General features: G+C 37.5%; 4 protein-coding genes and 1 long non-coding RNA gene across 8 annotated transcripts; 3 read left to right on the top strand and 2 right to left on the bottom strand.

Annotated features, from left to right (window-relative positions):
- Positions 1 to 71,081: 71,081 nt before the first annotated feature.
- RAD54L (RAD54 like) lies at positions 71,082 to 95,530 on the top strand. The gene is made up of 18 exons (XM_039319802.1): positions 71,082 to 71,477; positions 72,423 to 72,509; positions 72,995 to 73,114; positions 73,515 to 73,575; positions 74,599 to 74,734; positions 76,047 to 76,116; positions 77,619 to 77,907; positions 78,564 to 78,688; positions 80,649 to 80,799; positions 81,840 to 81,966; positions 83,151 to 83,225; positions 86,189 to 86,319; positions 89,980 to 90,090; positions 90,191 to 90,314; positions 90,458 to 90,536; positions 92,069 to 92,248; positions 93,127 to 93,290; positions 93,946 to 95,530. The coding sequence occupies exons 1-18, from the start codon at positions 71,475 to 71,477 to the stop codon at positions 94,145 to 94,147; spliced, it is 2,235 nt and encodes a 744-aa protein (XP_039175736.1). The 5' UTR covers positions 71,082 to 71,474; the 3' UTR covers positions 94,148 to 95,530.
- A 153-nt stretch (positions 95,531 to 95,683) lies between these two features.
- LRRC41 (leucine rich repeat containing 41) lies at positions 95,684 to 112,252 on the bottom strand. Of its 4 annotated transcripts, XM_039319800.1 has the most exons (11): positions 112,002 to 112,252; positions 110,972 to 111,058; positions 109,466 to 109,536; positions 105,355 to 106,558; positions 103,185 to 103,436; positions 102,218 to 102,382; positions 101,891 to 101,989; positions 100,371 to 100,493; positions 97,941 to 98,016; positions 97,585 to 97,667; positions 95,831 to 95,965 (listed from the first exon to the last, which is right to left on the bottom strand). In XM_039319800.1, exons 1-10 carry the CDS (start codon positions 112,111 to 112,113, stop codon positions 97,622 to 97,624), a joined length of 2,235 nt encoding a protein of 744 aa, XP_039175734.1. In that variant the 5' UTR covers positions 112,114 to 112,252; the 3' UTR covers positions 95,831 to 95,965; positions 97,585 to 97,621. The 4 variants fall into 4 exon arrangements, 3 of the variants coding, with proteins under 3 accessions (XP_039175732.1, XP_039175735.1, XP_039175734.1); XM_039319798.1 differs by lacking the exon at positions 97,585 to 97,667 and having other exon boundaries at positions 95,684 to 95,965; XR_005553763.1 differs by lacking the exon at positions 97,585 to 97,667 and having other exon boundaries at positions 95,892 to 95,965; positions 97,941 to 98,035.
- Positions 112,253 to 112,374: 122 nt separating this feature from the next.
- LOC120297313 (cytochrome b-c1 complex subunit 6, mitochondrial) lies at positions 112,375 to 116,389 on the top strand. The gene is made up of 4 exons (XM_039319804.1): positions 112,375 to 112,518; positions 114,027 to 114,053; positions 115,766 to 115,927; positions 116,165 to 116,389. The coding sequence occupies exons 1-4, from the start codon at positions 112,468 to 112,470 to the stop codon at positions 116,195 to 116,197; spliced, it is 273 nt and encodes a 90-aa protein (XP_039175738.1). The 5' UTR covers positions 112,375 to 112,467; the 3' UTR covers positions 116,198 to 116,389.
- On the bottom strand, positions 116,183 to 117,432 carry LOC120297314. Its single transcript, XR_005553764.1, has 2 exons — positions 117,285 to 117,432; positions 116,183 to 116,374 (listed from the first exon to the last, which is right to left on the bottom strand). It is a non-coding gene; the product is annotated as an uncharacterized LOC120297314 (long non-coding RNA).
- A 104-nt stretch (positions 117,433 to 117,536) lies between these two features.
- NSUN4 (NOP2/Sun RNA methyltransferase 4) lies at positions 117,537 to 125,306 on the top strand. The gene is made up of 6 exons (XM_039319803.1): positions 117,537 to 117,738; positions 119,314 to 119,702; positions 120,359 to 120,513; positions 121,789 to 121,943; positions 123,237 to 123,361; positions 124,880 to 125,306. Exons 1-6 carry the CDS (start codon positions 117,622 to 117,624, stop codon positions 125,154 to 125,156), a joined length of 1,218 nt encoding a protein of 405 aa, XP_039175737.1. The 5' UTR covers positions 117,537 to 117,621; the 3' UTR covers positions 125,157 to 125,306.
- The last annotated feature ends 18,873 nt before the right edge of the window (positions 125,307 to 144,179 follow it).

The following is a 144,179-nucleotide window of genomic DNA, read 5'->3' as shown; positions in this document are numbered from 1 at the left end:
GAGAGATTTTAAAAATATAAAATATTTATGTACTTTTGTTCTGTGCAAATCATCTGCACAGAGAGCGCTAATTTAAACAGAAAAGACTCTGTCTGAGGGCAATTTGCCATTCTGCTTTTACATAATGATGCATGTTGATCCCAGGGAGTCACATTTTAGTTCCCAGATGCAAAGGGAATACAGCCAAATTCTACAATAAGGAATTATTCCTGGAAAGGAATTAGATGTGTCCTTCCCACCTTCGATCGTCTGGTCACAGAACGTAATCCCCCTTTTCTTCAGTTTCTGAGGACACACCTTCAGAAGAAAAGACAAGCACAAATAAAGTAAGCTGTTAAACCAAGTACCTTTTTCAGTGGCTTTTAATTTGGCTCCCTTGAGGTTTTAAAAAATTAGAAAGAGCCAACCCAATTTGAGACACTCTACAAACGGAAAATATTTTTTAAAAAGGAAAAAAAAGTCTAAATGACAAAGCACCATTCCCAAAATCAGCACCAATATGTGCTTTCCATCTCGCGTTCAGTCGGGAAGCCTTTCAATAAGTACTTGAAAGCAGGGAATCCCCTCTGCCCACTCTCCTCCCTTTTTCTTTTTTCTTTTTTCTGATCGAGCAGCAGTACAAGAAATGAACGAACCTACGGTATGATTGAAAAGGAAAAAAAAATCCTTTTCCCACAGAGCTTCTTTATCCCGAGGTCTCCTTGGAACGGAGAAAGCACGTTCCTGCTGCCTTGATTTAATTGCCCTCCCAGATCGCCTCAACGTCAATTCGTTTAGTGGCGTTGTCTTAAGGAGCGTCTTTCTACTTGCGGTTTTTCCCTCTGTGTCTTCTGGCGCCGGCAGGCATTCAACAGTGGCGGAGCTGGCCAGAGTGCTGAATCCATTCTACACCCCCACCCCCCGCCCGCGTTAACCTAGCCGCTCAGGGAGCTTTGATGATGTCGACAGATTTAAACTCGCCATTGTACTTAAATCGAGGATTTAAAAAAAAAAAAATCACACTACGACATATGATCAGTTGCCTCCTCTTTCTCTTCCTTTCGCTATTCCATCCTCTTTTGTCTGATCCCTACGTAAACTCTTTCTGTGCCAGTATGATACATCTAAAGACAGGATAGAAGTTGGAGCCTGCCACTTACCTTAGCTTTCATAGGATAGCAGAGAGCAAAGAAGTCTTTGGGTGGCAAATGCATATTGCCTAGATGAAAAGATGCAAATGATTTCCCTCTTCTTAGCAGGATAAAGACCACCTTCTTTTGGGGAGGGAAAAACAATTCTCTAGATTCTAGAGTCTAGAAAGACTAAGTCTTAGGAAATAGGAATAGGGCTGCAACTACACATACTTTCTTAGGGGAGAAAATCTACTGACATCTTCACTTTTGGCCCCAGATAAAAGTTCAGATGACCACAGCTACTCTTATTAGCAATTTCACTTAAGAATATTTGTAATAGTTTAAATCATTATTTACTATAAACAGATGTGTCTTAGTCTTCAAATTAAGTTTGCTTAAGTATAGTTAAATCTATTAGATAAATCCATGATGCAATGATACTTGAACTAATGACCTTTTGGTTAATAATTCACACTTCCTACTCAACACTTTCAATCCATTAGTTCTCATTAGAAATGGCAATCTCAATGCAAATCTATGAAGTCTTTATTTTACATCTGACTTTTCTGAGCTAAGTAGCTAATCAAATCTATACTTGTTCAAAAACGAATCAGTGGTTTGCCTTATATATGTCTGAATAAATAAGTAGTACTAGAAAATCAGGCTATGTAACTCTGAGCAACTCTCTGCTTATGTAGCAGATTTTGTATTTCATTGAAAGGATAAAAGAAAGATAACTTGACACTTGGGGCCATCACAATAAAGTTATGGGCATATAATATATCCCATAATGTGGTAAATAACACATATGTAATCAGGAAAATAAAGGTGAATTCAATGTACAGTATAAAGAGCCCATAAGTTCTATTTTCCATTTGTTTTCACTTTCTGTAATCTGGATGGGGCTTCTATTTATTATTTATTTATTTATGAGACTTATATACCGCTTTAAGTGCAAGCACTCTCTAAGTGGTGTACACCAGTAAGCAATGTATATATATATTTACATTGCCCCCAACAATCTGGGTCCTCATTTTACCTACCCTGGAAGGATGGAAGGCTGAGTCAACCTTGAGCCGGTGAGATTTGAACCGCTGACCTGCTGAACACAGTCACTAAAGTGGCCTGCAGTACTGCACTCTAACTGCTGCACCACCTCGGCTAAAGCTAATAAAAACAGCCAGGCTGATGGAACCACCATTATACAGAAAGGTATTGAAAACAATAGAAAAAGAAGAGACAAGAAAAAAAAGAAACTTAAAGAAGTGACTTCCAATATTATTTACAGCAATTACTTGATATCATTCCCCCCCTTCAAAAGTAGTTCCCTTTTCTCCATATACAGCTCCTTTAATGATAAATCCAGAAATCATCAGTTCATTTTTATACATTTTCATTAAAAAGTTCATAGCTTAAACAAACAATCTCCCCCCATCACACACATAAACACACATTCAGAGCAAAACTAATAAGCTTATCTCCAATACAGAACTGGCTCCACCTTTCTAACACTAAGGTAGTCAAATCACCCTGAGAAATCTAGATAGTTTGGATGCTGAAAAAGCCTCATTTGTTTTATCTAAGGAAAATTCTTACAATTTATAAGGGCCAGAGGTGAGGAGCTAGTATGGATAGCAGTAGGGTAGCAACAGGACAGCTTCCATTATTTCTCATAAGTCTTTTCTGTTGTTTGAAGTTAAAAACTGGCAATTGCATGTTAGATAGAATTATGGGGATACTATCTTATCCCATAAAAAACTCCTGGATGAGGGCCTGAAAAAGGAATCCATTTGTCTTTCTCTGAGATATGCATTGTTAGTGCAGCCAATGTTAGCTTTGTGTGCAAACCTGAGGCAAAAAAACAGATAAGTAGGGGAAGAAAATGATTAATTCTGATAGGACCAAGAGGATGTATTTACAACTCAGTATCTGATCAGTGAAAGGATTTGTGAAGGATTATTTTAACATAATCAGAAATGTGGCTCTATTATTACACAACATGCTAATTCTCTCTGCTATCTGCTATTCTCTCTGCATGGATATTTAATTTCCAGGTCTTTCCATCCACTACAATAAAAGCTGTCAAGAGAAATCTGAGGTTCAATCACCATTTGCTTTCCTTCCTCGGTCTTGCAATTTTATTCAGAAATGATTTTTTTTTTCACCCATGAGAAAAGTTGTTCCTTCAACAGATGTGATTTTTTCATCATCTCAGTCTGTTGGTGCCTGCCTAATTTCATTGCCATCTTCTCTGGACAACCAACCTATATTAGAAAAGGGCTCCTTTGCCTATTATATCATACCACTGTATGGCTGTGATAAGCTTTAGACCAAGCCAAAGCAAAGTTGGTACCTGAGATCTTATTGTTGTTTCTTTGATTTTAATTGTGGAAGACAGCAGCTTCAGACAGCAAATTGGGAACAGATGCAATGTCTATACACATAAAAGCTGCTGACCATTGCAAACTGTTGACTGGAAGATGTTTGCTAAGGAAGAGAGAGTTATGGAGGCTGCTATATTTTTATGGTGGTTTTCTACTTTGCAATTTTGTAAAAGATGTACAGTTGAAACCTTAATGAAGACTGTGTTAGCATGGAATTCTGGACTACAAACTCAATAGATCTAGAGGACATTAAATAAGCAAGGTTGGCTGCTTTTTGAACTGGTTTGGAGTGAATAAAAGTTGTAGTTTAAAACATTTGAAGAGCAGAAGGTAGCACATACCTGCCTTAATGATTGTAGTGATACAATCATGTCATAAAAAGGGAGTTAAGTCTTATTGATATTTAGATTTTGAATCTTTTTTTCATAATCAAGGCTTTTTAGCCAGGATTAGCTGAAGATGAAAACTTGGTCCAGTGACAGATATTTAAAAGATGCACAATTGACTGGCAAGTTTGTCATCTGAGACATTGAAATGAATCAGGGAGTCTTCCGAGTGACAAGTCCTGAAAAGTTATTTATATAAGAACCCCAAATCTTCACTTCAGAATGAACTTGTATACAGATTTGATTAAGAAACAGGGAATGAGGAAATGCTTATCAGATGGGAATAAACTCTAAAACTTATTTTAAGAAACAGTGGGAAGTTATCACTTTGGCCCAAAGGATGGGGAAAATTAGATTGCTAGGATGTCCCAGTTCAGACAAAATAATTTGGCCAAGTTCTTTTATAATATCTGGCTGTGAATTAGAGATGGAAAAAATAATGCACTGAAAAATAGGTGCTTTAAAAAAATACTGAATGCTATGAATGAATGAAAGTTGCATGAGCAACTGAAGCAAGACAAATTTAGATGTGACCTCCATTTAAACAAGCATATTCCTCGCCAAACGATGCTATAGATGCTACCATAGAGAATGGAAAGCGGCAATAAGCGAGAAAAGAGTATCCAGGTAGGAGAAGTTTGGCTATAGGTTCACACAGGTTATGAGGTGCTCATTCATTACATCCAAAAAGATTATGCTCTGGCAGTTTTGAGATTCTTTTCTACTGACATCCAGTAGCTTAGTGATGTAATTTTAATGTTGGGATGAAAATCAAGAAATTACAGATGAGTGCATAACTTCACATTGATAGGCTTCAGAGTTATTATATATTCTTACTTTTTAAAATTTAAATCCATGCCCAATGATACAAATTATTTTTCTTATAAGGCTTGAAGGGGCATTGACTAATTCATCTCAGTTCATGAAATTCATAGTCCCCATAAGAATTGACTTAACAACATCTTCTTGAGGATTTTCGCCAAGTAAGATGCTCCCCAATATCCTATAAATTAGCTCTGTTATGGAATTGGTTAAAAAGTTTCTCTTCATTTTTTTTTTTTAAAAAATCAACCTGGCTATTATTTAAAGAAGCATTGGGCTTCTTGATAGGAAATCTTAGTACAGAAAATTTTGTCTGATGTCCTAGAACTTAATACAGCTCTCTCTCTCTCTCTCTCTCTCTCTCTCTCTCTCTCTCTCTCTCTCTCTCTCTCTCTCTCTCTCCCTCCCTCCCTCCCCCCCTCTCTCTCCAGTAGTTTATTTCTTCTAGCTATGAAATGTAATCTTGATCTTTAATGCTGAGTGTCCAATGAGTAAACATTTCTTTTAAAAAAATATAGAGACACCAGTTTAGATTTAAAATTGGGATGATTTCATAGTAGTACCATTGCCTGATTCAATCAGTATTTTAAGGCTCTTAGTGGGGGGAAAACTATATAATGTAATAGTACATATATTTGTGTTTATTTCATACCTGTTAATAGTAATTTCTGGAGCATTTAGCAAAACATTTAGTATTATAATCCTAGTTGATGCATTTTTTAAAAAAAAACTAACTTAAAGTATTCTTTCCCTCCATGGGCAGAAGAATAGAAATTATGGGGCAATTATGAATGTGAAACATAGAAACATAACACAGACACAGACAGCTTTCCATGTGAAATAGCTTATATGCAATCTAAATTGACTCACTTTTATGTTAAAAAATAAAAATCATATGCTGACGAATGCCATAAATTATATACTAATCAACTCTGTATTCATCAGAGACTCCACCTGTGTTAATGAGTGAAGTGGGATTTATTTGAAACATCAAATACAGTAACTTCTGGAGTACACACCAGTATTTCAGCTTCTCACTAGAATTAATAAAAGAAGATAAGAAAAAGGGAATAATTAGGTATGTGGATTTTAAATGCATCAGTAGCAAATGCATTGTACTGTAACGTAAATTCATGCCCAACACTTCATTTGTTTACTTTTGTTATAAATGAAATCACACAGCTACTCCTGCATTCTGCTGGGGATAAGTTAAAAATCTATCAAGACTAAGAAACACCCAAACTGAAAACTGTGACTAACCCAGTCTCCTTCCAGTTTTTCTTTAGCAATTGCAGAATTAGCCTATGATTACTAGCATCAAAGTATTTGGATTCCCTTATCAGCAAAAGAAAACACACACTGGAGGAGATGGTGGCCATAGTGTTAGTAAGCATTCAAATGAACGAGGGAAGGTCCTACAGGAAAGATCTCTTTTTCTCACTTCTACCCAATGTTTGCAGAATGATAATAACCAAACTACAGGTGCTAGGTGACTTGCCACATCTATAATATGAAGTCTTTTACAAATAGGAAACTGCTGTTCCAAGTGGCAGCCATTTTATAAAAATGTTTACAATGCATCTTCAAAAATCCAATTCTGCACTAACCCCAGATAGTTGCGAATCATCTTTGATACTCATCACTCATCATTCTCTTCTTTCATATTTTTAGTTGTTTCCCCATTATGTCTGATTTTCTTCTGTAATCTCACCTTCCTTCTTTCACATCATATCTGCTTGAATTCTTCTACTTCCAGTGGCTAGAAAAAATGACATCATAATTTCCCGATTAGGATCATTAGAACTAGATCTGGATGAAGCATCTCCTTTGAAAAGATACTTATGGCCCTAAATCATTTGGAGGTCACAGATTCTGTAGGATAGGATAATAATTTAATAATCATCTTTTAAGATGCCTTACTCAAGGAATTTGCAGATGTGTTGGATTTGATGACTAGTTACTCATCCATCTTAAAATCTTTTACCATCCCTCTTTACTCTGAAACTAATGAGCCTAAGTTGATGACCAGATCAAACATTGCACTGCTGCAACACACTTTCTGTATTTGAGCACTTTATAGGAGAATAAATCTTCTAGGAAAATAAATAAAGTATAAGACATAGGAGAATGATGCCAGCTATAAATCTCTTCATCTGCTGCTTATTTACTGTTGCTGCACTCCCACATTGTCTTGAATTTCCTATTGTCTAGGATGAGTGCTCCCTCCTACCTCCTTGATATTTCATTATTTCAGCCATGGAAGTGCTCTGCTTTTAAAAGGGGAATTCAAGCTAAGGCCATGTTTCTCTACCATGGCAGCTTTAGGATGTGTGGACTTCAACTCTCAGAATTCCCCAGACCACATTCTGAGAGTTGAAATCTACACACCTTAAATCTCCAAGGCTAAGAAACACTGATCTAGGGCTGCACAAAATAGTAAGATGCAGAAAGTTGTGCAGGAAAGTAATGCTTTTTAACACTGTATTCTATCTATCTATCTATCTATCTATCTATCTATCTATCTATCTATCTATCTATCTATCTATCTATCACCTGTCTTACCATAAGATAATTCTGGGCGACTTACACTTACATCTTAATTAAAACATAAAATGTTAAAATCAAACCTTAAAATCAAAGACACAAGGGGAAGGTGGGAGCAGAGGGATGGAGAGGGGGTTTGTTATTACTCAATCAACCACCTCCATTGTGCTGATCCCCCCACTGGAGCACCAAGCCAACTGGCACAGTCACGTATTTAGGCCCTTATGAAAAGATAGGAGGATTGTTGAAAGGAATGAGTTCTGTGTGAAATAGATACATAATTCAAAACCTTTTTATCTGCTGAGTTGGAACCGTACTATAGGTTCCAAAACAATTTCCTTGCTGGAAGTGACACAGAATGAAGTTGTTTTTTTTTTTTTTATCTTCAGAGGATTGGACACAATTATCCATATCTCTTTGTGAAGGCAGCAGAGGATCAAAGGATATATAGCTTCACTACAATGCAGTAGCAGAAAGATGACTATGTTAACTGTGTAACTGACATAATACAATTGAAAGAAGTATGGAACATTCTAATAAGATTCAGTAGTCTTCCCTCAGGAATATTAATCTAGATTTTGTAACAAAGCTATCATCTTGTTTACGTTTGAGGAAACATTGTGAGGAATATTTGAAACAGCCATAGCTTAATCTTCGCTTCATAAATTATGTGAAAAAATAGTAATGAAGCAACATGAAATTGTACATTTAGAATGCCAAAAAATAAGCTTTTTGATTATTAGCACTTTAACCTTGATTTTGATTTTTTTAAAAATAAATCTGTTAAACTACTCCCATCCTTTTTAGATTTGAATAAGATTTCACATTAAGACAAGCCTTTCTGAGATGGAAGAATGAGGATTGCATATAGTATTTTAAACATAGATTTGCTCTACCCTTATTTATTTTTTTATTTAGCTTTTTAAAAAAATGAAACTGCCCAAATTGCCAAGAGTCTCTAGGTTTGGAATATATTAATAATATAATTAATTAAATAAAATAGAAAATAAAAACACCACAGAAATTAGGCAATTAGGTAAAAAGATAGAAAATATAAATATGATTAAAATATTGAACATCTAAATAAGTCTTCTTATTTAGAAGACTTAGTAAATTCTTCATCTGGTGCCAAAATTATGCTACTGTGGAGAAGACATTCTGTAAATGTCTGTAAAGAAAAGGCCCTCAAGTTCTTTGACTAAGGCAGGGGTCTTCAAACTTGGCCCTTTTATGACTTGTGGACTTCAACTCCCAGAATTCCTCAGCCAGCGATGTTGGCTATGGTACCGGTATGTATGGCAGAAAGTGCTTTTCCACATAACTTAGCTTCACGACATTGAATGTTTTAAGATCAGCTCTCTCTCTTGACTTCCGGTGGATTTTGCGTGCGCGATGGCGGCTACTTTGTAGCCGTCTCTCCTGGGTAAGTGTAAGAACCGCTATGAACAGCAGACATCAGCTGTTCAGCGGTTCAAAATCCCCCTCCCGGGCAAAGGGGGGGATAGAGAGTGTCTGAATAGTGGTAGAGCCTCTTTTGCACCCCCCAAATTTTTTTGGGGGGGGGTGAAAGGAGTGCTCCCACGGAGTTCAGACTTGTCTCCGCTTCCCAGCTGTTTTTGTCCTCAGGGACAAAACGAGCCGCTGCAAACACCTCCGTGCTTAAAGAGAACTGGTGAGTTTTTTTTTATAAACGGACAGAGCTGAGTAGAGGATTTAGTTTTTCCTTTCTTTGATTTATTTGGATTTTAAGTTTTAAGACTTGCTTCTATTTTTATTCTCTCTTTTTATTTTTTTTTCTTTGTTGAAAGGGAAAGTAAAATGGCGATCGGCAAATTTCTCGGTGTTTTTTTTTCTGAAGTTAGAATGCTGACCGGCAGGCTTTTTGGTGTTTCTCTTTCTTTCCTTTCTCTTTCCCTTTTTATTTTTTTATGATTGGAATGGTTGTTTTTGGTATCTCTAAGTATTTTTTTTGGAACGGACTTTTTCTATTTAATTATTATTTTTTTTTCTCCCTTCTTTTTATTGTAATGACCCTTTTTTGAAGGACTTTTTTCTGTTTAATTTTTTGCAATTTTTAAGAAGGAGTAAAGCTTTTTTTTTAATTCTTTTTCTCTTCCTTTTTTTCTTTTTCCCTTTTTTCTTTTTATTATAATGACCTTCTTTGGAGGGAGTTATGATTTTTGAAGGACTTTTTATAATTTTTTAAGAAGGGCTAAAGGTTTTTCTTTAAGATGGCTCCAAAGCGTCCAGGGATTTCTACAGCTTCTAAATCAACAGTTTCACCCTCTTCTGGGGGTCAGCTAATAACTATGAAGGATTTGCAAAACATGATGGGAGATGTTATAATTCAAATTAGGGCAGAAATGAAAAAGATTTTAGAGGAAAATAATAAGATCTTGAGACAAGATTTTGTTTTGGCTTTAGAAGGAGTTGCTTCTGTTCTTGAAAAGGTGAACTCCCATGTGGAAGAGGTAGATGAAAAAGTGGACATAATGTAAAATGGATATGGTGTCTTATAGACAGTTACTTAAATGGGATGGACAAAACTGGCAATTAAAATCACGGGAAGAGTTAGCACAAGAAAATTTTACTTATTCTTGGTTCCAATATAGGCAACTATTAGATAGATGGAAGATGGATTGTAAGGTGGGTTTTCTTAGAGAAGATGAAAACCTTATTAAGCAATTGAAGGATCAAAGACAAACCCACATTAAGAGAATTTATGGGGTTTTAGTTGAATTGGACTCAGAAACGGAACTAATTAAAGATTGTATGATTAGATGGGCGCAGAATTTTGGTGAGCCAGTTTCATTGGACACCTGGGAAATTATTTGGGTGAGAAATGTCAAATTTACTCAAGCACAGAACTTAAGGGAGAATTTTTATAAAATGTTTTATAGATGGCACCTTGATCCACAAAAAATGTCTTATATGTATCCTGACGTGCAACCCAAATGTTGGAGATGTGGTTATAAGGAGGCTTCTTATTATCATATTTGGTGGTCATGCAGAGAGATAAAAGCATTTTGGATTAAAATATGGTGGAATATCCAGAGAATTTTTAGAAGGAGGGTAAAATTTACTCCGCAATTATTTTTGTTAGGTATTGTTACAGATTGTGATACAAAGGAGGTTGTATTGATGTTAAACTTGATCACAGCCGCTAGGCTGTTAGTAGGACAATACTGGAAGAAGGAATCTTTGCCTACATTGCAGGAATGGTTTCTTAAAGTAGCTTATCTGGCAGAAATGGCAAAGATTTCGGCTTTCTTAAAGCAACAAACGCAAGAGAAGTTTTTTGCTGTTTGGGATAAATGGATAAAATTTATACAATTTAGATTGGGTATACAAAAATATTATATAGTTTTTTCATAAGTTTTATTTTCATATATATTATAGATAATTTTTTTATATATATAAATATAAAGTTTTTAATTTAATTTTTATTTTTATTTTTTAAGCCTATATTCTGCTCTGGGAAGCTCAGGGGGGGGGGAAGGGAGGGTGTTTTTTTTTTTTTTTTGGGAGGGCTGGGGGATGGGGTTTTTTTTTTATTTAATATATGTATTGTTTAGTTTTATTTTTCTGTATATGTTGCCTTTTGTTTTGTATTATTTTTCCTTTTTTGTAAAATTTATAAAACTTTCAATAAAAAAAAAAAAAAAGTGGACATAATGGAGGGGAAAATTGAAAGTATGGAAAAAGAAATGGAAAATGAGATTCTTATGCTTCAATATGGACAAATGGAATATGCCTTAAGAATCAGAGGCCTGGAAGAGTCTTTGCAAGGAGATTTGAAAGAGATGGTTGCAAAGGACTTTGCATTGATTTTGAATAAAGAAAAAGAGGGAATACTTAGTGAAATTGAAAAATTATTTAGGGTTAACTCTGTGGTGGCAGCACAGAAGAATCTGCCAAGAGATGTGGTAATTTACTTTGGTAAAAGATCTTTACGCAATGAAATTGTGCAAGCCTATTATAAGAAGAGATTTCAAATTGCTTCACAAGATGTTATAATTTTTAAGGAGATCCCATCTAAAATTTTAAGAAGAAGAAAGGAGTTTGCTTTTCTAGCAAATGAACTTAAAAAGAGAAAAATTCTATTTAGATGGGATGTTCCGACTGGAATGGTGGTGAACTACCTGGGGACATGTCATAGACTTAATACTGTTTCTCAAGCAAAAGATTTTTATACTTCGGTCCTGGGGGTATGTGCATCGCCATCTATTAGGTCTCAACAAGTCCAGATTGAGGAGCAGAAGACAACTTGTGTAGCACATAATTCCAAAGAAAAGCAGCAACAGAAGAAGGTTAAGGAAGTTTCATATTCAGTGGTCTCTGAATCTCTGGGAGATGTTGGACCTACAAAGTCTTTGGAGCAATCTTCAAGGGTGGAATTGCTGCCTGAAATGGAAATTGGGAAATCTCAGTTTGAGGGGCATCAACAAGAGAGGAACGGGCAGAGGATAACTTGTATAACTTACAATTGTAAAGATCAACACAAGGAGGAATTTAAGGAATCCTTACCTGTATTGGCTTCGGAAGTTAGACCTACAAAGTCTTTGGAGCAATCTTCAGAAATGGAAATTGGGAAAACATATAAATGTAAAGAGAAAGACCAACAGAAGAAGGAGGTTGAGGAAGTTTCACAGGTACTGATTCCTGAGCTTGGGGGTCAACCAGGACTTACAAACTCTTTGGAGCGATCTTCAAGGGCAGAATTCCACGCATTCTTTTCGATGCTTGCGGGCAAGAGAGACTGATATGGATTGTGCTTATAGTAGATGCAACTGGCTATTAGACAGAAGATTATGGATATTGAATGAAAATTTTAGATAAGAAGTTTGTGTTTATAGTGGATGTAACTGGTTATTGGACAGAAAATTATGGACATTGAATGAGAACTTTAGACAAGAAGTTTACTATTGAGATTGTGGGAGAAGTAAAACTTATATCGTTTTTGGAAAATGTCTTATGTAATGTCTAAACATGTGTTTTGGGATAATAATATATTTCAGCTTTAAGTTTTAAACCTTTAATGATAATATTGTTTAAACTTGTGTTTTGAAGGGATTACAATTTGTTTATTTCAGTGAGGGGATTCTAATAAATGTGTGTTTCGAAGGGAGTATAACTTGTTTAAGTTTCAAGTAATGCTTAAATTTGGTTTTTAAATATTATTATTAATATTTCTAAGAGAAAATAATTTGTTTAATTAAATGTCTAGATTTGTTTAGGAAAGAAAGTAATGTTTAAATCTGTGTTTTTGGAGGAAGTCTATATAGAATGATGATTGTATTTAGACTTGTTTAGGATTTAAAAGTGTTTCAAGTTTTTAAATATTATTATTAATATTTTTAAGAGAAAATAATTTGTTTAGATTTGTTTAGGATTTTTAAGTTTTTTTTTTTTTTTTGGATAGGTGAGAAGATTATGAAGATTGAAGGAAATATGTATTTATTTTAAGTTTTCTAAGAGTATTTAGTTTTAATGGTATAACAAAGGTTTATATGTTTATTTTTTTGTATTAGGATAAAGAAAGAGGGAGAAATTAGATTTTATATTATAGGCATAGATATTCAAAGAAAGTAATGTTTAAATTTGCGTTTTTGGAGGGAGTTTATATAGAATGATGATTGTATTTAAATTTGTTTAGGTTTTAAAAGTGTTTTAAGTTTTTTTCTTAATTAAGCCTGTACTTAGCTCTGGGAAGTTCAGGGGAGGGTTTGGGAGGTTGGGGAGGAGGGGGGTGAGGTAGGGTTGGGGGGGGTATGGGAAGGGGATTTGTTTTTGTAAAAATTTAAAAATTTTCAATAAAAAAAAATAAAATAAAAAAAAATAAAGAAAAAAAATAAAAAAAAAGATAAAAAAAAATAAAAAAAAAAGATCAGCTCTTTAAATTGGACTCAGAAATGGACTAGCAGCCAGGAAGATGGTGAAGTACTGACATAATTTGTTTGTTGTGGCAGATTCGTATGAGCAATAGCTATTCTACTCTGAACCAGTTGTAATTTCTGGACTATTTTCAAAGACCACCTCATGTACATTACAATAATCCAATTGATTCCATCAGCTGAAGTTGATGAAAGCCTACTTAAATGTTGGGATTTTTTTTAAAAAAAACAACAACCCAGTTATGTGATTTCAAGTGCATATGATTTCCTCCTTTTTATCTTTGCAAGAATTTCAAAGTAACTTCATGCTCAGAACTTTGAACAGATCATATTGCTGCTTCAGAATTGGGGAAATATTCATCATTCTCTGTTGAAAAAAGCAGAGATGTACAAATAGAATTGGAGATCATGATAAAAAGTTGAACAAATAATCAGCTGAACTACAATAATAAAAGATTAGTTATATTATTAATCAACCTAGTCTGACTATTAATGAGCAGTATGATTATAACCATATAAACAGCCTTGGTAAAATGGGATTGGAAATAACCAATGTTAGGACTTTACTGATATAATGGGAAGAAGGAATAAACCTGAGGAACAGGAGGAAGAGCATCAACCATGACAATAGTCAGGTAAAACAAAATCTCAGCCTGGACAGAAATTTAAAAAGGTATCTCAGACAAAGATAAAGGGAGGAAGGGAGCTAGTGTATTCAGACATGCAAGATTCAGTTGATGTAAACTTATAATAAAGGTAGTATTAGCATTCATAACTTTGATTTCCTTGTTTGGTGTACTTTGAAGAACTGATATCTGGTCACAAATAGATAGTTTAGCTGAATTAGTACAATTATTCCAGGGCTCAAATACAGCCAGAAACTGCATTTAGTTAATGCAGTTTCAGAATTATGCAGTTATGCAAAATTGATCCAAAAGACACTGAACCTGTAGAAATTCTTCCCCCCCCCCACCTTTAAAGGTACAGAAATTCTAATTTTTTGCAGTTGGCCATTCATACAACAGAACATCATTACTGCAAAGATCAACTGCACCCTCTGGGCTTTCTTGGTGTCCCAGTTAATTAAAATCAATCTGCATCATGATGAGTTCATTTCCATAAACCCTGAAGATGTTTATTATTTTCATTTGAAAGAAAATGAATCTGAAATAAAAGATTGTTTGATGACCTTTGGCTTCCTTTTCTTCCTGTCAGATTGTTCACTATTCAGTTTGTAGCTTTTACAAATTATCCTGATTTTTGTGGAAAATTTAGAAACATTCAGTTTTACACTTCCATGTGCACCATTATTAAAAGAAACAAGCACCTGAAAAATATGGTGAAGCCTGCAAATGCTGGTGGGTTGTGATATATTGGGTGTATCAATGCTTTATCCAAGAAGAATTGCAGATATGATATTGTTGCCATTACGGAAACATGGTGGGATGAAACCCACAAACGAAACACACAGCTAGAGGGATTTAAATTATTTAAAAGAAACAGACCAAATAAAAGAGGAGGTGGAGTTGTTCTCTATGTAAGAAATAACTACATCACTACCAAAATAGAGCACAACAATGATGAAAACTGTCTTGAATGCATTTAGGTCAATATAAAAGGGGAAAGAAGACATTGCCATATGTGTATACTATAGGCCACTCAACCAAACAGAGGAAATAGATGAACTTTTTGCTAGTCAGTTAACTAAACTATGTAGAAAGCACAACACAACAGTAATGGGGGACTTTAATGACCCTGACATCAACTGGGAGACAAACTCTGCACCAAGAGGAAGATCAAACAGATTCCTGACAAACCTAGCAGACAACTTTGTCTCCCAAAAAGTAGAGAAGGGAACTAGGGATCAGCTATATTGGACTTAATTCTCACTAACAGAGATGAAATGATAGAAGGTGTTAAAGCCACAGGGAGTGATCATGCAATATTGGAATTCAACATTATGTAAGCACAAGCAACAGAACATAGTCAAACTATAGTCTTGGACTTTAGGAGAGCTAATTTAAATAAACATAGAGAGAGCTTGGGAAGGATTCCATGCATGAGAATCCTCAAGGGGAAAACAACTCAAGAAGCTTGGGAAATTTTGAAAAGTGAGATTATAAAAGTCCAGTTTAGCATAATACTAATGAAGAAGAAAAATAACAGCTTTCAAAAGAAACCAGCATGGCTGCATAAAGAACTCTCTGATAAATTGAAAGACAAATAGGACAAGTATAAAAAGTGGAAAGAAGGGCATATAACTAAGGTAGAATATAAGCAAATAGCCTGAGGCAGCAAAGATGAAGTGAGGAAATCTAAGGCTCAAAATGAACTAAGGCTTGTGACAAAAGTCAAAAATAACAAAACAGAAAAAAGCTTCTTTCAACATGTAAAAAACAAGAAAAAAGTTAAAAGAAATGCTTGGTCCATTAGTGGGAGAAAGTGGCAAGAAGGTGACAAGCAACAGGGAGAAAGCAGAACTACTTAACTCGTTTTTTGCATCTGTCTTTACACAAAGGGAAAAAACAGTCCAACCTATCAAAAACAGTACCATAAAAACAGATTAGAAACACAAGATATGCAAGAAAATGCTAAGTGAAGGAACTGGCAGACGTGATCTCAGAACCAATGAACTATATCTTTCAAAGATCCTGGAGCACTGGGGAACTACCAGAGGACTGGAAAAAAGCCGATCTTCAAAAAAGGGAAAAAATTGGATTCAGAAAACTACATACCTATCAGCCTGACTTCAATATCTGGGGAGATTCTGGAAAAGATAATCAAACAACGAATCAGCGAACACATAGAGGCAAATAAAGTCATTACCAAAAGCCAACATGGGTTTGTCAAAAACAGATCATGCCACACAAATCTTATTGCATTATTTGACCAGGTGACAAAATTAGTGGACCAGAGCAATGCTGTGGATATAATTTACTTGGACTTCAGTAAGGCATTTGATAAAGTAGACCATATCCTACTACTTGATAAGATAGAAAAATGTGGGTTAGACAGCATCATCATGAAATGAATTTCTAGCTGGCTGACCGGCCATACTCAGTGTGTGGTCCTCAATGAAACTGCATCTACATGTAGGGAAGCGTGTAGTGGGGTGCCCCAGGGCTCTGTTCTGACCAGTGCTCTTCATCCATGATTTGGATGAAGGGATAGATGGGGAACTCATCAAATTTGCAGATGACACCAAGCTGGCAGGAGCAGCCAACACTCCAAAAGATAGGTTTAAGATACAGAAGGATCTTGGCAGACTTGAACATTGGGTGCTATCCAACAAAATGAAATTCAGTGGTGAAAAAAATAAGTTTCTACATTTAGGCAAGAAAAAGCAAATGCATAGGTATAGTATAGGTAGTACCTTGCTCAATAGTAGTAACTGTGAGGGGGATCCCGGAGTCCTTGTGGACAGTCACTTAGATATGAGCCAGCAGTGTGCTGCAGCTGCCAAAAAACCAACATAGTGCTAGACTGCATTAACAGAAGGATAGAAACAAGATCACATGAAGTGTTAATATCACTTTATAACGCTTTGGTAAGGCCACACTTGGAATACTGCATTCAGTTTTGGTCACCAAAATGTAAAAAAGATGTTGAGTCTCTATAAAGAGTACAAAGAAGAACAACAAAGATGATTAGAGAACTGGATGCTGGAATTGAGTATGTCTAGTTTAATGAAGAGAAGGATGAGCGGGGACATGATAGCAGTGCTCCAATATCTCAGGGGTTGCCACAAAGAAGAGGGAGTCAAGCTATTCTCCAAAGCACCTGAAGGCAGGACAAGAAGCAACGGATGGAAACTAATCAAAGAAAGAAGCAACCTAGAACTCAGGATAAATTTCTAGACAGTTAGAACAATTAATCAGTGGAACAACCTGCCTCCAGAAATTGTGGGTGCTCCAACACTGGAGGTATTTAAGAAGAGATTGGACAGCCATTTGTTTGAAATGGTATAGGGCAATGGTTCTCAACCTTTCTAATGCCGCGACCCCATAATACAGTTCCCCATGTTGTGGTGACCCCCAACCACTTATACATCACTGGGTGCCAGGGGCGTGGCCAAAGAAAGGGGGGAAAATGGTGGACAGCCTTGTTTGGCGAGCCCCGTGAAATGGTCGTTCAACCCCAAATGGGGTCCTGACCCACAGGTTGAGAACCACTGGTATAGGGTCTCCTGCCTGAGCAGGGGGTTGGACTAGAAGACCTCCAAGGTCTCTTCCAACTCTTTTATTCTGTTATATCTGTTATAATAATCAGATGGATAAACAGAGTCCATCATAGAGACCAACAGAAGCAGACTGATGGCAGTTCTGGAGAAGAAGCTAATAAAATTCCAGTGTAGCATAGTCTCCCATAGTCATTGGCTCTTTGTTTTTTGTTTTTTTTACCTAAGCTGTGATTCAATTCTTCATCAGTGAAATGGACATCAGCTTCAGTTTTCAGCCCAGATAAAAGGAAGAAAAGGCTGAAGAACAGAAAAAAGAAATAATGTTTCTCAATCAGGCTTTGCTGAAGTCGTGAGACACCTAAGAGCTAATCAAGGCTAATCAGAGAGAACTCTTAGTGCAGTAAGAGCACATTTTTGATTACTGCAGAATTGTGAATTTGGAGCCAGGCGCTGAAAGAAACAATAGGGCTTTACCAAAGGCCATCCGGGGATGAGCATAATCACATGTAAAAGTACTACAGCACAATTACCTTATTAAGTATAAGATATCATAATTATGTTAAAGTACACAGAATGGTGTCCAGAATTCCTATGATAATAGACTCAGCTAGCAGATAGTTAAGTGGCAAAGAACACTTTAACAATCATCTTTTGCGAATACTTTCAGGCCTTCTGCTTTTGTTCTTATTTATTTATTTTACAGGTAGTCCTTCAAAGATACGATGAGATATAAAAAAGTTTTGTGACCAGTCCTTACATTTATGACTGTTACAGCATCTTGCAGTTATTTGTATACTCTGCAACTGGCTTGCAACAAGCAGAGTTTGTAGTGGAAATGGAAGTAAAATCTTAAGTCAAGGTCATGTGATTGGCTTAGCAACTGTAGGGTTTCACTTAAAAACTGAAAGAAACAATCAGCAAAAGTAATTGTAAATGGGGATTACACAGAGAATGTTGATATACGAAAAGGCACAAGACAAGGATGGCCATTATCCCCATTGCTATTTATCTTAACTTTGGAAGTTTTAAATAGAAACATTAGGCAAGATCCAGAAATTAAAGGATTGAAAATAAAAGGTGAAACCTACACACTGCAAGCATTTGCAGTTTTATCAATGGTTAGAGAAAAGATTTAGGGATTAGGAATTTAATTTGTATTAGTGAATAAGATACTCAGACAACACGTTTTTGTTGAATAATTATTATTGAACTCTGTTAAAAATAATAATAATAAAACTTTATTAAAAAAAACTGAAAGGGAAGTGAGGTTGTATGCCCATTGTAATCATGTGATTTTCTGCTTAGCATCTGTGGCCCTTAGTAATAGAAGTTGCAGGTTCCAATTTGGTTTAGCTTATAGGCTAATCCAATCACAAATGATTCAGAACTGCTTATGTCCCATATACAGTAATTGGAATAAAACTCAGAACTATCAAAACATAAAATACTATATCCCACACATGCTACTTCTGTAAAAAAACTAAAAATCCTAATAGGGATTGGGTCACTCTGATTTCTGGAGAAATGTATGTTGGCTTGTTTGCCATGTCTAGTGTTGGGGAATTGTTGCAAAATTCTAAGATAGCAGACCTATTTCAGGCTCACGCTCCTGGTCTGACTAATCTGTATGAATTCATTATATCTTGCAACATTTGAGTTTAACCTGCAAAATACATGGTTACACTGAATTATTTGAATTTACATTTTAAATCTGATCTGTATCCTGGGAGGCTTGTTAATTTTAGCTTTATTTTCAAACTCATTTAACGTTCACCAGAGCAAAGATGGGGGTAAGCTAAAGCTTAATGAGCCATTGAGTTCTGATAACACTAATTCTCATGTTTCAGTTTAATTTACATAGATCCACTCCTATGTACCAAGATATGAGCATTGCACTAGATAATTACATGGGTTATTTCATAGCTCAGCCATCCAGCCATCTTTTAGCCTAACAATCCAAGGTCTTGGATCAATATACCTGAAATACAAAACAATAAAATAATGGTATAATATTACATAATAAAATGGGGACAATTTCAGAGGCATGATGCAAAATGTTACAAATAAAACTGTACCCCCTCCCCAAAGTGCCAGGAAATATGTAAATATATATAGATATGCTGGCACAATTATTATACAGCACACAAATAAACATAGTATGTAAAATGTATCTTAAGCAGCCTTAAGGCTGATATTTACCAGAGCGTGATTACCTAAAAATAGTGATATTTCATGGGACCTATTATATGTGTCTAGGATTAAAATCTGCAACTGCTATTTGAATATTTAAAAATACAAGGGACTTAACAAATTTGCTGTATTGCTTATAAAAGATTGCATCAGGGTATATTCAGATAAAGTGAATTTCACTATACCCAGTACTGATTGGATGCTGATTCTCTTTAAATAAGGAAATCTTACACCTAAAAATCATATTATTTTCTACTTTTTTACCAGCTTTGGGATATACTGAAACTATCCTTGATTATGTTAAACATATATCTCCAGGGTGTATTTTTTTTAAGGTATGACAGAATTCTTGAAGGCTTCCATTAAGAAAATGGATGGCGATAATAATGCCATGTGGACTAACTACTGAACATTAATTATTCTTCAGTTATGAAAAGAACGGTCAAAACTCAGAGAAGGCTAAAAACATTTTCTGATCTACCCTTTGCTATTCTGCAAAGAGTTCTAAAAGTAAAAACACAAAACAAAAAAATTCAATTGGTCCCAAAGCCTACTGACAACTAGGACAATGTTAGGTCTTTGGCATGTTTCTTGGCTGTAGAGCAAGGTTAAAAATATTTTAAAATAAATTGTTCTATGATCCCCCTCACTTGCTCATAGCTTGAGGTGACTCCACTAATGTTAGAGTTTATATTATTATGCATATTTGCAATCAAAGATCAGCCCAGAGTGAAAAAAAATAGGTAACTTTCATGAAAAACAAGTCAGAATTTGTTGAACCAGTTTGCTGTTGACTGTGTACAGGAGAGGCCAATGTCAAATCAAAATCACCTTTTTCAGGGAAGTAGGAATACTTAATTAGTTACCACAATGTAGTATAGTTTTTCCAAAAGCTGTTTAGTGAGACAAGAAACCAGCCAAATTAATAACAGGTTAGGGATTTAGTCAAAAGTCAAACAAGGCAGAAAACATTCATTTACTTTTACTCATAATGAACAAGAATATAAAAAACAACCCAGGCATAGATGTGTAAATTTTGCATTATTTGCTCACTCAGTTTGACTCTTCTGTAGAGCTTCTAAGGCTAATGAATGGAGAGGAATGGGGATCGAGACTGAAGGAAAAAAAACTGATCCTAAAATCTTCCATCTTCAATTCAGGCACATCCCAGACATAGTATCTATCTCAGGGGTCTTCAAACTTGGCCCTTTTATGACTTGTGGACTTCAACTGCCAGAATTACTCAGCCAGCTTGCCTGACTGAGGAATTCTGGGAGTTGAAGTCTACAAGTCATGAAAGGGCCAAGTTTGAAGACCCCTGATCTATCTAAAAGATTAGCAAGTCAAGCCCTAATATTTGGCTGACTGAAGCTGCCATCACTGTTGACAGATTGGGAGCGGCAGCAAGATGTTGGTGGACTAGGCTATGTTTGCTATATGCTCTAGCTAGCCATTGCTTTCTATGCCACTTTGCCATTCTTGGAAATGAAGTCATAGTCAGAATGGAAATCAGGTTAGCTCTCCAGTCTACTTAAATCCCCTACATGGAATGAAAGATGTGGGATAGGAATCACCATCTTGTCCTTTGTCTTAGTTATCAAAATATTTCAGATCAGTTGAAATCATTTCTAGTCTTTTTTTTTCTATCAGTACAAAGAAGGGATATGGAGAAAAAAAATCAATTATGTGAAGTGTGTTTCTGTTTGCTCTTCAGAAAACAGAACTCAAACTATTGATTGCAATATATATGGCTACATTTGTACTTCCCATGTTTAATTTCTAGCATTATAATCCAAACATATATTTTTCAGTTTATTTACAGTTTATTTATTAAATTAAACTATCAGTATAGCACATTTGTTACAAAGGACATGTGTGCTATACCAGAACAACAAATAACATAGTTCAAAAAATTAACATAAAAACTATTCTATAACATATGCCAGGTGTTGAAAACCCATTTGTCCTCAATCATTGAACAAATCAATCAGACAATGGGGTTTACTTAAGCTCCTGGCCCAAATGGCTGTGTGAACATACAGATCTTTCCTGCCTTGCGAAAGGCCATCAGGATTAGAACCATCTGGATCTCCGAGGCAATTAAACAACAGAGATAGTGGTTCTATTTGAAATGCATATCCTGTGTCTGTTTGTCCTCCACCTCCATCTCTTCCAACATTTACTTATTAATCTGATTTGAGATGTTCTGGGTATTTTTTATTGTTTTGTTTTTTAGGGATTCATTATAATGAATATAGGTACAATATCAAGGCCTGTCAGTTCCACTTAATGTACTTGAGCAAAGGATAGCAAGAATCATGTATTAAATATAAAAATCAATATTATACCCATATTTTCTTTCAGGTTCTTTAACTCAATAGGTCATGGATACACTTGCTGTGCGTTGCCTAGGTGGAATTCTATTCAGTTCAGTCAATGGTTTATTAGAGTCATGGATAAAACTCCTAAACATTTCCTTTCCAATCACAGACCTCCTTTAACTTCTAGAGGGATAAATTGGTCACCCGAAGTTCCTATTTTTAAGCTCTACCTTATTATTGAAATCTTCCAATACTGGGATTATTTTAAAGGATATCTCCTATCCATTTCAATTTTACCTCCTCCATTTGTTCTGTTCCTTCTCTTTCTAGTGGACTTTTGGTTTATTTTGGTTGGTTAAGTTCCATTTTCTTATTGTCTTGTCCAGGCTAATAGAGTGAAGATGGTTGATTGCCAGAAAACCTTTACATTTGTACCACAGGAAAATACCCACAGAGGGATTAAAATCTAATCACAGCTTTTATTATGTACAGAAATTCAACTACTTAACCAAATCCTAAAAATCCTTGAATTAGGAATAGACAGAGGAGCAGTTACATAACTTGATTCTGAATGTAATGATCTTATGTGAGTCTTATCCTATATATCACATATAGGTACAAAAACAACAATCTGTATTACGGTCATGGGCCAGTACCACAAACAAAAACATTAGAAACAATAATAATAGTAATAAAAAACAAAAATAAAAGGCAGACAGAATAAAATATTGCAGTTAGTGGTGGGTTATCAGTGGGCAGTTGAAGTTTGCCTAATTTTACATACAACACAGTAAAATATGGCCACATTCAAAGAAACTACTTTATACTGATGTGATAGCAATAGCTGCACATAAAAAAGATCAGTAGATCAAAGAGAGAAGCAACCTGGAATTAAGGAGAAACTTCCTGACAGTGAAGACAATTAACCAGTTGAATAGCCTGCCTCCAGAAATCGTGGGCACTCCATCACTGGAGAGTTTTAAGAAGAGGCTAGACCAGGGGTGTCAAACTGCTGGCCCGTGGGCCAGACGTGTCATGCAGAAGCCGCGCCCACCCCATTGCCGGCAATGGCAAAATCGGCCCGATACACTGCACGACATCACGTGATGTTGCGAGTTTGACATGTCTGGGCTAGACAGTCACTTATCTAGATGGTATAGGTTCTCCTGCTTGAGCTGGACTAGAAGATCTCCAAGGTCTATTCTATTCCTAGTATTTCCCAGCTATTTTATTAGGAAAGGTGTTATAAATTGAATTCGTGAGTGCTTACAGAACAGAGTTCCTCAACCTTTCTGGGTTGGTGGCCCCAGGGTGAGGGGGAAGAAGGAATGGTTTTGTGGGAGGATAGGTCCGTGCGTGCGCATGTGCACCCATTGCTCATGTGAGTGGGGCCCTGAGCACCCATGACACTCGCGTGAGTGAGGCCCTGAGTACCCATGATGTTCACAAGTGGGGCCTCAACTATGCACACGCACACTACTGGTAATGGGCCATGGTAATGGGCCATGGCCCACAGGTTCGGGACCCCTGTTATAGAAGATGCAATAGAGCAGAATGTGAGCTATAGTTTCAATACCTATAGGTATATGAGAGCTTTTCCAATTACCACGTGAGCTGTTTCCACATCTTTCAAATTATATTAAACTCTGCTGCCTTTCAGGAACTTTCTGTTTGTTCTGCTGATTGGAGTATCCTTGGTCTACAATCTTGTTTTGTCAGCACTGCTGAATGGGTTGCAAGGTGAATAATTGGTGTAGAAGTTCTTTTTTTTCAAATCTAAATAAGTTATTTCAAAATCAGACTAGAAGTGACCTGTCCTGAGTCATGACCTTGGTATTATCTACATTTCCATGTCCTTGAAGTTGCAAAGAAGATAGAGACTTGTCAAGAAGAAGTTCTAAATTAATTATCTTTTTAATTAAATTGTTCCAAATAAATTGGTTAATCTGTGCAATAATTCAATACAGAAATGAAAGATATCAATAAAGTTGCTCATAATATAAAAAAGATATAAACGAAAGAGACATTTTATAGAACAAACAAACTTTGTGAGATAGGCTATGAGCAAATAATGGCCTAAGCTTAATGCTGAAAATGAATTACTGGGCTGATGATGTTCTGAAAAGTACCCTTTAATTCTAGATAGTCCTTTCCCCAACTCAACATGGGTCCAACTGGTGGTTTATGTGATGAAAGCAAGCAAACAAACAGGCAGGCTCCTGCCTATCTATTTGTGAGGTGGAGAATGATGATTATATACCATAGGTAAAATATGTTGTGCAATGGCTTTAAACAAAGACATTGAAATTGCTGCCCTTTAAGAGAGCCTTGAAGATCTGGCTGTTCCCATAGGTATTGGGCCATGGTAATGTGTGAATGCTCCATTTGAACTGATACTGTTTGTTATACTTTATAGTTTATTTTAATTTCTTAAAAAATCTCATGTACAACTGAAAGATGTGTCTGCATTGAGATGAGCCATTGTGTCCTAATAAGTAGTCTCAGTTCTGTCAAGAGAAAAATGATGTGAAAATTGCAGATTATTAGATCTGCTCAGCTGCCAATACAAAAATACTTCAATATATGTTATTTATCCTTAGCTAGACAATAAATTAAATTGGTGGTTTTACCAGAGAGTTAATATTGTGCTACTGTTGCAGTTACATTTTTCTAAATCCCATCTTTGCCATCTAATAGTCAGTCTATCAGAATTAAATCTCATTTGGAAAAAGTTTGGCTTTCCTTACATGTTTTAATTCATGAATACCTATTTGTTCTTTTCTTTTAAATATATTTGACTTTTAAAAAAAAAACACATACAAATTGTACATATCAATAAGGGTAGGTGATGTGTGCTGGGAGAGGGGGGCAGGAAGAGAATCAGGTGGCTATTCAAAGTGTGGGAATATACTCAAAAGAAACTCTACAGCAGGAAATATTCTATGCCATAGAATCATAGTCCTGTATTTGGAATCTTAATTAGTCCTTGTTCCTTACTAGAGGGTTGGGAGAGTTGAGCAACCTGCTTTATCTCACTGTGCATTTTACTTATTCTCACAAATGAAACAGCAACTATGCTAAAGATTTCACTACCATTTTGCAGTCTAGCATATCTACAAAATTATAGCATTGGTTTCTTTTCCCCCTATGAAATATTCCTAGGGCATGCTTGAGAAATAATGGACTCTTATGATGAATGCAGCATAAATATGTAAGCATTCAAATGAATGGCCTGAGAACAAAAAAAGCTTATCTTTTAACAAATCCAATTAAATAATGTCCTCGCAATCTACCAATTCCTATCAGACAGAAATATCTACTAGGAATATATTGGAAATCTTTTGCATTTTTTATTTTACCTTTCTTGGAATGGAGAGATGGCAATACTCCACCTTCTATTTGTGCTATTTTTGAAGTGTTGGATGTGCTATATATTACGTGTGAAAACCCTGTTCCTGAAATTGTACTATATCCATATTACCACAATGATCCCCTCATGAGCTCCATTGTCCCATCCCTTATAATTCCCTTTAAAGAAATCATCATGTGCTGAACAACCTGAATGAACCTTACTTTTATATTTAGACTGGAGATTCATCTTACTTTTCTTGAGATCTGCCTTTCCTTTAGCTTCTTGTAACTCCATCCCTAAGCTCAATAATTTCCCTTAATTTGACATCTGTATTTCAGTGTATATTTTCACCCTCTCAAAAATCTTTCCCCTGCATACATGTTACACTCATGTGTGGGCAAAGGGAAGTTAGATGCTAAATTGGTACTATTGCTTAATAATGATTGGAAAGACAGCTGGTAGGTCTTCCTCTAACTTCAGTGCTAATGAAGGATTAAGACATAATAGCAAAGTAACACATTATAGAGTTCCATATGTTTATGTTAGTGAAAAGTTGCCTTCTTCGATTTCTTTGCTGCAAGAGAGATTGTAGTTGTTTTAATCTTTCTGGGTATTGTCATCTGTAACTGATAGAAGCCATTTTCATTATCATTCATGGCTTTCTAGGTTCTTATGAGCTTCACATTCCCAGTCTTGTTATTTTTCTGATGGCTTTCATAATTTTAACATTTCTTGTTTTCTGTATAGCTACCATTCACTCCTCTTGGGAAATTAATGGACAGAAAGCATCCGGAGTTTATGTTGTTATATCCTCTAGGAAAAGAAGCAAAATTGACACCCAAATACTCTTAAAATTGCTATAAAGCACACAGCACAATTAAATGCAGCCTGATTATTCCGGTCTTCCAAACAGAATTGTAAATTAGGGAACTAGTTGGCAGGAAATAAATAGATAAATGAATGTAGGATGACTACAAATCACATTATTAAAACCTGTTCCTGAACCCTGAAAGTAGAAATCTTACAAGAATTTACTACAGAACTAACTGTAATTTTTTGCTAGCAAATCATAACATTCCCACCTCAATTAGCTATTTCTAGGTGGGAAAAACATTTTAATTTATTTTCTGCTCCCATGATTCTAATCAAGACTGCTGCAGTGAGGAAATAGTGGTATCAGAAGAGAAAAAGAGAGAATGCTTTTTTCTAACATGATTGAGGAAAAGAGGGGAACACAATTCAGGATGAGTAAAAAGGTCTAGTAAGAGAACAGTTTGTTATGTTAACTGATACCTTTTGAGCCAAGTGAATTATATCCTAGAATACTGAAGGGAACCACTGACTGTAATTTTTCAAAACTTCTGAAGAACTGCTGAGTTCTCAGAAGTCTGGAGAAAAACAAAAGAATATGTGGAAGCATTTGAAATGGAGTATTGCAACCATTTCATTGGGTATAAAGATTAAGGAATTTCAAGAAGATTAAGACACTTCTGTGGTTGGTTTTTGTACTGTTTGCACTCCAAACACTGAAGAATTTGGACAAATCACAAAACATTGAAGAGCATCTTTAACAATGGAGAATAGTTGCATATTTTAGAAGGTACCTTCCACACTGTCCTTATTACTAATCAGCTTGGAAGGCATAGTACCTATTCACTTATATAAATACTTATTGCACTGATGTGACTGAAGATTCAGTTTTTCAGATCTATGCCCCAAAATGAAGTGTTATTAGATTGTGTGCTAAACTGGGGCCCATCTTGCTCTTCAGGAAATGCACATCTGCTAAGAAGCAAGTCCTACTCTTTTTAATGAATCTTAATCCCAAGAAGGTTTGCATAAGATCATAGCTAAGTACATAAACAGCAACCTGTCTTTGCAACTTTCTTTTTAATTTGAGCAACCAACCATACTTTGCATAGTTGTTGAATATATGCCTGTTAGTTCTGTTTCTAATTGGTTTTCTATCGCACAGTAAGGTGATGCTTGAGTAATAGATTGTTATTGACCTTTGGAAATATTAGAATATACTTATTAAATGCCACAGTGTAAAAAATGCACAGGAGACAATGTTCATGGCTCCTTTCTATCACGATGGCATTCTGACTAGCAACCATATCAGAGAAGAACTGAGAAGAAAAGGGAAGGGTAAACAGAAATGTTACACTTCAGGTGCACTCGAGAAATATTATTAAACAAGAAAAGGGAAAGGAAACGACCTTCTTACTTGTCTCTCATATAGTTAATGCAAAGGGCAAAGAAAATATCTGACAGTTCATTTCATATGTTATATATACCAATATAAGCACTACTCCTTTTTGATAATGTGAATGTTGATTTTTCTTTCCCTTTGCCAGTTCTGAAAAGGCCCCAGTAATCTGACTGATCTTGATTTGTAGATGCTTTACTAATATTTATTCCAAATTTTGCTACCTATAGAAAATCAGCAATTGGCAAATTAGGCTGATGTAAAGCAGGGGTTCTCAACCTTGGCAACTTTAAGACTTGTGAACTTCAACTCCCAGAATTCCTCAGCCAGCAAAGCTGGCTGAGGAATTCTGGGAGTAGAATTCCACAAGTCTTAAAGTTGCCAAGGTTGAGAACCCCTGAAAAGGAACTAGAACTGACCTTGTCAAATTCAATCAAATCTTTCCTATGAGCAAACTAGGGATCCAGTTGAAAAGGGAATAGACTTTACAAATAATTGGATGCTGAAAGACAAGCCATCAGTGGGTTCATATTATAATTTGGTTATTTATGTATTTGATTTCTATAGCCACCTCTCTCAATAAATGATTCTGAGCAGCATACATCAGAGAACATAAAAGAAATTAAAAATAAACAAAACAAGTAAAACAATGCAAAATAATTATATATAGCACCAAATGGAACTGTAACTACAGATGTAATAGAAATGGGGCCCTTAACCCAACCAAGTCTTCACAGCCTTAAAGAAAGCCAGCAGGGTTGGGATCATCCTGGTCGCTGAAAAGAGAATGTTTCAGAGGACTACAGCAGAGAAGACACATTTCTTGGTCTTCACTAACTGACATTCCTTAGCTGACAGGACCGTAACATGCCCAACCTGCTGGTTATCTAATTAGATGAGTAGAAATGGCCGGGAAAAGATGATAACTTGGCCCCAAATCAGTAAGGGCTTTAATGGCAATAATGCTGTGCTCTCAGAAATAAACTTCACTTATGGTTCAAGCAGCTATCTATATTTTTTACTCCCAGTTTGGAAATGAACCTGGTAAGATTTCTTCCTAACATAAGATAATCATGGATCATCAGCAAAATGCTTTCATAGGATTTGGAGAAGGAATGGCAGAATCTGGGTGCGGACTAAAAAAAGGAACCAGCCTAGAATCCCTACATAGCCATAAACAAATTAAGCCCAACCTCCCTTGAGTGCCATTGACTCTTATCTAAGTCTAATCAGGTGCTGACCATTAATTGAAAAGATTCATGAGCATAGGCTTTTAGCAATAAATCAATTTATTTGAACCGTGTAGATCTGGTCTTTCTCACCTGACAGGTATGAAAGTGAACAAGGACAGATGTAGTCATGATTATGTATAAATCTATCATTTGATCTGATAATGACCATTTTTCAGGTGAAACCTATGGATTAGAGCAGGGGTCCCCAACCCCCAGTCTGTGGACCAGTACCAGGCCATGGCACGACAGCAACCAGTCTGCACAAACAAGAAAAGTCCCATCCGCGAGATGCAGGCAGCACACAAAACCATGTACTCTCCGGTGCATACTCTCTCTCTCACACACACACACACCTACGTAATTTCCATATATTAATTTGGTTCATGTATTAACCTCTTAGCCACACCAATCTTTAATATTTGAAGAACAAAGGCACATTAATTTTATCTCTTAAAGAGAGAGGAAAGCAGATGGCTGGGTTTTACTCATGGGCTTTATGATGTACAGGACAAATTAATTTACTTGTAGACCATCAGCTACTTTTTCAGGATGATACTGATGTGATAAGACTGGGAAAATGACAGCAGTAGAAAATAGAAACTGGAGAAATGCTGGTGATATAACAAGGCTTGAAAGCCCTGCTATGAAATCCTCTCCATCACCAGACAGAACACTGGAGATGTTCACTCAAAATTAGAGAAAGAAGAAAGGCACAGTTGACTGCAGACCATCTTGATCACTTGGGTCAGCTATGCCAGCAACCAGTCCGCACAAACAAGCAAAGCCCCATCCGCGAGATGCAGGCAGCACACAAAACCATGTACTCTCCGGTCCGTGGAAAAACCACTCTCTTCAGCAGGGGTCCTCAACCTTGGTGACTTTAAGGCTTGTGGACTTCAACTCCCAGAATTCCTCAGCCAGCAAAGCCTTAAAGTCACCAAGGTTGAGGACCCCTGCTCTACAGAACTGGTCCCTGGTCCCTGGTTTGGAGACCTCTGCATTAAAGCTATATAGAAATGCATCTTAAATATAAATATTTATGTATATTTAAGGAGCCTAGTATATTCCTTACTTAATAATATTTGTTGATCTGTGCATTATCTGCCATTTTAGAAAGCCTTTTCAAGAGTCTGTTTATGCCTCTGTATGTCATTTGTTGTCATGGGCATTTTTTTTAAACTGAATCATAATGACTAATTAAGCATTTCATAAGTCATGGAGAAAGAAATGGAGGATTAAGAGCAAAAGAGCAGGCACTGCAATGCTTCTTCATAAAACAGTTAAGATGCTGATTGTTCTTATTTGAATAAACAATCCAGTCTGGAAAAGATTAGTGATGATAACTAAGGGAAATGTTGCATGTGTGCAGCTATTTTATAGTAGAAGTCCGGAAGCCATTCACATTTGTGGTTGAAAACAGCCTTACCAATTTAATTGGCCCTATCACAGTCAGACAGAATGATTTTCCTTTCCAGCGATTTTTATATCTATCACTACTGTACATATTTTGCTCCAACTTCTTTGTCTGCCTTGTGGGATCTAAGCCACAAAAGCTTTTGCTGGGGAAATCAATTGCTTTCAGACACACAGACATGTTTCCAATTGTTTTCAGGCACATAGAAATGTTTTAATTTTTCCAATTAAAAGAAAAATGTCCTGGAGGGATAAAACCAATTTTTACTGGATATGGTGGCAATATATAGGTCTAATGGCAGAACTATTAATCACCTACTAAGTGTCTATTCGCACATATCCCTGATAGCTTCCCAGAATTAATGCAGAATAGGGGTCATTCAAAAGAGAAGATAAATGGAAGCAGAAGCATTCCCCCAGAGTCAGAAAAATCAAGAAATCATGTGATCAAAGCCACCATCTTGATCTTTTGGGACATTCTTCCCTTCTTCTCTAATACATCACTGGCGGAAGCCACACATAAGCTTTCTCTAGCCCCATAACTTTCTTTACAAGTAACTTCTCTCATGACATTTTTTACCTGATCCATCCCCCATCCCCCAGGTGGGATTTATGCCTGAATGTAAACTGAACATCAGGAAAAATTGCTAAGTGGAGGAAGTGGAGCAGAAGAAATGCTAAATAAGAAAAAGATGATCATGAATTCAACAAGAGAAAGAGAAAGATGTCCATCAGTTCTCTGCTTCAATGTCTGCTCATACAATAAAGTAATTGCATCATACAACAAAATTCTTAGAAGAAGGAACCTCAGTGGTCATTTATTCCTGCTGGCGGTTCATGTTTGCTGGAATAACATGTTTGTCCTTAGTTGATTCTCACTGAATTCTATAGGTTAACAACATATATTAGTAAATTGTATAACAAATTGATATAATGTGAATTCTAGTATAGTAGTTCATCACTGTATTTTGCATAAGAGAGTTGTCTTCGGCACTTTCTTCAGTGCATACTCTCTCTCACACACACACACACCTACGTAATTTCCATATATTAATTTGGTTCATGTATTAACCTCTTAGCCACACCAATCTTTAATATTTGAAGAACAAAGGCACATTAATTTTATCTCTTAAAGAAAGATGAAACCGGACAGCTGGGTTTTACTCATGGGCTATATGATGTGCAAGACAAATTAATTTACTTGTAGACCATCAGCTACTTTTTCAGGATGATACTGATGTGATAAGGCTGGGAAAATGACAGCAGTAGAAAATAGAAGCTAGAGAAATGCTGGTGATATAACAAGGCTTGAAAGCCCTGCTATGAAATCCTCTCCATCACCAGACAGAATACTGAAGATGTTCACTCAAAATTAGAGAAAGAAGAAAGGCACAATTGACTGCAGGCCACCTTGATCACTTGGGTCAGCTATGCTTGCTCAACTTGAAAGAAGATATAACAAAATTCATCACAAGGTATAATGTCCATAAATTAAAAAAAAGCAACATTGTTCTCTATTAATATTAAGCCTAGACATTAAAATTTAAAATTACTTAGGAAAACCAAAGCACTCTTAAAATTAACAGTAAGTGAAATCTAAAACCAGATAGAGCCGATAAATAAATTAACAATTAGGAAATAAATTGCATTGTAAAATTGAATAATCTATAATATTTATAAGTAACCTTTCATTGTTTGTATGTAGATGACCAAGGAGTGATGGAGCAAACATTACTATTGTTATTTTATTATTCATGTAGACCAGGGGTCCCCAACCCCTGGACCATGGACCAGTACCAGGCTGCGGCATGCCAGCAACCAGGTCACACAAACAAGTAAAGCTCCATCTGCGAAATGCAGGCAGCACACAAAACCATGTACTCTCCAGTCCATGGCAAAACCCCTCTCCACGTAACTGGTCCTTGATTCCCAAAAGGTTGGGGACCTCTAATGTAGACCATTTATTCACATTGATTATTCATACAGACCAAAATTCAGTTGTTTGCACACATTCATAGCTGCTTTGCAAAACTTTGCTACATGATAAATAACAGGAAGAAATTAATGTAAGATTTCTTCTTTTGATCTGGAACATATAGCAACAAAGGAAAAATGAGTCTTCTTCAGATATTATTACAGAAAGAGAAGTTTAATAGCATACGGAGGATGGAATCAACTCAACTATAACAAGGGAAGCTTTGACTAGCTGAGAACGTTAATACATTTTCCATGTAAAAGTGGTAAAGGTAAGCTCTTGTATCTGGCTCTGAAGAAAAAACTTTGTTAAAACGGGCTGATCAATGAATTGATATAATTAATTGGGTCCCACTTAGAGTAGTTAAACTATTCTTAAATAGATTTTGGAATGAGACTTCTTTCATTCTGGTATTTAGCATGTAAGAGCTTTTCTCTATAAATCGCTTAGTCTGAGTGAATTTAAGGTACAAGAAATAAAGGGGGAAGCTGCAGTTTAAAGTTGCTTAGGTCCAAGAGGACTGGAATTTATCAGATAAAAGAAGTGGGAAATAATGGCAGACAGGATATGATTTTGTGACAATTCAGACATAGCCATTAGCAAGTTGGGGAGAAAAAAAGAACAATTATTTTATTCCATTGTTGTCACATCTGTGTTAACTAGAGACACATGACATACCTTTCAAACCATTCTCTTGACACTTACCCCTTTTCTTGATGTTTTTTTTTTGGGGGGGCATGGTGTCTGGAGTGTCAAGGCACTGCAGTGTCAATTACATTTCATTCTCTTATGCTGTGTTTTTAGTAGCAAGGCTGGCTTTGAAATATGTCTGTGGGATGAATATCACAGGCCTGCCTGTCAGTGGGGATAGGATTAGGTGCCAGGAGAAACAATATTATGCTGATGGGAAGGAAAGGGATTAAAAGTCAGGAAGACAGTCACAGTAAGTTAATTTGTGAAATAGCTGATAGGAAGCCAAATTTTCTGCTAATTGCTGTCCGAGGGGGAGAAACAGACTTTGTGAACAAATCATGAATAATCTCCTTTAATCTTTTTTTTTCTATGTTCCCAGGCATATGAATGACAGATCAAATATGTGCATGATTAAATAACTAATTATCTCATAGCATTTCTTTGCAGAAATAGAGATTGTGGTAGAATAGAGAAGGTAAACAGTGCCACCCAGTCATGTGATCTCCCAGACATATGAATGATACTTGTTGTGATAACCTAGAGCCGGGAAAGAACTAGGGGGAAAAACAAATAAGGCATTTCACACACTCATAGTCTCTCATAAGAGAAGGTGAATAGAAATGAACTAAGGAAATGACAAATAGTTAAAATTATTGGAATTGAACTCAGAGTATGAGTTAATAGTGTGTGGAACTGACCTTGGGAGACAGGGAGAAGAGTCACACCAGATCAAAGGTTGGATAAGAGGTAGCTTAGCACTTAGCAGGAATGTGGCAAAAGTCTTAGAAGGACCCCATCACACGCAACTAGTTTCTTGGGCTACAAAAGTGACAGGAAAGAAACATACTTTTAGACTTGCAAGACTGATGTCAGCTTTGTGAGGTAATCTAGACAAGAAACACATCCAGGAGAGAGTGGGAGAAAAGGAAAATAGCTAGTAATCAAAGATGAAATTAGACAGTCTGGGGCTGTTGAAAAGATGCAAGTTCCAGGATGATTCAAGATCACAGGAGAAATGTTGGCACAAACATTACTATGCAGGTAAGGAGAACAGTGTGACAAGGAATCTCTCTGTCTGATGCAGGCGCCCATAAGGAAAAGGGAAACTGCAGGCAATGAAATCAAGGTTGTGCTTCTGTTTGCATGCTTTAGTTGAACGTTGCTTGCGTGCTGAGCTTGTGTGTTTTCTTGCAGACGTTTCATTACCCAAGCTAGGTAACATCATCAGTGCTTGTGATTAAAAAAAAGACAACAAACAAGCTCAGAGAGCACGAAGGACCCTTCATTTCAACCCTGAACTACAAATATTCTCCTTTATTGGTTGCTAACATAATTGAAAGAGGCAATCTCACAAAAAAACTACCATTTTCTAACTTTGATTATGATACGAATAAAGAAATTGATCTAATTTACAAAGGTTTTGTACCATGTTTTGTCTGAGCAATTCTAAGAAGGTTCCATGTCCATCCTGAGCCAGGGTGGCACAGTGATTAGAATGCAGTACCTCAGGCTAATTCAGATCACAGCCAGGAATTGAATCCTCACAGGTTCAAGATTGACTTAGCCTTCCATCCTTCCGAGGTCGGTAAAATGGGGGCCCAGATTGTTGGAGGCAGTATAGTGACTCTGTAAGCTGCTTAGAGAGGGCTGTAAAGCACCGTGAAGTAGTATATAAGTCTAAATGTTATTTGCATGCTGATTCAGGTGACACTGAGGATACAGATAAATCCTCAAGTGGCCTCAACAACTCTCAGACAGCCAATGACCGACCTTCAGAGTGCCTACAACCAGATAAATGTGAGGAATATTAATGCTTCTTTTCCCCACCATTCAGTCAGAACTGAAGAAGCTTTTTGGATGAGAAGCGAAATGTTTTCATGGGAAAAAAAACAAGAAAACCCAGTTTCCTTTTGGAAAAAGCACCTTTGGCATAACAACAGAGGTTGTCATTCAGTTTGAGGGGGGAAAGCACATTGATTGCAATTGGAAAGCTCCTTCTGTTTCTTCACTTATGACGTTGCTTTAGTGGTTTATGGACAGATTGATTCTGAGAATTTAGAGGATAAAGGAGGCTACTTTTCAAAACTCTCTGCCCAGAAAAAAAAAAAAGTTAGGGCCGCACACCATTCATAGTTGCAGTTCTCATCAGGGTCATGGCTGACTTATAGTACACATTGGCATACAATTCTTTATTTTTAAAATGCATGGGACATGGTGTCATTTACCTCCATCTTGGCATTGCACATATTGCCTGATTCATATCTCTGAATGTCTATAATTGTGTTCATGACATGGAGGGAGGAGTTGGGTCCCCCTCCCCGCTTCATCCTGTAGTGCAATGGCAATGCATGAGCATGACAAACATATACAGTCCTAATGGGGTGTTATGATAGAATGGCCATTTGTTCTCTTATTTCATGCAGTTAATTGGGCTACAATTCACATGCTTTATGCTGGCAATTTTGCACAATCTTAGGTTTAGCAACTCCTATACCTAGCTTTCTCCGCTTTGTATCTTCCAGATGTTTCTGTATTGCAGCTCTCCTCAGACTAGCTAAGGGGGACAGATTGTCTGGAAATGTTGGGCTAATCAATCATATATATTAAATATATGAAAAATTGTTAATTAATTCATGAGCTATCCGCTGTAAAAAAAAAGATGCACATATCACAATTTTCCTATTTGCAGCTATTGGAGCTTTTTTTTTTTTAATTCCTTAATAATAACACATTGAAAAGGGTTAAAACTTGACTATGAGACATTCCATTTTGATGTCACAGTTCAACTTCAGTGAGATGGAAAATAAAATAAATCCTTCAGCTCAGTGGCCTAAAGCAAATTGGATTTCTTACTTGCAGTGATCCAGCACATGGCCTTGCTGAAGAATTCATTTCAAAGAATAAGTTTATATTACCAATGTCTTCTGAACTCTCTTGTTCTTCATGTTTATTTGTTTGGTTATTTTTAAACACTACTTTTGATGCTACATACCACAAGATCCTCAGAAGACTCTGATATTGATAGAGTTGGAAAACACAATGTTTATTTTTCCAAGATAAGTAAATAACAGGTAGAAGAAATGTAATTTAAGATGAAGTAACAAAGAAAACTTCAATTTTGTTCAACATCAAAACATTTATTAGCTTCTCTCTTCAGTATCCAGATATTTACCACCCATCAGTCCTATTCTATAAAATGAAGAGATTGATTCTGCTAATTGACATATATCCAAAATAATAGCTCCAATTCTATTTATTCATAATTGAATTCTGTGGATTAAGATTTGGTTACTAAAAATTAAACGTTGACCAAAATGGGGCTTTTGCAGTCCTTATTTCCTCACAAATTTATCCTTCTGATATTTGATAGTATGCCGTCCACGAAAATTGCAACCAGAGCATAAATCTGGACAGGAAGACCGTGAGATTCTATTGTAACAAAAGCTTTAGTGTTATGTAAATCAGTGCATCTCTAGCATCTCTTCTCTTTAGAGTTATCCTTGTGATGTCTCCTGAGCAGGCCTATAAATCCATTATATTGGCATCATTTCGACTCTTATTTTATATTTTTAGATTCTCCCTTCTTTGTTGAGAAAAAAAAATGGTCAAAATGCCCTTACCGTGCAGGGGATATCCCAAGAGGTTTCAGTAATGTACAACAGTACAAATAACCATAATGGAATCAGTAGGTCTGGCTATTGATTGTGAGAAGTTGAAATCCTCCCCCCCCCCCGTTTTATGAACATGCTAAATACAATTCTGGTCTGTTCTATAGTGGCAATGTAAGAATAAATTATTCTTAGTTTATCCCTATATTTTGAATCCTAAGAGTATAGCAAACTTACTGAAATGTTTTGTGTGAATCCAGATTGTCTTCCATAAAAAGTGCTATCATTTTCTATGTTGGCTTAATTTCATCTCCCCCCCCCCCATTAATGCCAATTATTAATTATGACTGTATCTCCCGAAACCTAGAAATGTGTGGAGACAGTAAAACCAGTTTAGATTAAAGTATTTTTAAAAAATAGTCAGGTAATTTCAGGAGGCATATTAAAGCAGAAATCGGCATGCATGAACTTTAATTGGCTACTAATGAATGAAATGAGTCTTTTGTAAAAAAAAAAATGTAGAAGATAGCATTGTGACGTTAACAGCCTTTGAAAACTGTATGTTCACACCCTCCTTAAAGCCTTCTAAAAGTCTAATATCCAAAATATATTATATGTATTTAGAAGTTGTTGGAGTGAGATAAAAGTCTCTCAAAGAAACATGGGAATCAGATTTAAGAATCAAAATCTCAGGTATATAATGCACTATACTTCAGAAAAACCCCATATTATTTTTTTAAAAGTGCCATCATTTTCTATTTTGGCTTCCTAACAATGATCTCATAAGGAGCTGTGGTGGCACATTGTTGCAGGCTAACTCTGTAGTATTGCAGGCTAATTCTGCTGACTGCTAAGAGTTCAGTTCTCACCAGCTCAAGGTTGACTCTCAGCCTTCCATCCTAATGTGAGGACCAAGATTGTTGGGGAAAATATGCTGACTTTGTAAAATGCTTAGAAAGGGCTGTAAAGCACTATGAAGCAGTATATAAGTGTAAGTGCTATTGCTATTCCTATCTGTACAGTAACACTATGAAATATTACATTTTTAAAGGTAAAGTCCTGTTTTTGAATATAGATTTTTTTTTCTTTTACAAAATGTCAGTAGTGCCTTCACCCAATTATAAGAATTATGGTTACAGCAATATATTTGAATCAAAAACAGGATTGAGAGAATAAATTATTTTTGTTAATTTAAAGTTCCTAAAAAAAAAATTAGAAGACCATAGAACAGTGTTTCTCAACCTTGACAATTTTAAGGCATGTGGACTTCAACTCCCAGAATTCCACAGCCAGCATTGCTGGCTGTGGAATTCTGGGAGTTGAAGTCCACATGCCTTAAAATTGTCAAGGTTGAGAAACACTGCCACAGAAGCATAGCAATGTCAGTCATGTCTTTCATTTTAAGAATATGGGAATAATCTGTATCAAACTCTTGGTCATCTAATCCGTTTCAAATAGCAACTCATGATGCGTATGCACAGAAGGGGGAATAAAAACTAATTTATTTTGCATCTGATCATCCAGAGGCACATGAAAGCTATGCACTTTTTTCTCCTCTCAATGGAGCTATCTACTGTATTTGTGTGGAAAGGATAAGAGCCCAATCAGAAAGAACTGAAAGCCTTTTCTGTATGCATTGCCTGTGCAAACAACAGTCTCATTCTTGGAGAATCACTAGGGGAATCTGGGGTCCATCTGAGGTCAGTTTATTGTTTCAGTGAGATCTTTATTGCTGCCTAACTTCACAGTTGTCTTATCACTAGGTACTTTAGAATGCGGATATCTCAGTTGTTGGCAACCTAGCAGATGCTGTTTGTTTATAAGGACAAAATAGCTTTACTTTATCAACATTTCTGAAATAGCAATAGAATGTATACACTGCTTCATAATGCTTTACATCCCTCTCTAAGTGGTTTACAGAACATATTGCCCTCAGCAATCTGGGTCCTCATTTTACCAACCTCAGAAGGAAGGAAGGCTGAGTCAGGCTTGAGCTGGTCAGGATCGAATTCCTGGCAGTGAGCAGAGTTAGCCTGCAATACTGCATTCTAACCAGTGGTGGGATTTAACCAAGTCGCACCACTTCAGGAGAACCAGTAGCTAATTTTTTGTTGCCCAGGCCCAGAATGGATTTCCGGAAGCGGCATACACAGAGATAACCAGTTGTTCACATATTTGAATCTCACCACTGATTCTAACCACTATGCCACCATGGATCTGACTAATAGGCTTTAGGAAGGTCTATCTTATTTCTTCAGTATGTTTAATTAAACAATCTACAAACACTATGATCATAATCCACATAGGGATTGAAGCTAATTCTTCTCCCTTCTTGGTGTAGATCAGTTAAACAACACCAAGTATGTGAGGTCAATTTTATAAAGGAATAGCCAATGATCATGCCATTCAAATACCTGTAATTAGAAATGAAGCAATTTTATTGTTATGATAACTGTTCTGTTTGTATATATTTTGAGAACTCAAAATGACAGACCACGAAAAGCAAGATTGTTTAGAGGTTTAGAGTTAAGAGGTTTATTATTATTTAGGCAGATTATGAAGTAGAATCGTAGGATGAATTTGTCTTCTGGATTCATTGATCATAATGGAGGTTTTGCACTGTGACCAAATACGAGCAAATGCAACATTTATCTTCTACTGATTTAAAAGTGACATTTCCTCTAATTACAAGACTAGGGGGTCAAACTGCCAGCTCGCAGGCCAGATGCTTCATGGAAAAACTGCGCCCACCCCATTGCTGGCAATGGAAAAAATAGTCGTGACACATCACGACACATCACATGAGGTTGCAAGTTTGATACCCCTGTACTAGACAATGTTTACTGAATCTCTTGCCTTGTATCCCATTAAATTAATTTTTTAGCTCTGTTAGTGTAAAGACTGCCACATTACACTTTGTATCTGAAATTACTGAGCTTTTGTAATCAGAATTTATTATATAGGAGTTTTAACTGTTAATTTTTTTATTACTTATTAAGAAAATCAGCACACCAGTAAGAGATCTCAATTTGTTCACTGTGTGAACCAGAGTTTGCCACCCCATGAGTTACTATATTTTTATTGCCCTGAAGGAACATGCAGGAAAATGCATATTATAGTGTTTGAAATGTAAAATGTTTATTTAGAAGAGGAAGATTGAGCAGGAGTGTGTGGAATTGCATTTTCACCCACTGTTGTAACTGCCTCTAAAGTTTTAACATTACCCCCTTTATTGAATTAAAAGGACTAATAAAATGGATGTCTCTCAATTGTTCCAACTGATTTTAAATGTGTGATTTTTCAAACCAGTTGGTGACAGATGAGTGATAGAACAGAAATGTGATGAATCAACCCTAGTACTGATCGATCTTTCTATTTATTTATTTATTTGGAAATCTGAGAGCATTTTAAAATATTCTCTCGCTCTCATGGTGTGGGTTTTCTAGACAACAAAGCTGGAATGTGCTGGTGGTGTTATGTGCTTTGGGCAGAGGGAAGTCCCCTTCCTGATCTCTTGCCTTCAGCTTTTTGCCAGACTAAAATTCTATTGACTAGAATTTGGAATGCACTTAACTTGGCAATAGCTGCTTCTGTGAAAAGCTCCTCTGACATTAATGTGGAAGGCTCTATAAATAGTCCCAGAGACATGATGTGGAATGGCAGTGTGCCAGAGGAAATACCCTAGTAAGTGACCCACTGCTGCTCTTTCTGCTGGAGTTCTTCAGCTGGAAAGAACTTCTCCAGTTTCATGTAATGTACTAAAGTATAAAATCAAAACTGAAGCCGACAGCCCCCAAGTCTCAAAAGTCACTGTTTTAATAACCTTCAAGCTTTTATTCTTGTCCACAGGGACAACGGAGCTTAGACTTTTATTTTCTTTTTACTAACTTCATGATTTGTAGGCAGGTATTCAGGGGTATCTGAAGGGGGAGGGTCAAAATGGTGACTGCATCACTGAAGTGTCAACCCTTTTTCTTTACAGCTGTTGTGTCGCATGTATAAAAGGCTTGGGCCTTTGATCATGCGGTTGTGATGATTGTATTAACAATTTTTATTCCTTTCCCCCCAACTCCTCCCATGCCCTTGGAAGCGTGGAACATGTCAAGTCACTCAGCATCACTCTTCACCCTTTGGTTTGTCTGTTTGCATATGAAAACATGAGGCAATGATAAAAAACAAACTTTTCATAAATCAAAGCACAGTGCCTCTTCACAGGCCTGGAGGAAAATTGTTGCTACAATAAGTGCTACTCTATTTCCCAGAAAATAAGAGCTAACCAGAAAATAAGCCCTACTACGATTTTTCAGGATACTTGTAATATAAGCCCTACCCAAAAATAAACTCCAGTTAAGATCATCAGCCATACGGATGCATTTATTATCGTATTTTCCTGAAAATAAGACCTCATCGAAAATAAGCCCTAATGAGTCTTTTGGAGCAAGACCCAGTCTTATTTTTGGGAAAACATGGGTAGAATAATTCTAGGACTGGATTTGTTAAAGTAGCACCTCCTCCTCCCCCTCCTCCTCCCCCTCTTCCCCCCCCTCCTCCTCTTTTCAGACTTGCACCAAATAGGAGGGTATTTTTTCTGTATTATTTTCAAATTAAAAGGTGATCAAGGATGAAGAAGGGACTACAAAAAAAATGCTGAGAACTGGGAGAGGACAAATAATAGCCTGAAATCACCTTTGAAGGCAAGAAGATGATTAATTGGAGAGGGATTGAAAAATTCCGTGATGATAAAGCCTTCAGTGAAAACCGAAAGAGGGAATGTAGACAGCCTCTCCTACAAGTAGCATGTTAAATAATGAGAATATGCTGCAGTGGTTGCATGACATGAATGCTGCTTTGCTGCCCATGAAGGAACAATATAATGTCACACAGGGATACACAGTACTTCCTAATTTCCATGATGCAGGTGATGAAAACGTCCTCTGCTTGAAAATTATTTCCCTTAAATATGCACCTTGGAATAAAATATTTCAGTATAGGCTTCCTTTCATAGTTAATGCCTATTTTCCAAAGAAATTTCATTGGGGGAAATAATATGAAGCAAAGGATTAAACCCTCTCTGCTCCATGTTATAGGGTCCAAATTGCCCATCTTCTGACCTTGCTGTAAGTTCTTGTAGTAAAGCTCTAACAGAAACCAACTCTTTCCTAAAGAAATTTGAAGCATAAAACTTCAACTAATATATATATATGTGGAATAATAGAGGTGCCCGTGGGGGTGGAAATGAAAATAGAATAAATCGATATAGTGATTGTGTTAAACACCATCTAGAAATCCACTTCTGTTTTAGAACTTAAAGCCCTAATTTTCCATATACAGCTGACATATTTTTAAAAAATTCGTATCAAAGTTTACTTTCACACAAGTGGTAAACAAGGTACAAGGCATTACATTCGATAGTCTTTCTGCTTGGCGAGCATTTCAAATGTCCATGAAAAGCAGAAGGATTTCTTAAGACTGAACTGAAGAATTAGCTATTTGAGACTGAGGAAGGGTGGCGATGGAAAAACTGTTAATCACAGCAAGGATCTCAAGCTTGTCCTATAATTGTAGGCTCTTTTTGAGTATACACAATTAGGCTAAGCTATAATATGATGAAAAGACAATTAATAGTTCCAGAAAGTACAAGAACAATAGACGTTGACTGCATTTTACCCAGCTACCATAGTATCTTGGAAAATGTGGATCAAGTATGAAAAAAAAAGTCTTCATCCATTACTTTTGAAGTGCTACAGATGAAAATGAATATATTGGTATTGGGCTCTAATCACTTCAGAAATACATTTCTTTCCGAAATAACAATAAAAAAATAACTGGCCTTTCAATGCCGAAGCCAACATTACCTTTATATTCTCGTCAGATTTTGTTACATTTATTCTTCAGTATGAAAAAAGGGAGGACAGCTATTTCAGTGAAACTCCTTAATCTTAGACAGAATGCATTCTGATTGAACCTAACTGGGGGAAAATGGAAAGTGCATGGCCAAAGGCTGATAAGAAATCTGTCAATCTCCCGAATGAAACATTTATCTCCTGGATTTAGGCCCTATCAAGGAAAGCACAGAAAACCTCCTTCAAAGCGCTGCTGCTAGACATCTTTCAGTTTTCAAGAAGGAACAGTCTTGAAGGTGAAAGAAGCTTCAATCAGGATTTAAATGCCGTGTCACACCTTTTCAGGGCCTTGAAAGCAGCGGACCAGCAGGTATATAGGATTAGGACTTCTTTTTAAACAAGCAACAAAATGAAGGTTACTCTGCTGCATTTTGTATATGCTTTTTAAGTGCATAGAAGATAGGCTACAGGTGAAGAGTTCCTCTGTCATCAAAAAAACCCCCTCTGTACAGGTAATAAAATTGTTGGAACTAGTTTTGCTGGTGCCTGCAGGAAGTTGGCAAAAGGAGATTCAGATTCTCAGTCACTTACCCAGTTGCCAAAAGTCTCCAGCTTTGTCTCCTTGCAGGGTACAAACAGTTCTTTTTCCTGTGAAATAGCTTAGATTTTGTGCAGAACATTCTTCGTTGTCATCATCATTATCACATTTCTATCCCACCTTTTCTGCAAAGAGCTCAAGGTAGCTTATATGATACCCAAGTTTCCCTCTTTTTTTTACCCTCATAACAATCCTTGGACCGAGATGGTCAATGTCATTTGTAGGCATTTGCAGGTGAACCTCTCAGGTTATAATATCACATGGCCAGGAGAGATGACCACTTTTCTTTAGCAAATTATGCCCTGTCTTGGGGTTTGGCTAACTTGATAGCAAGAAAGGGTTATGATCAAAGCTCTGAGAGAAGGCATGGTTATGAGAGTAATGTTGACCAATTATAGGTCAAACAATGTTGCATGATCACTTGACCACTGTTTATGATTTAGTAACTAGAAGCAGAAAGAGGAAGAGAAAAGCTCTCTTGCAAACAAACAGTAAGAATGGGGAGGAGGTGAGATTTTTATATGGAATTCTGTTCCCCTCTATTTAATGTTTAGTGACTGGCTTTGTCCTGTTTGTAAAAGGGAAAGGGGCGATGTGAAATAATCATCCTGGATTATTTGAACAGAAATTAAGTTAGAAACTGGGAACATCTGTCTTTTTTTTCTCTCTTACTGAATTACATTACTCTAGAAAGAAAAAGAAAAATTCTGTAGATGGATCAGGAAGCTGGGCAGGTGCCAAGGATCAATCTGGGGGCAAAACTCTTGCATTCCCCTGGCATGGATTTGACTTGAATTAAAGATGGCTCTCTTTATACAGTATCTCTTTATCCACTCTGATTATGACGCATAGATATTATATCTCCCTATTGCAGTGTTTGATTAATACCTATTCTTCATGACCTGATTCTAGAATAATAAAATTCATTAATTGATTGCATTGTTAATGGATGACACTTCAAGCCAAAGATACCATTAGGTCTCTCCTGGCTTCTGTGCCCCATGAATGATTAAGGTACAGAGTAGGAGACTTATAAGTGCAGTCGGCATTAAAAGCCGCTTAAAAAGGGAAATATCACTGCAGTATAAATAATGGTTTTAAAGACATATTAGACACTTCCCAAACAGTATGCTGGTTAATTGTCTGTAACCATAGATTATTACAGTTACTATTGACTATCATATAATGCTGAGAAGAATAACAGATGACTTTCCCTTTTTGCAATCCAAATCATTCCCTTCGTCTTAGACCAGACATGTCAAACCCACAACGTCACGTGACATCGCGCAATCAGAACTTTTTCCCCATTGCCAGCAACTGGGTGGGCATGGTTTCCTCATGACGCGTTTGGCCCATGGGCCGGCAGTTTGACACCCCTGTCTTAGACCCTGCCTGGCTGAGGAATTCTGGGAGTTGAAATCTACAAGTCATAAAAGGGCCAAATTTGAAGACCCCTAGACCATTTAACAACTTAAATTTAAAATGAATGTGTACAACCAGCAAACTGGACTTAACTGCTTGTTGTGCTGCCTAATCTAGAAATCTCTGTCTCACTGGGTTGCTAATAAATAATATGATTCACTTCTTTTCTTTTTGCTGACATTTGAGTCTAGAACTGAGGAGATTTTGAGGCTGATGGAATTGTTCTAAAGCTTTTTTTAAAAAATCCTGATTCTGTTATGCTGGAATTAAAAGCATATCTCTCCAATTAGTTAGTACAGGTAGTTGGGGCGGGGGAGGCTGCATTTGAGAACAGATAAAGAGATGCTGGTGTGGTAGAGGCTTCAATCAGAAGTATAGCTGACTCCCCGTTTGAAAAGGTTGTTTCCTTATCTTGAAAACCCACCCACACATGCCCATAAACCTTTCTTCCCATTTTGCATTTTTTCCCTTTACAATACTGTATAATGTATCATTCTGTTACCACTGGAAACCTTCAGTGCTTTTGCCTCTCGTGCAAAACTGCAAGATATTTGCCTTTGCTTCTGTTAAAGTGTTCTTTAAAATGCGATTAAAAAGACAAAACAGTCACCTGTTCTCCAAAGGTGAATTCCCTTTTACTTCCAACAGATGTCTTTCTGCTTCTTGTTGCAAGGTAGTGGCTAAATGCAAATGATGTGATTATACTGCAATGGCCCTTCGCAAGTAGGAAAGGTGACTTTGTGGGAGACAATCACAACTGTTGTAAATCTCTTTGAATATTTATGGATTCAATAGTATAAAAACAGAATGAAAGATGAATGATTTGATCAATCCATCCATCAGTTAGAGAAAAAAATAAAGTGGCAGGCACAATTCCTTTCCATTCCACATTGTCTTCCATATTCTGCAATGGAATTTCAAATGTAGGCTAACAAGTAGAAAAATATAACAGTTGTATCACACTGTGGGTATTATATTGCTCCTCTTTTCCCCAGATAGAGGGAGAGACATTTAATGAAAGAAATAAATCTGCATGTAACTAAGCTGCTTTAATCCTGAGTTCATCTGATTTAATAAAACCTTTTACTTGTGAATTTAGTCCCTTCATTTCTTTTCAAACGGTGATTAAATCTGGAACTTGATAGGGGAGATCACATGGCAGAACTGACAGCATTGGAACAAACTCCAATATTAAGCTGGCTTCCAAACATGGATTACAATATTCACATTTGTTGTTGGCTGATAACCATAGTTTTCTCCTTCAGATGACATGGAGAATTTAAAGATTTTAGACTGAGAAGTGCAAAGATACTGCTTGAGTGAACACAAGAGTTGCTTGCTTGGTGCAATGAGCTCTGATCATCTTAATGTGGCCTGGTTGTGTTCCAAAGGATCACTTAGTGACCTCTGAAATAGGTCTCAAACATTCCTCTGAAAAACCTGATAGTTTTTGTTTTTGTTTTAAGAAATAGGTCAGGCATAAAGTAGTTCAATCAGAAAACAAGGCAATACTAAAACTTCTAGAGCAGTGGTTCTCAACCTGTGGGTCGGGACCCCATTTGGGGTCAAACGACCATTTCACGGGAGTCGCCAAACAACGCAGTCCGCCATTTTTTCCCCTTTTCCTTAGCTGTGCTACTCCCTTCTATTCTATTGGCTTTTGAAAACCAATAGAATAGACTCTCTTGAATAGAGCCTAATTCTATTGGCTCTCAAAAGCCAATAGGAATTGTCCAGGCTGTCTCTGCCCTGCTAAGCCCGCCAAAAGTCCCATTTTTCAAACGGTGCTGCACCAGTTGAGTAGTCCTCAACTTACGACCGGTTGAGTAATCCTCAAATTACGACCGGTTGGGGGTCGCAGCATTAAAAAGGTTGAGAACCACTGTTCTAGAGATATATGGAAACATTGCCCGTAGCATTGGAAATCTGTGAGTCATAACTTTTATCTATGGGCCACTTTCATTTATCACAAGGGCACGCCTGATTTACAACAGATGATTTCAACACGTATTAAGAACACCATCTACAGTTTAAATACATAATCTAGGTGAGGCAGACCATTCATATCAATCTGTCTGGCATAGATCTTGGGCCTTACTTCTATTGGTGTCCTGTTCAAATTTAGGTCATTACATGAAAGGCAGTGATATGGATCATTACATGATAAAAAGATATACTGTAATAAGGAAACTTCAGATAGCTCATAATTGACTGGGAAAGCATCCTGTATCTGGATATTTCATCAAGCAAACAGCTTTTTCAGTGACTCCAGGGATGATGGAACCTAGATTCTTTGTAAGGTTTTTATACTGGTGGAAATAGGTTCCTAATGGCATAATGAAAGTTTCAAAAGCCAATCTTTCCCTAGGTAGTAATGTACAACACAAATACTTTGAAACATAACTGTTATCCATCTTAATAGTCCATTGATGATTAAGATGGCTATAATAGAGGAATGAATTTTAAACGTTCAAGAGAAACACAAAGTTAAAGAACACAGTTCCTTTTAAGCTTCTGAAAGTAATCTTCTGTTTGTTTGCTTGAACATAACAAAAATAATTTATACTTGCAGTTTGCTCATGAAGAAAAATGAGGTTTTGCTACTAATATTTCAAATTTTAATTTATATTGTTTTCATAGAATAAAATTACAGCTATGGTATCATGCATATTTTATATTGTAGAGGATGTTGAAAATGGCAGTTATTAAAGTTAGATGATAGGATTGTTTTGTGGTAACACTTTTTAGGAAAGTCAAATGGCTCACTTTATAATTGTGCATTATCATTTTTGTGACTCTAAATATATTAGGGTATATATTGGTTTCATTTTTTTTTCTTTTGATGGGATTTTAACTGCGGCTAATCTTTAATTGTTGGTAGGAACATGTTATAAATATAATTTTATTTATTTAATCAACTTATTCAACCCTGGAGGTGACTTTAGGTGTCTTATAATCATTAAAAATCAATAACAACATTAAAAGAATAAACAGTAACATTACATTAGTTTAAAGCTGACAAAGATGAGGAGGAATAGAGCAAAATGCACATGGAGGGGAGGTCTTATCTAGTTTGTTAACCATCTTTAAAATGATGCACCCCCATTTGGGCTCCTGACCATTGGCAAAACCAATTTTTCAAGCCCTTTCAGAAAGCCAAAAGGATGGGTGCAGATCTCACTTTGGGGGGCACAATGTCCAAAGGGCAGGAGCCATAGCAGAAAAGGTTCTTCTCCTGGACCCTGCCAGCCAAAATTCCTTGACCAATGGGTCATATATACTATAATGTAAGTTTTACTTAATGCTGTGCTCTTGTGCTCCGTATCTCATGCACATACCTCATGGGAGTTTCCAAGGGCAGGAATTGGTGAGTATCTGAACAGCCAATAGTCACCGAGCACCAAGTCTGACAAATGTAAGGCAATGTCTCAATTAAGCCGTATGAAAGACAGGAAAAAGAGATGTATGGATAGATTCAAAGTGTAGTAAAAAAGGGACTGTGTTTTTCTGTTGACAATGGTTGTAAACAATATATTACTTTATGTGGTTTCATTCTAGAATGCAATTCAGATGCTTATCTGGCGGTGCTGTGTCAAATATTAGGTACCTTTGGCTAAGTTCAAGTCAGAGACCCTCACAGCTTCTGAGAAGCTTTCATTGGGACATATCCAAGTCAAGACAAAAGCATTTATAAGCTGCATACCACATGGATCGCAGCAACAAAAAGTATAAAGGAGACATCAATCAGAAAGCTAGGCAATAATTTTATTTTCTCCAAAATGTAGAACAGTAACTGGAAACTTCAGACTCTGGTGAGATATGACTGCCCTGTGCCACCCAGTGACTAAATGGTATAATGAAATTATCCCAGACAATTTGCCTGAAGATTGCCTCCATTGTGAATCCCTCAGAGTTATTGGCATGAAGATTCTCCATGAAATCAGGCCAATCCACTTGAGGAAGCAATTGTAATGAGGAAAAAATGCACAACAGAATGACAGTGAGAAGTACTGATAGAACTTTCTTCCTAATATACTAGCTTACAAAAAGAAGAATTGACTGAGCAGGGGGGGAAGATACATTTCATTCTGTATCTTCTCTTCACATTTACATATTTCAATCAGTCTTGTTTTCTCTGCACTGAGAGGGAATGGAACATCCCTCCCAAAATTGTTAGTATTTTACTAAAAAAATTAGTATATTATATATACTATATTATAATGATAAGAATGATAGGAGCTCTCACTTCATTTTGTGATGACAGTAGAGGAGAGGATTCACAACTAGGCTCAAGAACCAGATGTTAGATGTATGTGCATTTTAAAGCATGTAGTGAGATTATGACTATTTTGTAACCCATAGAGTAATGTTCTAAATATAGGTAAAGGTGTGGCACTTGAAATCTAAAATAAATCCACTATGGCTTATGATGAAGGCAGCTCGTTTCATTTGAGTTCAAATCATTTACATATTTATTTGTAAACTGAAGATTGAGTTGCACGATTTAAAAAATCAGCACTGATTTCAGAATGGAGGGTGGGATCCTGGACAACAGACCCATTTGTAGGTCATATATTAAGACAAGATGTACAATCTTCTTAAATATTTGGACAAAGCAAATTAAGCCACATGTAATTTTTTTTAACATCACCTTCCATGTATTAGTGGTTTAAGTAAACCATTAGCATTTTCCAGGGCAGAACTGACAACTGTGTACAAATAGTACAATTTGAAGTACTGCAAATTGGGACTGAAGAAAAAAGGAGATTGATGCGATATCATTTTCCAAAAGTTTCATCCAATTCCTTCAATGCCTCTGTTGCCACCTTTGGTGTTTACTCTATCATCTGGAGCTGGTTATTTTGAAAATCTATTGTCTGTCTCTTCTGATTGCCAGTGAAGCATCCTTAAGAATTAGACTGAATTCCACTATGGGGAAAAATGTTGTTTATACATTTATTTCCTGAGAATCTTTTTTTTTTTCAAAGAAGTTTGAAGTATAACAATCAGGCTTCCAGGAGAGAGCTCTGATTAATCATAAGAACTGTGAAGAAGCAAATTATCAGGACTCTCAAATGCAATGCAATGCAATTCCCCCCACCCCACATTCTTGTATTATCGTTAGGAAAGATTAATTTTAAGTTCCAGAGAGGAAATAATGGAGAGGAAGTGGCTTTGCTTCATGGTGCAAGCTGACATATGATATACTATATGGCTATGTCAACATAATGGTCTATTTATTTATTAGATTTTGAGGCTGTCTGACTCCAAAAAGATTCTGGGGGATCTAAGAAATTTAAAAGACTACATAATACAAAACCATGAATGCTCAGACATACCCAGAGTTATAACCTCAAAATTGCTTTTTAAGTGAAAACCAGCACCTTAAATTGCATCGGAATCTGAGTTGTAACCAATGCACTCACAAAGCTGTGATGATACATAAGTGAAAATAAAATGATCATTATCACCCCTGCCTTTGCATTTTGGCCCAGGTATAAAACTTCTGGACAATCTTCAAAGGCAGCTCTATGTAAAGTGGGTATTGTTTTTGGCCTTTTGTCTAAGATCAAGTGTATATGTTGCAACAACCCAGTTGTGAGGTGTCTAGGGTATGAATGACCTACTGAAGGCATCCAATTTGAGGAAGAGGTACAAGTACAGGAAGACCTCAAACACACACTATACTCAAACAGAAACTCAAGTCTGACTCTAAGGAGTATGTCTTATGTAGAGCACCAGCCAGTATTGTGTAGCACAGGGGTAGGCAACCTTGGCTCTTTTATGACTCGTGGACTTCAACTCCCAGGATTCCTGAGCCAGCCATGCTGAGGGGAAAGGGAGAGGTTTCTAAGCTGAGCCATGCTGGCTCAGGAATTCTGGGAGTTGAAGTCATAAAAGAGCCAAGGTTGCCTATCCCTGGTGTAGCAGATAAAATATTAGGAGTGAAGTCCATCCTTGGCCAAGGAAACGCCAAATAGGTGACTTTGGATCAATGACTCTTTTCACAAATACCTCTGTTTAGAGTTTACACATTCTTTTTCTCTTTCAACCAACTTGTTGAGACATATGTGCAGTCTCACCTTTTATAAGCTATCTAACCCACTTAGATAAGAATGGTTAAGGCTTGATTGCAGGGTGGGATGGGAAGGAACTTATTAGTTGATACACTTGCACAATTTCAGTAAGATGCAGGAGTTCAGGGACCTGATGCAGTAATAAAATGCTCAAAGGAACACAGAGACTTTCTGTAAATGTACAAAATCTTAATTATAGCTGATTAAGCATTGCGCTCTCTCTCTCTCTCTCTCTCTCTCTCTCTCTCTCTCTCTCTCACACACACACACACACACACACACACACACATATATACACACACACACACACACACACGCAAATCCATAATGCATGGGGACTGGGGAAAACAGGAGCATGAGCACTCCATAGATGATAGCTCAAATTGGGGGAGGGGCTTCAGATTTTGTCCTTTTATCTTTTGCCATCAACATTCCATCAGACACTTCTGCATCATTCTGCAATAGTCATAGGTACTACTATTTCCAGCAGTTTGTACATCTCTTTTCTTTATGTTTACTTGCCACTCATGCTATTGGCAGTAGCCCATCTTCTACTACTTTTCACACTTAACTCATAGACTCTCTCCCTACAATTTTTCTGCTTTCATTTCTTTCACTCCCCCCACACCAACAGACTTTTGTTCGTGTCCTCCTTTTTTTCCCAAGACCCACTCTTGATACTACCAAATAATGGCTTGTCTCACATTAAAAACCTTCCTCTATCTCATGCATGCTTTATTTATTTATTTATTTATGAGACTTATATACCGCTTTAAGTGCAAGCACTCTCTAAGCGGTGTACACCAGTAAGCAATATATTTACATTGCCCCCAACAATCTGGGTCCTCATTTTACCTACCTCGGAAGGATGGAAGGCTGAGTCAACCTTGAGCCGGTGAGATTTGAACTGCTGACCTGCTGAACACAGTCAGCTAAAGTGGCCTGCAGTACTACACTCTAACTGCTGCGCCACCTCGTCAGTTATCTTAACTTTTCATTTAAAAAAATTAAATCAAGTGTGCTTTTAGATTTACATCCATTCCTTTGCCACATGTACATTTGAATAATGTATAAACATATTTGAACAGACCATTTTTTTCCTAAATAGATACTCACCAAACAGGCACAGTTCTCATTCATTCTTCCATCTCTGAATTGCCCAGTCACTTTTTATGTTCTCTCTTAATTTCTTCTAGCCAACCATTCATACTATCTAGCAAAATTATTTCCTACTGCATCATATTGCTTCACAATATTACTCAATTTTCCCCAGAAAGATCTCTGGTTTCTCCATTATCCCAAGCAGGTAGTTTATGCAATACATTGGTGTACTCAAAATGCATTCCTATATTCAGTGCCATTTCAAATACTCTCACATTATCATATCCTATATCAAGGGTTCCTGGTCTAAAAACTGAGTATAATGCCTATTAAATGCTGTATATTGCCCTTGCTATACAGTAAGAGTGTGTTACCTGTTTTTAACTATGAACTAAACTTGGTCTAAAATAATATACCGGGATTGGGGAGGAAGTCACTTCTCAAAAATATTCAAGAAAAGAAAGACAAATTGATTTACATTAGCTTTGATTATGTTCTGATTAAATATAATGAACACATCCATTCCTCTCCTATATGTTTAATCATTTTTTTCTTATAAGCACATTAAAAGTGTCAATTTGCCAGTACTTTGTGGAGGAATTCTGAAGCTAGTATCCAGGAAGGCTCCAGTAGGTCCTTGTAGGTCCTTGGCACATTTATTTTTGCATACAATCACATTGTATACAAAATTACATTGCAGTAGTAATCTGGATGCTTAGGGTTTTATTACCTGGGCCCCCTCTCCCTTCCTCCCTCCCTCCTTCCCTCCCTCCCTCCCCCCCCCCTCTTTCTCTCTCTTTCTCTCTCTTTCTCTCTCTTTCTTTCTTATAATGCAGTACTAAATAAAATATATATTTAATTTTAGGATGTATACATTTTAATGCATTACCTGGGAAATTCTGGGAAATGCAGTCCACACATCTTTAAATTGCCAAGGTTGAGAAACACTGGCCTAATGGATAGTATAGGCATGACACTCAAGATTTTAAGGCACTGCATACAACTCTAGGGTCTTTGGTTGTGCCTTTCAGGTGAACGGTGGATTGAGGCAGCAAGAACTGCAATGATTGAATGGATGTTTAATATTTCCCAGCATCCATTTTTCCATTATCTAAAAGATGCATACTTGAATCAGAATGTGGGCTTTGTTATGCTGGAACTTGTGCTATGCCAGAATCCTGCAGACCGACAAGGTGAACAATGGTTTTTACTTCTGAATCAATGTGCAGGAGATCAACCAACATAGCACTTACAGGGTAATTTGTAACAGCTATTGACTGAGGGTTCAGATCTTCAGCGTGCTGTAATACTTTCTGTCTTTGTCACTGAAAGTTCAGAGGGGAAAATGGGAGCAGGGAAATGAATTGTCTGATATTGAATAGCAATTGTAGTCAAATGAAGAAAGAGGAAAATGCTATTGTTTCCCTCCAGTGAATCGTTTTCAACTCTGTTCTCGAAGGAAATGGTATGGTACATCAGCCAATTGAAATCATGGCCTTCTGTTTCTTATCATGCTGGATGAACGATTTACAGATTATCCTAGTAAGCAGCAGTTTCATCCACAGATTAAACCATTAAACACAAGTTATTTTGTCCAGTCATGAAGAATGCTTATAATAAGCAGAGCTTATTAGGAGGTGAAAAAAGAAAAACATCTTCAATCACGTTCCCAATATTCTGCATCTTCATAGGTTAATCATAACCATTATAGAATACAAAAACTGTCCTGACTTATGTAAAACTTGGAGGATCAATTTGAAAAGAATGGCTTCCTTAGAGTTCCTTAAGGCTTATTTTCTCTTTTTCCCTCCTTCTTTTGACAATAGGAAGAGCAAAAAACTTATTCTCCTAGTAGCAGATGGCTCTTTACAAGATTCTAGCAGAGTTAATGTGTTAGTCATTTGCAACAAATAGGCTTGCATACTTCAAAGACTAATTTAAAATTGCATGATCTGTGGAAGAATTTGTATTTACTTGAAAGATAACCCACTAATCGCACACAAATGTGTTTCTGTATGTGTATGCAGTGAGATAATAATAATAATAATAATAATAATAATAATAATAATAATAATAATAATTCCGTATATATAGCCAAGATATTGTATCCGTATATATAGCCAAGATATTGTAATGGAGTTTGGCTTGGACAAATGTGCCACACTTGCTATCAAACAAGGAAAAATAGTGAAAATTGAAGAAATCAAAATGCCCCACGAAAATAACATTAAGAGTCTGGATGAGGAAGATTACTACAAATACTTGGGTATCCTTCAGGCTGACAACATCAAGCACACTGAAGTCAAGAAAAAGGTTAGAGGTGAATACATCAAGAGAGTGAAGAAGATCTTAAAGTCCAAACTCAATGGAGGAAATACCATAAAGGCAATCAACACCTGGGCAATTCCAGTCATTAGGTACACAGCTGGAATAGTGGACTGGACTCAAGCAGAACTAAAAGCAATGAATAGGAAGACCAGAAAAATAATGACAATGAATCATGCCCTTCATCCACACAGTGACATTGACAGACTTTATCTACCAAGGCAAATAGGTGGGCGTGGAATGCTACAAGTACATCAGATGGTTGAAGAAGAAAAAATGGCTTTGGAAGAATATCTGAAGAACAATGATGAAGATGCACTGAAATTAGTATATCAGGAAGGTTTACTAACTACTGGAGAGACCAAACTGGCCTACAAGAAAGATCAAATGAAGAACATAATAGAGGCATGGGAAGACAAAGCACTACATGGCCAATACATGAAAAAAATAGCTGGGAAAGCAGATAATAATAAAACCTGGCAATGGCTAAGAGCAGGAAAATTGAAGAAAGAGACCGAGGGACTAATTCTGGCTGCACAAGACCAAGCCTAAGGACAAATGCATACAAAGTCAAAATTGAGAAGACAGCAACAGACAGTAAGTGCCGCCTATGCAAAGAAGCTGAAGAAACAGTGGACCACTTGGTAAGCTGTTGCAAGAAGATTGCACAAACTGATTACAAGCAGCGGCATGACAAAGTAGCAACAATGGTGCATTGGAATATCTGCAAAAAATATCATTTGCCTGTAAGCAAAAACTGGTGGGATCATAAAATAGAGAAAGTCATAGAAAATGATAAAATTAAACTGCTCTGGGACTTCAGAATTCAAACAGACAAGCACCTGCAACAGACCACCCCAGACTTAACACTTGTCGATAAGAAAGACAAAAAAGTCTGGATAGTGGACGTGGCAGTGCCTGGAGACAGCAGTATAGACGAGAAAGAACTGGAGAAGATAACAAAATACAAAGACCTACAAATAGAAATAGAAAGACTGTGGCAAAAACAAGCAAGGGTAGTACCAATAGTAATAGGCTCCTTGGGTGCAATCCCAAAACAACTGGAGCACCATTTGAACACCATTGGCATTAACAAATTCGCTATTAGTCAATTGCAAAAGGTGGCCTTACTAGGAACTGCTTCCATCCCGCGACGATATCTGTAATACCATCAAACATCCACATCTACCTATCCCAGGTCCTGGGTAAGGACTCGATAGGTAGACAAAATGCCAAATCCAGTCTGAACATCTGGCTGACTATGCGATGATCCATAATAATAATAATTCCTAGAAGAGATAAACCCCGACTGCTCTTTAGAAGGCCAGATCCTGAAGTTGAAACTCAAATACTTTGGCCACCTAATGAGAAGGAAGGACTCACTGGAGAAGGGCCCAATGCTGGGAAAGATTGAGGGCAATAGAAGAAGGGGACGACAGAGAATGAGATGGCTGGATGGAGTCACTGAAGCAGTAGGTGTGAACTTAAATGGACTCCAGAAGATGGTAGAGGACAGGAAGACCTGGAGGAATGTTGTCCATGAGGTTGCGATGGGTCGGACACGACTTCGCAATTAACAACAACAAAAATAATAATAAAGTTGGAAGGGACCTTGGAGATCATCTAGTCCAACCCCCTGCTCAGGCAGGAAACCCTATACCATTTCAGACAAATGAATAGATATAGACTAAGAGATGGATGGAGACAATCTACAATCTACAGCCATGGTCCTAAAAAAGGGCAGAGCAATGCCAAACACATATGGATTGAATTAATAAGCATTCATCAGAATTAACTGCCTATAAAATAAGGCATTTCATTTTTAAATCCCTGTTTAACATATTCTTTCTTTCATTTGCAAGTCATTCATATAACAGAAACCCAGAGCTAGTCAAGTTTCCTTCTCTTCTACTGCCCCAACAAGAAAACTAGATCCAAAGCGTGGACCTCTATTATATGTCAGGCTCTTGATGATCTGGATCAAATCCATGGCTATCATAGTGGTTATGGATCCCCAATTCTCCTTCTTCCCCCACCACCTCCCAATCTATTCCTTGGGCAGAGGGTTCCCTCTTCTCTATACACAACACCCATTCAGGGGGGGGGTATTGGAATCAAAGTGACACTACTGTCCTAGGCACTCAGGGTCTCCTCTGCAATATATATTTTTTGTTCATCTTGATATTTAAATTGTGTTGCATGATAAAGGGATTACTATAGTTTACTCTCCTTGGTCCAAGATAAAAGCATGACATATTTTGTTCTGATCTGTTGTGAGGGCTCTATTCTATTTTATTTGCTACTTGGTCACCCCACAGATGTGAACAAATGCTGTTCTGCAGCTTTGAGTGTAATCTAGTTGTATGTCTTTCTGTAGAAGGAAGATTTGGCTATTATCATATCTGCTATGATCACTTCCAAATTACATTTCTGTATATGTTGTTTATTAAGACTGCCCAATGTCCAAATACAGGAGCTATTGCAGAATGAAAATGCTAAAATGATTCTCAGTATTTGTTCTTGGATCCTATTACCTTAATCCTGTTCATTTGTATTGGTTTTCTTCTGGTTCAATTTGAGATCCTCATTTATTAGCAATAGTGTGCTTAATGGCAGGGCAAAATATTGGAATGTTACCTGTTTTGTGGTTTCCCAGTGGAATTTAACCAAGCTCCGTAATTGATTTTCTAGGGTCAAGATATGTTTATTCTTGTTTGATGTTTATGTAATTAAGACTTCTCTTTCTTTTAGTAACCTTTACTGTCTATTATATTAGATATATTAAAAGGTAGCACAGTAATTCATAGCACTGTTGATTGTTACTATCCAGATTAATAACTTTTGGGGGTTTTCAGGAACCATATCTATACAAGATTAGTAATAAAGTATACATAAACCTTGGATATTGGCATAGTACAGTAAACTTTGACTTGTGCAAATTGTCAGATGCAGTCATTGTCTTCTGCTCTCTTGTTGACAGCCTCAGGACCATATTTTGTACTTTGGTTCATACTTAATCAAACTGTCAGTAAATGATGAAGAAGTAAAGTTATAATTTATATGTACAGAAACTGGGATGCTATAAGGAAATAGAAGAAGCAGAATAGTTTCCTTTTAGACAGCACATCTATAGATAAACTGAGTATATGACTGTGATTTATCTGAGGGTCTGGAAATAACTTACCTTCACAGTTATGCTTTATTGGGGCATACTGAGCTTAGATTGCAGAAACATCAGTGACTCACAAACTGATGTATGGAACATTATCCATTAATATCCTTGACTAAGTCAAGTCTCTAGTAGGTTAATCTTTCAATATTATTGGACATGTACTGATCTGTCAATGTTTTCTGTTATTAGACTGAAAAAATGGATCAAAAGAGGACATTCTGCTCCCAGCACTTTTTCAGTGGCGTTAAAACCCTGAAATTCATCTTTACTCCAAAACACGATCATAATCTCTTTTTTCTTCCCTTTCAGTTGCTGCCCTATATTAAAAAAAACCTCTTAAGCCCTTTTTACCAAAAATGAGAATATTCTAGGTTTCATGTCCACTGCAGACCTCATAGGCGTTGTATGGCAGGAACATTCCTCATATGCTTTGTATGAATTCATTTACTTTTAACAAATATGATAACATACCAATTTGAGTACTGATCTATACCCAGAGTTTAAAGGCTGGGTTAAAGTGATTTCCACTACAGGTAGCCCATGACTTACAACTATTCATTTAGTGGCTGTTCGAAGTTACAACAGCACTGAAAAGAGTACAATGGTTTTCACACTTAAAATCATTGCAGCATCTTCATGGTCACATGATCAAAATTGGGGCACTTGGCCACTGGCATGTATTTATGACAGTTGCACTATCCCAGGGTTATGTGATCACCCTTTGTGACCTTCCCAGCTTGCTTCAACAAGTAAAGTCAATGTGGGATGGCAGATTTGCTGCAAGATTCACTTAACAACTGCAGTAATTCACCTAATAATTGTAGAAAAAAAGGTCATAAAATGGGGCAAAACTCACTTAACAACTGTCTTACTTAGCAATGGAAATTTTGGGCTCAGTTGTGATTGTAAGTCAAGGACTACCTTTAGTTCTTGAACTGATAGAAAGTTACAAAGTTATGTACCAGAATGAACCAAGCCTTATTTTGTCATGGACACAAAACCAGAGATTGGTACTGTCCTTAGTGTTCAAAGCCAAACAAGCAAATGGACTCCACCAGCTTGATTTCCACCCCTCACCAAATGTTGGTAGATAGCAATAACTCACAATAATGTGGGGTGGCTGTGATTAAATATAGAAAATGCTTGGATGATAAATTTAGTCAGCCTGGTCATGGGTTCAGAGGAAGAAAATGGGGTGAAAGAGGAGGGAGAAAATGGTAACAAACAAGATTTATCCTTGACTAATGCTACAGGGGAATGGTGGAGCTGGCAGTGAGTCTCTTTGTATTCTCATAAGTAGCAGTACTTAGAATAACCTGTGGGTGACAAGAATATGGAATGGAGTAAACATAATAGCACTTGTTCCTCCATAAGAATTGTGGCCACGTGGAACTCTTTGTTGATAAAGACAACGGCAAAAAAACTTGTAGCGTACCCAATTGACAATACCATCAACTCTCTTTACTAGCTTAAATTATCCTTCTTCATAGCACAGATCTAACAGTCTCTCAAGAAGCCATATGCCCAATCTCTCCTGCAATTCAAGTCAAAAGAACCATAAATGGCAATGCTCAGTCATTTGGAGGGAATATGCCCCTGGCATCTTAATGTTGCCAATAGCAACTTGGCAGATTCCAGTCCCACCCCTGTCAGCAACCACATTGGCAATGAGGCATGCTAGATTACACCCATAGCAAAAACTGTGTCATAAAAAGAGAGAAGATTCTACTTTTAATATTGAATCAGTAAAAAAATGATCTTTATCTGCCTTATTAGTGGACTGAGGGAGGGACAAAAGAAGTGTTATGAATACATTGCATTAAAAAAATTAGTGGGCATATTCATGCCTTCCTTAGGAGAAGGTACAAATTTTATGACCTGACTATCTTTTGTGACTGGTTTTCCCAATATTTATCTAACGTGTTTCTTCCTTATGTGCTTCCTACTGTCCTGAAAATCAGGTATGCAGCTCAATACACAGGATCTACAGAGAAACTTACAGTCCTGTAGTACCATGGTTCTGTTAATTTTACTGAATATTTTAGTTTACTAAATCCACAAATTCTGTGTTTATTGCCATAATTTTGTCTGTCCCAGAGAGAAATATGAAGCTTTTCAAATACTTACATACATTTTCAGCACCTGAAGAAAAAAAATATATTTTTATATGTGTGTGTGTGTGTGTTTCAATTCAGTTCTTTATATTTCAGAAATTATTATAAGAGAAATTAGAGAGGCAGCTAAGTAGCTCCTGTGGAGGAGCAGGTGCCCAGCTTTCTTTTATTAAAGGGCTAATCTGCAGATCATGATGCAAACTTGCAGGAAGACTGAATTGAACAGGGCTCCAACTTCTTGCATTATGGGTTCCTGTTGTGAAAAGAAAAGACATGAGTGCCAACAGACTTTATCAGCAATGAAAGAAAAGAAAAAGTATTGCCTTTCTAGGAAGAAAATATTCTTCCAGTCACTAGTCAAGAAAATTACAGAGGCAAGACTAAGAATGAAGGCAGTAAGTAGCACTGTTCATATGTCCATTGATTCTATGCTCAAGTGTAACTGTAGAGGCTGTAGGGAATGGCCTTGAAGGACAGGAGGAAGAGCCACTATTAAAGCAATGGTTAGATAAGAGGGACTTGGCCCTTGGCCAAGAAAATAACCTGAATTATTTAAATGTCTCTGACAAGCCCTGAGAGGGCCACTGGTTTGACCACTGGGTCAAAAAGACTATCTACATTAAGATTGAACAGAGGGGGAGGGATGCAACACCACCTATCTCCTGTTTACAACACAATCCAAAAAGGCTCCACAACCATTTGCACTATGCAGGTGACCCTGAGGGCACAGATACATTTCCAAGTGGCCTCAGTGACTCTCAGAAAGAATACCAATGAGCAGATGACTGCAAGGAATATAAATCCTTCCATTCTCCACCATTCATTCAGAACTGAAGAAGCTTCTTGGATGAGAAGCAAAACATCTTCAAGCAAAAACCAAGATAGTCCAGTTACCTTTTGAAAAAAGCACCTTTGAGACAATAAAAATAGTTCTGACCCATATGGCATTGGGTTTTTTTTAGTCTGGTCTATCTTGTTATTCTGAAGTAATATGGCCCCTGAGGAAATGTCTTGGGGAACAACAGTTTATTTGTCTCCTGAATGAAGGCAAATATATGTGTCCCAAGATAATGTTGCAGGATCCAATCTGAGTCGGTCACTGGGACCAAAGATTTTTTTCCCCAAGCTTTTGGGCTTGTGCTGATGGCACAAGGGAACTTCTCTCTCTCCCCAGAGTATGTGCACTGGGCTGTTCTACGTGTTGTATTTATATGGTGCCTGATTATGTATATCTTTTAGTTGTTAATTAGGGTGCTGATGGCTATTAAGTTTTTAATTGTTGTTTCCTGTCCCTCAGCTCCTAAATATCCGATAAGGTGGTGGAAAATCTGCACTCCTGTTGACTGACAAGGGCCCTATTTTCTAGACTTTGACTCCTTCAAGGTCACAGACAGAGTTCCAGCCTTGGATAATGGGATTTGGCACTGACTCTCTATTCTATCCTTCTGTTGTGTGCTGTCGAAACAGGAGAAATGCATTGTTGTCAAGGATATTGAGTTTGAATTCAGAACAAGCAACTTATTCTTCCTCAAGCAATCCCCCAGCTTGGTCAGGAAGCTTTTATTCCAGCCTCATTAAAGAAGGAAGATGAGATGAAGAACTTATTTGAAATAACATACTGAGTTAATGGGATTTTCTGTTACCTAAGAGCAAAAGATATGAAATGGCAAAATCCTGTTGTTCGGCAGTGAGCTGAGATCCATTTAACTGACAGAGAACAATATTTTGCTTTCTGCTTGGAGATATAAGAAATTAAAAAAAAACAGGCAGGGATCTTGTAACTGTGCTTCTGGGTGGCTTTTTTGTTTTGTTTTGTTTTCTTTGACAACAGCAGTGATAGTAACCTCCAGCAGGAAAATAGCTCTGCTCATCTAAATATATTTGTTACACTATACAGAGCCTTTATTAATCCAGTTTGATTTTCATAAAAAAAGAAGGGCAAGCAATGTTAACAAACATTTTCCAGTTTATTGGATTGAATATCTCAGGCTACCTTCAAAATACTTTTTTCTATGAAACAAGAATATCTAAAAACTACACTATGGTACATTACCATCTCTATTTGATTTAAGTATGTGGATGAGTTTTTTTTAAAGTATCCCTCACTCATATTCTGTGGTAAGATATATTGTGCTTTATAAGCGACAATGTCATTCCACCCACACATATATACCGCAATACCTACATTTTCAGCAAGAACAGAATAGATGGAATTGAAGATCTCAGAGATGGAAGTAATAAAATGTTAATAAAGTTAACATCTAAAAGTAACCGGTTCAAATGCTGAATGGGCTATCAAGCTCATTGGTAATCTTTGGTATTGCTTATCATTTCTCAGAATGATCTCAAAGCTGTAGTGCATTATTTCCCAAACTTGACAATTTTAAGGCATGAGGACTTCAACTCCCAGAATTCCACAGCCAGCAACGCTGGCTGTGGAATTCTGGGAGTTGAAGTCCACATGCCTTAAAATTGTCAAGTTTGGGAAACACTGCTGTAGTGGATGTGAAATTAGGTTAAAAACCATATATTTCACATTGAGTTTCTCTGAAAAAATATAAGAGAAAATAAGACAGCCAGTTTCTGTACCTGATGTAAGCATCATATTAGAATCTGGGAGACCATTAAGTTCTAGTCCTGCCTTTGGCACAAAGCCAGCTGAATGACCTTATACCAGTTACACTTCTCAGTGCTAGGAAGGAAACAATGACATACCACTTCTGAAATCTTGCTTAGAAAATACAGGGGCTTATCCAGGCAGTTGCCAGGACTAGTGTGCAAATAACCATTTTAGTCTTGAGTTACATGATCTGGCCTATAAAAGAGGAATAAAGGGGGGGGAATGTGTGCATCATGGGATTCAATTAAGTATTTTAAATATTTCACTAACGTGTTGACTTTTAGAGTTGTAAAGGACCATTTAGGCCATGAGGTCCAACCCCCTCTTCAGTGCAGAAATCTAAACCCAAGCATCCCAACGTACCCTTCATTTCAGCACATTCAAAGAAAATCTACCAATTTTCAGGATTATTGATTCTTCTGTCAAACTGCTCTTACTGTGAGGAACCTGTTTCTAACATTCAATCTGATTCTGCTTTCCTGAAAATTAAATCCATTATTCCACATTATTCCTGAACTCTGGGACAAGAGAGCACTTTCTATTTGAACAGTGCTATTGTTCAGTTCTCTTTTCTCAAGGTGAAACATGAGCCGCACCTACAATATCTTTTCATGAGGCATAGCTTTAACCAGTTCTAGTTTTCTCTGAATCCTTCTTAAAGGATTGTGTTCGGAACTGAATGTAATACTCAAGGTAAGGCCTGATCAAAACAAAATCAAATGGAACAACTGTTTCCCTGGAATTAGAAATTATATTTGTATTGATGCCATCTAAAATTGCACTTGCCTTTTGCTCATACTCAGATATCAATTAACCACAAGGGCTATGAATCAGGCAAGAACCAACTATTGTCAACTTACAGAGAATTGTTACATAAACTAATGTGAAGGAGGCAAAAATCTCACCCTCAAAAGTTTGGTCATAAAAGAGTTAAAAGAAAATCTAAGAAGTTTTTGTTTTCAGATTTTAAACAAGGAAGGCACTGCTCCATTTTGGCTGTTTCTTCTTTTTTCTCATAGGAAGAGCATGTGCTATTTTGAAGTCCAATGTACATGCTTGACTACATTCAATTTTTGTTTCCCTTAAAATCAAAAACTCTAGCTAGCATTATATTATCATTTTCTTCCAATGATCTTGCTACTTACATATCTTAAACTAAGTCTTTCCTATTGATTAATACCAAGTCAAGGATAGTTGAATCCCCTTACGTCTTCTTCCACTTTCTGAAACAAAGATTTCAGCATAAATCTTTAAAAGAAATCAGGAATTCCCTGGAAATAGTATGATTGGCAGAGTTTCTCTCCCAGTATATATTGGAGTAATTAAAATCTCTCATCACTTCAGCTTTGCTCTTCTTTGAAAGGTCTGCAGTTTGCTTTTGGAGAATTTCATCCATATTGAGAAAAGAGTGATAAGTCCAACAACATAATTGCTTTTTATTTAGTTCTCCATTTATGCTGACCTAGATCTCTCTGCACCAATGTCAAGTTTATTAAATTATTTTTCTAAGCAGAATGAGCATTTTCCACAAAACAATGAAACTTTCCCTTATAAGCTACTCTTTCTTTTGAACAACAACAACAACAATAATAATAGTAAAGTTGGAAGGGAACTTGGAGGTCATCAAGTCCACCCCCCTGCTCAGGCAGGTAACCCTATACCATTTCGGACAAATGGCTGTCCAGTTTCTTCTTAAAAACTTCCAGTGTTGGAGCATTCACCACTTCTGGAGGCAGGTTGTTCCACTGGTTAATTGTTCTAACTGTCAGGAAGTTTCTCCTTAGTTCTAGGTTGCTTCTCTCCTTGGTTAGTTTCCACCTGTTGCTTCTTGTCCTGCCTTCAGGCGCCTTGGAAAATAGCTTGACTCCCTCTTCTTTGTGGCAGCCCCTGAGATATTGGAACACTGCTATCATGTCCCTCCTCGTCCTTCTCTTCATTAAACTAGACATACCCAATTCCAGCAACCGTTTCTTATATGTTTTAGCCCCCAGTCCCCTAATCATCTTTGTTGCTCTTCTCTGTACTCTTTCTAGAGTCTCAACATCTTTTTTACATCATGGTGACCAAAACTGGATGCAGTATTGCAAGTGTGGCCTTACCAAGGCATTGTAAAGTGGTATTAATACTTCACGTGATCTTGATTCTATCCCTCTGTTAATGCAGTCTAGCACTGTGTTGGCTTTTTTGGCAGCTGCAGTACACTGCTGGCTCATATTTAAATGATTGTCCATTAGGACTCCGAAGTCCCTCTCACAGTTACTACTATTGAGCAAGGTACCCCCTATACTATACCTGTACATTTGATTTTTCTTGCCTAAATGTAGAACCTTACTTTTTTCACCATTGAATTTCATTTTGTTACATAGTGCCCAGTGTTCAAGTCTGTCCAGATCCTCCTGTATCCTAAGGCTGTCTTCTGGAGTGTTGGCTATTCCTGCCAACTTGGTGTCGTCTGCATTTGATGAGTTCCCCATCTATCTCCTCATCCAAATCATTGATGAAGATGTTGAAGAGCACTGGCCCAGAACAGAGCCTGGGGCACCCCACTACACACTTCCCTCCATGTAGATGTGGTTCCATTGAGGACCACACACTGAGTACAGCCGGTCAGTCAGCTACGGATCCATCTGGTGGTGATGCTGTCTAACCTGCATTTTTCTATCTTATCAAGTAGTAGGTTGTGATCTACTTTGTCAAATGCCTTACTGAAGTCCAAGTAAATTATATCTACAGCATTCCTCTGGTCCACTAATTTTGTCACTTGGTCAAAGAATGCAATAAGATTTGTCTGGCATGATCTGTTTTTGACAAACCCGTCTTGGCTTTTAGTAATGACTTTGTTTGCCTGTAGGTGTTCGCTGATTCGTTGTTTGATTATTTTTTCCAGAATTTTTATACTGTTGTTCCTCATTTCAATTGTCTTTCAGGCATGGGAAGGTTGGATGAAAATAGCACCCAAATCCCAAGGTCTTGACAATCTGTGATTTTCAAAATATGTGGTGAGACAGCTGTAGTGCTTTCATATATCTCAGAGAGAATGGACAATTGTAAGTAGATTTTGATAACTATGGGAAGTTCTGTCGTGTCCTTGAGCCCTGCTCTTGACAGAATATACACTTCAGAAGCAATTGAGTACAGTCAGAGTATGTTTAAGTCCTTATAATAGTGAGTCATTTATTACTATGATTTTTCTTTTTGACTTCTCATAGAGCATGGATAGATTTTTTCTGCCCATTAGGGAGCCACTATTCTGTCTCCTGTTCTGAACACTCAGAGCACATTTCATTTAAGGGTCTTAAAAAACTGTTTTCAGTTATATTAGTGGAGAATTTCTCTCTCTCTCTCTCTCTCTCTCTCTCTCTCTCTCTCTCTCTCTCTCTCTCTCTCTCTCTCTTTTTCTCTCTCTCCCCTAGCTATTATTATTCATCCATGGCATTTGTTTGTCTATCTTCCTTATAAAGAGTTGTTATACAGCCTCCTTTCTTTGCAATAATACATCTTCCCCTGTCCTCATGAACTAAAGTATGATTTTCTCTTAGCTGTTTTGAACCTTGGGAATGGGTCTTGACATTTACAAAGCAAATTTCAATAGTTAGATCACACTGGATCCAGGCTTAACAACTGTAATTGTAGAGAAAGGTACCTGAAAGCAGCAGGAGGTATAGAATTATATAATGTTGTTAGCTTCTGCACAGCAGTGCTTAAAATCCATCAAATGATGACCTGTGCCATAAACTAAACTAAATGAGCATCTAATTCGTCATAGTAGAGTACTTTGTAATTTGGTAGATATACTGATCTTTATGCTCCCCTGTATCAATCTAATACTCCTACCCCTACTTTTAGATTCTTTTCAAACTCTTGTTTTTATATATTGCTATAAAATAATATATGCTTTTATGTCTTTTAGCTTTAAAACTATTTTAGACTGTGATGAACCTTTTATGTTTTTTAATTGACTGTACCCTACCGTCCTTATGCTGGTCCATGTCCATAATAAAGATTTGATTGATTGTAGAAAAGGCTGATTTTTGGGTTATTCCTGTAGCTTCCCAAAATCTAGAATACTTAGGAATTCCCCATAGAGGCAGTATGGAGGACTGCAAGGGGAAATCAGTGAAAAACATTTCCCTTTCAGAATATCCTATTTTGGAGTGTAGACAGTACCTGTAAATGTAATTATTTTTTCCACTGATGAAGCAGTCAGTCTGGATCTAGCCCATTGTCTCCAGATCAGTTGATAAATAGCCTGCTTTATTACTTGCAGATGTGTGCATTATTATTCTGTCTGGGGAATGTAAAGAGTTGCCAGTAAGACACAAAAGGCCATCAGCCTAACATTAAATAAAATAAAAAATATAATTCTTCCTCAGAAACAGCAGATGTGAGACTTCAGCTCTGTAAACAGAGACTCCAAAGGACATTGTCAGATATAATTACACAGAATTAATGAAGCATTCCTGAGTGGCTGTCAATATTAGAATTCAGGTGTGTGTCAAATGCAATGCTCAGTCATATCTTAAGTCTGTGGATTTACTTTAATTAAATAGATTTTGCAAACATGCTGGAAGGAGAACAAAATATGCTTTTGACTTTGAAGGAGTCATTTATCAATTTTATGGGCAATGATTCTCAGATATTGATACTAAAAACCTGTAACTAGGAAACTAAAAATTCATGATGTAAAATAAATACATGTGTGTATTTATTTATATTTTATTACTTTATTGTTTACGGACAGGAGTTTCAAAAACAAATTCTGGAAAAAGTGTTAAGAAATAAGGATTGAAAACCATTTGGATCACAGTTTGAGGGTAATGAGAAAAATGTAAGATGGTTGGCTGATAAATGAAACAATAGATCCCTCTTCCTGCAATGAGCATCACTGATTAAGAATTCTAAAAATTTTATGAGATAAAGTTAGGCATGTAAAAGAAAGTCAGGAAGAAAAAAGGAGAGAACAAATAAACAATGGTTTTTTGAAAAGTCTAATCTCTGTCATTTGCTCCCTTCACTCAGAATCTCACAGAAACCAGAACAAATTCACATACTGTAGCTCTGATCTCAATCCAGTTAATTGAATAGAGGTTATTGTGTAGTATATAGTGTATAGCTTCATCTATTCTAATTTGTTCCAATTTATTAGATTCTAGGGCAGATGCTGCTAGCTTTGCCCTTACCTGATTTTCAGTCAGCCTCTGAGGAGAAAAATATACCCCAAAAGAGAAAGACAAGATGGAGTCCTCTCCTCTTATAAATACCCACCTAAGAAAGGAAACCCACCCTTTTTAGCTCTTTTGTATTTTGTTTCCTTTCTTTCCCCACCTATTACCTTCATAGACAGATCAGATGATTTTCCTTTAACCCTTGCAGTGTCACAACCTCTTGAAGTGGATTTTCCCACATTCATTACAAGGCAGGAATATCTAAATGAAAAAGAAGGTATTAATCCTTGTCAGTGTTTGGTGTGTTAGTATCTGGAGGCCAACCAGTCTTCTCAGGTTGAGAGAAAAGATTTGTAGGAAGACTATAACCAATGCTTAGATGAATACTTTTGAAATATTGATTTACACTCCTGTTATCCTCCATGTCCTGCCTTCAATACAAAAAAAAACAGGCTTTGGTCAGAAGCTTTTTAGTTCTTTGTTGGGAGCCAGTCTGGTGTACAGTAGTGGTTAAGGCACCAGGCTAGAAACTGAGAGGTCAGGAGTTCTAGTTCCAGCTTAGGCACAAAACCAGCTAGTGACCTGGGGTCAGTGACTCTCTCTAGAACAGTGGTTCTCAACCTGTGGGTCGGGACCCCATTTGGGGTCGAACGACCATTTCACAGGGGTCACCAAACAACGCAGTCCGCCATTTTTTCCCCCTTTTCCTTAGCTGTGCTACTCCCTTTATTCTATTGGCTTTTGAAAGCCAATAGAATAGACTCTCTTGAATAGAGTCTAATTCTATTGGCTTTCAAAAGCCAATAGGAATTGTCCAGGCTGTCTCTGCCCTGCTGAGCCCACCAAAAGTCCCATTATGCAAACGGTGCTGCACCAGTTGAGTAGTCCTCGACTTACGACCGGTTGAGTAGTCCTCAACTTACGACCGGTTGGGGGTCGTGGCACTAAAAAGGTTGAGAACCACTGCTCTAGAAGCTGGCAATGGCAAACTGCTTCTGAAATCTTGCCAAGAAAATTGCAAGCATTTGCCAGGAGTCAACGCTGACTTGAAAGGGATTTTTTGGAGGGGAAGAGGCAATTACTGAAAATATTTTCTTTTGTAGAAGCCATACTGATTTTTCCCAGCTAAGTCATATCTTTATTATTTGGTGTAAGTTGTTTCCCCAAGTATTTGTATTTATATTGTTATTTTACCTCATTTTCCCCTTCAAACACCTAAGGGCTAACATTTGGTTATGCAAAATTGTAACAGTATCCAAAGAAAGCCAACCACAAAAAAGCTAGTAATAAAACTGCTACAATAAGCCTGTAAACAGAACCCTGTTTCCCTACTAATTCTTTCATTACTGTACTACATTATGCTTTTTGATACCTTATAGCCTGTTATCATCTTTTTAATAAAGTACAATTGGTCCTTTTGGGAGATCACCGATATTGCACATGTTGGAGAAGATAGCCTATAAAACATGGAATTCACTAGTGAAGCATTTTCAATGTGTTGAAAGCTTGAGAGTTTCCTTCTTTTAGGATCCTGTCAGCTCACCACTAAAAGGAACATAGAGACTGCAAATTGCCACCACTTTTTTTTTTCTATTACAGTTTTTTACATTTTGCTTTTAAGATTCCTAATCATGTACTGAATCTCAAGGGCATCTGATGTCTGGAATAGCATAATGTCTGGGTTCATGTATTTTTTAAAAAATGAGTAGTAGTTATCATAAACAATGTTATCATAAACAATACTTTAATTAATTGCTCGATGGTCATCTTCTTGCTAATATATATTCAAAGTTATATATCACATTCTTTCCTCTCTAACTCGCTTTTCTAGCCATTGATAAAAATTATCCCATGTTCTAAAATACACTGAGTCTTCTTTCTCTTTTATCTTTAAAGTCAATCTGTCCATTTCTGCGCATTCTAAAAATTTTTAAATTAATTCTTCATGGTAAATTTTCATTTTTCCAATGTTGGGCAAATATAATTCTTGCTGCAGTTAGTACATATGGAGTTAAATATATACAGTCTTTCTCATAATTTGCTCCTATTATTCCTAACAAAAATAATTCTGGCTTAAAGTCTCTTTTTTAGTCATTTTCTCCAACCATAAATGTATTTTTAACCAAAATCTTTTTGCTTTAAGGCATGTCCACCAGGTATGGTAATAAGTACCTGGTCTTTGTTTGCATTTCCAACACCTGTTTGAAGTATTTTTAAACATATTTGCTAATCTCACTGGTGTCATGTGCCATCTGTAAAACATTTTATATAAGTTTTCTATATATGCTACTGCTTTCGTTAATTTAATATTTCTTTCCCATAACTTTTGCCAGTTTTCTAATTCTATATTATATCCAAAGTTCTTTGCCCATTATCATTGTTTGTTTTACTTGTTCTTCCTTCGTCTTTAAGCTTAACAGATATTTGTAGTTTCTTAATAAACTTTTCATCTGTTTTTAACAGTATCTGGTCAAGTTCTGTCTGTTTTTTATAAAATCCCAATGTTTTAACATCTTTTTCATATCTCGTTTGGATTTGCAAATATGGCCACCATGATAGATCAGTTCTTTGTTCTTGTAAATCTTACCTGTCTTTCAATTTTCCTTCATTTTTCAAGATATCTTTATAGGTCACAACTTTATCGTAATCAAATAAATTTGGGTAAGCAAATGCTTCCACTGTTGAAAGCCATCCAGGTATCTTGCTATAAATTTTCATTTTTATTATTCCCCATTTTAAAAGAAGTGAATTTCTTATAAAGTGGTTTTGAAAATATCTATGTATTTTATTCTTCCCATACCACAGAAAGGCATGCCAACCAATTTGTAGGTCATGTCCCTCTAGATATAATAGTCTTTTGTCTCTAAGCATTATCCATTCTTTAAGCCACGTTAAAATAGTTGCTTGTAGTATAAGATCCAGTCTGGCAGTCCAAATCCTCCACTTTCTTTCGCTTCTTGTAGCATTTTCAGTCTAATTCTAGCTTTTTCCCCTTGCTAGATAAATTTCAGTATTTTTGTATTCAGTTCATCAAAAAAGGCTTTTCCCAGTCTTACAAGAATCATTTGAAATAGAAAGAGTATTTTTGGTAAGATATTCATTTTCATTCTTGCTATTCTCCCCAGCATTGAAAGATGTAAGTTTCCCCATTTTTCCAGGTCCAATTTTTTTTGTTTTAGCAATCTTACGTAATTATCTTCTTTTATTGTTACACATCTTGCTGTTAGATAAATTCCCAGTATTTAACTTTTTTAACTATTTGAAGATTTGGTTTTTTTGCTAGTTGTTTTTTTGTTTGTTTGTTTTGCTTTTCTGTTAAATTTTTTGTTAGCACTTTATAGTCTTTTCTCTGTTTATTTTCAACCCTGCCACTTCTCCAAATTTTTCTATTTTCTTCATAAGTTTAGTCCTTGTTTCAAGCGGATCTTCCAATATAAAAGCCAAATCATCTGCAAATGCTTGTACTTTGTATTTTTCATCTTTTATCTCCAGTCCTTTAATTTCTATATCTTGTCTGATGTTTCTATTCAATACTTCCAGTGTTAGTATAAATAATAATGGAGATAGTGGTGCTTCGAGTCAGGTTTTGACTGCTGGCGATTACCTGGACAAATCCCTGCAGTTTTCTCTGCAAGATTTCAGAAATGGTTTGCCACTGCCTGCTTCCTAGGGCAGGGGTAAGCAATCTTGACTCTTTTATGACTCTCGTGGACTTCAACTCCCAGAATTCCTGAGCCTATCCCTGTCCTAGGGCAATGGGCTGGTCCGTGACCAAATCCCTTCGAATCTATGGTGAGACTAGAACTCACAGTATCCGTTTCTAGCCCAGTGCCTTAACCACTGTGCCAAACCGGCTATACTCTCCAATACTAGACAAATTGAAATATTCCCATCCCATCCCAATTCAAATATGATTTTTATTGCATTAGTCTCACGATAACTTTACAGAAGATCATTACAGTATGATCAGCCCACGAGTTCCTAAATGAGGTGCCTCTCCAGCCTTTCAGTCCTGCACAATCTAAACCAATGTTTTCGAACTTGGCAATTTTAACATGCGTGACTTCAACTCTCAGTCTTTCCCAGTATTTACAAAGTTGCCAAGTTTTCAGAGTTCGGACGTTTCTGGTAAACTCGCTAGCTTGCTCCCTTCCTTCCTTTTTCCACGCTTGGGACCAGTTTAAAAGGGCTGATCTTCTCCGCCTGGAAGGAACCTAGAGCTGATCGATGCAAGCTGTCTGATCGGCGAGCGATCGGCCGTGCCTCGGTTCAGCTGAGGGGCGGGGCAAAAGCCGGGTCCCTTTGCGCGGCAAATCCAACAAGGAAAAAAGAGGAGCCGGCGCCTTCGGTTGCTGGCTCTCTTCTCGAGCCCGGTTGCTGGGAGACTTTCCGGGATCTTCTTCGTGGTCTACCGTCCGCCTCCTTTTTGCCGGAGAGCTGTTGCCCGACGCTCCGCTTTTTAATCGCCGTGGTCGGACCTCTCCGTTGTAGCTTAAGGAGCTGCTGTCAGCAGTTCCTTCTCCTTCCAGAGTTGTTTCGCAAAGCTTTGTGATTTCTCTGGAGCATTTCTCTCTGCCCCCGGGGCTACTGGGGGTTGTTTTCCTTCTCGCTTTCCCTGAACGAATTTTCTTTCCTGGGACTCTAAATACCGCCGGTGCAACCCGTCTTCTTTCGCTGTCCCTAAAGCTGTGCGCAGATGGGACATAGCTCTCCAGGGAGAATATGGTAAGCGGGGGGGGGGGGGGTGGGTGTCCCAGGGAAAGGCGCTCCCAAGATTTATTATTTATTTATTTATTAAAACTTTCTAAAGCCATCCCTCTCAGAATTTGTGATTTTAGGCAGTGTACAAAGAGAAAAAATAATTAATGAACCACTAACCCCCCCACCCCCCTAAAAAAAACCCAAAAAAACCAAAACGCAATTGAGGCTGAAGTTAAAATCCTGTAGGTACATTACAGATCCTCTATCTTCACCTGGTGCCTAGGAGAACCAGGACTTTAGGGCTCTGAGGAAGGCCAGGAGGGTGTTAGCATCTGAACCCAGAGGGGGAATTTCTTCCAAAGGACAGATGCAATTACTGACAAGGCATGCCTCCTGGATCCCATTAGGTGGAATTGTTTGAAAGAGGAAAAGCTGGAGCTTACCCACGCTGTGCCACCTCCTGGGTAGCAGAGATGACTGGGAGAGTCAGTCCCACAAGTACCCTGCTCCTCCGCCATGTAGGGCTTTACAGGTGACTAACAGCACCTTGAATTGCACCCAGGAGCCTATTGGGAGCCTATACAGCTCACAAAAGAGTTATGATAGATGGGCATAGTGAGGTGTGCCCATTATCTGTGTGGTTGGGCTTTGGACAGCAGCAGTTTCTGGGTAGTGTTCAAGGGCAACCCCATGTACAGTGCAGTGCAAAAATCCATCCAGAGGTGTCTTAAGACATATAAGTGATTGTGAGCTTCCAATTCAGAAACAATTGCAATTGATGCATAATGCACAGAGACCCTATGAGCTATGGCTGCCATCTGCTGCTCATTGCTAGACTGATATTGTTAGATAATAATAAGTGTGCTCTAAGAGGTATAGCCCAATTACTTCATAAATGTATTCATATGTTTCTGAATTAAGGACAATGTATTCTACGGAATAAACAGGTTTAATTGTTTCTGTTTGTAGAGGAGAAGTTTAGCTCCCAGTCAGCTGGCCAAGAGAAAACCTGGAGGTGATGGCTCTGGAGAAGATGAGGACTGGTATCCTGAAGCAGTAAGTATCCTTTCTTAATTACTTCATTTAAATGCTGCTTCTCTTTTGTCAGGGCATTGAAAGGGGCCAATGTAAAGTTGTTAGGGTGGTGCTGACTAGATTTGACTCTTTAATCAGTAGTCTTATCCTTTCCTTTTACTGAACTCTCTAAATGTTAATAGTCCTCCCTGTGAAATTAGATCTACTCTATGGATGAGTGATACGTCGAATCTACTCAGATCTGACCATGAAGCAATTAGATATAAATTCTGATATGGGCTGTTCTGTGAGCAAAGAAGTTTTACAACTAGATTTTTATGGTTCTCTTTACAGTGCTTATGAAGTTCCAATAAGTAGTAGTAGTAATAATAATCATTTGATGTTGCAGTTGTTTGTTGCCATGTTTTACATATTGCTAAAAAGCAAAAGTTCATGGGTAGATTCTCAAGTGTTATGCTTCATTGCAGGCAGCCAAATCTTGATGCAATTTGTCTGATCTATTCTAGACTCCAAAGAGGCAAAAACATAACACTAAGGCTGATATCCAGGAATGTTATTTATCTCCTTTCCGAAAACCTTTAACTCAGTTAACCAATCGAATTCACTGCCTTGATGGTAGTAAACATGTAAGTGACTTATTTATGCATTCTTAAGATTTGGTACAATTTTTTTACTTTTATTGGATCATATCTCTTTTATTAATGACTTTGGTAAAAGAGATTGCATCATAGGGTGAATTCACATATCTCTTGTATGATGGGAGATCTAAGTTGCTCTTTAATTTCTTACCTTACAATATTTTATATATTATGAAAAAAGATTTGGACTTTTTAAATCTTGGAATGAGATGTAAATCACATATAGCAGAATCTGTTCAAACTTCACACTATAATTAATAACACATGTCTCTTCAATTTTAAATGCATTTATCTCAACATAAATCTAGTGGTATCAGTGTAATGTTCTCTAAGATTACTTATTGATGAGCCTAAATGATATTTTAATGAATATTACTTTAAATCCTAGGAAGCCTTTATCCGCAGCATTTTATCAAAACCTTTCAAGGTTCCTATTCCAAATTATACAGGTAATTTTTTTTATTTTTTTTAAGCATCAACTCTTCATTTTAAATATGGTTTTGTTTAAGTCTACAAAAATCATGATGTGGAGAAATTGCAGTTTTACTTGAACTACGTTGTCATATTCCCATTTAATTACTATGTAATTAAATATGTAGTAATTCATTTATAAATCTTGTTCTGAGGCAAAAAGTGCATTTTGTTGTGTTTATAGTACAAAAGAAAAAAACCTGAAAGCTACCAGTAGTCCTCGATTTACAACAATTCGTTTAGTTGACCGTTCAAAGTTACATCCCCTTGGATCTTCATCAGTGATATACATTTATTCATGCTAGTCAAAGAGACTTTGGTAGGTCTCTCTTTCAATTGAACTTGCTGTAGGTAGACATTCATGAGATGAAGAATGGACTTCCAGGTTTTCATGACTGCTGCTCTCTATTTACATGGTCACATGAAAATGTTAATAGCTTAATGAAATTGATACAGTATCCTATTTATAAAGTGTAATTCATTTGTTTATTTAGTCTTCTTCATCTGATTCCACACAAACTATGTGGGTATAAAAAGCAGATTAAATGCAATGGACCTCACTTGACTAGATAGACCAGGGATGTCAAACTGCCAGCCTGCGTCATGAGGAAATCGCGCCCACCCCATTGCCAGCAATGGGGAAAAAGTTCTGATACGTCGTGCGACGTCACATGACGTTGCGAGTTTGACATGTCTGAGATAGACAATCTGACCCCACAATACCAAAATATATGTAAAACACATGCCAAACACATCCAACAAGGATTTAAGGCCAGGAGAATCAACTGGCTGTTTTAGGTATTCCAGAAACCCATGAGGTTGGCAGTCACTCAAATTTCAGAGAGGACCTTATTCCAGAAAGCAGGTATGATCATGTATTTCTTATGTAGAGCTCAATTTCTTTGAAAGTTAAGTCAATATGTTGCTGAAATCTCAGTTTTGATTCCATATATTGAAAATAAAATGGTTACATTAATTACTTTCTTTGAATGATCTTTCAGGCCCCCTGGGATTGAGAGCATTGGGCATCAAACGTGCAGGAGTTAGGCATGCTCTCCACGACCCTTTTGAAGAAGGGGCTCTGGTTCTATATGAACCCCAACCTTTGAGTGCTCACGATCAACTGAAAGTAGACAAGTATGTTTTCAACACTTAGCTTATTCCAGAGATAGTACTTTTCAGTCACTTTAAGTTGGTTTTTATTTAGGATTTGATTTAAATTTAAACCCTGAACTGATATGTAAGCATAGTATAAATAGTCATTTCTTGTAAGATAGGGTTGCACTACCCCAACCAGATCCAGTTCACAATTTAGAGGTTCTCCTGGATTCACTACTCCTGCTCAAAAAGCAGGTGGTGGGCATGACTAGGAGAGCCTTTATACACCTTTGGTTTGTACACCAGCTGCAACCCTTCCTGAATTTTTACTCCCCTGCACTCAAGCCCTGGTTATTTCTCATCTGGACTACTTCAATGTGACCTCCATGGGGCTACCCCTGCAATCCATTCGGAAGCTTCAGATGGTTCAAAGTACAGCAACAAGAGCAGTTTTGGGGGCCCACAGAATGGCCCATATTACACCTCTGCTCTGCGAACTGCATTGGTTACCAATCCGCTTCCGGGTGCAGTTGAAGGTGTTGGTTATGACCTTCAAAGTCCTTAACGGCATAAGTCAAGACTACCTGATGAACCAACTCATCTCGCTACGAGAAGTCATGCTGGCAGAGAGGGTCTACTACAGATCCCATCAGTCAAAGAACTCTGAATATAGGAATCCAGGAGAAGACCCTCCTCTGCCATAATAGCCTACTTTCCAAAGTGAGATCTGTCTCCACCCTCCTATCCTTTCATAGCCCGGATATTTGACTCGGTTGGCCTGGGGACCCAATGGGAGAGTATCACTGGAGGTGGCTACTAGCTTGATAGCAAACTCCACCTCCACCCCATCTTTTATTCTCATATTGTATTGTCGTTTTCATTGTTTATTGTTCCGTTACTTTATTATCATTATGTTTACCCTTTTTTCATTTCTCTGTTTAGCTCCATGATGAGATACAGGCACTAAATAAATTTAACAAATAAATAAAACAAATTCAAGATTAGATGATGGATTCAGAGAAGCACAAATATATGCTATAAACGTGCAGATGAAATTGATCAAATACTTTGCTAGTAATCATTATTTACCAATTGTAATGCGCAATATGTTCAGTCTTTGATTTCTGAATTACATGTACTCTGGTAATGAAATAGTTTAAAATAGCTGCTGGATGTACGCTAAGCTTCTTTAAGTTTTGTATTAGCTTTGAACTGGATTACTTCCAGTGAATTCTGGAGAGCCAATAAACTGTGTTATACAAGTCATCCCCACATTACTTGAGGATATTTCCCAGAATATCTCTTTAAGGTTTATATTTCCTTAGATCTGTGCTCTGTTTGCTTCTTGAAGGGATAAAACGCCTGTTCATGTTGTGGTAGATCCTTGTCTTAGCCGTGTTTTACGACCTCATCAGAGAGAGGTGAGTATAGTAGGAAGGTAACTATAGCAGTACGTAGTATAATCAGCCATTAAAGACACTGTAATTCCTGCAAAACCGCAAATACCTGAGGAATACTTGGCCTCATGCTACATAAATAGGTTCCAGCTGCTTTGCTAGTACTGGGGAAGCCCTAATCTGAGAAGCATGATAAATACCTATCAAAAAAAAATATTTCAAAATCTTTTCATTTTGTTTACTTTTCAAACTTCATTTAACTATGATATAATATATACCGATATACAAATATAAATAGAGATGTACATCATTATTTCCCCAATTTTAAGACATACATCAGCAGTACTCTGCTTATATTATTATGTCTTGTTTTGATTTGATTAAAATCAGGCATATTTTCAAAAACAATATCTATGGATAAATAGATAATTACTGACCTTACGCAGTTATTGATATCGATATAATATCTATCAAACTTGAAAGAGCTGAGATGGATACGGATTATTCCATAGTTTCCTATGTCTTTCTGCCTTCAAGCCTGAGGGGGAGGGGGGAGGGGGGAAGGCAACATTTTTCATTATGACTAAAGCATTTTGAGTTCCTCTGTCGACCAAAATCAAATTTGGAGATTTCCCACACTTTCTCTCCACACCTCCCCACCCCCCCCCCCATACACTAAAGCAGTAAATGAAATTTGATCTGTGACTGGTGGCAGCTGTAAGGAAGTGCTAGGAGCTCGATTGCAGGAAATTATCATTACTGTAATGATAATAAAAGCCTACTTGTGGCTAGATCTAGTGTATGCAGGTAGTCCTCAACTTACAGCCATTTGCTTTGCAACCGTTCCAAGTTACAGTGATGTTGAAAAAAATAACTTTCAGTCAGTCCTCACACTAACAACCCTTGCAAGGTTCCTTATGGTCACGTGATAAAAATTTGGGTGCTTGGCCACCGGAAAGTATGTCTGATGGTTGCAGGGCTTCTGGAGGAAGCCAGATCACTTATTGACTATTGCAAAAAAAGGTCATACAATTGGATACAACTCACTTAACAATTTGCATTGCTCAGCAATGGAAGTTCCAGTCTCGACTGTGGTCATTAAGTTTTAGGACTACCTTAACTAGTCATTCCTGCAGAAAATAATGGCATGGCAGCTTTTCTACAAACTATTACAAGATGAAGCGTAACTATGGTAGCAATTTCACTGATTGTTTTTCTTTAGTTTGTCATCTTGATTCATGTCTGCTTGGAATTAAGTAAAATAATTCACTGATGTTGTAGTCCATACATAAAAGGCATAATTGGTCACTGTTTGCACAGGTGCTGCTTCTTGAAAGTTTGAGATCTTTTGAATACTGTAATTTTGAATTCCACTAATGATAATCTCCTGGCTGAGTACTGTATGGAGTTGTTCACTGCTCCTGTAAATGATTAGATATTTGGCTCTCCAATTTATTTAGATAACTCAATATAATGTTTAATATTCTGCATACCTATTTAAATTGAACTCAAGCACTTTCATACAGGGAGTGAAGTTCCTGTGGGAATGTGTTACGAGTCGTCGGATCCCCGGAAGTCATGGCTGCATCATGGCAGATGAGATGGGTCTAGGAAAGACCTTGCAATGTATCACTTTGATTTGGACACTTTTGCGCCAAAGTCCAGACTGTAAGCCTGAAATTGACAAGGCAATCGTGGTTGCGCCTTCCAGTCTGGTGAAAAACTGGTACAATGAAGTGGGTAAATGGCTTGGAGGAAGAATCCAGCCACTGGCTATTGATGGAGGCTCTAAACAGGATATAGACAACAAGCTAGGTATAAATGCTACACAATATGCAGCTGTTGGAAAGCAAGGAGGGTGCTTTAACTGAACTGTTGATAAGTTATAAACTAAACCATATAGTGATAGGATTTTTTTTTAGCACACTGCTGAGGATGACTGCTGTGATTAAGTTAAATGGTTTAATTAGCAACTTTTGTAGTTATGAATTAGGAAACAGCAGAGACTATAGAAAAAGTATATTAGCTGATGCACTCTTCAGATTGATTTTAAAAATCCCATTGAAATAAATGACACTTAATTATGTTGCTATCCATGGGTTTATTCTGAAAATGGCAAAATCTGATCCTAAACCAAAGTAGGAAGAGGCAGAGAGATAATAGTACAGGATCAATTAAGGAAAAGCAAGAGTTTCTGTCCTGACTTAGCAATAGTCTGTTGAGTTACTTTGAATAACTGAATTCTACAGAGTGGTTTTCAGATCCAAAGCAATACAAGAGTGGGGGAATACCAGAAAGTAGATTTATAGGAGAGCAGGGATGGAAAGTGTAAAAGCCTCATTTAAAGAAATTCTAATCCCTGCATGTAAGATTCCTTTCAATTACTTCTCTTTGTATTTATTAAATTATTTCTGCCCTTAAACGGGTTATTTATCTTTATTCCTTTGCCATTTTTATTTTTTTCCTAATAGTTGGATTCGTGAACCAGCGAGGCCGTAGAATCCCATCCCCCATCCTGATAATTTCCTATGAAACTTTCCGTCTCCACGCAGAAGCTCTCAAGAAAGGGAGTGTTGGATTGGTCATATGTGATGAGGTAATGAGTTTTTTGGAACAGCCGTGTTTTTTAAAAAACTTAAATATCAGCAGCGAGGGAATGGGTTTTGCACTTGCAAGTTACTGTTAAGACTTTTTTTTCCAAAATCCTAATTCTAAGGCATACTTCAATTTTGTTTTTCTGAGAATCCAATTTTCTTAGCTACTTGTTACCACTGGTAAAATCTTGACTGTTTTGTCTAGATCTGTCATAGCTTTTCTCCCAAGCAGCAGATGTTCCTTTGTTCCTTGACTGCAATCACCATCCTTGGGAACTTTTAAGCATAGGAAGGTAACATTTATTTACTACTTCTTCTCCACTTATTTACATTGGATTCTCCCTGCTGATGTAAGCATAGGGTGTGGTGCTGTGGGTTTTTTTTTTTAATTGAACTTTTTAAAAAAACTTTTCCATCCTTAACATAGGTTTCGTTAATTCTTTCCCACTTCCGGTTGTCAAAGTGATATCATCGGCACCTTTGAGCTTGTTGGTGTTTCTTCCAGTTTTAATTCCAATTTCTGTTTCTACTAGTTAGCTGTTTCTTAATTCTGCGTATAGCTTAAATAACTAAGGTGACTAGTGGATTGGCAAGCTGTGGCAGATAATTCCCCAGACTGATGTGCAGGTAGTAAAAATATAAAACACAAGGGCGGAAAAGGCTGTCACCCTGAAAATAATTTAATGATCTATTCCCCCACCCCTGCCGCCTTATGAGAAAATTACACAAAGGAATAGATATAATGGATATGGGCACAATTCATAAGGGCTTGTATTTCTAAGCAAAATCCAAACTGATCATCAAATCTTCAAATCAAAGCTTTACAGAATAGTTATCCCAATGGAAGACTGATCTGATCATCTAAGCCTCCTTCAGTGTTTTCTCCCACTATAATGAAATTGGGCTCATTGGCAGCCTTGATTGGTACAGTCTTCCATAGCCTTTCTGTATCTTTTGTTGACTTTTGTCTCCCAAAACACAGCCTTGTTCAATTCATTTGTGCTTCCACCCATTTTTCATTAGCAGGAGGATAGCGGAAAGACAAAACAGTGGGCTCTGCTTAACCAGGTGAATACAATAGGCTTGGCTGGAGGAACAGAAAGAAAAGATAGGTTCAGGCAGGTGGCCCATTGTGTTGAGAATTAAATCCTATTTGGAGAAAAGATCGATGCTGTTGGCAATAGTACTATAAGAGGTTATTTTTTTCTCCTTCTAAAGTAGACTTCAGAACATGATTTCTCAGTTCCAGTCCAGGAAATTTTAACTGTTTATATTGGGTTTTAAAAATGAAAGGTGGAATGAGGTAATTATCACATTGCTGACTTTCTTCCTTGCTTAAATATAGAATAAATCTAATTCTATAATTTTGAAAGAAACGAAACATGACTATTAAATATATTCAGGACTAATGGATTCATTTAAACTAATGGTGTCGACTTAAACTGACCATTCTGTAGCTAAGGTGGATAGGATCGGTGACTATTATTACTCCATGGATTTGAACCTGGGATCTTTTTGCCTGCCAAACATACGTATGTTTCGCATATTCACTGGAGATCAGAAGAAAAGAAGTGTGTATGTTTTCTCCTATATGTGACCTGAGCAATGGTAGCACCAAGAGGATTTAATGTATTTTAATATTGGTGATAGAAGAGTATGTATCTGTACATTGAACTAGAAGCCTTTTTAGCATCTTTTAAATGAGAACCACAATAGATTTGATTAACTCTAGCAGCAGTGTAATCAATAACCAATAAATCAATTTTAATTTAATCACATACATTACGGACGATCTTTGACCTTTGATCTATTGTGCATCTAATATATTTCCTTTTTTTTTTTTTTTTTTGTATCATTGAGCTGGAATAATTTCCTTGCATTAACTGGCCTTTTAAAAAATACTTATTTTTTTCTGTCCATGCATGATGATCTTTTTTTGTCTTCAATCTTTTTTTTTTTCAGGGCCACCGGCTGAAGAACTCAGATAACCAAACATACCAGGCTCTCAACAGCTTGAATACGCCACGCCGGGTTCTCATCTCTGGCACTCCCATTCAAAATGATCTCCTTGAATATTTCAGTCTAGTACATTTTGTCAACTCAGGCATTCTAGGTGGGGACTTTTTAATAATATAATCATCTAAATTAAAGACCCTAACTTGGCAATCCCAGTTTAAATTAAATAGCTTTGGCTAGCCATGGAGAAAGAATGACAGATCGCAAACCTATATATATGTATCATTTATGTATGTATATTGGGGATGGGAATTTACTTATATTTTTGGGTTGAATGGCAGACAGCTAAGAGCTTGAAGAGTCTCATTCATTGGGTGGAAACCTCTGTTGCATCATATATTTTCTCTGTACAAGAAGGGGGAAAAATCCCCCCCCCCCAGCCTCCTCTCACATGGAGAAGCTGTATGGATAAGGATAAAGCATGGAGATATCACTCTCTGGTTAGTTCTGCATGGAACGCTTGCTTTCTTTGTGTAGGGGGATAGCAATAGCATTTAGGCTTATATATCTTCCCCTAGTGCTTTACAGCACTCTCTAAGCGGTTTACAATATAAATATTATTTGCACATTGCCCCCTAACAATCTGGGTCGTCATTTTACTGACCTCAGAAGATTGGAAGGCTGAGTCAACATTCAGCCCTTCAAGATTGAACTCCAGGCTGTGGACAGAGTTTACCTACAATACCACAACTTTAACCACTGTACCATCAGGGCTCGTATGGATGTAACATGTAATCTTGTTTTGCCATATACTGCATAAAAATGGCTGCTTTGGTTATCGTAGTTCTTTTCTCAATTATAAAAGCACAGAGAGGTAAAAGCAACGCTCTATCTGCATTACCTACACAGTGTTTCTATCTAAGTTGATAATGGAGGAGTTTTATTTGAGGGCTTGTGGGTTAATTAGCTGCCCTAGGTTGAGATTGCTTATTATTGCTTCCCTGTCCCTGAATAACAGATTCAGTAAAGTACATCACACTTTGAAATATATTCTATAATGTATATTAGAGGTATCAACAATGGTTTTGATGTCAGAAGCGTTAGGTAATGAAAGTTCTCTCTGCTCTTCTGGGTGGGAATAAGAATGTTTTTAGGACAGCAGATACTTAATTCCAAAATGTCTCTGTTTTTGTACAGGAACAGCCCAGGAATTTAAAAAGCACTTTGAAATCCCCATTTTGAAAGGCAGGGATGCAGATGCAAGTGAGGCTGGAAGGCAAAAAGGAGAGGAGAGACTGAAAGAGCTGATCAGTATTGTTAACAGGTGAAGTGGAGCACCTTTTTGTCTTTATAAGAATACTTTCTTTTTTTCTTTCTTTCTTAAGTTCTTATCCTCATTCTGTAAAAAGATGAGATAATTGCTACCCTAGATTGTCTTCAGCTCATTCAACCACTTTCTTTAAATCACCAGTGTATACTTTTTCTGTATGTTTCATCTCAAAACTATAAGTACCAGTTCTGGGCTGTAAAAATACAGGCAACCAGTAGATGATAGCACAGAATTAGAGCTTTCTGTATCATTCTTCTGCCACATAGAGATCCCATTTTTGCAAGTCAGAACTGATAGTCCCACATTTTTTTTCTGTAATCATATGGCACTACAGGTAGTCCTTGACTTAAGACCACAAATGGGACCGGAATCTCGTTCATTAAACAAAGCAGTCATGAACCAAGTTGTCATGTGGCTGCTTTGCTTAACAACCATAATCCCAGCACTACCGGTTGTGGTTATTAAGTAGACAAAGCAAAAAGGCTGCCTGTTGGGAAGATTTCAGCTCCACATAGCATTCTGTCACTCTCAAATGTTTCTACAGCCTGTAAAAGGAATTCAGCTCTCATCCATGCCTAGGGGGGAAATATTTTGGCAGGCTGTGGAAACAGTTGAAATTTCAAAGATTTCAGCTCCATTCCTGCAGCCTGCCAAAGGATTTACCTTCTTCTTTGTGTATGGGGGTGGGGGATTCTTTGTGGGGCTGCAGTAGAGCTGATTCTTGGGTGCTTGGCAAGTTGTAAATGTGAGCCAGTTGCTAACCACCCAAAATGATGGGGTCAGCACAATGTTTTATAATGTGCTTTACTGGCTCTAAAGCGCTCTTTCCGAGGCCACTGTAACTTTGAATGGTTCTTACAGGACAGGCCATAATTCGAGGACTACCTGTCCTGCTTTCATTGTGTTGCTTTCTTTACATTCTCTTTTGAATATTTGGTCAAATCAGCAAGGAAGTTGATTTGATGGTGGCTAGTTAGCAAGATTCAGTCAAGGAAAGCATTTATTCTTCTGTGGAAATTCCATGTATTTACCAGAAAAGGAACCCTGAATGTATTGCTAAATATTCTGGATGAAGGTCTTCCTACATTAGCATTGGGAAGAAATACTGTATTGGTGAAATCTAGTCAGGAGGCCACGGTGTTAACAATACTAAGGTTATCTTTGTCTTTCCTTTCTAGATGCCTAATAAGGAGAACTTCGGATATTCTCTCCAAATACCTGCCAGTGAAAATTGAGCAGGTGGTGTGCTGCAGGTATAAAATTAAAGGGCAAGATGTATAATAAGGAACAAGTTTCTTGCTTAATGGAAAAAGGAAAGGGAATCATTAGTGTACTGAGGCTTTTGAATTTAAGCTGCATGTATAGCACAACCATAGTACAGTTATCAAAAACGTTATGGTTGGCATTATATGTTACATTTAATGCTACAATGGCAAAACAGTCACTTTTGTTGTTGATAAGGTCTGGTTAATCTTTCAATAATTTCTACAGAATTAGCATAATCGAAGCTATTGTGAATATTATATTTAGAATTGTCAGAGCTGAAATTAATGGACATTTTCTTTCATATGAAGCAAACTGAGCTACTGGGAAAAACTCTGCAAGAGGGTAGATGGGTAAGCAGTATGTCTTTCCCAGTGATTAAGCAGATTGGCCACAAATCAGTTAAAAAACTATACTACTTTAGACATTAAACATTCATTCCATATCCACTCTGCTTGCTTAGAGGACAATAATTAATATTTCTCTAGTTTTCAAAGCACAATGGCACTTTTTCCCAAAATGATCAGCATTAACAAATTAAAAACCACAACAAATCTTGCCTTTAATCCCCACATTCCTTTTCTGTCTATTTTAAGCAGTCAATGTGTTGCATAGCTTTGAATCAAGTGTCTGTGTTCCTCAACAGCAACCCCAGCTACTGTTGTTGTTCTTTGCCTCTAGTATCTCCATCCTACTGGCTGTTGCCATATATACATATATTTACAATAACACAGAAATGCCTATGTATATATTATCATAAGGAATCTGGTTTAAGGGAGTAGTAATGTGGATGAAACGGCAATTTCAACAATTAAAACCTCTCCACAATTTAAGCAAATAAATATGTTATTTATTTATCTTCAATTGTCTAGGCTACCCAACCCCAAATGACAGGTTTCTAAAAATTAAATGGCAATACATTAGATCTGTCTGTCTGTCTGTCTGTCTGTCTATCACATTTTACATTGCCCATCTCCCAATATCACCTCCAACAAAAAGAAGATCTGTCCAAGCAACCTAACCAGAGGCGTGGGGAGAAAAGCAGCTTTTTAAAAATTGCTTGAGGTGGACAAGGTGGAGGCCATATGGATCTTTGGGGAGAAGCTGTTACAAAGGGCAGATGAAATAAGAGAAAGGTGTTGTTTAACTAAGGGGATTCAAAGTAAGCCAATCCATTGAATCAAACGGGATACCCAGAGATAGCCAGTCTTTCAGGTAACTAGGCTCTATGCCATAAACGGCTGTATAGATAATACCCAGCACCTTGAATTGCATCCAGAAGCCAGTTGGCAACCTGTGTATAGCTCCTGTTGCATTTCTTGAGTTCTGAAATACAAATATTTGGTGAAGTAAGGCTCAAAAACAATGACAGTATACATAAATGTGGTGGGGAGATCTTTCTGTTTAGAGATTTAGATTTTTCTGCATTTACTTGTATATGGTTCATGAATGATGGAGTGGGGATGTGGTAACTTTATGAACAATGAGACAAATAAAATGTAGTTGGTTTGGTCTGAACTTGTTCATGCTTAGAGCAGCTCTATTGAAACCAGAGCCATTTCATTTAACTAAGTTGTATCACTGACTTCACTGTGTTTTCTTGAAGTGTAAATTCAACTTTCCTTGGGGCCGCAGTGTGTTGCTTGCATAAGCACTCTTGGTACCCACAAAGCTTTCTGTCTCACATGACCTTTTCATAAGATTAATTCAGAAAGCCAGTTAAGCAGGAAACGGACATGCCGCAAAGCACCATTTACCACCACCATTTGTTTGAAAGTGTTGCTCTCAACCCCATAGATGCCCTATATACATTCCATACACATAGAATTACATTCCATATTCATAGAAAATAAAAATGGTGGAAGATTGCAACCTCATTTTTTTTATTTAGAACTGTACCATGTGCCCAGAAAAAAGACATTGTTTGAGACTCCTTATGAGACATTCAAAATGAGTGCAATTTTGAGAATATTTGTTAAAAGTAGAATTAATTTCATTTCATTAATTTCATTAAGGTGTCATGGTTCTGACAGATGGAACTCTTTAAAAGAACTTCGAGGCATTGTTTACCTTAAAGAATCTTTTATTCGAGAAACAAAGTATCGGCACTACATAGTTAAAGCCAAAAACTGAATGCCCACCCCCCACATAGTATCAAAGCACAATTCCCTCCTCCAATTAACTGTCATAAATCACATTCCCCATTTAGCTTGAAGCAAGAGGTTCTTCCCCAGCTTTCCAGCCCACCAAATCTTTATCAGCTCTGGGCCCAATAACCTTGATTCCTACAGGCTGAGTTATTGTTTTTATGACTAACTGGACTCTCATCCTCATCCCCCCTCCCAGCATCATCTAATCAGGGATTCTCAACCTTGGCAACTTTAAGACTTTAAGCTTTGCTGGCTGAGGAATCCTGGGAGTTGAAGTCCACAAGTCTTAAAGTTGCCAAGGTTGAGAACCCCTGAATTCTAACTCTAAAAGCGAAAGAGAAAAGATGGCTACATTTCCATCTGTTGTCAAAGCAAGAACATCTGATGTTAGCAGGGTTGACATAAGGTTCTAAAACTGAGCAAATAAGATTCTTAAAAGGCTTATGAAATTACCTGATTTCCAACCAAAATCAATTGAGAGCTAAGTTCCTCTCCTTTCCCTACTGAGTTTCAAGTACTATTTGGGTATCAAATACTAGCAGATACTTTTAGTATTTAGATTTGGATAGCAAAAAAAAAAGGCTGATGGGTTCAGAGCTGGATTAATCATGCATCATATTTCCCTTGAAGCTAAATCATATTATTGTAGATAGGACATGACTTACCTTTAGAATGATCTAAAGTTCAGTGGTCATAAAATAAGTAATCTCTCTCTCTCTCTCTCTCTCTCTCTCTCTCTCTCTCTCTCCCTCCCTCCCTCCCTCCCTCCCTCCCTCTCTCTCTCTCTCTCTCTTCCGCATCAGGCTGACTCCCCTTCAAGCAGAGTTATACAAATACTTTCTGATGCAAGCAAAACCTGCAGAAGATCTGAAAGAGGGGAAGATGAATGTTTCTTCTCTCTCTTCAATCACATCTCTGAAGAAGCTCTGTAATCGTGAGTAATTCTGACAATTAAGTCTATGCATATTTATGCAACATCCTATTCCCATCTCGTGCCCATATTCCTGGAATATGACAAAGTTAGTAACAAGAAAACTATCTGTCCTTGAAGGCTTCGGAATATGAATCTGAATAATTTGTGCTTGAATAATGAGCAGGAAGATGTGTATTAATAGTGTCTTTAGTGCTAGGGCACATTCTTTAGAGCAGTGGCTGTGCACCGAAATGGTTCCAAGCTATATTTCCCATCTCTAAAATTTTCCAGGATCATAATTCTGGTGTCAATGCTGCAAATATTGTATATTCTTGCTTTTGACAATATGTAGAATTGTCTGTAATTATGGGGTTAATACAGAGGAGAAGGGGGGTTGGGGGTAAAGCCTGGGAAAGAAAGAGGAAGAAAACATTTGACCTTCATACTAATTGGATAACGTGAGATATGAGGGCTAATTTAGGGAGGGAACATGCTGATAATTTAACTGCTCAGAGGAAGAGAACTTAGTTCCTAGCATCCCTCCATTGTGCCTGTGCCGACATTTTGTAACAATAAAAGACTTTTAGAAAAATAAATGCCTGGAAGTTCTTTGGAATGTTTCATTAGCCGGAACCACAACATCTGGGTCTCTGATTTTGCTCTTATGTACATTTGGACATTAAATTTCCATGTAAGCAAATTACAGTATATTCTTGAAACTGGTTTATTGGGTTCTTGATATTTCCTGAGGTTTGTTTGTTTTCCTGCAGCCCAACAAAATCCCTTCAGAACTTCTTAAGCAAATTTAAACATCCAGGTACCAAAGAAGAAAAAACAGGACTCGTCTAAAATATAGACTAGTGTATGGACTGGAACAGCTACTATGTAAGACAGACAGGCAAAATGTAAACATCATTTTGAACAGAGTAGAACAACAGAGCTGGAAGAGACCTTGGAGATCTTCTGGCTGTGAGAAGACATTGATGAAAATCCTTTAATCTCTCGACAAATAGATAAATTGAATCACAATTTCAACTGGGAAATTGTTTTTTTTATTAAATTTTTTTTATTTTTTAAAACATACAATCATTTATAAAAATACAATAAAATTTTAAAGTAGAAACCCCTCCCCCTTACCCTCCCTCCCACCCCCAACCCCCCTCCCTTCACTTCCCAGAGCAGAATACAGGGTTAATAATAAGAAAAAAAATTATAATAATTAAGAAAAAAGAAAAAAAGAGAAGAAAAAAAAATATCATAATTAACCTTTAACTCCATAACCTATAAAACAATTCTCTATAATATTTAATATTCACTCATAAAATAAATGAAACTTTTTAATTCCATACTTTTTCTGAATATAATCTATCCACCTTCCCCATACAGTAATATATCTTTCTTGTGTATGATCCTTTAAATAAGCAGAAATTTTTGCCATTTCTGCAAAAGTAGATACTTTAAATATCCATTCTTCTAAAGTAGGCAAGGAATCTTTCTTCCAGTATAAACCTACTAGTAACCTTGCTGCAGTTAATAAATTCAACATCAAAGTAGTTTCTTTTTCATTTAAGTCAACAAAAATACCAAGTAAAAATAGTTGAGGTGTAAACTTTATCTTTTTTCTAAAAATCTTTTGAATGTTCCACCAAATCATAATCCAAAAAGCCTTTACTTTTTTACAATTCCACCAAATATGAAAGTATGTCGCATCATTATTGCCACATCTCCAACATTTGGGCTGTATATTGGAATACATACAAGATAATTTTTTTAGGATCTAAGTGCCATCTATAGAACATTTTATAAAAATTTTCTCTCAAATTTTGAGCTTGTGTGAATTTAACATTTCTTATCCAAATTGTCTCCCATAAATCCAATGAGATCGGCTCCTGTATATTCTGAGCCCATTTAATCATACAGTCTTTAACCAATTCTGTTTCCGAATCTAACTCTAATAAAACATTGTATATTCTTTTTATATGAGCCGGACTTTGGTTTTTAATCTGAATAACCAATTGTCTATCTTCTAGTGTTATTCCCTCTTTCTTGTCTACAGTCCATCTATCCATTATTTGTAAATATTGAAACCATGACTGTAGAATATTTTGCTGCCTTAATACATCTAGGGATTTCAAATGCCAATTCGAACCAGAGCAAATTAACAATTCTTTATACGAGATTTTGTCAAAATTTGTCCCCTTAGAAGTTCCCTCAATTGCATGTCTGGGAATCCCCCAGATAGGTATTTTATAATTTAATCTATAATAATACTTCTTCCAAACACGAAGTAAGGCATTCCTCAAAATATGTGATTTAAAAGTCCGATCAACTTTCTTATTAAAAATTAAATATGCATGCCAACCATATATTGGGAAATAGTTAATGTTTTAGAATAAATCAAATCTAAAAATTTATGGAAGTTTGGCATTGAGGCAGATCAAGCAACAGTAGACCTATAGTTAAACCTCATCTACATATCACTTAAAAGATACAACCCAAAATCAAGAAAGGAATCTTTCCTAGTAGTCACAGAAAACAGTTCCAGACAAATAATATCAAATAATAATCAAATAATCACCCAGGACGAAGCCAAATTCCCACCAAGACTAATAAGGCAAGCTAGTATATATACAGTATATATAAACAGCTAGCAAATCCTTCTGTCTTGCGCTGATGATGATACCAAATCTGATAATGAAACGTCTGCAAGAAAACAAATTCGGCAAACAACAAGAACCCAATAGTTCAACCCTGAGCTATATATCTTCTTTATTACTGAAATCTGTTTATCCTTAAAATAATTTTTTTTTAGTCCAAAATTAAACATATATAGTAGAAGGCAATGAAAATGGTGTTACTGGGTTAAAAACAGCTACTGTAAAGTAAGGAATGTGCTGCTTTGCAGCTCTAGTAACCTATATTCCAGCTACCATTTTATTGAGTCTAAATTTCTATTTTGAAATTAATCAGCATTATGGGTAATCTGTGTCTGATGTCATCATTCACCAGCCTTCGTATGTTGCATAATCTGCTTGTGCATTTAAAATCTGAGTCAAATATGCCTCTTCTTTTTTTAATGAGATCTGGATAGTTTGGAGTTATGGCATTAGAGGTCATTAGAGGAAGGCTGTTATAGATCTATAACTGGTAATCCTTGGACAACAACAGCCAGTGTGGAATTGGTCACAGCATTGAATCTAGATAAGTAAAAAAAACTACTCAACCTTTCTCAAAGAGTTTTTTATTTAGTATTGTATATTAACCTATTCATTGTGAGTTGCACCTCTGACTGTATCTGTTTACAGTGTTTCTCAACCTTGACAATTTTAAGGCATGTGGACTTCAACTCCCAGAATTCCACAGCCAGCAATGCAGCCAGCAATGCAGAGTTGCACCTCTGGCTGTATCTGTTTACAGTGTTTCTCAACCTTGACAATTTTAAGGCATGTGGACTTCAACTCCCAGAATTCCACAGCCAGCAATGCTGGCTATGGAATTCTGGGAGTTGAAGTCCACATGCCTTAAAATTGTCAAGGTTGAGAAACGCTGTGTTAAGACAAGGAATAGTATTGCATGGAGGTTCCCCATTGTTTTAAGGCTCACTTAAAACAACGCTCTCTGATTAAACAGAGTACTTGGCAGCAACCAATCCTATGCAGTGACTCTTGAATTCTTCTGTAGACCCTGCCTTGATTTATGAAAAGTGTGTAGAAGAGGAAGAAGGGTTTGCTGGAGCTTTGCAGTTGTTTCCATCTGGCTACAGTGTTAAGTCTCTAGAACCTCAGCTCTCAGGTAAATATCACTGCAAGAACAGTCTGTGCTCCGTCTGCACAAGTAGGTGCTTTCTCAGCCCTATCGAAAATATGTGCGCACTCATTTTGTTTCCTTCCAGGAAAGATGCTGGTTTTGGACTACATTCTGGCAGTTACTAGAAGCACCAGTAATGATAAAGTAGTCTTGGTGTCCAATTACACACAGACCCTCGACCTTTTTGAGAAACTCTGCAGAAATAGGAGGTATGATGACTTGAGTTCAATTTATATATGGGTAAATGAAAATTATCAGAGTGAGAGAATCTTTTTCCTTATACAGGGGATAACGACATTTTTTATTTAAATAAGATATTTATATTAAACTTCATATCCTGTTTTTGTATCAGGTATTTGTATGTCCGTCTGGATGGTACCATGTCCATTAAAAAGAGAGCAAAGATAGTGGAACGTTTCAACAATCTTTCTGTAAGTGAAGCTTCTGATCTGGAGATTTTTAGTACAAAAGCCCCTGTCCTTATATAATGTCAATTTTAACTGAAAGTGCTATTCTTCAGTTTGACACAGGGATGTGATTACGAAGTAGTATTATGTTAATAGGAAGTTTGTGTCAATGTGCTTTGCAAAAAGCCATAACTCCTGCATAAAAGGGTGTGTACTTCAGTTATTAGTTATAATTGTAGTAACAGAAATTCTGTTGGTAAGGTTGGACTCTAGGAATCAGATGAGATCGTTGTTTTTGTAGTGGCCTCCCTCCTATGTGGTGGCTTTACAAAACAATCAGCAGACAAACCAAATTATGCTATCAAGATTCATTTTCAGGGCCTGGAGTCTAGATAGGAAAGAACAGACTTTGGTTTAACCCAAGGGAGGCTGACTGTGGGTTGGTGTCCCAAATCTGGCGACCTTCCCCTTTATTTACGGATGTAGTTGTACTACCTGATGTGTAGTTTGTGGAATCTCTTGGTTTTTGGCTCCTGCTTAAAGAGCAGGTAAGCAACCATAATTAATTGCACAGATTTATTTGTGTGTGTGTGTGTGTGTGTTTGTGTGTGTATGCCAGTTGCACCTGTTCTTGAATCAGAAGACCTTGCTGACTTGTGTCTTGGCAATTTCATGTTTACACTCTTGCAACATCATACACCCATGGAACAATACTATTTTGTGACCTGCCAGTAGGCTTCCAAGTGCAATTCAAATTTCTAGTTAATGCCTATAAAGTGGCATAATGCTATATTATTTGTGGGACTCCAATTGTTTTTGTTCATCCCACAAGATCCAACCAAGTGGGTGTGTTTCAAATCCCTTCTGTGAAACAATGCCCAGGAGGCATTTCTTCTTTGTCATGGCTTTTGGACCATTATACCCACTGAAATATGGGTGGTGCAGGACCCTGAATACCTTCCATAAGCCTTTAAATTCTGTTGAGTATTTGGATTGGATTACAAAATTGGGATTAGCCATTTGGTAATAATTTTGAAAATGTGGACCCGGTTGTGGTTTGGCTTATTGCAATGTGCTTTGGAGGCATTTATTTACTTATTTACTAGATTTATTTCACACCTTTATTTTGGACAAATGTTTCCTGTGTTTTCTGCCTTTAATTTTATATTAGTTGCCCAGAGCCACAATTCACGAGTCTGGTGGCCATACATGTCACTTATGTATATATATAAATAAATAAATCCACAAGTAATCATTTTGTCCCTTAATAAACTGAAATTTACAAAGACACAAAACAGTCTCAAGTGTGAAAGCTTGCTCATTTGGAGATGAGCCATGAGGGGCAGAAATGATTGCAGTTTGTATCTCTGATTTAGATTGAGAAGAAGTGACATTTCATCCAGCCCATTGCCCTAGGTGTGAAACTTCTGTATTCCCTTATTTTGCTCCAAGATCAAACTAAGGCAATTAATTTTGAGGTTTGCTTTTCCACAGATAATGTATTTAGCTGTCACCTATGCTTGATAATTTGGTGCATTTTTTTCCTGATTTCATAGAGTCCTGAATTCATTTTCATGCTGAGTAGCAAAGCTGGGGGGTGTGGCTTAAATCTAATTGGAGCAAACAGACTCGTGATGTTTGATCCTGATTGGAATCCAGCCAATGATGAACAAGCCATGGCCCGAGTGTGGAGAGATGGCCAAAAGAAGATATGCTATATCTACCGATTACTTTCAGTAAGATTGATCTCTGTAACTCACTGTTCCCATTAATATTTTAGAGCATACAAAATGAAGCATTGAGTCTTTTGCAGGGAAGAAACAAGTTTGTAGCAGGTGTATTATTATTATTTATTATTAATCAAATTTATATACCACCCAATTCACCATAGCATCTAAAATGCTATTGTGCTAGAGTTGCTTATGTTGTAACATAACGTGTCCAAAAGAAGATACCATAGGTGAATTATATAAGCATTCTTGAATCTTACCAAATAGAACCCTTTACTTATTCAGAAAGAAATTGCTAGTGCTTCAGATTAGTAGCTTGAGATAGAGTGATAGCTTATCTTTCAGTTCACTAGAAACATGACGTTTTTTCTATTTTTCATCTAGGAGTCTGATTTTATCTTTTATAGTAAGAGATGTACAGTATCTTGCCTTTTGCCAAGACCTTATCTGAAAACAGCTGCTGCAGCCTTTCCCAAATTAGGGTTGGGATTACAACTTTTAGAATTCTTTGCACATGTAGTCCAAACTTGTAGGCTACAATATGCATCTAAACAATAACACCATGCTAGCGCCTACCTTTGGGTAACAAGCAGGATTGTATTTACAAACTATTTTTCTTTAAATGCTAAAGATCTGATTTCTGGGCAAAGACAAGATTTAAATAAAGTATTTGCAGAACGTTCTGTCTCTTATGAGTTAAGTAAGGTTTTGTTGTATTAGTGCTTGGAAAGAAGAAAGATGAGAATTGCTAATGTCAACTTTGACCGACAGCTTCTGCTGAAGCTAACTAGTTTGTTAAAATCACGTTAAGGAATGTGTAGTGATTTTAAGAGTCAAACAGGTCTCACAACAATTTGTCACCAGATGTATTTTTTATTTTGTAGACAGGGACAATTGAAGAAAAGATCTTCCAGAGGCAGACACACAAGAAGGCACTTAGCAGCTGTGTAGTAGATGAAGAACAAGATGTGGAAAGACACTTCTCTCTGGGGGAACTGAAAGAGCTATTCACACTTAATGAGACCACTACAAGTGATACCCACGACAAGTAGGTCCCAGAAGGGTTTGATAGCTAATTGTATAGGCAAAGATTTGGGGACGTAGATGGAAATATTGTTGTTTTTTTTAAAAAAAGATTAAGGTAAGTTGTATATAGATATTGAATCTGAACATTAGTGACAAGAGATTTTTCACAGCCAGCCAGTGTTGCAATTAGCATAAATATAGAAACCCACATTTGTAAAACCCAGTATTTGAATTTTTTAATCTTAGGTTTTGTAATGTACCGCTTTGATAGACTAGGCCTGGGAAATTTTAATAGGTGAATAGGTCAGTTGGGATAATACTCATGTACCAATGTACTCTGAACCATCTTAAAACAGTGTTTGACGGTCTACTGTTTTACACAGTATTTTATATACATAGTAAAGGTTTGTAATTAGTGAAGTTTCACTAATTGAGAATATTGATTTTGTGGGTGTCAGAGATACATTTTTTTCCCATTGTTGGCTTTTGAAAGAGGATCATTCTGTGTTCACAGCACCTAAAGTCATTGCTATGAGAAGCATTTGAATCAAATAATCCTAATTTATATTGTTCCTAGCATGGGAAATCTGCCAAACACCAAGTCCTGTAGCTGAAATGCAATAGCATGAAGTCATGGATTGCAACTGTGGTGAATACAAATGCACTTTTTATTACAGGATCAAATGTCGTCGCTGTGTGAATGGCCATCAAGTCAGACCTCCTCCAGAGGGATCTGACTGCACTTCTGATTTATCTCAGTGGCATCACTGTGCTGAGAAACGTGGCCTCAAGGACACTGTCCTCAAGACTGCCTGGGAGGGTGCGGTCACTTTCACTTTCTATCATCAGTCACATGAAGAACAACGAGGGATACCATGACCATTGGCTCAATCTTCTGGAATTTAAGCTCTTTCTTTAAAAAAAAATGAATTTTTTCGATACCTCTGTGTTAGCAACATTAGGATTGGATGTTTTTTCATCTCAATCTGTATAAAGTATTACAGACTATCTTCACAAATACTTTGCTAAAATATTTGGTTACAAGCAACCATCATAAATATTCTTTTTCTGAAAAAGTATGTCTGAGCTTTTACTGTCAATCTGCTAAATGTGTACAGAATATTCTACTAGCAGTGATACTAAAGTTGGACTAATCTTTCACCTCTAGAATGCCTTGGTATCATGAGGTCTATGTAAGTCAGATGGACTATTTAATCCCAAACTGTGAACAAATACCATTTTTAGAGAAAAAGCTTGAAATTGAATCACTATCACATATCATTGTGACATCATTTTTAAAATTTATTTGCTCGAGTGACTAATATTGCATTATCTAGTTTTAAACCTATTACAGGAACAATTTTTAGATCAGGATCATCTTCAATTATAAAATCAAAAATTGGTTCTGTTTTTACAACAAATCAATAAGTAAAAGGGGAAAGGATACTGTTCCAATTGGGTATATATATCACAAGAAGCAATCAGTTATTTCATATGTCAGTATGTATGTGAGAAGAAAGTAACAAACGATGTATATGTGTTTATAAAATTGTTTTTGCTCTAATATAATAGTAATTTCTGGTACACTAAAATGTTTACAAAAACAGAAAAGCATTTGCTTTATTTAACTATTTTCATATATTGAGAAAGATAAATGTTTGTGAAATCTTTGTACAGGAAGACTAATGATCAAGAAAAGAATCCTAAAGGATTGTGTTTATGTTGTCCTCTGAATTACTGGGATTATATTGAAAAATTAAAAATCTTTATGAGGAGATGCTTGAAATGCTATTTTCTAGGACATGGATTAAAAATGGACATTCAGGTTGCTCAATACTGAGCAGTTAATTTAAATAATAATAGGATTATCGCTGTAATACTTTTTATTTTAACAAAAAGGCCTGCATAAATAGTAAACATACTTCAGAAGGCAGAAGTATCATATAGACTCTTGTTAAAATACAGAAGGCAACTGAACGACATAAACTGTTGTGGTGTATTTGGTAGAATAGTTTAATCTGATCTAGATATTTTCATCTACAGACTACAAAATAGGTTTCAGTTTTAAACTAAGAATGTCTATGGAGATTCTCAGTCATCCAGGTCATAGTTGTCTCAAAGGTGCTTTTTCAACAGGCAACTGGACTTTCTTGTTTTTCATTGAAGATATTTCGCTTCTCATCCAAGAAGCTTCTTTAAGCTAAGTTTTCCATTGTTGTGTTGTTAACTTTTGATTTAGCATAATAGCTAACCTCATACTTTACTGACTTTTAAAAGTTATTTTGGAAATGAGGCATTTCCGCTAACATTTATTGTATCCTTCATGTTAAACAGAGATCAGAGGAATCTGAACACAAAACAATACCAGAAGTACTATTTAGAACTGGTGCTTAAATAGTGTCTAAATCCCAGTCAAAATGTTAAGCAGATTTATTAGAAGACACTCCCCATTAATGTACTTCTTACATTACACTGATGTAGTCCGCAAAGGCCTGTGATGAGTCCCATGCATCACTAACTACATTGCATATAGCTTTTAGTCTTGAAAGGGCTTCTTGAGCAGTGACAGCATCCTGGTCCAGCCAATTCTGATAGAGGCACAGTTTGGTCAGTTTGATACATTCTCTGCATTCAGCTGTGTAACTTTCCAGCTTTTTGGTGAATTCCAGAAGCCCATCAGGCTTAATACAGTTGGAGCTAGAATTGAAATTAACAATACAGGTATTACTGTACCTCACTGCAATTTATGGCCTAGAACATTAAATATTCGTCATAGTAGTTATACAGTAGTTAGCGATGTAACAGATTTTGTTTCTGAATCAAAATATGAATGATTACCTGCCATGGTTGTATAACAAAGCAGGATTTGAATTTTCTGACCAACTTGAACTTTCATGTACTGTACGTTCATACCTATGGTATGTCAAAACTTATGTTCCCTATAAGTTAATAATCTGCGCACATCATGAAAAAAGTAGCATGCATATAAATAATAAATTTTAGTTAACATAAAATTCTGGGCTCATGACTCAAGAGCCAGCCTGCATTAAGTTTGCTTGGTGTCAATGCAGCAGAGGCTGAGCAGCACTGACAAAAGTGCCTGCTCCGTCCACACAGCAATGATGTTAAGCAACTCTAAGCCAAGGCAGAAAGACTGGGCCTTTTGCTCGGGGCAACAGGCAGGCAGTTGAGAACTGCACTTGGGGTTGACCTGCTCCTGAACTTCCTGCACACGAAGACCCACGATCACTGTTAACTTTATAAAATAAAATAATTTTTTAAGTTAATATTAAAGCTTAATTAAAGTCAGAATACATACAGAGAAGGAAATAATGGCAATGAATTTTTCTATAATGCTTTTCTTTTTTAATGCTTTTTCATTATCAATTTTATGATTCTTTCAATACTAAATTCCAAAAGAAATGAAAACAAATGTTTGTAAAATATTGATCATAATCATCTGTTATTGGTGACTATATATAATCTGTAAGCAGATAGATCCAGTTTGGTGGCTGTAATTAAGACACCTGGAGACCAGGACACTGAGTTCTAGTCCCGCCTTTATCATAAAGTCAACTGGATAATCCTGAGGCAGTCAAGTCTCTCTGCCCTAGGAATGAGGAACAGGCAAACCAATTCTGAAATCTTGCCAAGAAAGCTGCAGGGGGAAGTTGCTAGGAGTCAAAAATGACCTGACATTGCAATAGTTAACTTGGTTATGTGACATATACTTTCTGGTTTCTATACTTTAACTGTGAAATACACTCTGGGAATTGAAGTCCATATATATAGAAGACACCCAGGTTGAAGAATGCTATTATAGTTACAAGCCACTTGATGTGATTGATAGCCTAAGAAAGAAAACTTGCAGGAAAAAACAGGATTTTTTAAAAAAAACTGGTAAAGTGATATTGGATGAGATTATGCAGCAACAAATCATTCCTGTATTATTTTTTTTTAGGGAGGAGAAGTTCAGATGACCTTACACTTTGCTCAGTTATTCTCCATATGTATAGTGTGTGAACTGTAACCATCCTATTAAAGGATTCTTTATCAGACTTTATATATTCCCAATTATCATCTCTTCTGACAAAGATGTTCAGTTCTGTAGTAAACCTCAACAGGTAAGGTATCTTTCACTAATCCATCTTCTAGATTAATTAGATTTATAATTCTGAACTTTCTGAGAATAGTAAACCAACAGCTGGGAGGAAAAGAAATCGGGGAATACAATGGACCTCGGTCCTCATCGGTAATCCACTCTGAAAGGCGTACTAAATACTAAAACTGAAGGTACTGAGAAAACCATGATTTACCACGTGACCTGCTATTTCAGCTGGAAGAAATAGACAATCATGAGGCAGTCGACATCAGCAAGTCCTTCCCTGCATGTTGATTACTGAAAGACAAGCGCCAGGATAAGATTTCTGCTTCAAAAATGCGTTGAATACCAAATTTGACAAGTTTTGAAGCAGTTGAGTGCCAAGATATAACTTTAATAATCTCCACAGATTGAAATTATGGTGATTTCTTCTTTCAAACTGACACTAGCTATTGAATGCAAAAAGGTACCAGCTATTGAGGGGGGGGGGAATGAATGAAAAAAACATTGTTTCTCACACTAATTTCTTGCTATCTTTCTTCATAAGGTTACTTCTGTTTACATACATACCTTATGTCCAGATGACTGATAGAAGAGGATGAATCTCCAGCAAAGATGTCAGCCAGTGCAATCAATCTATGATTTCCTAACAATAGGGGGAAATGCTATTTAAAAGCAAAGCGCAAGGTAGATGTCAGAGATAGTCTAAATAACAGGTATATGACAAACGTCTTTTCATTGAAAAAATAATCTTTCAGACAAGTGTCTTCTGGGATGTTTCTAGGTTAGAATGTTTTCTGACGAAATATTTTGTATATTCCATGTTATAAAATACAGATTCATTATTGGAGATTTAGTAAACATCCTCCAATGGGGAAGAATATGAAAAGTGGCACAAAAATGACTGTCTGGAAAGAATTCTCCTTCCATCTACCTTCCATTTATAAATTTTTTTTTTTTCACTCCAAAGGTGCAGAGTAAATTAACATAAATTTCCAAGAACAAATCTCACTAAGAAATCATTAAAATGGAACCTTTACTAATTGATTGAACTTCGAGGGACCAATTGTCCTTCACGATGCTATAGGAATTAAGTAGCTTCAACAATTGTATTAAAAAAGAAAAAGAGCAGGTCCAGTTTTATTTCTCACTATAATAGTAATCATCTGGCCATTCATTTAGTGACAAACAGGAAGATTATTTATAAATTGCATTTTGTAACCAAAGTTTTCCCCTAAGGAAATAAATGTCAAATGCTAAATTTTAGCATATGCCCAAATTGAAAGCCATTTGTCTGAAATGGTGTAGGGTTTCCTGCCCGAGCAGGGGGTTGGACTAGATGACCTCCAAGGTCCCTTCCAACTTTACTACTATTATTATTTACTTTACATATATGCTGAAAACATTTATATTTACTTTAATATTTGACATTTTATGCTGGAACTTCTCAACTACTTTTGGCCTATATGTATAAAACTTTAATATATCAATTTTATTGGTATATTATTGCACTTTAAATTGCATATAATCTTAATGAAATGCACTTCCTAAAGACCCATGGCATGACAGGTGGTTTAGCAATATTTTAAATTAATGAACTGTCACAGAAGTCCCTTTAAGCTGATATTGGCCAGGAGGTTTAAAAATGGGCCTGATTCATCATAGCACCTGGGGCTCCAGAAGCAATGCATTCCTCAGTTAACCATGCTAACTGGGGAATTCTGGGACTTGAACTCTGGGACTTGGAAGTCCACACATCTTAATTAAACAAGGTTGAGAAACACTGGATTAGTTGGTCTTTGTACAATCCTAATTAACACATAACAGTCCTTACTTACTGTACTTATTCCCTATTCCATTTTCCCTTTTTTGTGTGTATCACACCTTTTAGGCTACAAAATCATCATGAAAGAACTGCCTATTGTAGCTTTTGAATAGTACATAGTTGCGGGTCACAAATCAGCACTTAATATCCAGAAAAACAAAAAAACAAGAATCCCAAATCTCCAGCAAAACATACACCCACCACATCAAAGATAAAACTTCTCCCCACATAGCTACTTGCTTATAGCTTTTACATAATTACCTGAGAATTTTATTCCTTTTTTTAAAGCAGAGAGAATAATTGACAGTCAGTCCTTACCTCATTTTGCTACAAGCACAAAAGTTGTAATTCTATATATGTGCATCCCGTTCTAAATTTAGTTGCTTTAATGTTATTGTAAAATTAGCAATACAATAAATAAAACATTTTGGAATCTACATACACTGAAAAAATTAGCCAGTAGTAGGAAACACAGAATAGCCTAGATTTGTCTATGGTGATTCTCAGTCGTCCACTATGACCTTGGATGACTGAGAATCTCCATAGACATTTAGCTATGCACTTTGGGATGGACACCCTTCGAATGATGCAGAAGTATGAACAGATTTCCAGAAAAAAATTGCAGATTATAGGATGTGACCCTGAGGGCACAGATAAACGTCCAAATGGCCTCAATGACTCTCAGAAAGAGTGCTAACGACCAAATGGCTGCAAGGAATATAAATCTTTCCATTCTCCACCTTTCAGTCAGAACTGAAGAAGCTTCTTGGATGAGAAGCTAAATGTCTCCTAGCAAAACAAGAAAGTCCAGTTGCCTTTTGAAAGAAAGCACCTTAGGTCAATAGGCTAGATTCTTGAAAAGGCAAACAAGGAGACTGACATATGCACATAATCATCAGTCGATGATGACCACAGGCAGGAACTTATTATGTCAACAGTCAAAGCTAAATCTGAGCCAAGAGCAGCTAAAGTACCGGTGTCAAACCCGCCACATCACATGATGTGTCACGACATATCATGACTCTTTTTGCATTGCCGGCAATGGGGTGGGTGCGGCTTCGGTATGATGAAACCGGCCTGTGGGCCAGCAGTTTGACATCCCTGAGCTAGAGTCTTAGCTCATTCTCCACAAAGTGAAGCACTCCTAGAAACTTGCTACATTTCCCACTACATACCAAGTCTATTTCCAGGGAGTTTGAGGGTCGTTAGCGATGAATTCTTCTTCATGGCAGTAATCATTTCAGTCAGAAGCTCAGCTGTACAGTTTTCAAACAGTCGGCAAAATGAAAAACTGATCTCTATGGGAAAACCAAAACCTAAAATTAATGTAGGTGTTCCTTCTTCCTTTGATTCATTAGGGGAAGTCAGTCTAATTGAATGGACAACGGACAAAAGTTGGAAAGATATAGTAGATGATGACTGTACTTGTCTAACAAAAACAACCTGTAGACCTCTGACTTAACTTTGTATGTCAGTGGCATATGGCACAGGACAGCTGGGTTTGCCACACAGCCATTTTTTCCCCCTTCCATAATGATGTCAGCTGTGGTGAAGTCGCAGTTTGTATTCATGCAGACAGAGCAGGGGGAAGTGATGATGATGTAAATAATAATAATAAATAATAATGTTGGGAGGGATCTCGGAGGTCATCTAGTCCAACCCCCTGCTCCTCCCTTCAGGTCTTCTTATTATACCAATAACCTCTAAGACAATGTTTCTCAACCCTAGCAACTTTATAATATGTGGACTTCAAGATTTGTGAGAATTGAATATAACACTAAGATGGAGAGGTTGAGAAATACTGCTCCAAGTGAATGCAACCCTCAATAGGTTTGGGTGTTTAATGGTAACTCTATACAGAATGGAACAGAATAACAGAGTTGTAAGGGACCTTGGAGGTCTTCTAGTCCAGCTCCCTGTTGAGGCAGGAAACCCTATACCAGACATGTCAAACTCACGACGTCATGTGACATCGCACAACATATTGGGACAGTTTTTCCATTGCCAGCAATGGGGTGGGTGCGGCTTTCGGATGGCACATCCAGCCTGTGGGCCGGCAGTTTGACACCCCTGCCCTATACCATTTCAGACAAATGGTTGTCCAATTTCTTCTTAAAAACTTCTAGTATTGGAGTATTCACAACTTCTGGAGGCAAGTTGTTCTACTGATTAATCATTCTAAGTGTCAGGAAATTTCTTCTTAGTTCTAGGTTGCTTCTCTTCTTGATTAGTTTCCATCTGTTGCTTTTTGTCTTGCCTTTAGGCATTTTGGAGAATAGCTTGACTCCCTCTTCTTTGTGGCACCCTGAGATATTGGAATACTGTTATCATGTCACCCCTTGTCCTTCATTAAACTAGACATACCCAATTCCAGCAACCGTTCCTTATATGTTTTAGCCTCCAGTCCCCTAATCATCTTTGTTGCTTTTCTCTGTACTCTTTCTAAGGTCTCAACATCTTTTTTACATCATGGTGACCATGATATTAGGCCTTCATTAATTCCTGTTCATTTTTTATTCCACCCATATAGTTGGAAGGGAGGGGGAATCTCTAAAATGAACAAATTCAATACTTTAGCCAAATTTATTACTTAGGCTTTCCCATACAAAACTGATAAATCTCTACCAAACCTTTATTTGTGATTACATGCAACAGTGGCTATAGGCTTAGAATAGGAAAAACAACATAATTATACCTTGAAGAATTGGGCTCTGTAGAATAAGGAGGACTTCTTTTGAATGTTCAGAAAGGTTGACATCATGAAAATTTAGTTTCTTCAGGTTTGGGTTATATTCTACCAAGATAAATAAGAACTTATCACATGTTTTGAAACTTTTCACTGATTAAAACTTTCCTCTTTGGTAATGTGAAACAAGCAGATGATTTCAAACATTTTGTCAAGTATCTTTTACAGCTTAATTCTGGCCATGGGTTTACACTGCTGACAAAGTGTTTTAAGATGTTAATATTCCTGTTAAGTGTTGCTTTTTAGCTTACTGCAAGCAAATAACTTCCACCATACCTTTGAGGGCTTGCAGGAGTAGCCCAACCTCTTGAGGATAAGAAATTGCAACACTGTCTAGAGAAAAACTCTTGAGAGACCCTGAAGCTTTCAGTACAGGTGCCAGGAGACTTGTTTGAAGAGGTTCTCTGGGAAATCTGATCTCAAGCTGCTCCAGGTAAGTCTCTAGGTAAAAAGGTGAATATAGCAAAAGAGAACTACTCACAGGCTGAAGTTGGCAAATATGGTTTGAACAAAAATTGTAAACTGAGGTCAGCCTGTGATACCGATTTGGAGGAATTTCTCCGTCTACAACATGTCAATTCATAGCAAACCATAGTTTAATTGATCAAAAAGAAATCAGTTACGGAATCTGTGTCAGAAAAAGAAGCAGTCATAACAGCTCACTTCCAGTCTTATGGTAAGTATCAAATATCATATGGCCTGAATAGTGTAAAGGTCAAGGGCGGCTCATTCCAACTTTCTATATACACTGAATTCATAACCCCCCCCCCAAAAAAAAAATACAGCCATTATCTATAACAAGAAACTTCAGAGCATTTCTGGAGAAGTGAAAAACTTCAATCTCTCACCAGAATAATAAAAATATTTTTGTTCCATAATAATCTTACATGTCAAAATGAATTAAATAGTTGCTAACTTATGATCAAATCGCTTTAATTTTTATTTCGTTCTGCAACCATTTCTGAACTCGGAGCAATCTTGGTGAATATATATACATACAAACATATACAAATACGTATATATTCAGTTTGAGGCTGAATTTGAAATCTTCTGCACCCAAGCACATGCTCTACTGATGAGCTTTGGCCCCACCCATTTTATCAAGAAAAGACTTTTAGCAAGATGGCCAACAAGAATCGAGGCATTCTTTAAAATGTAGCAGCTTGTAAGTATGACTTAATTATTCTCACAAGTAAAACAAAACCTGCTGTGGGTTAGGTGAAGCTGAAGGTCGATGCTGTACCTGGAATTTTTTCTACTAAGGATGATGAGCCCATGTCTTCTTCCAGTCTATTCCACTCGGCTGCAGTTTTGAGATCAAAGCTGACCAAAAGCATCCGAAGCAATGGTACAGCACTCAAAAGAGAATGGACAAGATTCATACATGGAACATGAGCAAACATATCACTGATGCGTACCACACGGAGGCAGTAATCATTGCACTGAGAAAGAATTCGGAGTCCAGAAAGGATGCTGAAGATACCAAGGCCTAAGCCTGAAGAACAATTTTAAAAGGAAAAAAGAGAAATTGAAAATATGCAAAAATTACTACTTGGTTTCAAATAAGTGTACAATATTTGCAGAACAGGCTGATAAACTTGCTCTAGTCTTCTAGAATATATTATATCTTAAGAGATCAGAAACAGTATTGGTGGTTTTCCAGTAATCAGATTCTAGTTGCATTTGTATATATAGTATAAGGTTGCAGGTTTTATCAATCAATACAACACTACCTAGTGTTAAAATCTGTCAAATTTGCTTTAATTTCTCCAAGTCATTTTTTTTTTTTTTTTTTTTGGTGCCTCTAAGTCAATTTTGACTCCTAGTGGCAGTCTGGATAAGACTCTGCAGTTTCTTGACAACATTTTCAGAAGTGGTTTGCCATTGCCTACTTGAGAAATGACTCACCCAAAGCCATCAGCTGACTTTGTGCCTTAGATAGGACTAGAACTCCTGATCTCCTAGTTCAGGGGTAGGCAACCTTGGTTCTTTTATGACTCGTGGACTTCAACTCCCAGAATTCCTGAGCCAGCCATGCTGGCTCAGGAATTCTGGGTTGAAGTCCACGAGTCATAAAAGAGCCAAGATTTCCTATCCCTGTCCTAGTTTCTAGTGTCTGTTCCTTAACTACTACATCAAACCGAATTTCCCAAGTCATAATACATGTGGCTTTTATGGGATTTCTACAATTCAAAATTAATTTAACTGATATTTAGATATGGATTAACAAAGGAGTCTTGGATAAAATATTCTAAAATGGTATGGATATATAAGATTGCAGACGGAAAACTTTTTTTCCCCTGAGGTTTGCATTAAGAGATTTTTGTTTATGCACAGTAGGCATTTTAGGTTTGCCTTCAATATACAAGGCAATCTCTGAATCTGGCAAGAGTATTTGGACACTGAATTTGGGCTTTATTATTTAAAATAAATAAACATTTTTACGTATACGGTCAGATCAAAAGCTGAATAGTCTGCCCAAATTACCTAAAATTATCTAACTGCTGTTTTTTTACCAGTTCAAATCTCAAGTACAAATTAGCAATGTCTCTTAAGCTGGTAACTTGAAAGACGCCTACTGGAACTTTCTGTATTAACAGAATATTACCTCTGGGTTGGTGGTAGTATATATTCCAAATATCAATTGCTGGAGAACAATGACAGGACAGGATATACAGGTAGTCCTTGACTTACAGCCGTTTGTTTAATGACTGAAGTTACAATGGCACTGAAAAAAGTGACTTGATTATTTTTGATACTTATGACCATTGCAGCATTCCATGGTCATATGATCAAAATTCGGATGCTTGGCAAATGGTTCCTATTTATGATGACTGCATGTGAGCACCTTTATGACCTTCTGACAAGCAAAATCAATGGGGAAACCAGATTCACTTAACAACTGTGTTATTAACAAACACAGTGATTCACTTAACAACTGGAGCAAGAAAGGTCATAAAATGGGGGCAAAGCTCACTTAATAACTGTCTAGCTTAATAACTGTCTCGCTTAGCAACAGCATTTTGGGGCTCAATTGTGGTTGTAGGCTGAGGACTACCTGTATCTTCACCAACCTGTATCTCAGGGGCATTGATTTTGCTTTTATGAAAAACAAAATACTGGATTAAGAAGCTCTTGCCCTGTTCAGTAGGAGTATTCCTATTTTCTCAAGCTGTGCATCCTTTTCTAAAAGCAAATGTTTTCCATAATATATCTGAATACTGCAAAACACATGTAAAGAAGCTGTGGCCATCCAGATGTCAAATGTTAAAAATTACGTCATTCTGGCTGAATAGAATGGATAGCAACAGACTTCTAATGAGTCCCAGCAGCTGGTGCTTATCCACTTCTGACTGCAAAGATTCTACACAAAGGACTAATATTTGCAGGCAAACATTTGGTTTATCACTTACCATTCAAAGTAAGAATAAGCTTTTCTAAAGCTACCCAAGAGCTCAACAGGTTACCAAGCATCTGGCATGTATTCTTGGTCAGTGGGACAGAGAATATTTCCAATGTGGATACGCTTCGAAAATGGCTAATTATCTTCATTGAAGTGATCCCAATAGTTCTGGTTCCCCCTAAGGAAACCTTATCAGTCACACTAGAAGCCTCTGCTGGGAAAGAGGATTCATTATCAAAATGTTCTTCCCTGTCAACATTCCTTATTTTGTGATAGAATGCCATCTCCTCCTCTTCCTTTGCAATTGTGAAGACAAAATCATACAGGTCTTCCATCTCAGTAGTGATATTGCTAGTTTTCTGATGGATGCTGTGCTTCTTTGTTATTACAGCTTTGCGCCTCTTCGGAGATTTTCCCAAAGCAAGGCTGCCTTGAGATGGATTTGTTGGGGGAAAGCTAACAGATGCTACTTCAGCACTAAAATCTTCTGAGCTAGCATTGTGTGGCCCATGACTTTTGTAGGAACTGTTACCCAATTGGCAGTCTGATGGTTCACTAAAGCTTTTATTGCTGGTACTGAATATCTCTCCAGCATCTTCAAAGCCCAGGGAAAATTCTTGAGACATACTGGGCAAGATTTTCACATTCCTCAACTGATTATTGCTAAATTGGCCAGATGTTGCTGTAGGAAACAGTTGGTCTGAACCCAAAGGAGGCCTACATTCCTGATCCAGCTTTTGGCTCTGTTCAGTCAATTTGTCTCTACACAGATGGCAAAATTCTGCATTCATTAATGTCTTACTAGGATTCCAAATCCCAGCACTCATTTTCAAAATGAGAGCTAGAAGTGCTTGGTCAGGATCAGGCCATGAGTACATAGATAGGTAGTTTACTGCCCCATGATGAATTAGACGATGAAGGAATAAACTCAATTGATGTCTAGTAGACAGATTGGTGGAAAGGAGGTGACGGAAAGTCAGAGTTCTAAGTGAAATAGCCAAGTTTTCAAGGACACACCGATTGTGTTGAGCCATCAGCTCTGAGACACCATCAAGCATATTGTAAATAGTAAGCTCAGATATATGCCTTGAAGTATATAGCAGGGGCAAAAAACAAGGATCACTCAAGCGTTGATGTGACGACACATCCAAGATCCCACGCAGCACATTTGAGAAGAAAGTTTCAAGGAACTTCTTCCTCCAACACTTGATATTCTGTAATCATATGGAAATAGATGCAAGATTATATTTAGATATACTCTGGAAAAAGTACTTCAGACTTGGATCAGAAGTATGATCTGGGTTCATACCTGAACAACTGATTACTCTTTAAAATTTAAATTTAAAAATTTAAAGGTTTACTTAGGATTACATAAATTGGCTAAATCAGCAACAGATGCCATGCTCATGAGTCCACTACTACATTCTGATAAGTTGGCTAGCCAGGTTGGTGATCCCATTCTTTTAAAATGCCCTTCCAGGAGAGGTGGGTCTAGTTTCTTCTTTGGTTATTTCAAAAATGCTATGAAAAACCCAGAATTCCTGATTATTTAACTGAATATTGTTCTGCTCATCTTTATTTTTAAAAATTGATTAAAATTGCTGCAGACTATTTTAAGTTCTCAAGGCTGTAGATAATTTTGTAAATGTTAATAAAACCTTACTTGGGGGGTGGAAACTGACTGATATCTGTTCATAAAGTACTTTTTATTTACATTATTTCAGATTATCTTGCCTAGCAATGTACTGTAACTTCATAGAGCGCACAAGAAAATTAGGATGGTTTCAGCCTGTTTGTTTTTCATAAGGCATTTGTAGTGGAGAACAGTGAGCTATAAGCCAAGTCACCTGACCCATGACAGCCAATAGAGGAAAAGAAGGAGGCTCTGTCAAGTTTGGGGTGGGAAGAATTTGGTGCTTTTTGTGAGGAAGCTGGCTGAGTCTTGGATGAGGGGTGACTTCAGTCAGCAAGATTAAAATTTATTATTAGATTTTTTATTATCTCTTCCTTTCTCTATCTCTATTTATTTATCTGCCATGCTTACTGCTCTTGCCTATTTTCTCCACAACACCGACCCTGTGAGATGGGTTGGGCTGAGAGACAGAGTCTGGCCCAGAACCACTAGCTGGCTTTCATGCCTGAAGCAGGCCTAGAATTTATGGTCTCCTGATTCTGCTTAAATCCTGGAATTGATCAGTTGCCTTTTCTCACCCACCTCAGGCTGGGCTGAGCTATAGATTCCCAATGTTTTTATTTGCTTTCCTCTTCAGTATTTAGCCAGGTCTAGGGTGGGCCAAGGATTTGCCTTAAAATCCTCAGAGAGTTGGTGCAGAAGAAAGAAACAGGTTTATAGAAAAGAGGGGGTGACAGCAAGGAGACCTAGTTTTTCAATTTTCATTTCCCCCCTGATGCACGGGATACCTTAGGCCTGAAGAACCTCAGAGAAGAAAAAAGAGGGCCTTTCCTCCTTATTACAGTATTGAAGACTAACTTTAATTTTGAGCCATATGGTTAGGCGGGCTCTGCCCTGTTGGGTTGTGATTTTAACCTTGAGAGTTGTGATTGTTATTAAATGGTGGTGATTGTTTTTAATCCTTTCATGCCATTCAGAATCACCTTTAGGAGACAGGCAGCCTTATAGATTGTATAAATGAACAAATAAATAAAGTAGATATAGCATCATTACTCTGAAGAACAATAGATGGAAGGCCTGATAGACTACGTATGTATGTATGTATGTAACAATAAATAAATAAAGTAGATATGGTGTTATTGCCCCAGAGGATAACTAACTGAAGGAAACCCTGTGGAATTTTGGGACCAGAGCAGTTAGCAGTTAAACAGACACTGTGCGTAAGGACTTGGTGGAAGGAAGTTTGAAAGTCACCTTTAGATGGATGCAGAGATCCAGCTATCATATTTGGAACTGTGACTCCTCTATCAGAATATTTGACAGAAGAAGAGTCTACAAGGGTGTGTAAGGAAAAGGCTATTAAATCCAAATGTGGATTGGAAAAGATGGAGGAAAAACTGCCTTCAAAGATAGTATATAGTATATACTCTTTTTGTTTAGAGTTTAGTTCAGACCTACTGACTTGCTCTTGTTCCTTTTTTACCTGTAACTAGTGTTAAAATTTCATGTTCTTGCCCGCCATAGACATAACTGATTCCTTGTTGCAATTATGGCGATTATAGTTTAGGACAGGATCTTGTTTTCTTACTATTTCTTTCTTAGCATTTGACTTTCAAAGATCAGCTGCATTCCACTGCAAAGTTTATATCTTTGAAGAAGAAATTTGGTTAATTTATATGCTGCTGAAGTGGTCTCAGAAGCATTTATATGCTGCTTGAGTGGTCTCAGGAGTGAATCTAAAGCAGAGGTCCCCAGTCTTTTGGGCACCAGGGACTGGTTCCGTGGAGAGAGGTTTTTCCAGGGACCAGAGGATGTGTGACTTTGTGTGCTGCCTGCATCTTGCGGATGGGGCTTTGCTTGTTTGTGTGGCCCAGTTGCTGACATACCATGGGCCGGTACTAGTCCACGGATCAGGGGTTGGGGACCCAATCTAAAGGTTTGGGTGATAGTAGTATATCTTGTTAGAGAATTTAGAGATGGGATTAGGCTATCTCTAGATTTAAAAAAATTGAATTCATGACAGTTAGGGGGAGCCTGGAAACCTAAAAGTCAATAGTAAAAATGTTACTTCTGAAGATAGCCTGATTTCACCATAGAAACCATGATGCAGTTATATTTGCATATTCTTTAGCATAAGAGTTTTGGCAATTTTGTCCTGCACCTTAGCCTGTTTGCTAGTTAGGCACCATACTTGATTGAATGCTTATTGTTTTACAATTGCAAAAGAAAATACTCTTGTTTTTCTACTATTGTCTGGTTAATTGGGACAGCCATTGGGCAATAAACGCATGTTTGGAAATTATTATTTCTGTGACAATATACAGAAGAGGAAGTTAAAGCATGGCAAATATTTGAAAAACACTGAAGGACTGAAGTGCAAAATTTAAACAAAAACAGCTATGGACGATCCCTGTACAAGAGATTCTATGAAGTTAGCCATAAAGGTAAGAGCATTATCCCAATTTTACAGTTTATATCTTTAACCCACCTCTAATCTAGAAGGTCTTGTTTTCATGATGTCAAACCATAGCTTGCACCATATTGGTTCAGTTGAGAGTCCTACAGAAATAAATAGCATGTTTAAGGTAAATATTAAATTAATAACTTTCATTAGTTTTACAACAATAGTTGTACAGCTATTGATATATGTTTTGAAACAAATGAAGATTGCACCTATATATACATATCTAAGAGTACATTCTATTGATCTCAAACAGGTTTACTTCTTAATAGACCAGACATGCTTAAAAATTGTAATGTAAAAATATTTATGCATACACACACATGAATATCTTTTAAAAATCTATAGATGTTCAAAGCATCTACCTCAAAGCAGGAAGTCACACAAGTATGTTGAAATATTGCTTCAAAATTTAAGCTGAAAATTTGCACATTTTGATCTTATTTTATTGTATCTTTTGATATTTAATGTTGTAGTATCACATGTTAGCTCATACTTGTCTAACTGGCTGCCATTCAGATGTGTTAAGCTCCTATTGTTACCATCCCACAGAAAACGCAGTTAAAAGATGGATAGGCAATGTGATGCCTTTCGTATGTTTTAGCTTAATAACTCATTGAAAGCAGCACGAGCCTAGAAATCATGAGGCTGTGAGTTCAAGCCCTGCCTTAGGCACAAAGCTGGCTGGCTTTCCCTCAGCCCTAGGAAAAAAGCAGTGTCAACCATTTCTGATAATCTTGTCATGAAAACTGCATGAACTTGTCCAGGCAATTCCAGGAGTTAATAATACTTTGAAGGCATACCCACACTGTCTAGCCAAAGATACTCAGAACTGAATTCTGAAATATCCAAACATTCCAGATTACTCATCCCCATAGAAAAACCTAATAGCATCTGCAATGATTGGTGAAAGCAAGCTAGAACTGTTTCCAGCAATCATATATACCGTAAATAGTGGTAAAATACATTTGTAACATATAAAATGAGCTCAGAGTAAACATTTAGACAGGATAAGTATAAGATTTAAATGACTAGCCAATGAAGTTCCTGCAGCCAAGTATTTGACTATTATAGGATTATAAGAAAGCAACTACTCATTATACCATTCTGTTTCCTAAAGTATGATTTGTGCTCAAAGGTTCTGATGAAATTACTTTGCATTTATGCAACTTTTACAAAAAGTGAAAATCTTATCCTGGTCTAGTTGGCATCTGGCTGATATAAATCTGAACTCAGTAACATAGAGAATAAACTGCACATAACCTCCTTGAGAATAGATCTTACTGAAATCTATTATAGATTTCAATAAGAAGTAAAAAAGATTGCAATCTTATTAAGAACAAGAAACATATTTATCCAACTTTGGATATATTGGGGAAATAAAGAAATAAATATAAATGTTTGCAAATTAATAACATAGTTCTGCCATGCATGAAAGTGGAAACTATATTTCCTAGGATAGAAACTTACCGTATTAGTTACCATCTGGCCTTCCTTGTTACTTCCTCCCCATATGAAATAATTGTAACTGACCTTTTTTCACAGCAGTCTCTTCAATTCTTTCCAGATAATAGATGTTCAATAGAGGCAAGATACCCTGGAGTATAGGACCTGGAAGTTCTTTGGTGGGGGAAAACCAATATAAAAACGTATTTTAGTGACAAAAAAAGTGGGTTAAATGAATTGATACAAGCATATTTAGATAACGCTTACAGTCCAGGACTGAAACTACTGATAGAAGGTTCTTTACTCCTACTCCAGACAGTTTTCACACACACACACACACACACACACACACACACACACACATTGTAGACAACCACCAAACTATATTCATTTTAAAAAGTTTCAGGATCTTTTCCTCTACCTTGTGAATGTAAATCTTAGAATATAGCTATTATACTAGTAAGTTATAATTTTCCTTTACTTCCATTATTCTCTATTACCCTGTATTTTTTAGACGACAGTATATCTCTTTTATATAAGCCTTAAATTGTTTCTATTCCTTCTTATATTGTTTTTAACAAGAAAAAGGGTTTAAGGGAAATATTTATCCAATGCATTTTATCTCATGATGCTAGGAGGTCTGAACCTGAAAGTATCTCACTATAGTATAATTCCTGTCTAAATATGACTTTAGCTTTCCAGTCTAACCAAATTCTATCTAATTCTGTAAATGGATATGGATTTCCACGCTATGGGAGAATGTACAAGTAAAATAACAACTGACATTTATACTGCTACTTTACTCTAGAATCCTTTTCCATCTTATCCAGCAGGATTTATTCCCTTATAGGTACTATATCTGAAGGATAGCAGACTTACAAAAATCTCTAAAGCATGAATTTCTACAGGATTTTCCTTCCCGATTGTGGTTGGAGCATCTCTGTATATTGCCTATTATTGTGCATGCTAAAGAAACGTTTTAAAGGCATCTCAACACCTTTACCGGTCCCTTCAACTGGGCAAGAGATTTTTCCATCTCAAAATATATAGCAGAGATCTGTCTGGCTGTGGGTCACAACGAGGAGAAAAATACGGCTGAGCCCCTCCTCCATCTTACCCCAAACTTCTTTTTCAACTTGTCCCATGATGGAGCTGACTACCGCCCCACTTAGCTCAAACAGGCGGACGGGATTCTCACTGCCGACTTCTTCCCCAGATTTGATCTCCATATTCTTCGGGCGGCAGGTCTACTATGTTTAAAAAACAAATACAGAAACCACACATCCTTTGAATGACGCCATCTTGGGAGGTCACTTATTGTTATACGGACGTGTATGATGCTGCCATTGCTGAGTAGGTAGAGCGCCCTCCAGTGCCATTTGGTGGAACTAGTGCTCTTGGCTCACACGCTGCGACGGGAGCGCAATGGTGGGAGAAACAGAGGAGCCATCTTAAGAAGGTCGGCTGAATGAAACCTCCCCTCGGAAGGCTGCTGTGGATAGGCGGGATTTCCGTTGACATGCGGATGACCCTCGCGCGTCCTTCTGCGGTAGCTAAATCGGGGTTGAGGAAGACTTGCTGAAATGGGTAGGGAGGACGAGAAGGCAATTGAGGGCCGCCGGGACGACCCTGAGGTGAGCCGCACTACAGTGAGACGAGGGAAATGTGGTTATTCTCAAATCTTAACATTGCGTGTTCTTCGCTCCTCCGTCCCTGCATTTTCATTTTTGGGCCTGCTGGTTTTCTTGATCTGGGCTTTTAATTTTATCGAAAGGTCACTCAATAGCTAACACTAGAGCCGTGAATCCATTTACGTGTTGGCAAGTTACACTTGAATATAACGGACCTTAGTTTAGACGTGCATGAATGCACTTGTACTATCTATAATATAGCCGGAGTACCAGATCCGCGGGAAAACAATAATCACTAACCAATTTATATACTCTATAATACCCTTTGTGTGAATGTCGAAAAACTGACCGTGGTTAGCGATAGAATTATTAATTGCTGCAAATTTCACCATCTGGTTGCCTTGCAGACTGGAAGACTACAACTCCCATCAAAATATTTTGCTTGTGTTGGTTGAAAAATAGTCCCCTGTAGTTATATACGTAGAATTGAGAAAGCTGTGTTTCCTTATTCTTTTAAAGTGTAAAATATTGGCCATTATATAAATACTTTGAATAATGCATCTCTGCATATTGTTTGAATAATCCAGGGCTTTTGTTTTGCTTATAACATCTCCTTTATAATCCATGAATAAAGCCTTTATATGTTCATTGTCTTATTTTTTTTTGTCATCTTATAAAAATAATAAAAAACCTTCACTACATATGGTACTAGTATAAATAACTTTTATGATTATACCTCTTTTTGCAAAGAGTTCTAATGTTATATTTATTTATAATGAACTGAAATGCAATAATATTCCATGGCTAGTATAGTATTCTTACTATTCCAGTCCAATACTGATTGACTTTTTTTAAAAAAATATTATTTTTTCTTTAAATATTAATAATTCCATGTGGATTTTTCAGTCATGGGGACTGGTATAAAGAATTATAAAACATTGGATGGAGAATTCTGAAACTTTTTTTTAGCGGTGAATTGTTGATATCTGTTTTTGTCATATATTTTTGATATAGGGACAAAGAAGTCTTTTCAGCAATGCTTAAAGTTTTTGGAGTTCTATTTGTAACAAAATTTCCAGTGTCTTAATTTTGATCACATAACCATGGGGATATTGCAGTGGTCATATGTGTGAAAATTGGTCATAAGTCACTTTTTTCACTGTCGTTGTAACTTTGAATGTTCGCTAAACAAATGTTGTAAGTCAGTGATTACCTGTACAGGTTTTCTTGTGGAAGAAAACATCTAGAGTATCTTCTTGCCTATAAAGAGGGAAGGTGTGAAGTTGATAATCTGGGTTTTTCTTAGTTCAAAGTAAGTAGAAAATAGTGGTGTGGGCCTAGCTTCATGATTACAGTGTTCATTCACATTTATCAACCATGTGGGGCATTGCATGTTGAAATATTACCTGTAACTAAAATTGCTCTTTGATTTTTTGTAATTTAATGGACTTCATATCATATAGATATGAGAACATTGATGAATCTATTATGATTCTTTTTTCCCTGTGCAGGAGGAAGAAGAGGAAGAAGAACTTGTGGTATGTAACTTTATGGATAATTGAGCAAGAGAAGTAATTCATAACATTTCAATCAACAATTTTTTAAAAGAATCTTGTTACTTATTCTATCTGGATGAAAATTAACAAATGGTAGAAATGTATATAGTGATGGGAATTATTATTTGGGTTCACAACTTGATTAAATTTCAACAAATGATTTTTCTTGATCACAACAAGTGCATAACAATTTGTGGTACTGCAATGAAATGTCTGATTTTGAATATTAGCAGAATCTTGTGGCCGCTTTTCTGTGTTGCTTTAATAAAACTGTTTCTATCCGATGTACTGGTTTGCTTAATAGCATATGTTCTTTTTACTAAAACCTATAATTCAGGAACAAAAAGATAATACGATAGAATCTGAATAGATCAATTCTGATAAATGCCATGTCTATTTAGTGTTTATGTAGTGAATATCTTAGTATTCCATCTTTACCTGATTTTTATTTAATAAAATAATCTGAATTATCATATTTAGAACATCCCAACCTTGTTTTAATATATGATTTCTTTTGACAGTTAGGATTTCTATAGAAAGAGCAAAGATGGACAAACTATGGATTTTGCTCCCAAGGCTTAAAATCTTTCTCCTGGCTCAATTAAACTGTTCTTCTGTTTTTGAAAACTAGCAGAACACTGACCTAATACAGATTATTCTGGTCCCTATTGCCAATATCAGTTGCCTTTGCTCTGGTTTGTAGCTGAAGAGTAGTGTCTTCATTTTCTCTCCAGAAAAGTGTATGCTGAAGCCACCTCAACAATGATGTTAGCAGGATGTCATCCACCTGTCACAACATAGCTATGATAGGCAATATTTTTGACTGGCGGCTAGATTTGTGGGTTTAGCCATTTGTCAGAATTTGTCTTATTTACCTATCTTTTAACCTGAGATTACCTGTCAGGGTTAGGAGAGGTGGCTGTGATAGCATAGCTGACAGTACATAGAACAGAAGTACACTAAACCTGTGGTCAAAAGCAGCCCAAACAGAGCTGACAGATGCAGTAGAGAGACGATGGCATGAAACTGGTCCGCTCTGTTCTGCTTTACCATGCAGCCTCCACCCTAGCTGCTGATCTCGCTCTATAAACCAGGGAACAGCACAGAGACTTAACAGATATATGGGGAGAGCTTGTTTCAAAAGACCCATACTCTCCCATTGCACCAGAATAGAATGGCCCTCAAAGATAGTCCCAGGGGATGGGCCAGCACCAACTAAAGTGCCCAATAAGCTATAAGCTGATTTTACCTAGGATTCATCTCCCAATTCCAGTGACAAAACAGTCAATGATAAACCTGACTTATTGGCTGCTTAGGGGGGGAAAAGCACTACTTTAATGGAACTATTAAGGTTGACTTTAAACTGCTAATATGGGTTTCAGCAAGATACCACCAACATCTTGAGTACAGGGCAGAAAAATAGTTGCCAAACATGGCTAGCTCTGGTAGGGAAAGGAGCAAAATTCTATCTTTTTTTAAAAAGTCAAAATATCCTAGTTGTTACAAACTATGAGAAAAAGTGCTACTCTCCTAAATGGCTACAATTTATAACCCAAGAGTTTTTAAGTTTCTTATGATCATCCACTGTCTGGATAATTACAGACTTTTGTATGCCAGCTTTAATAGTAAGTTTGACTCTCTCTTTTCGTAATGTCTTTAGTAGAGTATTAATTATGTGATACTTTTTCTTCCAGGATCCTTTAACAGTTGTCAGGGAAGAGTGTGCAAAGATAGAACAATGTGCAAAAGCTCTGGAACGTTTAGAGCAGTGTAATACTCGGGTATCGTCCAGATCTCAAACACTGGAAGAGTGTACAGAGGAGCTCTTCGACTTCCTGGAAGCTAGAGACCATTGTGTAAGTTGATTTTAGCATGACTTTTATGCAAGGTTGTGTAAAATAATTATATGCATCAAATGAACTTATAATTCTCAAACTTCGTTGCCCCTTACTATTTAGAAAATTATGGATCAGCAGTTTGTAAATAAAGTAAACTTCTGAAGTAAACTGTAAGAATAAATTGTGCAAATAAGTAGATCAATATATTTTTTTGCTTAAATTCTTGTTTTCATTTGTTAATTTTTTGGTTTACAGGTAGCTCACAAACTCTTCTCCAAACTGAAATAAATCTTTATTCAATCATGTCAACTTCTTCATATCTGATGAAAACTTTGCAGTCGTGTGACCTGCTTCTATGAAAGATTGATCCTTTTTTTTGTTTGATTATTGCATCATAGTACTTCTGTATTCTGTGGACGATTTGCAGTGTTAACAGTTTCTGTACATTTCCACATTAAACATTTACTGTAAAAAATAAAACAGTTGTGATAACTACACGTCTTCTTTTAAAACAGCATTCAGAAAAATTATGGCATTTTCCGATTTTAAGTGACAGAATTTTAACTGCATATCTATGTGTGGATAGATAAATTTCCTGAGTTTTTAAGATTTTAAAAATCCAGAAAATATAAGGAAAATAAGTGGAAACTGTTACTAGAAAAGCAACTAATAACCAAGATGAGGACAAGATGCCTTACAATTAACAGAGAAGGGAAGCTTTTACAACATTTTGGTCTTTGAAAGTCTATCTATCCCAAAGACCAAAGAGGCAGGGAAGCATTTACTAAATAGAGCAGCCTCTTAGTATCTGCTACTCCTGTTTGTTGGGGTGGGGGAAGCATATTGCCAAATAAAGCAATATACAATCTCCACAGATGGGCTCAATTAGGAGGAAATCCTAATAAGGGGGAAAAAATCCAGTTGCATATATAGTCTCCTTGATGTCAGGTTCCGGAGACAAGCAGGCCGGTCAATTCCTGTTCAAAATCCGGAGACAAGAGGTGGGGGAAGTGGACCCAGCAGTTGCCGGAAACAACGTTAGGAAGGGTTAAAAAAAAAAAAAACAATATCTCCTGTTATTTCATTGGTTTCTGCCACAACACCGCCTTTGTCAATGCGCAGAAATTGCAACAGGTTGCAAAAGCAGTAAATGGTCAAAAGTAGAGATGGATGAAAGAGGCAGAAAATACGTTAAATCGGTTCACTGAAATCTTAGTCGGCATGGTAACATTCAATTAAATACAGATGGTTTTATGGCCAATATTCCATTTCTTGTTGAACTTAATTTGTTCACTGAATAACTTTTTTAATATACAATTGCTAAGAGTCTGACATTTGGGAAAGGGGTTCTGGAAAAGCGCGTTTTGCCTTTTACCTTGCCGAGGTGCTCTAAGCAGCCATTCACCGAGCCGAATAAAATGTAACTGCTAAGCTACGTACAAAGCGGGCGTGTAATTTCCTGGGCTACCCCAAGCGGGCGTGTAATTTCCTGGGCTACCCCACTGAGACACTGCCAATAACATAAAAACACTGGAAACGCTTGAAATTCCAAATGCAGCTGCTCGACTTCCGGTTACGTTGTTCCTGCGTGCGACGGAACGATTTTGCGCGTCGACATCAGCCGGGGGAGCCTAAAACAGTGTGGCTCTGAGGAGGCGGAGGAGTTGCTGTCGGACCGCCCATCCACCGGCCGTTGATTCCCGCAGTCGAACATGGCGGTTGCACACCAGGCAAAGGGGAAGCGGTTCCTCCTGCAGTATCTGCGGAAAGCTTCGCCTTCGTTGTTTGTCTCGGCGCCTTGTCGGCATCGTCATTACAAGAAGAAATGGGTGGGTGAGGAGGAGGGAAGCAGGGCGCCACTTGTGCACGCGTGTTCGTTATCTCCCCCGCCTCATCAACATGCCAGCCCCTTAGCTAGAGCGCAGCCCCATCGCAAGCCCTCCGTAACCCCACCGAACCATCTCGACCTAATTGCTCGTCCCTCCCCGGTTTTCTCTTATACGCTTCCCATCCTTTCTTTCCTCTCTTTATTAGAATTAACCCTTCCCTGATCGTATTAGACAAGTGTTTCTCAAAGTTGACCACTTTTAAGATCTGTGGGTTTCAATTCACAGCATTCTCCTGCATAGCTAGCTGGGGAATGGTGGGAGTTGAAGTCCTCACATCTTAAAAGTGGCCAGGGTAGAAAAACCACTATAGGCTATAGCCTCAAACTTTCTCTTTCTTAAGTTATTGGACCATGTCCTCTTGGTGATTTAAAGGAAAACTCCCGTTTTTCCAAATGGAAGGAATGGTCTTAAACACATTGAAATATAGAATGATGATTGAGTAGCATTCTATTGGATTATGCTGATTATTCTGTCTAAACAAATGTATTTCCTGAAGCCCAGTCGGATGTATGATTTTTTTGGGAAGTAAGTCCCAAGGAATTTTATTATTGAGTTATCAAGTGTTACAAAACTAGTCTATATCATTTTATTTAAATAGACTGAAATGTGTAGTGTTTAAAGCCAGATTATAGTCTTTTATCTAAGTTTGGCTTCTTTTATTGATGTTCTTTATTAAAGGAGATGTGTATCTTGGGGTAAGAGGATTTCCCTGTTTTGATTTAGATATGTGGAATATAATGTGATAAATAAGTTCAACAGTTGTTGCAATTAAAGCATATTCATTTAACATATAGTTTAACTCAGCTGATTTAATTTGACTCTTGAATGCAGATAATTCTCAACTTACGATTTCAATTGAGCCCAAAATTTATGTTGCTAAGCGAAACATTTGTTAAGTGAAGTTTGCCCCATTTTATGACCTTTCTTGCCACAGTTCTTAAGTGAATCACTGTAGGTGTTCACTTGTTAAGCGAATCTAGTTTTCCCATTGACTTTGCTTGTCAGAAGGTGGCAAAAGGTGGTCACATGATCCCAGGACACTGCAATCATCATAAATATGAGTCAGTTGCCAAGTGTCTTAATTTTGATCACATAACCATGTGGATGTTGCAGTGCTCATAAGTATGAAAAATGGTTATAAGTCACTTTTTTCAGTGCCGTTGTAACTTTGAACATTCATTAAACAAACTGTTGTAAGTCAATGATTACCTGTACAGGTTTTCTTGCGGAGGAAAACTTAAAGAATATCTTCTTGCCTATAAAGAAGGAAGGTATGGAGTTGATAATCTGGGTTTTTCTTAGTTCAAAGTAGGTAGAAAATAGTGGTGTGGGCCTAACTTCATGATTACAGTGTTCATTCACATTTATCAACCGTGGGGCATTGCATGTTGAAATATGTCTATTCTATGTGGGAGAACTCAGCAGGCAATCCCAATTTGGAAATACTGCTTCTTCATTATCAGTGACAACTATAAAATGTTCCCCATTGGATGATTTATTTTTATTCTTATATAGGCAGCCACTGCTCCTCGGGCAAATAATACCAGAGTGGCTCTCCAGGTCTTCGACATGAACTATGGAGACCAGTTTGGCAGCCTCTGGCCTTCAATTCGCATCAGTCTCCTGTCAATGCAAAAATATGGGGCCCTAGTCAACAATTTCTCTGATGTAGAACAGGTCATTCAGAGTCTGGAAAACCTCAATGCAGTAGATTTCATCCAAGAATCTCAGGAAGTAATTGAGGAATTAGATTCCTCCATTGAAGATGACAGTGTGCCAACTTCATCTCCCCAAATCCAGACAGAACTTTCAAAGACTCAGGCACAATATTTTCCTTCTGTCAGTCCTAACATCAAATGTTATACTTTCCCCAAAGGAGACATCAGTCGTTTTCGTCAAGCCAGGTATGAATTTATTGGATTTTTAGAATGCTTATAAAATTTTCCTCAAATAGCCATTTTCTGTTCTTCTTAAGCTTGCTGTTTGCTTCAGAGAGGTTTTTTTTAATTTAATAAAATAGAAGACAAAAGAAGAAAAAGGTCTTGTGCTTTTTAAATGTTTTAAATTTTCCCCTGGCTGCAACATCAAAAATGCACTATTATAGATCATATATTTATTTTAGCATGTATGTGTAGTTTTCCTAAGCCTGACCAAGGCAGTTGATAAAAGGTTCAAAATACAACACATATTATAATTGTAGTCTATAAAATCAAAACTTCGAATACACTTCCAAAGTATTATATTACAGTTGAGATGCATATTTAGTCTCTAAAACTAAGGCAAGACACTTGCGGTATAAATAATTATCTGCCCCAACCAGAATAGACAATTAGATATGATGGAAGCTGATCTATTAATATTTGGATGGCCTAGTATTCTTGTACTTGTTTTTGTATAAAATCAAGCAGAAAAAAGTTAAACATGAAAAACAAAAAAAGTTAAATATGAAACACAAAAAGGTGGCAGAAAACTCTTTTTCAAGATACAGTTTCGTGTGTGTGTGTGTGCATCCATTTGCAATGCTTGTATGTTTCATCTAATATATTTCTTTGACTTGCAGACCAGACATCGTAGGAATTCTTGGTTACTATCTCCTGGATGCTGCCTCGATTTTACCTGTTTTGGCTCTCAATGTACAGCCTGGAAGCATGGTCCTTGATCTTTGTGCAGCCCCAGGTGGGAAGATGCTGGCACTTTTACAGACTGGGTGTTGTCGTAAGTAATACGATTTACTAATCTTGCTTTCCCAAGTTTAGACATTTCATTTGTAGTATAGGCAGAAGAGTTGCTGAAACTGTTCTTTTGGAGTTTTACACAGAATAAATTCTCATCTTTCAAATTTGGCAATTTTAAGATAATGTGGATTTCAGCTCCCAGAATTCCCCAGCCAGTGTGGCTTATATTCTTGTGAAAATATACTTCTCATTTAGAATATAGAGTTGGGAATATTACAACAGGTTATGTGCATATTGATTGAAAAGTGATAGCCTCCCCCATAACAATGCACAAAATTGACTTTCACTTTTATACATGGAATGCTACAGCCTTATGTTTCTTTTTGCCACTTGTAGGCTGTCATTCCAGTGAAAGATTTTGGAGGAGAAGATGCTCATATGCTTTCTCTTTGGAGAAGGGCCACATAGCTCAGGTGTAGAAAATGTGTTTTGCATGGGAAAACTCCCAAATTTCATCCATACTACTTTCAGCTGGTACAGAAAAACTCACTGCAAACACTTCTATCATGCAGTGTAGAAAATATGTAATAGGTAAGTTGTTTTGTCTTGGTAAAAAGTATCTTTCTCTTTTACTGCAATTTTCCAAGGCGCAAGCAGTTGGAACCCTAAAAAAAAAATTGAATAAAATAAAAATAATTCCTTAAAATAATAAAAAAATAAGACATAAAAGACTAAGATACTCACCAACTTAATCACCAGTTCCCCTGCTTGCTATGGCTTCTGGTCATGCAAAAATGCTCTTCTTTGTGGTACATTTATTGATTTCTTTATTTCTTGAATATATGTGCATCTCACCTAAGTAATTCTTGACTCAAAGATTCATATGTTGAATCACAGCTACAGTCATAGTAACTTAAATCGTAAATGGATGTAGTCTGATGTGTGAATTGACTCAAGATCCAGAGGCAATCTAGATTCCACTAAGGCGTTCACATTTGCATCCTCAGCCAATCTCTCAACCGAAGGGACATAACGTTCAGATAGATTATTTTTTATGAGGGTATATCTGGTGACAAGTCAACGGACAGTTCTTCAGTTTCCTCCTCTATTACTTTGTCTGAATAGATGACATTGGTTTGATAGGCAAGATAGCTATATGTACTTGTGAGTAAGTGGGAAAAGGGTGAAAGAGAATGATCTATAGATACTTGAGAGAGATTGCACACATTACATAGCAAGATAGCCATCATTTTTATGTAAATTTATATCTGAGATATGCTGTCCTTGGTTTAAGCGTCTGTTCTTCTTGAAATAGGTGTGCTGACAGCCAATGATCTCTCTGGTTCTCGCACTGTCCGGCTACGTAACGTCCTCCGCAGCTATCTCCCCAAAGAGATCCAAAATGTAGTGCGGGTTACCTCGTTGGATGGAAGAAATTGGTCCCAGACAGAAACAGGCACTTATGATAAGGTAAGTATCATTCTAACTCTTGCTACTGGAAATTGAAACACCTTTATTTCTTAATAAACCAGGATATCATTAGATTTTTTTTTTCATTTCTTGTACAGAATAGCCCTTGCCCCTTTACTAGATTATCTCTAGAATTCTCCCTTGAGTGGTAGTAAGTTTATAGCCAAGACTGATACAGCAATTTTTGGAGTTTTTAATCTTAAAATTAACAGTTAATAGCCATTTAAGAATGCTGTAATAAAAGCCTTGATCATCTATCCTTGATTATTTGTACCCTGCAATCAGTAACTCATGCCTTGATTTAGTTCCCAATGAAACTACTGTAATACCTTCAAATGAAGCAGCAGAAGCCAATCCCTCCAATCCAAAGTAATACCTATTTTAAGTTTACCGTATCGGTTACCAATCAGCTTCTGTACTGAATTCAAATGCTGTATATTATCTTTAAAACCCTACAGGGCATAACACTGACTTAGCTCAAGCAGTGCTTTGTCAGAATAGAACTTGCTTGCTTGATCTAGTCATCTAGAGCAGGGGTCCCCAACCACCGGACTGCGACATGCCAGCAGCCGGGCCACATGAAATAAGCAAAGCCCCATCCATGGGATGCAGGCAGCACACAAAACCATGCACCCTCCAGTCCGTGGAAAAACCTCTCTCCACGGAACTGGTCCCTGGTGCCCAAAAGGCTGGGGACCTCTGATCTAGAGCAGGGGTCCTCAACCTTTCTGGCTCTGCAGATTGGCTGCTGTAGTAGCGGGGGGTGGGATGGTTTGCGGTATGTGCCTGCTGCTTGGCAAATGGAGCTCCACAAACCTGTCCACTGCTTGCATGGCCCACTTCCTAGTGGGCCGTGGACCAGTACCAGTCCACAGACCAGGGATGGTTGTTCCATGTTTATTCAGAAAACTTCACAGCAGACCAGAAATGTGAATCTTGGTTTCCCAGTCCTGGTCTAGCACAGCAGCCCTAGCACCATAATGACTTTGAGCATTTGTTTACATACATTGGATCGAAAAGTAGTTATTGCTGTAACTAGAATTGCAAGAGATGGTCAGTATTCCTGTCATACTTTTTTCAAAACAACCCGACAACCTGTTTTTTTTTTAATTTCTAAAACGAAGAAAAATAACAAATTTCTAGTTTGTACTGTGGTGGAAAAGCAGCTTCAAAACTTTCCTTGGCTTTTCACTGTACATGGAAATAGATTAAGTGTTTAACCTAAACTTGTCTTTAATGTACAGAAATTGTGTAGACATTTACCAGAGGGAATATTTGTTTGGTTCCATTTAGGTACTTGTTGACGTGCCATGCACAAATGATCGAAAGTCAGTCTTGGAAGAAGATAACAATATCTTCACATACGGAAGAAAAGGAGAACGTCAGATGTTGCCAATGCTCCAGCTGCAACTGCTCATGTGAGTGATTTTGACATGTTGTCAAAAACATTCTTGAATGCTCCAGATAGCTCAAAAACATTTTGTTCCTCTCTTGCTCTGGACCATGCAATTCCAAAGATGGTCTTGCAATTTCCAGAAGAAGAGCCTACGAACAGAGATTTAATTTGTGGTGTTCCAGTTACAAGACACATCAAACCGTTTAAGTTCAAAGGATTTACTTCCATAAATCATTGAATCGCTCTCAGAATAGAACAGAAGTTGGAATTAAAATTATTGGAATAAATATAAGTAACCCCAGATATGCTCGTGATATTACATTAATGGCTAGAAGTGAGGAAGACTAAATCGCATGTTGAAGATGAAAGATGGGAGTAGAAAAGCCAGTCTGATGCTTGGTGTGTTTTTTCTTCAAACAAACAAACAAACAAACAAACCCAACACTGTAAAATTGTGTCAACTTCTAGTGTCAACCCACTGCCAGTAGGCAGAGAAGTAGTAATACACATTATATTTCTAGAGTCAAAACTGCACAGAGATGGTTTCTGTAACCATAAGAAAAAAGATGTCTGCTACTTAGGAGAAAAATTATGGCAAATCTAGATACATATTTATAGGGACACTTTACTGCATCCATGGTACATGTTATCAGGCAAGTCTTCCCAATCATAAGATGGCTGTCATAAATGCAAAACAAAGAAAATCTATGCTTTTGAATTGTGATGCTGGAGAAGATTGTTGGGAATATCTTAATTGGCAAGAAGAATCAATACTAGATAAAATAAAACCAGACTACCTATTAAAAGAACTAATAATGAAGCTATGTTAAATATTTGAGAGTATAATGTGAGGGCAAGGTCATTGAAGAAGACCCCAAGCTTTAAAAAAAAATAATCAAAGGCAATAAACAATCCTGGTGATTTATTATCCGTTGGGTGACAAAGAGCTTGAAGTGATGGAATGATCAAACAACTAAAATATTACCCATTATGAATCTGCAATTTCAACTACATTAATATTCTTATACCCAGGAGTCTTCCACTCTTGAACTAGATTCTTTGAAAATTCCATCATACTCAATTTTGCTTTTTCACTATGTGATGGCTGGGGGAAAGCAATACTGCTGGCAAGGATTTCATTCTCTTTGGCTGGAGGCCAGATATGAATTTTGAGAAAATGAGGTTGGACTGGCCATAAGTATGCAGGGGCTTCCCATTCCCAAATTTGCTGAATGCTGGTGTACCTCGTAACAAAACAAAAAAGGCAAGTGTGACAGACAGGATTCCATGGGAGGTGTCTGAGTGCCTATAAGCATTATTTCTAGGAACTCAGTAAATTAATGACATATTAACAAGGCAGAAAAAGGAGAATTGATTCTGTTTATATCTGGGGCCCAAAATATAGTCTAGGCCTAGGTAAGGATTCCATGTGCATTCTTGCACTGGCATATGGTGTATGCATTACTCTGTTGAATAAGTGGGCCAATACAGTTGATAATCCCCCCCCCAATAATTTCTTTCCTATTTTTTTTTTCTTCAGAGCTGGAGTCCTTGCTGCTAAGCCAGGAGGAGAGGTGGTATATTCCACATGCTCTCTGTCTGAGCTCCAAAATGAGTATGTGGTTGAGAGAGCTGTGGAGTTACTAAACATCCAGTACAGCATCAATGTGACAGTAGAAGACTTGAGGCATTTTCGGAGACTGTTCCAGAACACATTTTCTTTCTATTCAAATTGTAGACTTGGAGAACTTATCCTGCCCCACCTCACAGCTAACTTTGGACCCATGTATTTTTGCAAATTGCACAGAGTGAATTAGATTGAGGAAAGAACAGTATATTATTAAATATCTCTTCAAAAGATGAAATGGAATTTACAAAAAGCCACAGACATTTTATTTTGTAGGTTACATGCCTGGGCCCTTTACATGTCATTCAATGCTTCTTGTTTTTTTTTTTTTTTCAAGGAAGTACTTCTCTGCATGGGCAGTCTAACCAGATAGAAATTCCATGTACATGCTACTAATAAGTTGCATTTACATACATCTAATTATATACATATTTGTGTACTTGCATCACAGTTTTGAGTTATACTGTATACATTAGAAAATATCCAGCTGGGCAGTATTCAGATGTAGGAGGGCTTCAGGTTTCAGAAAACTTTATACCATGGTATCCTATCTGTGAATTTGGGAGTTGTGAACCCCAGTGTCTCTGAAGGTTGCCAGGCTGGGAATGGTTGTATTGGAGATGTTTTTGCCATGTGTATATCAGAATTACAGGTCCTTGGAAAAATCTGTGAGCTTGTAGTCTGAAGACACTAAGGTTGGAAGGAAAGCAGTTTTGCTCTTACCAGATCCCTAAGTAATTAATACACAATAGAGGGTATTCTTTAGATTTTTCCTTTTGTTTTTTTGAAGTCTATACATCATAAATTTGCCAAGATGTCACCTATCCTCCGCGAGCTGCACTGGCTTCCTGTGGGTCTCCGGACGCAATTCAAGGTGTTAGTTGTCACCTTTAAAGCCCTTCATGGCTTAGGACCAGGTTACTTACAGGACCGCATACTGCCGCATAGTTCCCAGAGACCGGTGAGGTCCCACAGATTGGGCCTCCTTCAGGTCCCGTCGGCCAGACAATGTCGGCTGGCGGGCCCTCGGGGAAGGGCCTTTTCTGTGGTGGCTCCGATGTGGTGGAATCAACTTTCCCCCAAGATTCGAACTACTCCCACCTTGCCGGCCTTCAAGAAAGCTATTAAAACTCTCCTGTTCCGGCAGGCCTGGGGTTGATGTCCCCGGGGGGGGGGGGCGGGATTCAATCAGGACATGCTGTGTGAATGTATTCGTTTTTAATTGCTATACTTGTTTTAATTTTGTACGCCGTCCTGAGTCCCTAGGGATTGGGCGGCATATAAATTTTACTAATAAATAAATAAACTATGTAAGAGGACTTTGACCGACTAAGCAAAGAAAACCAGCTAAACATAGCTGCGACAATGCCCAAACAACCCAAGCTAAAAGACTTTTTTCAGATAACTGACACTGTAAGTAAGTCTCCTTTTCTCCTTTCATCCCCCCTTGTGACCCCGGCAAACAAACCTAGCCCTCTTCTGGATTGGGAAGAGGACAACTGCTTCTCTGAGGAGGAGGGAGTTGCAATTCCAGTAGGAGTTGGAGGGGAGAATAAGAATAATATTAGGAACAGACTTCCGGTTTGCTGATGTGGCCGACACAGATGTTTGGAAGGTGAGCGCTGTCTTCCACATCCGATTTCGCATCGCTGGGGGACCCTGGAAAGGGTCGAACGTTGCCCTTTAAGGGCGACAAGCAAGAAGATCCCCGCTTGATCGCAGGAGGGTGGTAGCCCTTCCGTTCGATCTGGGTTTCAAAGATCCTACCTCACCCCTGGCAAGACAGACACAGCCGATCAGTTCACAGGTGGGTATAGGTTTACTGGAGGAATCTTTGGCATGCAGTTCAAAGATACACCGCTTTCAAAGTCCGCGCTGGCAGCAACCGCCTCCCAGCGCTATATATACACGCACACTAATTAAGCCCCACCCATATAACCAGCATCCAGACGCATGGCCTCAAATGGCTGACTGCAACGCCCAACAGCCTTTTTGCTTCGGCTTTTCGCGGCTGTGGCCCAACCGGCATCAGACCTCATCCTCGACTCCCTTCGCCCCAGCCAGCTACAAATCACCCCCTCTGGCCCCGTTCCAAACAGCTTGGTGAGTCTGCTATAGCAGAAGTCTAGCGGCCCATCAGCAGGTCGGTGCAGCTCCCCAGCCACCTGGCGACTCAGCCGTCAGTTGTTCATTGGCCGAGGAACACCTCCGGGGACTACCGGCTGCCATGCGGCCGCATAGCAGCTGTTCAGCAGCCGAGGGGTCCGGCTGGCTGGAAGCAGGTGGTCTTGCTGGTGCTGGCTGCCGCCGGCGTCCTCCACCCTGCGCACCGTTCGTGTCCTCCCCCACCTGTTCATGTCGAGCCTAGATAGAGGGCTTGACACCGGGGTAGCCCTCCAAACCGGCAGATGAAAGACCGGCCATAGAAATATGGCTTGTCACTTGGCTTCAAACAGCTGAAGTCAAATTTACCATCAGGCAACTATAAAGCAGCATGGATGAGACTGGGTGAGGTTTACCTCTCTTAAATCCTAACTATTTTTTCTACCTGCATAAGCTGCTCAAAGTACTTTTCCCCCTGTGGAGAGGGAAGGGATATTCTATCCCTCCCTCTAAAAATAGCGGCGACTAACTATCCAGGAGAGTTTAAAATGTTGCAAGAATAACTTGATTCTAATTGGATTTTTATCTTTTTAAAAGTTGTGGATTAAAAGATTTTTATTCTTATTGAAGATCTGGGTTTTTACTTAGAAAAAAGAAGTAAAATTGAAACGATTATAAAAATTTTGGACTTAAAACAAAACTCTAAATGGTGTGGGTGACATCTTGTGGCTAAACCTGATATTACAACTTGTTATTGCTTAAAAGAGACTTAGCTTGTAGCCCAGACTATAGATAAGACTTTTGTACAGCTATGAGAAGCCCAACTGTGTTCTATACTCAGTGACATTTTTTTTTTTTTGCATTTTCTGATTGTAAAACTTTTAACACACTAAGAGAACATGGATGAAGATCAGGAACAGATTCTCTTTATGCTGAAAGCAATTCATGAAACTATTCTTACAGCTACTAATGAAATAAGAAGTTACAGGAAAGAACCAGATGTTATAAACCAGAAGAATCCTGAGGATCAAGAAGAAGAACAGACTGAAGAGAAGATAAACAGTTCAGGACAACTACGTCGAGATGAAAAAATAGACAATTTGTTAGTCCTTTCAAAAAAATGGCAACCAGATGGCTTTTTCTACTTCAAACAACATACATAATAACACAGGGAGATTTATTTGATGACTTAAAAGCACGGACATGGAAGACGACTTGGCAAAGAAAGAAAGCTAGAATAAGACGGAAGAAAATTGGGGTTTCAACTTATCAATGAGAATTAAAATTAATATAAATGTTAAATATTAATGGGAAACTAAAAATTGGGAAAAACTAATTAGGACATTGATTGTCTATAAAGATTGAATGTTAAAATAACTAGGATATGTATAAACTACAAATTATTGATAAATGTAAGAGTTATTTTTATTTAATCAATATAATAAGAATTGTATTAGTTTAAATATGAGACAGTAAATACTAAGAGGAAAAGAGTAAATATTTAATGTAACAGTTTGATATCTGTATTAAAGATACCTGTATGTTATTGAATTATCGATTAACTCAGCCGCCACATTGCTTTTTAAATATTTAAACTAGAAAATCAATAAAATTTCTTTTTTAAAAAAAGAACTCTCTTCCATTCTGCACTTTCCTTGTCTCAAAGCATGACAGATTATATTCTTATTTAAGGAGATTATTCCTGTCTTCAGTTTACTTGTATTATTGCCTTGTTGGATCAAGTTAAAAAATATATGAATACTGAAACAACCATAATTGAGTACAGTATAATATTTGTTTTAAGAATAAACCAATGCTTATAAGAACCTAAAGCTTCAATATTTGCAATCACTGCATTTATAATAAAATCAGTTTTTTTCTGCACATAGCAGCAGCTGTTACTAGAACAAATTAAAAGGGGCAAGCCAAAACATGCTTTCTTAATAAATTATTCTGAGTTCATTAATCCTGTCATTTCTCATTACAATCAGGTATGTGCATGCTAGAAAAGCATAGCAGTACTTATGGCCAAATTAACATGATAGCAGACAAAAGGCATCATACCTATACTGTATTTTCCAGCGTATAAGATGACTTTCTAAACCATGAAAATCTTCTCAAAAGTCAGGGGTCGTCTTATACGCCCAGTCGTCTTATATGCCCAAAAATATGGTAATTGTCTAATACTTTTAAGATTATTGCAAGTTTCTGTCCAGGATTGCACAAAGATGGCTCCTAAAATCCCACTGATTTCAACTAAATTTAAGCAATCCACTCATATATATGACCACTATCTCTGTAAGCATCGTACCAGTTTTATCTGAGTCAACCCCAGACCTATGCAATCACATGACATTGGTTTTGAGAGTGGGGCCTTTTTTATACTATGCTAGTTTATTTACATGAACATAGTGTTTTTTGCGGTGTTATAATACTGCTAATTTTGTGAGAATTCCTTTCTCTCATCAGCAAGAATTTAAGATGGAACCTAAGGATGGAACCTGTTGCCTTCCCACTGGGAATAAAGGGAGCAAGATAATGAATACTATCTTCTTCCCATTTAAAAAAACAATGCAAACTTACTTTCTAAAAATGGATGAAAACACTATGTGTGTATAGGAAAGGTTCTGAAGCTTTTGCCATCTGCGAAATTTCTCAGTTTTTGTGGAGCTTATTTCTTTATTGCAAAGGAGGTACAGAAGTTATGTGTGTATACTATACATACTGTATTTGTGCAAGTGTATTGGTGTGTGTTTATATAATGGAAGACAATACCAAAGAAACTCTGGATCTAATTGACAGAAAGGCTAAACTATATTATATTTTATTAAAAGTGAATAATTAGACACAATTAAAACATACTATTTCAGTAGCATTACATATAGCATAAAAACATGCATTTGCTGTATACTTTATGGTTCCACACTTACATGAACTCAGATCAAATTCTCAGGCTGTTCTGAGTCATATTCTTTGTGTCTGTCTGTCTGTCTGTCTGTTTATCATCATCTATTTTCTCTCTCTTCCTTTATCTATATTCAGTTAGACTTTGTGAACAAGCTGCTAGGATGGATGGGGGTTGAGAAAGAAGTACGAAATATGTTGTGTTATCCAGAACTGTCTTTTCTCAAAAACAGCTCTGTTTTCATCAGTGGTGGGAGTGACACTTTGACATATGAAAATACTTACTTCGGTTGCCTGCTGAAACCTGTGAATCCAAGAATGGCTGGGAACAAAAAAAAACCTCCAACTTCATTTTTTGGGGGCACATTAAAAAACTGTTGACTCCAAGTTGGGGGATCAACTGATAGAACCATCTCTTCACATAACATTATGACTGATCTGGCTGAAAATCCAGATGAATTATTTTTAGCACTGAACTGCACTATTTTGGCAAATCATGGGAAAGACAAAACCATTGCTATCCATTAAATAGACATCCCTCCTCCAGGTAAATGAGAGTTGTAGCTAAGTACTTAAGTGTGATGATTGAAACAGCAGAAAGAGGATGGAGACTAATTCTCCATGCCCATTTTTTTCCATTCTGAGATTACTCAGAAATCCCCATTCTTAGCTGCAATTTCATGAGAATAATAAAATGTGCATTGAAATGTATTAGTGCAAACAGGCAAACAGACTTTCCACAGGCACAGGTACATAAAAAAATAGCACAATGCATTTACAAAAGGGCATTAGATAATGTTGCAATGCAAGCTTGTTATTTGACCCTTTGTGTCAACAGCATAAGGGCATATCCGGAGGGTCAGGGTTTCTTTATCATAGAAAATCCAGTTATGAAAAAGCAGAGGCATAGAATATTGCTAAAAATGGTAATTATGGAATATTTATCATCTGAAGCTCCCGTGCCTCCTTTCCCATTGCAAATCCTCCCAGCAGATTTGATTCCTAAGCAAATAGCAAAATTTGCCTTACTTCTTTCTGACATGAAGGGAATTGATCAGGGAGGGCTTTATAGGAGCTACATTTTTAAATAAATAGATTTGTTTGAGTACAGCAACAGTTACCCTTGAGGTTATTTACTTTATAAAAAAACTTTAGTGATGCAATTATAGAAGAAAGATTGCTTTTAAAAAAATGTTTTTATTAATTTTCTAATTTTACATTTAAATATTTGAAAAGCAACGTAGCGGTTGTTTGGAACGTGGCTCAAGATCCCAAAACAAACAAATTCACTTGGAATTCCAGTAACAAAAGTTTTATTCAAGAAAAGCGTTTGCAAAGGCTTGATGAACTGAAACACACGCAGGAGTTCAGTCACACCTCCAAGAGTGGTTTGACACACTTTTATATCCTGTCCCCGACACAGGTCCCCCCTCCCCTATCGCACTCAACGCCCCTTGTTTACTACTCCGAAGTGCCTAAATCACTGCCCTTCCCTTCCTTTGAACCCATTATATCTAACACCATTTACTTGTTATAAGCAAAGCCTAATTCTTCTGAATCTTATCTGTCTGCGATTATGCTTTTTAGATATTGAGTTCTAAACTTCATATTCAGTTTTTACATTTCCTCTACTTGCAGTTTCAGTTAGCTAGAAATTTCTGCCTTAAGATAAGATAAGTTATTATTGTATAACTTTCAGATGGTCTGGCCTCTCCTATCAACCTTTGGACTCATTAGAAATTTCTGAATAACACTCTATTCCTTTCATGGCTGATTTGGTCAATAATTCAATAATATACAAATATCTTTGGTACAGATCTCAAACTATTACATTAAATAATTCCTCTCCTTTCCCCTTAGTATTTACTGTCTCATATTTAAATTAATACAATTCTTATTACATCGCTTAAATAAAAATGACTTTCTTACATTTATCAATAATTTTTATACATATCTTAGTTGTTTTAAGATTCAATCTTTTTTGATGATCAATGTCCTGATTAGTTTTTCCCAATTTTTAGTTTCCCATTAATGTTTAAATTTAACATTTAATATTTATAATTTCCAAGTTTTAAATAATCTCAATTCCCTTTATCACAATTCATCACAGAATCTAATGTTCAGATTATATGTCTTATCTATTTGAATTCTCACCCTTTTACATAAACCAATTAATAATATAATATTCTTATTTTTTGGTAATTTCCAAATATCTTAAATTTAGTGACCAAAATTTCGGTTAGTTCAACATTTAATACTTCCTCTCTTTTTCTCTTAATATCTACCATCTCATATTTAAGCTAATAATTTTTATTATTGCTGCTAAATAAAAACATATTTATTACATTCATTATTACATTATTATGTCCCCCAGCGATGCAAAACTGGATGTGGAAGTAATAGTAATAGTAGTAAAGTTGGAAGGGACCTTGGAGGTCATCTAGTCCAACCCCCTGCCCAGGCAGGAAACCCTACACCATTTCGGACAAAGGACTGTCCAGTCTCTTCTTAAAAACTTCCAGTGTTGGAGCATTTACTGCTTCTGGAGGCAGGCTGTTCCACTGATTAATTGTTCTCACTGTCAGGAAGTTTCTCCTTAGTTCTAGGTTGCTTCTCTCCTTGATTAGTTTCCACCCGTTGCTTCTTGTCCTGCCTTCAGGTGCTTTGGAAAATAGCTTAATTCCCTCTTCTTTATGGCAGCCCCTGAGATATTGGACTACTGCTATCATGTCCCCCCTTGTCCTTCTCTTCGTTAAACTAGACATACCCAATTCTCGCAACCGTTCCTTATATGTTTTAGCCTCCAGTCCCCTAATCATCTTTGTTGCTCTTCTCTGTACTCTTTCTAGAGTCTCACATCTTTTTTACATCGTGGTGACCAAAACTGGATGCAGTATTCCAAGTGTGGCCTTACCAAGGCATTGAAGAGTGGTATTAATACTTCACGTGATCTTGATTCTATCCCTCTGTTAATGCAGCCCAGCACTGTGTTGGCCTTTTTGGCAGCTGCAGCACACTGCTGGCTCAGATTTAGGTGATTGTCTAGTAGATGGAGCTCACCTTCCAGATGTCCATGGCGGCCGCATCAGCAAACTGGAAGCCAGAAGAAAGATTGCTTTTAGCTGCCTATGAAATGTAGTAATTTCAATGGGAGTTTTTTGTGTGTGTTGTTACATTAATTTACATTCTTAAGAAGGAAGTGAGCAGACTGAATATAAGCAAGATTAGGCTGAAAACAAAAACATTGATTTAACAGTTCTCTAATTTCCAGTGTGTAATTCCTTTATCTCCATTCAGAAAGGGATATCAGGACATGCATGTTGGTGGAGAGGGGAAGGAGGAAGGAACAAGAAGGCAGTCACAAAAGCCTTTGACTTTTTTGAAGCTTACTCCTCCCTCCCTGCAGAACTCTATTTTTGGTATAGTCCAAAGAGGCTTGTACTTCATGATTGTATTGATTATATCAACTGTTAAATGCACTGATCACTTTGGCTGTGAAGGAATAAAATGAGACTTCGATGTAGAAAAGTAAACCATCATTTTATTTCAGAAAAATCTTGCAACTATTTTAAGAAAGACATGCTTAAAGCAAGTTTTTAGAAAATCAATGCCTTCTTTTGAAGATTCACTTGGGGAAAGGCACCCTCTCACTTTTCACTGAGGAAGTTTCAATAGTCAGAAAAGAAAGCTTTAATTTTGCAGTGCTAAAACTGTATGATAAAGATGTAACATTTTTCTCAGGGTAATATATGATAGCAGTTTAGTCTGCTGGACATTTGCTTTCATGGACTCTCTTGGAATCAACATGTTTGGCACCCTTATAAGTTGTGGGATGTTGCAGTCTAATTACTTCGTTAAATATTGAATTATTTTATTAGCTGCTAGTATGATGTAGCTGGCAATAGCAAACAAAATCCAGTTTGATCCTTACAGTAATACTAAATTAATGTAATGGTGATGTCAACATTTGAAAATAGCAGGGCATTTCTTTTGGTGGAGCAAAGTGCAGAGTGTATACAAGAGCAAAGACTTTGCAGGTGTGGGATGCCCCCCCCCCGAATAAAAATATTCTACAGGATATTAATAGAGGCAGGATAGAATATTTCCCCTAAAGGAGAAGAAGAGAAAAATCTTAACAAAGGCTATTAGTCAATTGCAAAATGCGGCCTTATTAGGAACTGCTTCCATCCTGCGACGATACCTATAATACCATCAAACATCCACATCTGCCTATCCCAGGTCCTGGGTAAGGACTCGATAGGTAGACAAAATGCCAAATCCAGTCTGAACATCTGGCTGACTGTGCGATGATCCATAATAATAATAATAATAATAATAATAAAAAATAGTGAAAGCTGAAGGAATAAAATAGTGAAAACTGAAGGAATCAAGATGCCCCACGAAAATAACATTAAGAGTCTGGATGAGGAAGAGTACTACAAATACTTGGGTATTCTTCAAGCTGACAACATCAAGCACACTGAAGTCAAGAAAAAGATTAGAGGTGAATACATCAAGAGAGTGAAGAAGATCTTAAAGTCCAAACTCAATGGAGGAAATACCATAAAGGCAATCAACACCTGGCAATTCCAGTCATTAGGTACACAGCTGGAATAGTGGACTGGACTCAAGCAGAACTAAAAGCAATGGATAGGCAGATCAGAAAAATAATGACAATGAATCATGCCCTTCATCCACGCAGTGACATTGACAGACTTTATCTACCAAGGCAAATAGGTGGGCGTGGAATGCTACAAGTACATCAGATGGTTGAAGAAGAAAAAATGGCTTTGGAAGAATATCTGAAGAACAATGATGAAGATGCACTGAAATTAGTATATCAGGAAGGCTTACTGACTACTGGAGAGACCAAACAGGCCTACAAGAAAGACCAAATGAAGAACAGAATAGAGGCATGGGAAGACAAAGCACTACATGGCCAATACATGAAAAAAATAGCTGGGAAAGCAGATAATAATAAAACCTGGCAATGGCTAAGAGCAGGAAAATTGAAGAAAGAGACCGAGGGACTAATTCTGTCTGCACAAGACCAAACCTTAAGGACAAATGCATATAAAGTCAAAATTGAGAAGACAGCAACAGATAGTAAGTGCCGCCTATGCAAAGAAGCTGAAGAAACAGTGGACCACCTGGTAAGCTGCTGCAAGAAGATCACACAGACTGACTACAAGCAGCGGCATGACAAAGTAACAACCATGGTGCATTGGAAGATCTGCAAAAAATATCATTTGCCTGTAAGCAAAAACTGGTGGGATCATAAAATAGAGAAAGTCATAGAAAATGATAAAATTAAATGCTCTGGGACTTCAGAATTCAAACAGACAAGCACCTGCAACATAACACCCCAGACTTAACAATTGTCGATAAGAAAGACAAAAAAGTCTGGATAGTGGTCGTGGCAGTGCCTGGAGACAGTAGAATAGATGAGAAAGAACTGGAGAAGATAACAAAATACAAAGACCTACAAATAGAAATAGAAAGATTGTGGCAAAAGCAAGCAAGGGTAGTACCAATAGTAATAGGCACCTTGTGTGCAATCCCAAAACAACTGGAGCACCACTTGAACACCATCGGCATTGACAAATTTGCCATTAATCAATTGCAAAAGGTGGTCTTACTAGGAACTGCTTCCATCCTGCGACGATATCTGTAATACCATCAAACATCCACATCTGCCTATCCCAGATCCTTGGTAAGGACTCAATAGGTAGACAAAATGACAAATCCAGTCTGAACATCTGGCTGACTGTGCGATGATCCATATTAATAATAATAATAAAGTTGGAAGGGAGTTTGGAGGTCATCTAGTCCAACCCCCTGCTCAGGTAGGAAACCCTATACATTTCAGACAAATGGCTGTCCAGTCTCTTCTTAAAAACTTCCAGTGTTGGAGCATTCACCACTTCTGGAGGCAGGTTGTTCCACTGGTTAATTGTTCTCACTGTCAGGAAGTTTCTCCTTAGTTCTAGGTTGCTTCTCTCCTTGATTAGTTTCCACCCGTTGCTTCTTGTCCTGCCTTCAGGCGCCTTGGAAAATTGCTTGACTCCCTCTTCTTTGTGGCAGCCCCTGAGATATTGGAATACTGCTATTATGTCCCCCCTCGTCCTTCTCTTTGTTAAACTAGATATACCCAATTCCAGCAGCCTTTCCTTATATGCTTTGGCCTCCAGTCCCCTAATCATCTTTGTTGCTCTTCTCTGTACTCTTTCTAGAGTCTCAACATCTTTTTTACATCGTGGTGACCAAAACTGGATGCAGTATTCCAAGTGTGGCCTTACCAAGGCATTGTAAAGTGGTATAAATACTTCACGTGATCTTGATTCTATCCTTCTGTTAATGCAGCCCAGCACTGTGTTGGCCTTTTGGGCAGCTGCAGCACACTGCTGGCTCATATTTAAGTGATTGTCCACTAGGACTCCGAGCTCCCTCTCACAGTTAGTACTATTGAGGAAGGTATCCCCTATACTATACTTGTACATTTGGTTTTTCTTGCCTAAATGTAGAACCTTACTTTTTTCACCACTGAATTTCATTTTGTTAGATAGCGCCCAGTGTTCAAGTCTGTCCAGATCCTTCTGTATCCTAAGCCTGTCTTCTGGGGTGTTGGCTATTCCTGCCAGCTTGGTGTCATCTGCAAATTTGATGATTTCCCCATCTATCCCCTAGTCCAAATCGTTGATGAAGATGTTGAAGAGCGCTGGGCCCAGAACAGAGCCCTGGGGCACCCCACTACACCCCACTAATAGAGAGTAGTAATTGCTTCAGAACAGGGTTCCAAGTAATCTTTATATCAATCTTAACACAGCAAGCTACTGTTAAAATTCAGTTTTTTTAAAAGAAAATATGGTTGATGATCCCAATGTACATTCGCATCCGTGATTTAATAAAACAATTAAATTCATGATTTAATAAAATCCCATTTTTTAACTTTTGCTGAATTCTAAGGTCTGTAGACGATTTGAAGACCCCCTGGCTGATCGCAAAGCCCGTGAAAGAATAACAACGATGAGGCAGGGCAAACGCCCAGTGGCTGAGTATACCCAAGAATTCCGGGCCATTGCCAGCAAACTGAATTGGCCAGAAGACATCCTCCTTGGCCATTTCAAAGACGGACTAAACTATGATCTATATGATGCTTGCCTGCCCCGAGGGGACCCACATCGACTTGAGGAATGGTACGTCTTGGCAGAGGAAGCAGAGATCGACATATTGAAGAGGCACCGCCGAGGAAAACAATGGAGCCGCCCCCCGCCTGAGCTGACACACCAACCGGTGAAATCATTGGATACAGCCAAGAAGCAAATGGGATGTTTCAAGTGCGGAAGAGAAGGGCATCGAGCTGTAGAATGCCGCTCAAAGGCCCCCCAGCACAACCCAGACAGATCCCCAATCAACAAACCCGGAAAGTATTCAGCTAAGCCAAAAGAAACGGCCATGAGAATGATGGAAATTGCAGAAACCCCCACCTCTGCTCACCAAGGGGAAAGGACTCCAGCCTACACCACAGGGCCGGTGGATGCCTCAGATGACAGCTCGGAGGGCGAACCCCTGGTAAGTGGATGCATCACACCCATCTTCAAAACAGTGACTATATTAATCCCCCCCATGCCCGAAGCTGTGAAGGTGAAAGCCTTAATAGACTCTGGCTGTACCCGCTGCCTCATTAGCCCAACACTAGTGGGGAATCTGGGCATCCCATCCAGGAGACTGGAACAACCAATCTCATTTGGCCAGCTAGATGGATCCATAGCAGGGGGGGTGCCAGCTACCCTAGCCACTTTGCCAATACATCTCTCCCTGGGCAACCATGAAGAGGACTTAACGTTTGTGGTGACCCCAGGTATGGAATGCCCAATGATTCTAGGGATGGAATGGTTGAAAAAATGGAACCCCTGGGTAAATTGGAGGACGACAGAAATCAAATTCCCGAAGGGGGACCCTATGGACTTAAAACCCCAAGGGAGGCTACCAGAATCAAGAATAGAAAAAGCATCCATAGGAGAGGAAAAAAGATTAACAGAAATACCAGAGGAATATAGGGACCTTGCTGAAGTCTTCAGTGAGGAGAGGGCGAATGAGCTTCCCCCCCATCGACCCACAGACTGTACCATTGAATTCAAGCCTGGGGCAAAACTCCCGAAGCCCAGATTATACTCCATGAGCCCAAAGGAGAAGGAGGAAATGGAAAGATTTATAAAAAAAAACCTGGAGAGAGGTTTCATTGAGCCAGCCAAGCCTAAAGTGGCTGCCCCGGTCCTTTTTAGAGAGAAGAAGGATGGCTCTTTACGTTTATGCGTGGATTATAGGGCCCTGAATACAATCAGTGAAAGCAACCTATACCCGCTGCCCCTCATGAAAGACATGCTGTCACACCTATCGAAAGGGAAAATTTTTTCTAAACTAGACTTAAGGGAAGCTTACTATCGAGTGAGAATCAAGGAAGGGGACGAATGGAAGACTGCATTTAACTGCCCCATGGGGTGCTATCAATTCAAAGTCTTGCCATTTGGATTACAAGGGGGCCCTGCAGTCTTTATGCAACTAATCAATGACGTTCTAAGGGAGCACCTGTTTAAGGGGGTCCTTGTTTACTTGGACGACATTCTTATCTTTACCGAAACAAAAGAAGAACACGTCAAACTTGTCAGAGCGGTTTTAAAGAAGCTGCGAGCCGCTCACCTATATGCCAAACTCTCAAAATGCGAATTCCACCAGGAAAGGATAGACTACCTAGGCTATCGCATATCCCCACAGGGCATTGAAATGGACCCAGAGAAGGTCAGAGCAGTATTAGAATGGGCACCACCCCGCACAAGAAAGCAACTACAAAGTTTCCTGGGCTTTGCAAATTTTTACCGCCAATTCATCCCCTCATTTGCACAGATAGCCTTGCCCCTCACTAACTTACTAAAAACGAAGGGAACATCCTCAGTAAAACCTAGCCAGCCACTAACATGGACAATGGAGTGCCAAGCAGCGTTTGAGAGACTAAAGAGACTTTTTTCTGCCGAACCAGTACTAAGGCACCCAGACATGGACAAACCCTTCATAATACAGGCAGATGCAAGTGATGTGGCAGTGGGGGCTGTGCTATTACAAGAAAATGATGATGCAGTATTGCAACCCTGTGCATATACATCCAAGAAACTCACGGAAACAGAACAGCGCTGGCCCGTATGGGAGAAGGAGGCTTATGGGATACGTTGGGCATTACTCACATGGCGACAGTTCCTGGAAGGCAACAAAATCCCCTTCCAGGTGTGGACTGATCACAAAAATTTGGAAGCCCTGAAAACTTCCAGGAAACTCAATCCCAAACAAGCCCGCTGGTCCCAGCATTTTCACCATTCCAATTTAAGCTCAAACATTTACCAGGAAGAAAGAACTTCCTGGCAGATGCACTATCTCGCATGCCCCAATATAACAGCGCACGAACCACAGACTCTAGACCAATAATGGCAGAGTCACAACTGGCAGCACCAGTAACCACAAGAACCCAAGCCAAATTAAAACCACAACTGGACAGCCAAACTGGAATTGAATTCAGAAAAAGTTTGGAAACAGATGATTGGTTCCAGAAAAACAAAAATGTGTGCACAATGAAAGACGGGTTGCCTTGGATAGGGGAAAAGTTATATATACCAACAACTCAAAGAGTAACTTTCATGCACCTTTGCCATGACACAAAATCAGCAGGGCATTTTGGATTTGTAAAAACTTTACATTTAATTAAACGGCAATTTTGGTGGCCATCCATGAAAAAGGACATTGAAAGTTATATAGCCAGTTGTCCAAAATGTGCCACGGCAAAGAGGTTGCAAGGGAAAGTGCCAGGACTATTGCAAACAGTGGCAAGTCCCTCAGCCCCCTGGAGAGAAATAGCCATGGATTTTATAGTGGAATTGCCAGAAAGCAATGGGAATACTGTGGTCTGGACGGTCACGGACTTGTTTTCCAAACAGGTGCACTTTATCCCTTGCCAAAAGATTCCCACTGCAAAAGCCTTAGCAAAACTTTTCATCCAACACATTTACAGATTGCATGGGGCACCCCAACGCATCATCTCTGACAGGGGGGTGCAATTTACGTCTGCATTTTGGAAGGAATTTTTATCCCTCTTAGGAACCACTCAGGGACTGACATCTAGCCACCACCCTCAAGGAAATGGGGGGGCTGAAAAAATGAACTCAGTACTTAAGCAATATTTAAGATGTTTTCTTAGTTTCCAGCAGACCGAGTGGGCGGACTTACTCCCCTTTGCAGAAGTTGCCTACAATAATGCAGTCCACTCCAGCACAGGTTACACTCCTTTTCAAATAGCCACCGGTCAAAGTTTCAACCCCATGCCAGAATTAACCCCAAACGAACCAACGATCCCCTCGCTGAAAGAATGGATGGAAAAATTACAAAACACCTGGCCAATAGTCAGAAAAGCACTAGATGAAGCTAGGCAGGCTTACAAAACACAAGCCGATAAAAAAAGGGTTGAGCCTACACCATTCATTATAGGAGAGATGGTGTACTTATCTACAAAATACCTAAAGTCCCTACAGCCCTGTAAAAAACTTGGACCAAAATACATAGGACCTTTTCCAATTAAAAGAATCATAAATCCAGTAACAGTAGAATTAGAGTTACCCAAAAATCTCCAAAAATACAGGCCCATACACCCAATTTTTCATTGCAGCTTGCCAAAAGAGAGCATCAGTCACCTCTACGGCCAAAAATCCCCCCCCCCCACCACCTCCAATCATGGTGGAGGGTGAACAACACTTCGAAATAAAGGAAGTCCTTGACTCTAGGAGATATCATGGAGCAACTCAGTACCTAGTTGCCTGGAAACACCTCCCTCCCTCACAAAATGAGTGGGTCCATAAACGTCATGTCAGAGCCCCGAAGCTATTGAAGAAGTTTCACACAGAGTATCCTAACAAGCCTAACTAAAATTTTTACTTGCGTTTTCTTTCAGGTGGATCTCTCTTATTGTTAAGAGGGGCCGGATGTCAGAATCCAATTATATTTCATCTTTAAATTATCAAATATAGAAACTCCCAATTCTGCCTTCTCTGGATTCTGCCATAAGAGGGAGAGAAGGGGGAGAGCAAAGGGGCTTTATGGCCCTCACTTCCTTCTTTACACTTCAAAGAGCTGAATGTGTGTTTATTGTAACCTCTAAGCGTTAACATATCAAAGAAGGGTAATTGCCTTTCATGTAGTATCTGAAGTCTCCATCCAGACGGAAGAAAGAAGAAAGGAGGTGGAATTGTGATACTTGAAACCATCACTGGAAGGGGGGTTGATTGGGTGGGACTACTGGGGAACCCCTTAAAACCTTGAATGGGAGAGCTTGGACCCCAAGTCCTGTCTAATGTAAGGACCCACCCCACTTTGCATCTTAAGAAGACAGAACTCTTGGAATAAGTTCTTCCAACAGGAATCCTTTATTAAGAGAAAATGGTTGCAGGCATGCTAGACAGGACTTGGGGTCCAAGCTCTCCCATTCAAGGTTTTAAGGGGTTCCCCAGTAGTCCCACCCAATCAACCCCCCTTCCAGTGATGGTTTCAAGTATCACAATTCCACCTCCTTTCTTCTTTCTTCCGTCTGGATGGAGACTTCAGATACTACATGAAAGGCAATTACCCTTCTTTGATATGTTAACGCTTAGAGGTTACAATAAACACACATTCAGCTCTTTGAAGTGTAAAGAAGGAAGTGAGGGCCATAAAGCCCCTTTGCTCTCCCCCTTCTCTCCCTCTTATGGCAGAATCCAGAGAAGGCAGAATTGGGAGTTTCTATATTTGATAATTTAAAGATGAAATATAATTGGATTCTGACACATCACTTGAGCCTTCTTCACAAAATAAATTTAGTATATATTTGAAGAATATATAAGCCCAAAACACCGAAAACACATCCTACAGACAGAGCTGTTGAAAAATACTAGGTTATTTTATGCTGTGTTAGTCCAAGGGCTTTTGCAGTTTTACTGCACTCATTAATCAACATTCATAGAGCAATCTATGTGGTTGCTGGGAGTCAAAAATAACTTAATGAAATTTTAAAAAAATACTATCACTTCAATCATCCCTGGACCAGGTAAAGACTGATCAACCCCTTGAGGCGATAATCAGCAGCAGAAACTTTTGTTAGTAAAGTGTTGTGTTGGGGATTAAATTCATGTTAACTATACCACTATTGTATTTTGCTTTGCACACGACTTATGCCTGTTGCTAGAATGTGTCCTTCATAGATACTCCCTATAAACAGAATGTCCCATTTTTGCCCAGGATGTATAAAAAAAACATATTTTCTAGCTTTCTGTTTTCACTGGATGAGGGTTGCAGGAACTGGATATGGCCAGTCTAGAGAAAAGGACTAGGAATGACATAATAGCAGTATCCTGGCATTTGAGGTGCTGCCACAAAGAAGAGGGTTATTCTTCAAAGCACTAGAAGGCAAAACAAGACACACTGAATGGAAACTAATCAAGGAGTGAAGCAACCTGAAATTAAGGAGAAACTTCCTAAAAGTGAGAATAATTAAACTGTGGAACAACTTGCCATCAGAACTTGTGGATGCTTCATGACAGGACTTTAAGAAGAGACTGAATAGCCACTTGTCTGAAACGATAGGGTCTCCTGCTTAAGACCTCTAAGATTCTATTCTATTCTATTCTATTCTATTCTATTCTATTCTATTCTATTCTATTCTATTCTATTCTATTCTATTCTATTCCATTCCATTACCATATCTGGGGCAAGAACATTCATAATTATATGCGAAATAGAAAAATGCTCATTCTTCTCAACAGCATCTGGGGGTATTTTGTTGCATCGGACATGCCGAACTTTGTCAATTGAACAAAGAGCCGGAAGTATAGTCACCAATAAACCCTTAGTCGTCCGATCTCCTATTCCTCGGAAATTATCCCCCTTCTCCAAGCTCGCAATGTTTACCTTATTTCCAGTTTCTGAAACAACCAGCAAATATTTCCGCCTTCCCCTTCTGTCACCTAGGCAAATGTGAACAATTCATAGACTGTTTGCAGCCGTCACATCCTGTGATTGCCCAGCTGAAGTTCTCCAGCAAAAGGGACAGATGTCAATAAAGTGATCTGAGCCTGTTTTCCACAGTGGTGATGGTTTTAAGAGACAAATGGTAACAATTTTCCTAAGAAAACCTCATTCTCCTATTCTTACCTTTAATTCCCCCCAAAAGAAAAAAAGAAAGAAAAAAAGTGCCACTCTTTCTCTGGTAATTGCTGTGAATAATTCTCTAGAAGGTTGGTAAGTTGAGGCTGAGTTAAGGATTTCTACTTCTCAAACGATGCCAGACCTGATTGTAGGGATGGAGAAGTTGTTCCCTCAGGGCTCTCTAGAAGGAACAATGGTCTGGCTGGAGTTACCCTTTTCTCCATTATTTTTAACAACAATAGCAATAGTATTTAGAATTATATACTTTACAGCAATTTTTGGGTGGTTTCCAATGTCAGCATTATTTGAATATTGCCCCCAACAATCTGGATCCTCATTTTACCAACTTTAGAAGGATTGAAAGTGACCTTGAGCCTCCTCAAGATCGAACTCCAAGCTGTGGGCAAAGTTTGCCTGCAATACTGCATTTAACAATTGCGTCACCAGGAGTCCTAATTGGGAGAGAAGGCACTTAACACTGAATAGAGTGTCTGATGGATACTATTCAGTGAGTTGTTTGCAGATGATTTCTCCAGCACTTCTTGGAATATGGATAGTCCTATCCTGGCAATCTTTGGTGAATAAATCCTCATAAAGCTTCTTGAAGATGCCCTGCTGTATTTCTAATTACTAGGGCTGTGCAGGGCTTCAGATACAAAAGTAAAAACATGCTACAGAACATGTAGGGGTCAGACATAAGACTTGTCTGCCACTTCCTAAACATTCACATTCCTCAGTGCTCCCAAATATATCTTTATGCTTTTGAATTGGAAGACCTGCACAGCCCTGTTGTTTATATATGTATAATGTACTCTTTTCCAATTTTTTCTCTGTGTAATTAGTTGCTGGAGCAAAGTCTCCACACTAATGTTTTTAGAGCCCATTTACAAGTTGTGAAGAGTCAGCCTTTTTTTAAAGGACCAACTGAATTTTTATAAAGGCTGTCCAGCTGAGCAGCTTTAATTCTATAGTTAAATATCAGTGTTGTACT

This window comes from Crotalus tigris, unplaced genomic scaffold (genome assembly GCF_016545835.1).
Source record: "Crotalus tigris isolate CLP2741 ecotype Arizona unplaced genomic scaffold, ASM1654583v1 scf7180000023617.9722795, whole genome shotgun sequence".
Classification (NCBI taxonomy): Eukaryota; Metazoa; Chordata; class Lepidosauria; order Squamata; family Viperidae; genus Crotalus; species Crotalus tigris.
The sequence above is the reverse complement of the archived record's forward strand: the minus strand, read 5'-3'. Positions and strand labels throughout refer to the sequence as shown.

What these genes read in the sequence shown, in the direction of transcription:
- RAD54L (XM_039319802.1), top strand. An exon ending in GGATATAGACAACAAGCTAG is followed by an intron (nt 77,908 to 78,563) that starts GTATAAATGCTA and finishes TTTTCCTAATAG; the next exon opens with TTGGATTCGTGAACCAGCGA. An exon ending in TGTCAACTCAGGCATTCTAG is followed by an intron (nt 80,800 to 81,839) that starts GTGGGGACTTTT and finishes GTTTTTGTACAG; the next exon opens with GAACAGCCCAGGAATTTAAA.
- LRRC41 (XM_039319798.1), bottom strand. Translation starts at nt 112,113, where the DNA reads ATGGAGATCAAATCTGGGGAAGAAGTCGGCAGTGAGAATCCCGTCCGC. An exon ending in ACAGAGCCCAATTCTTCAAG is followed by an intron (nt 100,494 to 101,890) that starts GTATAATTATGT and finishes GTTTTCCCATAG; the next exon opens with AGATCAGTTTTTCATTTTGC. An exon ending in ATCAGTCATCTGGACATAAG is followed by an intron (nt 95,966 to 97,940) that starts GTATGTATGTAA and finishes TTTCAATTCTAG; the next exon opens with CTCCAACTGTATTAAGCCTG.
- LOC120297313 (XM_039319804.1), top strand. Translation starts at nt 112,468, where the DNA reads ATGGGTAGGGAGGACGAGAAGGCAATTGAGGGCCGCCGGGACGACCCT. An exon ending in GCCGCCGGGACGACCCTGAG is followed by an intron (nt 112,519 to 114,026) that starts GTGAGCCGCACT and finishes TTCCCTGTGCAG; the next exon opens with GAGGAAGAAGAGGAAGAAGA. An exon ending in TGGAAGCTAGAGACCATTGT is followed by an intron (nt 115,928 to 116,164) that starts GTAAGTTGATTT and finishes TTTGGTTTACAG; the next exon opens with GTAGCTCACAAACTCTTCTC.
- NSUN4 (XM_039319803.1), top strand. Translation starts at nt 117,622, where the DNA reads ATGGCGGTTGCACACCAGGCAAAGGGGAAGCGGTTCCTCCTGCAGTAT. An exon ending in GTCATTACAAGAAGAAATGG is followed by an intron (nt 117,739 to 119,313) that starts GTGGGTGAGGAG and finishes ATTCTTATATAG; the next exon opens with GCAGCCACTGCTCCTCGGGC. An exon ending in TTTACAGACTGGGTGTTGTC is followed by an intron (nt 120,514 to 121,788) that starts GTAAGTAATACG and finishes TTCTTGAAATAG; the next exon opens with GTGTGCTGACAGCCAATGAT.